At 34.2% G+C, this 144,179-nt stretch overlaps 3 protein-coding genes and 1 pseudogene across 5 annotated transcripts; 2 read left to right on the top strand and 2 right to left on the bottom strand.

Moving 5' to 3' along the window:
• Positions 1-40,221: 40,221 nt before the first annotated feature.
• LOC100914666 (olfactory receptor 6B1-like) lies at positions 40,222-41,178 on the bottom strand. The gene has a single exon (XM_012542702.1). It carries the CDS (start codon positions 41,176-41,178, stop codon positions 40,222-40,224), a length of 957 nt encoding a protein of 318 aa, XP_012398156.1.
• Positions 41,179-57,484: 16,306 nt separating this feature from the next.
• Positions 57,485-100,695, top strand: LOC100914928 (scavenger receptor cysteine-rich domain-containing protein SCART1). 3 transcript variants are annotated; one of them, XM_031956674.1, is made up of 14 exons: positions 57,485-57,669; positions 71,256-71,576; positions 73,128-73,424; positions 75,610-75,924; positions 80,118-80,423; positions 86,830-87,138; positions 87,214-87,528; positions 89,569-89,886; positions 91,710-91,778; positions 92,145-92,201; positions 92,429-92,464; positions 92,949-93,077; positions 95,655-95,867; positions 99,126-100,695. In XM_031956674.1, the coding sequence occupies exons 1-14, from the start codon at positions 57,603-57,605 to the stop codon at positions 99,254-99,256; spliced, it is 2,883 nt and encodes a 960-aa protein (XP_031812534.1). In that variant the 5' UTR covers positions 57,485-57,602; the 3' UTR covers positions 99,257-100,695. The 3 variants fall into 3 exon arrangements, with proteins under 3 accessions (XP_031812534.1, XP_023354018.1, XP_031812535.1); XM_023498250.2 differs by having other exon boundaries at positions 91,887-92,201; XM_031956675.1 differs by lacking the exon at positions 92,145-92,201.
• Positions 100,696-116,190: 15,495 nt separating this feature from the next.
• Positions 116,191-129,482, bottom strand: LOC100915185 (annotated as a pseudogene).
• A 5,601-nt stretch (positions 129,483-135,083) lies between these two features.
• Positions 135,084-136,075, top strand: LOC100915444 (olfactory receptor 13A1-like). The gene has a single exon (XM_003754947.2). The coding sequence runs from the start codon at positions 135,146-135,148 to the stop codon at positions 136,073-136,075; it is 930 nt and encodes a 309-aa protein (XP_003754995.1). The 5' UTR covers positions 135,084-135,145.
• Positions 136,076-144,179: the final 8,104 nt, after the last annotated feature.

Below are 144,179 nucleotides of genomic sequence, written 5' to 3'. Positions count from 1 at the left end.
GTTAACTCTTAAAGGGATTTGATATTCACAGGACTTCTATTTAGGGGCTGTAAGACTTAGTTTTTCAGAGAAAATCTCTTTACTTCTTAGACAATCCATTTATCTCAGTGTCTGAATTAAAAAAAGCTGAGTAATAAAGCTAAAGTTTTTTTGAAAAAAGTAGAGTACATTATTAATTATCTCTGCTAAGAGAAGAAGAAATATTATGAATAAAGGATATCTACACTTAAACTACAAATCCCCTTCTATCCATGTTTTAATTTTAATTTTATCCTGGACTTGTTTTTTGATTTTCTCCCTTTCTTAATCCACCTTTTAATTAAAGTATGATTAGAAATTAAATAAATATGTTTAAACAATGTTGCAAGTACCATGAATAATTGATTAACTATACACTGAACTATGATTTGGTAAAAATCAACTAATTATAGAAAATCAGAAACTCTTTGGAAATATACAATTTAAATATTGGTGATTTGTCAAGATGGGATATGATGGCACATACCTGTAATTCCTGATACCTGAGAGGCTAAGGCTGGTGATATCTTGAGCTCCAGAGTTCTGAGATGCAGAAGGATTATGTCAATTGAGTGTCCATACTAAGTATGGAACCAATATGGTGAGCCCCTTTGAGAGGAGCCGAGATAACTTGAGGTGGGAACTGACAAGTATTGGGAACAGAGTAGATCCAAGTCTCTTGTGCTGGTAAGAAGTAGGCTTAGCCTGTGAGTAACATCTCAACATTCAGCTGGGGAGAAATGAAAATGCTCAGTATTTTAAAAGTAAATGTGGTCTGATATCAAGTAATAAGCATAATGGTATAGTGGAGAAAGAACATTATATTGAAAGAGAAAGAAGTTTTGGAGACCACTATTGGCTAAAGTGCAAATGTACTTGAGCTAATTATTTTTTCCTCTTGGCATGTCAGTATTCTCTGTAAAAGGAATGGGTCAAATTAGATTATTTTTGAGATTTCTGGGTCTATGTGTCTGGGTCTTGTGGCACTATGCCATGCTGCATATAAAAATATCTTTATAGTATTCTGGGGATTAAATCACTTTTGGATTTAGCTTCTATTCAATTCTATCTATATGAAACAACATTGTAATATGCCTATAGTATATTATATTTTGTTTTTCAAGTGGAAGAGTGAAGACACAGATAGTTGAGATGGCTAGCTCAGTGGTTGGAACTTTTTATAAAATATACCTTTGACCTCATGGAGTGAATGGATTGGATTGAATAGTTTGGTATTATTCCTGTAAGAAAAGGGTCATAAAGAAGAGGGGGTAGATTTTGTGGGATCTTAATTTAAAGACATTAATTATTTAGCATATTCATCTTCACATGCTCTGAGATCTACAAAATCATTTACATCCAATTTAGTTTGGAAAATTTGAAGCATTCAAAGAGCGTCTCATTGGAATATAAGGATGTCACCATGAAGTGGAAATTGTAGAATTAACTCCTGCATGAGTTGAGAGTTTGAACTGAGCAACTACTGGACCTTTCAATAACTTTGAAATTTTTTGAAGGAAAATGAACCAGAAGGGGTTTGGAGAAGCATTATGGATGGTTAAGGAAGCTGTTTTATGATATGTTAAAAAATTAGTGCCCAGTTTTAAAAGAACACAAGTGGAGAATTATGTAATCAAGCCTAAAGCATCAGAAAGAGTACAAGGAGAGTGAATGTCAACTTTTTTTAAAAAAATAAAATTTCATTCTATGAAAAGTAGGGGGTATTTCTGAAAGGTGGAAAGAGGTCATAGAATGATAATCTTAGAAGTGGAAGGGATCCAGGAAGTCATCCAATTTGAGTTCCTCATTTTGAAGACATGAAAGCTGAGTCCTAGAAAAATAAACATACTTGTCCAAGTTCACACAGACAAGTGACAGAAGGTAATAACTCAGAATGGATCTTGGTAAATTTGAGGTAGAAAAAAGAAGGTATTTAAACACTACTTAAATGGTGGTGTAAACTTAAAATATAATGAGATTTAAAACAGATTTGGGTAATAACAATATAAAAAGATTTAGAGATACTTGGATATGGCTCTAACCTTTGAAATTAAGTATCCATGTCCTTCCACAACAATCTCTTGGCTGTAAACATCCTAGACTGACTACTTGAGTCAATCACTTAGAAGTTTGTTCTCTAGGTCTATCTATCTTCACTCACCAAAAGAGTGAGGACATTCCTAGTGTTTTGGGTGTTTCTGACTTGCTCTTCCTGAGTAGACTACATGATGTCTACAATTTATCTGGTCATGATTTGCATTCAAGAATCCTTCTCCATTGTTCATTTGGCTTGATGATTTCTCATATGGTACGATGAGACCTTAAGTCAAACTGGATTTCTTCTTCCAAGGAAAACACTGGGCTGCTGGTCAATATTGACATATCCCTGTCCAAGGATTATTGGCAAAAATATGCAACCTCATCATTTTTGCCCCCACAAATAATTCTTACTGAGTTCATTAATGTTCTTCTCCTCTACCAACCTCCTTTGGAACCTGTGGGACTAATATCCCAAAGCTTCTCTAAGGTTAATCTCTCAGAGCAAATTATTTTGTTTTTTTGAGGGCCACAGGGGAAGAGACCTGAATAGGCTAAATCCTCAAATTCAATCCACTGTTGCCTTTCTCTCACTTTTTTGAATTACAAACATTGTTAAAAAGAGTTCAACTTAACTTTTGACTAGGCTTGGGAGCTAAGTTATTCTAAAAGTCTTATAGCAATCAGGATGCTAACTAGAGGGATCTTTGGGAGGCATCCCTAGAAAATATAGCATCTCTTGGGTTCTCAGGAAAGGGGAATGGGCAAAAATAAGGCAGATTTGCTTTACTTCACTCATCATTTCCCCCATTAAATGTTGCTAAATGTGTTGGGATGAAAGAGAAAACAAAATAGCCAAGTAGTGATTTAATTTTATTAATAATAGAAATTATGCTGAACTTGGGAATGATATGCCCTTGTAGGCTTTAGAGTCATAGTACCAATTAAGCACCTGTGAGGTTCTTAGTACCTGAAAGGACCCTCCTTACAGGTCAGGTAACCCAACTCATATCTACCCCTCCAATTGCATGGTATCATCTGGCCAATAGCTATCTTCTTTAATGATTTTTTTGGAGAGGAGAGAACAGTAGAAGAACAAGAATTTATTGAACACTATATTCTAGGTACTATGATAACTGAATTAAAATATATTTGATTTTAAAAGCATCTATGTGATGTAGGTGCTATTGTGACCTCTATTTCGCCTTGTGGTTAGTTAGGGCAGTCTCTTTCCTATGGTTAGGTTTATGTTAAGGAAGTCTGGCACCTTTGGGGGATTTAATACAATTATCTGAATGTCACTTCAGAATAGGAGAATTTGGAAAGCATCACTATTGATAAAGAATCTTATTCTATTTGGAAGGTGCATTCTGTCTCAAACAACTTGAATGTCAATAGCTATGCTATGTTCTTCTAGCGAGAGATGGAAATGTTCTGATGATGCTAGTGTCCTTTTATCTCCAATGTATCTGTAACCTCATCAAGGGTAGGTGTGATATGTTCATGATCATCAGTCAGCACTTGGGTAGCCAATCAGCAAAATTTACCCAATTTCACCAGTAGATGGCACCAAGAGGCTTTTTTCTTTAACCAATTTAGGGATTTTTCTCTTTTTCATTGACTAACAGTTCTTAGACATCAACAATGTCATTTTGTCTTGATTAATTAGATTCTTCATAAATGATTAGCTTTGTAAATAGATATTAACAAATCCAAATGCAGATAATCAAAGCAATAAACAAATAATAATAAATTTATTTACACAAATATGCTATATTAGTATTTGTAGAGCCAGAAGAGCTGAGCAACTAAAACCGAAAAGAAAATAGTTCCTACATTGAATGATTTTTTCTCTCTTTGGAAGATACAAGATGTACTTTAATAATGAAATGCCAGGTGTTTTAAGGAGGGAAGGAATATTAAAACCAGGGAGCATCAGGGAAGACTTCACAGAGGAGGCAAAAATTAAAGTAAAACTCAAGAAGGAGGCACAGATAGGGAGGAAATGCACTGCAGTTATGGGAGACATCTTGGATCAATGTACAATGCACAGTAAATTCAATGGACAATCTAGGTTTTTTTATTTTGGAATGTAAATAACAAGAAAGGGAGTAATATGAAAAAAAGCTAAAAAAAATAGGCCATATGTTAGACTGAGAAATTTGAAGCAGCAATATAAAGTCATTGAGGGTTTTTGAGCAATGAAATGACATAGTTATCTTTGAGCTTAGGAAGAGTATCTTGTTACCGTGACTGGCCGTAGTAAACTATTAAGTAATTGTTGATTGATATCTGGGTAGAGAAGTCAAGTATGAAGCTGGAGATTCTATGCTGAATTTAGGAGAGAAACAAACACAAGAGTCTATGATGTTAAGAGAAATAGAGTTTTGAGAACAGAGGAAATTTAGGATGGTAGATGTGGGATTATTATTATTATTATTTTTTGCATTAGAGCTATAATTTTATCAATGTAAATAGCTGCTGGTAAAGGAAGTAGATTTCTGCCAAAGCATATAGGTACATGCTCTTTAATTTATAGTCTTATTGAATTATCTAAAATCTTGATGAGTTAAGTGATTTTCCCAAGGTCACAGAGGCAGTATGTATTAGAAGGAAGAAGCTAATAATGCTAATAAATTTCCTTTTGGACATGATTAGTTCAAAATGTTAATAGTACTCTCAGATGAAAAAGTGGAGCTGGAAGGAAGCTGGAAATGCAGTGCAATAGTTTAGGAGAGAGTAATCTTGAATCTATAGATTGAGTGGTCATCTTCAATAGTAATTTAGTCCTTCAAAAGTTAGAAGAGATGGGGAAAACTGATCTGCTGCCATGATTCTGGCGAACAAGTATGAACTGTTGCTCAAATCAAAATGATGAGGACTATGAAAATGGAATAATTTGACACATACCCCAGATTTTAGGAAAGCAGATTTCAAAGTTTCTAGAGAAAGGGTAAAAAAGATCCTATGGTTTAAAATTTTAGAAGTAATTTAAACTTAGGAGTGATGAAAAGCTCTGAAGAATTAAATCATACTTGTGGATGTAATTTCTTATATTGAAGAGACTGAGCCTGGTGGATAACTTTTGCTCTGAATTTTTGAGCCTCAGTAGGGCTAATGTTCTTTGTGTATATGCCCCAAGCATAACACAGATATGAGCTGTTGGGAATGAGAGACAATCAGGCTGTCTAAGGAGAGGGGAACTGGATCAGAAATGGAGCAAATATAAGCTTCCATACTGATGAATAGTAGGATTGATGCAATTCCAGCCTGGATGAAATAGAATGACAGTCTTATAAAATCAAACAAATCCTCAAAAACAAAAGCATCAACAGCAGCAACAACCAAAGAAAGAATGAAATTGCAAAGGGAAAAAGAAAGATAATTATAATGACAAAGAGACGTGGATTTTTCTGAAAAGAGTGATAAAGATGCATAAAGAATTTATCAATCAAATTAGATTTTTAAAATATATGGAATGTATAGCTGGAAAAATGCAAGTAACAGAGGATGTATACAAAAGCCTGGAAAGATTGTGTAAATTAATGTATTGAAAACACTTTAGAAGAAAGAAAGCAGCAAAAAAATTTGGAATTTTTAGCTTTTTTGGAAGAAAGAAAAAGATCAAAGAAGTAGGATTAATGCTTAGGTAGATGGAAAATGATAACCAGGGACTAAGAGAATGAAAAACTCAGTTTTTATTTTACTTTTGTTTTTTTTTTGCTAAGAAGACTAGTCTTTTAACTGGAAAGAAATAATAATAATAAAAATAAAAAGTTAAAGCTGAGAGAAATATTTTAAAATAATTTATACTCCCTAAAACCATGCTTTAAAAAGTCTATATTTTATATTTAAAAATAATAAATTAAAACTTCTCTGAAATATTGTCAATTAAAAATTGACTAATCATTTCTGGAAAGAAACTCCAAAAGGAAAAGTTCTAGAAATGTCATAATCAAAATCCAGAGCTCATACATAAAAGAAAAAAAGTAAACATGCAGAAAAGAAGCAAATCAAGAACTAAAGAACAACAATTAGGATCACAAGAAGTAGTAGTTCATAATATAAGTGAGAAGAGATCCTGAAATACAATATTCCAAAAAGCAACCCTCCCCCAAAAAACCCCTTAAACCAGGAATAATTTATACTACAAACTTGTGTGTCATTCCACAAGGGAAAAACATATCTTAAATAGAATAAAGGACTTTTAGAAATTTCTGATAAGATTAGAGCTGAGTATTAGCTTCCAAATACAAAGACAAAAATTCAGAGAAATCTAGAAAAGTAACTTTATTTGATCAATAGGAAGGATTTGTATAATGGTATAGTGGGAACATTCTAATGAGGAGAAGATATGTGTTCTTTCAAAACCTTAAAGTCTTCAAAGGGTAATTCAGATGTTAAATAAAAAATGGAATATTTCTGTTAGTTCTATTTTGAAGGGCTAAAGAAGGGAAAAATAAGGAATAAAAGCAAGAACAATTTATTATATCAAGGAAGAAGGGGCAATGATAACTTGTTTTTCATAATTTAGGTATATAAAAATACTGTATAAACTTCATAGGAAAAGTTTTGGGGAGTGGACATCAAATGTGAATCACATTCTTTCCTGAAATAGATAAAAGCTGAACAGACATAGTCGGTATAGAAATACATTTAACTCAAAAGGGAAATAAAGAGCAATGGAGGAGGGACAAATAGAAAAGAAAAGGAATGAGTCAGATGTGGAATAAACTTTCTGATCCCAAAGGAGAGATAAAAAGGTGGACAAAGAAAAGCAAAAAAAAAAAAACAGAATCTAAAGGGATGTGTTAGATTTACTCACAGACAATTACTGAAACTGATGAATTTTGGTATGCGGATGTGATAAAATATTATTTCATCATAAGAAACTGGGAAAGAGATAATTTCAGAAAATTATGGATAGTATGATCTGATACTGCTCTCTGAAGTGAGCAGAAACAGAGAGAAGCATTGTAAAGAAAACAAATTGTGAAAAATCTGAGAAATCTTATCAAAGCAATGATGAAGGACCTTTGATGTGTCACACTACCCATTTTCTCACAGAGAAATGGTGGACAGAGAGTCAAAAATAATGAAGAAACATATTTTTGACCTTGGAAACTATTAGAATTCACTTTGTTAAACCATATTTATTTGTTATAAAGATTTTTCTTGTTTTTCTCCATTTTTAATTGAGGGGAGGTAGTTGAATGACATTTAAAAAGTGGATCACTGAAACATACTGAGATGTGTCTAGTAGCTACATACATGTGGATAGATCACCAAAGCTGAACTCAGGAACACCTGAGTTCAAATCTAGCCTTTAACACTTTCTAGCTATGTCACCAAGGGCACTTAACCTCTCTTTGTCTCAGTTTCCTCAGTGCTAAGATTCCAAAACAGAATTTATGTGCTAAAGATAAAGTAACTTCAGCTATTTCCATGGTCTAGGTCATCTGAAATAAAAAAAAAGTCTTAGCCAGAGCCCACTTAGTAGTCTTTCTTTCACATACTATACTAATCCTACCAACACTGAGATTGCACCAGTTAACCTAAGGACCTGACATAAGCTTGCAACAAAATCCAGTTCTGTAGTCTGGTCCTCTCTCTTGCTTTTTTTTTTTTTTTCAGATTCCTGTTCCAAGCTGTAGAAGTTTGCCTAACCCTGCTGGACCAGAGAATTGAGGAAGAAGGGAAATAGGATAACACACTTTCTGCATAGGCATATGTGTGTTGTGTGAGAGAAGTATGGGGAACTTCACTAAGCCTGAGAGAAAAAGCCCCATATCTAGCTTGGTCCATATCGGTTTCCCTGAAAGTTTCTTAGGACAGAAACCTAGGCTGGTGAATTATTAATTTTCCAGTAAGGGAGGATGCTGAGACATTTAAAATTCTTTTTGTTTGCTTTTACTTTTTACTTTTTAAATTTTTTTTAGGTTATACATATATATCCATTTTTCAAACATATTTAACATATGAGTCATGTTGGAAGAGAAAAATGAGAAAAATTTTAAGAAAAAACCCTGGAAATAATATGCTTTTATCTGCATTCAATCTAGTTCTCTCTCTGGATGTGAATGGCATTTTCTACCCAAAGTTTATTAATTGCTTTGGATCCCTGAATTGCTGAGAAGAGCCAAGTCTATCATAGTTGATCATTACACAATCTTGTTGTTGTTGTATACAATATTTTCCTGATTCTGCTTGCTTCATTCAGCATCAGTTCATGAAAATCTTTCCAGGCTTTTCTAAAATCAGAAGCTGAGACACTTTTTGATCTCCAGCTCTCAGGAAAGCCATCATTAGAAGGGAGAGATTCAGTAAGTGAGAAAATAAAAAAGGTAAAAAAAGACTGAAATTACCAAAGATCTAGGAAGAAGAAAATTCAAAAAATATGAATATAAGCAGAAAAAGCAACAGAAAAAATTAACAGCAGGAGGCAATATGGTCTCTATAGTTAGCAAATGAGATCAAGTATCTATGAACAAATACTGCAAAGCAAAGAAAACAATCAAATTTGATGAGACAGGGGACCCTGTGGATTTTGAGGAGAACATGGAACTACAGCATGATGCCCCTGTATGGTTTAAAGAGAAATTAAAATTGTAAGAACAATGTTTATGTCCTGTACAACAAAAATGATGAGCAGAATAAGAAAACTGGAACCTACAATGTCAAATCTTAACAAAGAAACAAAAAGAACAATATATTTTATAAATGTGAAAAATAACCCAGAAGAAGATAATCAACTCCCTTAACATTAAAAGAAAATATCCTCAATATCTAAGCAAAACACACTAATTTTGAAAACAGGATGTGTAACAACCACCTAAGGGTCATAGGTTTCCCCAAAGAACATGACAAAATAAAAAGCCTTTAGCATCATAATTCAGGAAATAATGCAAGAGAACTTTTCAAAACTCATAAGCATGGAGAACAAAACATCACTGGAAATAATTCATAGATTATCTCTAGAAAAAATATTGAAGGCTGCAAATTCCAAGATACATATTTGTTAAAGTTAACAATTCAATTCAGACAAAAAAAAACAATTATGAAGCAGTATTGGTTTTACAATTTTCTTTTTGTGTCCTGCTGCATATAATGAAATATTTTTTTTGGTGAGGGAGGTCTAAGTTTAAAAAGTACAGCCTGCAGTACCAGGTGTTCAGTACTAAGAAGCTAAATTTCCTCAGTTTTTTTCTAGTCTTCCTTTCATAGTCTTTCCCCCAAAGGGAAAAAATGTAGCTTACCCTAGTTCTACTAATTTATCCAATCAGTGAGATGGGTAAGAATTGGAATATGGGATAGCATATTCATTTTTGCGCTTCTGACCATTCTTACCATTTTTATCTGCTTTTGATTCAATTTGCTGTAATTAGGGGGACAGCTAGATAGTATAGTCGTTAGTTGAAAGAACATGGTATCAGAAAGATCTGAATTCAAATTGAGCCGTGTGACTCTGGACAATCTTTCTCAGTCTCAATTTTCTCATTTTTAAAATAGGGGATAATGTCATCCACCTCCCAAAGTGTTATGAAGATAACATATATATATATATATACATACATATATATACATGTATATATATGTATGTATATATATACATGTATATATATGTATATATATATATATATATATATATATAAAACAACTGTGCAAACTTTAAAAGGCTATAAGTTTCCATCATCACCACCATCATCAAACAACAAAGACTGATTTAGTACAGTTTTCAGGTAATCCAACCATGTCAAACAGTTTATCTCTTTTTAATGTATAAATTCCCCATCTATTCCTTTCTGATCATCTGTGTGACTTTTGCAGTTATGAAAATTAATAACAATGACAACTTTTTTTTATTTTACTAAGTATTTTATATATTCTGTTTTACTTTATTCTCACAATCATGTTTTACAAATAAGGAAACTGAGCCACAGAGAGTTTAAGTGACTTTAACAAGATGTCCATAGCTAGTAAGTGAATGGATACAAACTCAGATTTTTCTGATTCCAAATCGTGCATTATATGCATTTATTCACATTACAGCTTCCTCTCAAGCAGGGATATAACTTCTCTTTCTGTGAATGATTCACCATCCTGCATATGGCAAGGCTTGATACTGTTCAGACTCTAACTACAAAGCACATGACTTATGATTTTTTGTTTTAAAAACTTGTGTAGATATCAGTAATTCTAATCTCCTCTTTCTTCATGTGGTTGAAGAAATTCTGTCTTGAAGCCAACAGTTTCTTGGTGACACCTGGACTGGCCTGATGGGAGAGTTTGATTTTCATTTGCAGGTAGTATTTGCAAAAGCTAAGCCTGCAAAGAAATTCTTACTCAGCTGGCCCTTGGATTGGTGCTCCTTCCTTTCCTTCCTAAGTTGCTTTGATTTTGCTTTGTTTATATTTTGTATCTAACTCTCTATATAATGTTTTTTTCTCAGTACAATATAAACTTCTTAAGGGAAAAGACTGTTTCATTTTTGTCTTAGAGTCTTTAGTGTGTAAGAAAATGTTGGGCGTCTAGTAAAAACTTTAAAAGGGTTTATTGAATGGTACTGACTTGGGAGTTACATCTGTGTCCCGTCTGGGTCCCTATCCAGGTGAGACCAACAGAGTTCATTTCAAGGCTTCTGGGGGAATGTAGCTTCTTTGTGGAAGAATTATTTTCTATCTGTGCTGGAATGCTAGGGAGTGGGAAGGAAAATATGTTTCCACATATGTTTTCCAAGCTTTTGCCAAGCTTTTGGACCAGCTGCTGGGTGTAGGCTTTTGACTAAAGGTACGACACAGATATTACAACAAAGTACTGAGTATGAGAGATAGGGAGAAGTACTATCCATGGGCTTGAAAGGGAAACCCATGGTGAAAATATCTATTTCTTATCTGGCATTAAGAACAGAACAGGTGACAAGGGCTAGGGTGGAGAGTTTGGGGCATGGGAGTCAGAATCCTTAATTTCAAGTCTTTCCTCTTCCACTAAGTGGCTCAGAGGATAGAGTGTTAGGTCTATAGTCAGGAACACCATTCTCAATGAGTTGGAATCTTGCTTCAGATATTTCCTAGCTGTGTGACCCTGGACAATTCACTTCATCCTGTTTGTCTCAGTTTCCTCATCTGTAAAATGAGTTGGAGAAGGAAATAGTGAAGCGTTCCAGTATCTTTGCTAAGAAAACCTAAATGGGGTCATGAAGATCCAGGACCACTCAAACAGTTGAACAACAATAGCAGCTCTTTCTCTTCTTAACAACTTTTGGTCAATCACTTTATTTCTATGAAGCTCAGTTTTTTAAAATTGTTAAATGGGAATAACATTTTTAAATACTATCTGCCTCACTGGATTTTTGTTAAAAAAGATCAAATGAAATAAAACATAGAATAATGATGACAAACTCTTTACATGACTTAAATTTGCTCACAAAAGTCCTGTTGTACTGTTGTTACCACTATTTTGCTTCTGATTAAACTGAAGCTCAGAGAGAAGTTAAATGATTTATTCAGGGTCATGCAGCAGGTCATTATCTAAGACAGGTTTTAAATCCTGGGTTTCCTGACCCTAGCTGTGGAACTTTATCTACTTTACTACATTGCCTCATTAGCAATGAGTCTAAAACTCTGGATTTTGCTTTTTTTAATAAGGCACTTGGGATTCAGTGACTTGTCCAGGGTTATGCAACTAGTAAGTAATAAATATCAGGTCAGATTTGAAGTCAGATACTCCTGACTTCAAGGCTAGTGCTCTATTTACCATGCCATTTAGCTATTCCAGGAAATTAACTTTTAATAATTTCAAAGCACAGCCAGTTTCTTGAAAAGGGTGAGACTATGATGCTAGTCTAGATCTGTATCTACATCAATGTATGGTCCTTTCTGTATAGAAACTACCTCTACTCAGCTGATGCAGGTGAGCAGCTACTATATAATTTATTGTTTTTGAAGGTATCCTGGTACATTGAAACATTGAGCAATTTATACAAGATTCCTAGATCATTATGTATCAGAAACTTGAATCCAGATTGGTCTTCTATCCTCCATATTACTTTGTCCTTCTTGGTCAGCTTATTTCAAAGAAAGGACCATATTTCAGGACTGAGTGAGATTACGAATTGGGTTATATATGGACTTTTCTGAATGTCTAATGCCTAAGATGTGGTCTCATTGAAATTTGGTTCAGTGTTTGTGTGTGTGTATGTGTAAAACAAAAATTATAACTTTTCTATTAATATAGTTACCATGAAAAATTTGAAATTTTTTTGTCAGTTAGACAAGCATTATTAAACACTTACTATGTACTTGACTTTGTGCTAAGTGATGGGGATACAAAACAAGGCAAAAACATGATGCCTGCCTTTAGGGAGCTTATATTAAAATCAAATAAAATGTACCAATCAAATAAAATGTACCACCTATCTATCTATCTATTCATCTATCATCTATTCATCTATCTATCTAATCTACCTATCTATCTATCATTCCTGCTATCTAAATTTTGCCATAATTCTTTTCTTAACTATGATATGAGGGACAAAATTATACATTCCATTCTACCATGTCTGGTGAAAATATTATATATATATATATATATGTATATATTTGTGTATGGATATATATATATCTATATCTATACAACAGAGAGACAATAATATATGATAAAATGGTCATATCTTCTATTTTAAGTTTTTTACAAAGTGCTTTACATATACTAATTCATTAGGTTCTGTCAATATTGTGCTCTGTGAAGTTGACATTATCAATGTTATCTCCATCTTCCAAATGAGGAAATTGAGGCTTAGAGATGTTGATTGTTGGTTTGCCCAGAGTGACACAAAGGCATCAAAGATGGCATTCAAACCCAGTTAGTTCTTTTGCTGTTGGTCAAGAATTCTTTCTATAACATCATGTTGCATCTCAACATGGTATTAATAGAACAGTTGCTGTCATCATTACCATCATCATCATCATCATGAGACAGATATACCTTGGCTAGACTTGATTACAGGACATGAGTCTACATTATCAGTAATTCTATGAAGAGGAACATCTGTAGAGCTGTGGACAACTAAAAATGTTCATCTGTGGCTTTGGACTCTAAAAGAAGCTTTCCCCCTAAAAGCATGTCAAGAAGGTTAGTGCTTAGCCCAGTGCCTGGCACATAGTAGTCCTTTAATAAATGCTTATTGATAGATTTCTCTACTACCCTACTTTACTCAATTTTCTCACTAAATCACGATGGTTAACTTCTTTCTCTCAGATCCTTGGATAGGCCGTCTTCTTGTAAACTTGCCTCTTCATACTGAGCTTATGAGACTCCGTATTCTGAACTTTGCCATTGAGAAAAGTTTTAATCTTCCTGACTACCTGAGGATAACTCAGTAACCTTTCAATACCCTCTGGAATTCATATTTTCAATGATTACTTTCAAGTTCAGTTGGAAATTGAATCCTTCAATGGCAACAACCTTTTTTGCTTCTCCCTGAGGTGTGATTAAAAAGATGGCAACAGGGGGTCTCGGGAGGCTGAACACTAGTATCTAGAGAGATTGATTTGGACAGTGATACTGGAGGCCCCTGAGTTCTTGCTTTGCTAACAAGTCAAATTCTTTAAGCCCCTTGCTGCTCATTAGTCTCAGTGACAAGTCAGTCAGGTCTTCCCTTTGGGAAAAGGGCAAATGGACTAACCCAGAGCACTTCATTAACAGGGAAGTAAGTTGGATTGGATTTGATAAAACTTTGTTCTGGAACTTTTATGAATTTGCCAATTAATAGTCTAACTAAAGTTTCTATGGAGCCTCTGAGGAACCAATTTATTTCAAAAAAGCAATTAAATCTCCCTTTGAGGTACCCTACTGGGGATGGGTCACCCATGTTGCTGAAAACATCTAAGCAGTTGTGGCTGTGTTTCTTTACTAATGTTCATGAATTATACAGGTAATTTTTGAATTGAATTGAGATGAATTTAAGAGAACCTGGGAGGCAAGAGACACTTGAGATATTGCAATAGATTTTCAGAGTTGGAAGTGACTTCAGTAATCATTTGATCAAGTTGTAGCTGGTCTGCAATCTTCATACCATAGTCACTAAGTTCAGTCTTCACTGAAGGAATTCCAGTATTGGGGCCTCTTCAAGTGTTTCCTTTCATCTCTGGCCATCTCTTTTTGTTAGGGATTTTTTCCTAATGTGGCACCTAAACCTGACCTTCTGTTATTTTTATCTATTACTTCTAGTGCTGTCCTCCAGGACTAGGCAGGATCAATCTGATCCTTTTCAGTGCAAACCATTCATATACTTTATTTCATGCATTTTGTTCCTTCTAAGTCTTTTTCAGACTAAACATATGTATCTCCTTTAGTGGTTCCTCTAATATCAGATTCACTACATTCCTAATCATCATGGCTATCTTTCCCTGGGTATGTAGTAGTCAAAATATTCTTTTAAAAATGGAGTTTTTTTTTTTAACTTTTTGGTCTGATTTTTCTTGCACAACATGACAAATATTGAAATATATTTAAAAGAATTGCACATATTTAACCTATATCAGATTGTTTACTGTCTTGGGGAGGGGGGTGCAAAGGAGGGAACACAAAAGTCTAACAAAAATGAACACTGAAAACTATTGTTACCGATATTTGGGAAAATACCATTGAACTTTTTTAAAAAATGGAGTTTATATTCCAAAATGGACCACAATTCTCCAGATATGGTTGGACCAAGGCAAAGTATAGAGGGACTATCACCATTTTCTGCCATTAAAATGTCTGCTTTTTCATTCGCTGCCATTTTTTTCCTACTTACCATCCGCTTTGGACCTGTATTTTCTGAAAGGATCTGAGGGTCGCTTAGTTCAGTAGCTTGTGGATCCTAAGGATATGCAAAGTAGAGTAACCTACCCTCTTTCTAAAACTTCATTATGGAAATTCTAATTTAAAGTAAATTAATTAAAATGAATTAAATTCATTTTAAATTCATTAAAATTCAGATTTTTGATTAGAAAGCTATTTTGCAGTTCCAAGACTCACAATTGAATCCTGGTTCTGCTGCTTATTAATTGTGTGACTTTAGGCAAATCATTTCTCCGTCCAAGGCCTTAGTTTCTTTATTGGTAAAATGAGAAGGTTGGACTCCAAGACCAATGATGTCCAGTGAAGATCCTTTCTTTCTTTTTAAAAATAATTTATTTTTAATTTCTCCCCCTTCAATTATGTGTAAAAACACTTTTCTCATCTTTCAAAAAAAATTTCAACTCAAAATTCTCTTCCTCCCTTCTCCTTCCTTTACTCCCCATTGAGAAAGTAAACAATTTTACATAGGTTATTAATGGGTAATTATGCAAAACCTAATTCTATCTAAGTCATGCTATGAAAGAAACAAAAGCATCAGTGAGCATCTTTTTAATTTTAGATCTTTGAAAGTTAATCACTTTTCAACCAAAATCAAGAGCAAGAATATCCATAGCAGAAAGTTAATCATTGTTTGATTGGATATTAATTTCTGATAATTCCAGCTGAGATCAGCTTCCTTAAGAAAATTACATATTCCATGATGAGGTGAGAAATCAAGCATTATTTACAGCTATGTCTATAAGGCAGAAGTATGAGAAGTGGGTGTGAGTTGAGAGGGTTGTGGGGTTCCGACAAATCAGAATAAATTGAGGACATTGTCCATCAAAACTAGGACAAGTTGATCCATTTATGCAACCAAGTAAAGTTTGGAAGAAATACTCTGTGTCAAGCCCAATGTGAATGTTTTATATCCCATGTCCACTGGAGTTTTGAATCATTTTTGTAACCCATGTGATGATATCATAAAACCAATTCCTATATTATTGGAAAGGCAAATCATGCACATTTATCCAAGGTCATGCTCAAAAGGTCCCATGTTCCACACCCTCTCCCCAGCATGTTGCCCTTGCTCTTGTACGTCATTCATACTCAAAAATGACTAATGATATTGAGATGTTAGGGTCAAGATACAATGTGTTTGATGTGGCTGATCAATCTAATATGAGAATGGAAGGCTGTACCACCAGTCAGGTACAAATAGTCCATCTGGACATCTGGTGACTTGCATTGCCCTTTATGCTATTGAAATTTTCCTTTGTTCATAGAGCACAGCACTTTCTTTGATGCAGGTATGTTGTGCTGGCCAATCCTGTACCAGAATCTTCCATTTGCCAGAAAGATGCTAAAGTTCTCCAGAAAGACCTCCTTGTACTTATTCTTCTGACCTTCATGTGAGTGCTTGTTTCCTGAGTTCTCTGTAAAATAATATTTTAGATAAACATATGTTAACATTCTGGCTCTGTCATCAGCCCATTGGAGTTGGGCTTTCTACAGCAGAGTTTGAATGCTTGGCAGTTCATCCCAAGAGAGAACTTCAGTGTCTAATACCTTATCTTGCTTGATTACCTTCAATTATGTCATTTTTTGTTCTAAGACAATTCAAATGGAATCAGCCATCTTTTATGAACTTTAATCCTATCAGTACTACTGATTGCTTTTAGAAAGGGTATAGCAATTAGCTTCCCAGTGGTTCTTTATAATATCAAAATACCTTCCCTTCCCTGACCACCAATTCTCTATATACATGGTCTTCTACAATCTAGGTGATAGTCAATAGGGTCCTGGGCTTGAATCCAAGAAGTCCTAAATTCAAATCCAGCCTCAGGTACTTTTTAGCTGCATGACTCTGTTTAATCTTTGTTTGCCTCAGTTTCTTTATTTATAAAACAGGGATAATAATAACACTTACCTCCCAGTCTTATTGTTAAGATCAAAGGAGATGATATTTGTAAAGTACTTAACACAGTACCTGTAGATATTAATTAATGCGTATTCCCTCTTTCTCTCCATTATTTTATTATTTTAGGATAATTTTTTAAAATTAAAATTTATTTTCAGTTCTAAAATTTCTCCATCTTTTGTTTCCTTTTACCCATTTGAAAGGCAAGAAAAATGAAACTCATAAAAATATACACACACACTCACATAGCTAATACATATTGGCCATGTTCCCTCCATTCCTTGTCCCCCGAAAAAAAGAAAACAAAGAAAGAAATGGGAGAAAATATTTTAGTTTGCACTCTGAGTTCATCAGTTTTAGCCTTTATTACTTCTCAAGTGGGCTATTATAATGATCTCTTAATAGATTTCCTTTTTTATATTTTCTTTCTCCTGCAATCCTGCCCAGATGTTGCCAGACTGATCTTTCTAACATATTATTCTGACGTTATGTAAAGTCAAAATTCCTTAGCCTGAAATTCAGTCTTCCATAATCTGGTGCCCATTTAATCTTTGGAGTCTAGAGAAACTGGTTTGTTTACTCTCTATTCCCCAGATATAACCTGAATTTTTCTATCTCTCTCTTGGCATTTATGTTGTTCTATCCACCTTAATAAACTCTTAAGCTCACCACCTTCATTACTCTAAAGCTTACTTTATCCTTTGGCTCAGTTCAAATGTTACCTCATTCATAAATCCTCTGAGAATCTCAGCTGTGAATAATCTCTCCTTCTTCTATATTCTCATTGCATTTTGTTCTACCAGCCTCTTGATATTTATCTACTCTACCTTGTACTAAAGTCATTTGTTTATTTGCTAAATACTCTCTTCCCAATGCCACCTAGATTGTCAGCTCTTTGTGGAGAGGAGCCACTTTATTTGTTCTTTTATGATTTTCACTATCTAATATAAGGACTTGCACAGAAGAGATGCTCAGTCTTGTTGAAGTGAATTAAATTTTAGAGTTCATGTATTACCCAAGAAGGGTTTTCTCAGAGAGGACATTTATTGAGGATTTAAGATGGGATTCAAGGGTTATATCAAATGGACAGTAAAAAATTATGTTCTATAATCAGTATATTAGTTTTTCTTTGCTGAGGTCAGTGAGTCATCAGGTCTACTATCCCACAATTACACAGTTTCCAATTTTCTCTCTTTCTGCACTGTGCTTTATCCATATTTTCTCAGTATCACATTGCTGATTAAATATAGTCAGTGCTCACATTTGTTCAGCCTACAGTCTGGAAATCAACAGTCTTTCCTGTTACCAAAGCTTAGCCATGGTAACCCACAAAACAATGAAAGAGAGGCATATATCTGTGCCAAATTGTGAATAGATGAAGTTTGTCTTTCCTTTTCCTCTGACAGATTTTTTTATTTTCTGGTATCCTGTCTCTATAAATAAGTATCATCTTGATACAGCAATTGCTATGGAGAATAATGTGAAGGTAACATTAGCAGGGTCTCTTCAGCTTAGCTGAATTCAAAGGAAGCTGTGTGAGGGCAAATCCTAAAACTGTTGAAAATATCCAAAGTGCAATACAGTCCATTCTTTCTTCCTATTCAATTCTGAACCCTACTCAAAAGTAGTGATGAGCTAGCTCATGCCTTTATCTGTACAAAAGGTCATTCAATGGGGAAATCTATAGCAAATGACACAATTTGACAATATACTTATCAACAGCATATCTTCACATATGTAGATATTCTTGCAAAGATGGTATTGCATTACAAATCAATTTTTCAGCTAGGGTCCATAAGGTTTAATTCGACTTGAAGCTAATTAGTCTTCTAAGAATCAGAAAAAGAGTAAGTCTGTTTTCTAGTCTATCAAAGAGGAGAGATGTACCATTCCATTTGTGGACCCCGTGGGAACGACATCATGCCTAACATCCTTACATCTTTCCCATTATTTTTTATCTGGTTGGTCCTATGTAAATATTTTCCTTGGTCATTGACTGTAACTACCTATTCAGCTCCCATCGAGTTTTGGAATCAAAATCACACCTTATACTTTTTTCAAAGCGTAAACTAGGCCTGAGAGTTACAGACAGTTTTCAGGCAAGGATCTCTATCCATATTAATGGAAATCTTCCTTTTTAATCTGGTTAAATGGGTCACTGCTATGCCCTTCCCTTTTCCTAAAATTTACTAATTCTTGTAGAAGCTGAATAGGGAAGGTATACATCTTTGTCTCTAAATTTAGAGTGCTAGAAAATAAGGATGTGTCTATCTACAATTACTTATTATCACAATTGCTAAGTAGATGACAGTCTATTGTATCTACTTCCCTGGAGACTGACTGATCTGATTCAGGGGACTTCAAAATAAAAATGGAAGAGGAGGAGAAAGAAGCCAAAATTTAGTAGCTAAACAATATTGTAAAGAGCAGAATATATGATGAAATCAGAAAAATAAAAGCAAAAATCATGGGAAAACTAATTTAGAGCTGAAAGGAACTTCACAAAACAACCCCTTTATTTTTATAGATAAATAAAATGAGATCCAGGGTAGGTAAATGACTTGTCCAAATTCTTTAACACGCAAGAGACACTGAAGAGAAAGAAATGAGTTTAATTCTCATGGATCCAGATATCTCTGAATGGATTAGAGTAAGCAAATTGAATTAGATGGTTTAGTATGGGGAAATAAATATGACCTAGGTATTTTTTTAGGTTCTTGCTGAAAGCAGAGCACCTAATAAGATGATGGGATATTAATCAGCAACTTGAATTTCAATTTGACCTATAAGAAGGAACTGATGATGAGTGAAAGAAGGAAATGATGAGTGAAACTCACAGATCCATAATGGAAGAATCTTTACAGGTCACTCTCCTCATTTTATAACTCAGGAAATTTGAGACCAGAGAATTTAACTGATTCTTCCAAAGTTATTGTAGGTACTAAGCATCAGAGGAAGGATTTGAATTCAGGTCCTCAGACTCCAAAGTCAAAGGTTATTCTACTTTGCTATACTTTCTCATATGTTGAGAAACTTGAGAGGCAATGTCAATGCCATCTTATAATTTATGATAAATAAGAGATGGATCATAGGTATAATGTGACATGTGTCTCACACATTAGAAAAGATTGAAAAAATCACAAAAATTGGTTTATGTGGCCTGAGACTCTAAAAGAGTTCATTAAAGGGTGCATTTCACTAAAGAAGTATTTTATATGGGGAATGTTTAAAGTGCCACTATTTATTAATGGGAGATTATAATGAACTCAAAGAATCATTACAAGAAACTGAGGAAAGGGAAATATCTGAGGATGATGGAAGGGATTATACTATGAAGAGCAGTGTAATTAGGAAAGTGAATCTCAGGTTAAATTGAGATTTGCAATAAAATAGATTTAAAAAATTGTTTGATTTTTTTAAGCAAAATCCTCCTCCAATGTATCATCCTGGTGGAGGTGACTCTGAATCCTCAAAACTTACATCAGACCTGTGAAAATTCTCATAAGAATTGGAAAGGCTTTGAAAATGATCTTGATACCAAACTATCTGTTTTTTGAGAACTAGCCTAAGAATGATAAAGCTCAGCCATAGTAACCCACAAAACAATAAAAAATCCAAAATGACACTCAGTTCTGTGTGACTTCTTTTCATTTCCTCAGTTATATTGTCAATATTGCAGAAGGGGGACAAGAGTTAGTGTTAAGAAGCACAGTCTTTATCATTATCTAACAACCAACAAGTCTGCATTCTATTAGACCAACTGAACTGTGTTAACCTTAACATTCTCACTGTAAACAAAACCAGAAGATAGAAGGAAACGGGAGATAAATGGAAAGATGGCTTATAATTTACTCTTAGAAAAAAAAGAGCTTACAATAAATAGCAACAATAAATATCATTTCATGGGACATTTGGTCGTCTTGTAGTGCTTATGATAAGTATCTGTGAAAAGATCATCATGAAAATAATTCTACTTATTCACTAGCATCTATTTCAAAGAATAAAGATATATTTTCAGGTTTTTTTTTAGCATGATGCCCAGCATATAGTACATGATTAATAGATGCTTTTTGACAGATTGATATAGATAAATTTGATAAAGAATTTGAAAATTCCCCAAATTAAATTGACATATTATTTGATACCTGGTGACTTCACTGAAAAATAGAAAAAGGTGAGAATAACAAAAATAATTGTAAAATGTGGAGCAGGAGGAAGGTATAGAGAAGTCAAAGAATGAAGTTCTGAACAAAAGCCTTAAGTCTCTACTTTGCGATATTTTCCTCAATTAAAAAAAAAAAAACTAGAGATTGTTCAGCATGTTGACAAATAATGTCACAAAAATAAAATTGATTTTTATTTTAACAATGAATAAATGACATTTTTGACATGGGAGTCATTTCTGACTGTTTTGTAAAAGTCTGTTTTTTTTAGTGTTAGTTATTGTTGCCCCACTACCTTTTTGGAATAAAGTTAAAAATTGATGAAGGATTAGAAATATAAGAATGGAAATTAGAAAGGAAGATATCTTGTAATTAAAATGGTTCCACCTTGTCCTATATTATAAGTTATTAAATAAAGAGAACATAGATTTACATCAGTGACAATAATTGTATGCTCAAATTTAATGAATCATGGTGAAAAGTACTAAGAAAGACTAAAAACCATTATAATGAACAAATACTTGAATTACTTGCCAAGAGGAAAGATAAAGTGGCTGAGGATAACACAAGTTAACTCGTTTATTAAACTTTGTTAATGAAACTCCATAGAATTTCATGGAGAGGATCATGGAAAATTATGAGCATAATCACCACACTAAACAGAGACAATTAGTAGCAAGGAAACAACATTAAAGAAGGCTTTGCAAGAGTCATAAGTAAACTAAATTTTCCTGGGGACATTTAAGTAAGAATCTCAGACAATGGCTATGAGAGAAAAGACATGCAGAGATATTTATGACCCATTATTTTTTTATCATAAAAGAAAGTGAAGCTATCATACTGGATCACAACTCCACAATTTAAGGTATTTGTAGTGTGGAAACAGAAATTTCCTGGGAGAGGACAAAAAAGATGGAAAATACAGGTGGAGTAGAAGAAGTGTATACAGAAAAGACTTATGCTGGAAGCAATAACATCTTCAGTATTGAAGGGTTGACTTTTCATTTATCCAAAGGTCACAAAATTATCAAAGGAATAGAAAAATTGAGAGCTTATCCATAATTATCCAAGCATGTATATAATTTATCTTTATAACATTTTATGGAAATAATCTATACAAATAGGAAATGTATTCTTTGTGATCTACTGGAAAGAAACAGATAGGCTTTCTCAAGTGATAGTCTTCAGTTGATCATATCTTTAGGAATTCTAAAGTGGCACCTGGAAAGAGGAAAGAAAAGAGAGGAAGAGATTATAGGTATAGAAAATTAGAAGATTATTGCAATGATCCAGGTGAGAGGTGATGATGGTGTTAGGATGGTGGATGAACTGGAATGATGGCTGTGTGAGTGAAGAGAAAAGAATAAATGTAAGTAATATTCTAGGGATAGAATTAAAAGAAATTTCCAGCTGATTGGATATTCAGATTAAAGATAAGGAGAAAGTGGAATATGACTTCAAGATAGTGAAGCTGAGTGACTGGAAAATAGCAGCATCCTTAAAATAAACCAGGAATTTAGGAAAAAAAAGAGTAGATCAGGGGTTAAAGGGTTGGGAGGAAATAAGTTATGTTTAGCTGTGTTTAGTTAGAGTCGTCTACAGTACTTCTGGGTATAGATATCCAATAAGCACTTGGTAATATAGGACTGGAATGGAGGAAAGAGATAAAGGATGAGTATGTAAATTAATCAACCCATAGGAACGATAATTAAATGTCTGTGGACAAATTAGATATTATCTATATAGAGAAAATAGAAGGAGGCATACAATAGAATGTTTGGGTATATCCACACTTTACAGAGAGTACTAATTATGATGCAGTAAAAAGATTGTAAATGAATGTATGTTCAGGGTGTTGAAGTGTCTCAGAAACCAAGAGGAATATAGAACAAACAGAAAGAGGGGATGGTTAATTATTTTGAATACTTCAACAAGGTGTATGAAATATGAATATTGTAGTCTTTATAAAGATAAAAAATAGGGAGATACTAAAGATAAAAACTACACACAATAAAAGTATAAAATAAATATAAACACACATATATATAGTGTGTATATATGCATATATATTTAAAAGCACATATGTGTATAGATACATATGTTGTATACAAGGTAAAAGAATGAGAAAAGGGTCAAATATACTAAGAAGGCATAAAGTAGTGGGATTGAAGGTCACATCAGATATTTAAGCAAAGGAGCAAGTGGTTGGTTGATGATGTAGAGCACTTAGGGAAAATAAGAGAGTTCATGAAAGATAGCCACAATGTTCTTGGGAAAGCAGGATGTGAAGCAATCTATTGAGAAAAAAGAGAGAGGATGATGTAGGGAGCTTGAGGAAAGGTTTGGAATAGTCTCTATTGGAATCATGATGAGGAATATATCATGGGATAATTTTGATGAAGGACAATTGGGATTAGATAACTTGACTTAGTCATGGAACTACTTGACATGGTTTTTTATTCATATGAGAGTAGAAATAGAGAAGGCAAATTGGGAGTCAGTTCTCTAAGACTGAGAAGTAACAGTAACAAAAGAGAAAGAGCATGTACTCATCTATGTTGTTCAGCCTGTCAATAAATATTTAAGTGCTTACTATGTGCTAGGTACTATGTTAATCTGTGGGCATATAGAGAAAGGCAAATTATTTTTCTCTACCTTCAAGAAATTCATAATCTAAGAGGTTGAAAATGAGTTTTCCCAGCAGCCAGGTTAGTGGTAAAATAGTATCAAGAGCTATTTCAGGATCAGACAACAGAATGTCAAAGTAGGGGATGAGAGGGAAATCCTTGTATTGGAAGAGATGGTCACGTGGTGTTTCTCAGAGTGTTGAGAATATAACTTGTATGTGATGTCTGGTAAACTATGAAGTGCTACTTAAATGCTAGCAACCACTTTTGCATAAATGAATGAAAAACATTTATTATATGGCTGGTACTGTTCTTTGTGCCCTGGATATAAATACTAAAAAGTAAGATATAGAGGGCCAGAGGTATTACACAAGCACATAATAATATAATTCAGGCTAGTAGTGATGTAACAAGCAACATGAATCAATATAGTGATATAGTGATATAACAGTAAGATAATTCTTTATCTCAAGTAAATTACATTCAAATAAAGAAAGATAGCATATATAGGGAAATTATGACTAGAGAGGGGTGTTTTGTCTGGGAACTCATAGTGGTTGGTAATGTATATTTGATAACTGTTCCTAAAAGTAGACACAAAAGTGGAGATAGGGTTGGGGTGGTAGGAGGAGATGGAAAGATTCAAGCAGTGGTAGAATGACATGAAGACGGTCAGAGAGCATCATGGATGCTCTAGGTTGGGCTAAATATGGAGAACTCTCACCAGCCAGAAAACCAGGGCTGTTATTGCTGTTGCTTCTGCTTCTTCTTCACCTCTTCTCCATATCCTACCAGATAGATTCCTCCCAATAGTCAAATAGGCCAAATCTTGGTTCTTTCATGGACTCTGCCATGGGTCTGCAATAAAGCTGTAGGATCATACTCCTCTGCTATAGCAAGTCAGCCTTCAGCATACTTGAAAATAATTCTGCTCTAGGATTGACTCCTGGAGACTATTCAGCCTTCATGTTCTTAAAGAGTCTTTTGGAAAGACATTATATTTGGAAGTTATCTGTCTCTTCTCACTGTGCCAAAAATATTCATAGGTATCAAGGGGAATATGAATCCTCAGTCTTCAAAGCTAATTCTCCTTTTAGGACAAAGTCTTTATTTTATTATTTAAGGTGACCAAGTGGTAGATTTCCATAAAATTTAATCACATAAGACAAGTTTTAGGCATTTTTTTTAATCTAGGAAGAGCTGGAAAGTAAATAGTTCATGTTTGTAGGAAATTAATAACTGGACATGGCCTTAAAGGTCATTGAGTCTAACTTTTCTTCATTTTTTATAAATTGGGCAACTGAAGCTCACAAAAATGACATGATTTGCCCAAAATCACTTACCTCTACCTTATAATAAATAGAAGAGTCAGGATTAGGGTTCAAATCTTCTCACTTTAAATTCTATTTCCCATCTCATCAATTTAGAAGGCTTTGGAAGAATGGTGAGTTCCTAAGAGAAACTTAGCTGAAGGGAAACTGAATGCTTGATTAATATTGCTTTTTATTCTAGAGAAGTTGAAATCAATTTATGATACTCCCTTGGATTTAATATATGTCCTGATAAATTCCTGCTTTGTCCTAGGGTTTGGTCATTATCTACAAAGGTAATGATGTTTTTTGGTGATTTGAGAGTTACTACCATTATGAGCACAAGAATTTGCTACATCTGACATAGGAAATAATAAATATATACAATAAAATAATTGGAAAAGACCTAAGGACTTGAAATCTGACCCTTTTAATATTAGTACTGGGAATGAAACATAGCTGTGGTTGATATTAAACATTAGAGATGAACTTGGTCATTGCTACTTGGTTAATAAAGAAATAATTTAAATGGGCTTAGCACTGTTAATAGTGCTAGTATACATATATCAAGCCAACTGGTATCTGGTGCTATTATATGTTAGAGAGCATGAGTGAAGATTCAGGTGAGCCTCTGGGGGTCTGTCAAGGACTTATTTTCAGAGTCTGATGCTCCTTCATTTTTGTCTTATGTAGCCCTAATTGTCTCTCTAGCACAGGGTGCTAGGAATTCATATAGCACAAGTTATCAGCTTGTAGATTTTTTGTTGGGTCCTGTCTTACTCTTAGAATAGGACATGAATATATCAAATATCAAATATATCAAAAATTATGTGTCAAATTTAGCATAAAAACACATCTGAATCTTAATTACTGAGCTTAATACAATATTTTTGAAGGGAAAGCTTAATACATTATCTTTGGGGGTGGTTTTGAGGATGTGACCCATTTTATAAGTATTTTTATCTTCAAATACATGCCATATGAACTGAGTGCCTCTTCCAAGGGAGTATCATATTCAGGGCTACATAATCTAAAACCAAAGAGGAGTACAAAGGAGTATCAGATCACCACAGTGAAAAATTTTAAGTTCCCAGAAATTTATCTCATTGTTTATTCTCACACTTCTTTCTAAACTTGAGAGATTATTTGTCCAAAATCACATTTCTTACTTGTAGTGAAGATGGGACAGAAATTCAGCTGTCCTATTCAGCTGTTCTTAAATTACTTGGACCTCTTTACATTCTTAAAAAATTATTGAGGAAAGCAAAATAGACTTTTGGGACAGGATAAAAAGAGAAAGAGACGGTGACACAGAGAGATACAATAGAAAGAAAGAGAAGAAAATGGGATGGGTGGAAATACAAAGTTAGGAATCATAACTGTGAACATGAAACAGAACTGGATATATGTGGCTTACAAGAAACAAATACAAAACTGAAAGACAAATACAAAGTTAAAATAAAGGTTGGAGCAGAATTTATCATGTTTCAGCTGAAGCAAAAAATAAATCAAGGGTAGTAATGTAAAAGCATTAAAAAGTTAACTAATCAAAATATGATCAGGGAAATTATATTTTTAAAAAAGAAATATAAGAAATTTTAACAGCAAGTTTCTCTGAAAAGACCTCATTTTCCAAATATATACTAGATTGCAATTGATTCAAATTTATGAAAATAAGAGTAATTCCCCATTTGATAAGTGGTCAAATGATATGAACAAACAAGTTTCAGAAAAATAAATCAAAGTAATTATAGTCATATGAAAAAATGTTCTAACAATATTGTTTAGAGAAATGCAACTTAAAGCAATTCTGATATACTACCTGAGATACTAAATGCTGGAGGAGATGAAGGAAAATAGGCATACTAATGAACTACTGGTGGAGCAGGCCAATTGATCCAACCATTCTGGAGAACAATTTGGAATTATGTCCAAAAGTGTATAAAACTGTGCATACCCTTTGACCCAGCAGTACCACTACTAAGTCTGTATGACAAAGAGATCAAAGGAAAAGGAAGATGATATATACACACAAAAAATATTTATAACAATTCTTTTTGTTGTGGCAAAGAATTGGAAACTGAGAGGTTGCTCATCAATTGGGAGATAACTGAACAAGTTGTGGCATATGGTGGTGATGGAGTACTGTTGTGTTATAGGACATGACAGAAAAAACAGTGCATCAGTATAACAAGAAGTATGGAAAATGGAGTGGTTTCAGAAAAAAAAAAACATGGCAAGACCTATCTCTATAAACTGATGCAAAGTGTAGTGAGAGGAAGCAGAGGTTGTCATGTATAGTAAACAACGACAGACTATGAAAGATTTGATTACTCTGATCAACAATATGATCCAATACAATTTGAAAGGGCTTGATAATAAAATTATCCACCTTCAAAGAGATTGATGAATTCTGAGTGCAAAGTGAAGTATACTTTCTTTACTTTATTTTTCTTGCTTTTTTGAACTATGGCTAACATAAAAGCATGTTTTGCATGAATTTGTATGAATAATTGATATATTGCTTATCTTCTCAGTGAGTTTGGGAAGGATGGGAGGAAGGGAGAGAATTTGGAACTTAAAATTTAAAAAGAATACTAAAAATAAAAATATAATAAATTAAAATATTTTAAAAAGTAGAAATGAGATATTAAGATATTCACCTTTCAAAATAATTATTGAAGATTCCAAAGAGCTTTTGATATATTTATTGATATTACCAAATTAAAATTAAAATAAAAGTATTATTATGAAAATAATTTTGACATTATGGATTTCTTGAAAGTCTATCAGGGACTTCTAGGGGTTGTTGGTCCATCCTTTCAGAACTCTTCAGAACTGCTGCATTATGGAGTTGAATATGATTCAAAGGAGCTATATAAAAGCAAAAGAAGTCAACAAAAAGAATCCAAAATTGTAGTTTTCCTTAAAAAAGAGAATTTGCATGATATCATAATAGTTGGCAATCTTAAAGTTCATGGAAATAAGAAATACTGATATAGGGAAGACTATCTTCTAATTTCAATTGCAGAATTGCTTAAAGGTTTTCAAGGCAATTTCTTTTGCAGTCACTTGTATTTGAACTTGGCCTCTTGCTATTGCTTACTCTCTCAGTCACTTTACAAAAGCTGTCTCCTTATACCCAGAATGCTTTCCTTCCCTCACCTCTGCTTCTTAGAACTTTTGGTTTTCTTCAGAGTTTAAATGAATAAAATTGCTTACATGAAATACTCCCTGATTCTCTACCTCCTAGTGCTCTCATCCCAATTACCTTGGATTTATTGTGAATGTACTTCTTTTGTACAAATTTAGGTGTGTTCATGTTTTTGTCCTTGGCTGAATGTGAGACCCTAGGTAAGTCACTTAACATGGCTTCAGTTTCTTCATCTGTTAAATGAGCTGAAAAAGGAAATGACAAACATCCTAGTATCTCTGCCAAGAAATCCCCAAATGGGATCACAAAGGGTCAGACATGACTGAAACCACTGAACAACAGTAGGCCCTTTGAGAGCAGTCTCATTTTTATTTTTGTAGCTCCACCACTCAAAATACTCCTTGACATAATGCTAAATAAATTCATGCTGATACATTGATTGTCAGATATTCTTTGCCAAATGACTCAGATAAAAGCAGCTGTTTCTGAACTTCTAAATGTAACTTTTATAAGTCCAAGAAAAAAATAAAGTGAAAAATATTACTAAGAAATGGAAAGAACTTTGTTTTCAGTTAATGTCTATTTTTGGGGTTCTTATCCTAAAAGCTGGCATTGAGGTGGCACTTCAAAGATGGCAAGGTAACATGCATGTATTATTGTAGTGGGCTTTCTAGAGCCCCCATGCTGTGGTGCCAAAAATATACAGTTATGGACTAGCTCTCTGGAGGATCTCAGGACCAGTCAAAATCCTTGGTCTTAGTGGAGAAGTGAAGAAGGCAAGAGGACCACAAGGATGGTCAAAGATGGAGTCCTTTATTTCAAGTCCTCTCAGTCCTTAAATACCTTAGTATGAATACATCATTACAGCACACTGAGCATGTACCAACTAGAGAACCATTACATCATCACATCACACTGAGCAAGTGCTAACTATAAATACCCTCAGGGGAGATGAGAAGCCAAACCAGACATTGTTAGCATTGTATAGCAAGTTCCCTCTGGGCTGAAGGGCCTTATACCTCACCCAGAGTTACCCCACTATCTGTGACCCTCTACATCTTATCTCATTGATCCTCACAAATATAGATATTTTTATTTCTTCCATTTTGCAGTTGAGGAAGCAGTGAGTCAGAGATATTAAGTGAATTGTTCATAGCCTCAGAACCAGTAAGTGTTAGAGGTGGCATTCAAATCATATCTTTCTTATTCCAATTTAAAAGGCATTATTAGAATTTAAGAGTAAACTCCATTAATTAGTGTTTCTAACACACACACACACTCTCTCTTTCTCTTTTTCTCTTCCTCTCAGATCTCTCTTTAATTTTCTCATTCCCTCTCGCTTTCTCTCTCTCTTTGTTTCTGTCTCATTTTCTGTTTCTGTTTCTCTGTCTCTCTTCCTCCCATCTCTTCTTTTCCCTTTCTTTCTGCCCCTTACCCTTATTTTTTATGATAAACATGCACAATTCTTTTATACATATTTCCACAAATATCATGTTGCACAAGAAAAATCAGATCAAAAAGGAAAAAAAAAATGAGAAAGAAAACAAAATGCAAGCAAAAAACAAAAAGAGTGAAAATACTATGTTATGATCCATACTCAGTCCCGACAGCCCTCTATCTTGGAGCAGATGTCTCTCTCTATCACAGAACCATTGGGACTGGCCTGAACCATCTCATTGTTGAAGAGATCCACATCCATTAGAATTGATCATCGCATAATCTTGTTGTTGCAGTATACAATGATCTCCTGGTTCTGCTCATCTCACTCAGCATTAGTTCCTGTAAGTCTCTCCAGGCCTTTCTGAAATCATCTCTCTGATCATTTCTTATAGAACAATAATATTCATATACCATAACTTATTCAGCCATTCTCCAACTGATGGGCATCCACTCAGTTTCCAGTTTCTTGTCATTACAAAAAGGACTGCCACAAACATTTTTGCACATGTGGGGCCCTTCTCCTTTATGATCTCTTTGGGATATAAGCCTAGTAGAAACACTGCTGGATCAAAGTTTGATAGCCTTTTTTTTTTAACAAAAGATATTTCAGCTTTACTTTCAATAATCAATAAAATAAGAGATCTCCCAGACAATTGCATCAATTGTTTTTACATTTATGTAAAGTTCTTAAATGACATTATTTCATATAGACACATACATCTATCATAATATTGAAACCTAAAATTTTTAGGGATTATTGGTGTGATAGGTTGTTGCAGAGGGGAGTAGGATATTTTGGCTAGCACCAAAAGATGTAGTTCCAGGACCCAAAACTAATAGGGATATAATAAACACCAGGAATGGTAAATGTGAAATAGAGTAGGAGAGCACTCTTATATTATAAGATATAATTATTAGATATTTTCAGATTGAAAACAGCAAAAAATTTCATACTTGGCCTATGCTTATGGCTTCTATTGATCACTTACTTTGATTATAGAAATTTGCTATGAGAGGAAAAAGCAGGGGCCTGATTATAATACTATCAAAACTGATTTTCAGGGCCTCAATTTGAGGGCACAATTTGACAACCAATCATGTAGAAACAATCTCACATTAGCCAATTAAGCTCTCAATTGAAGGTTTACTAATTTAATAATTTATCAGATAATCATTTCTAAATTCAAAACTCAAAACCATAAGTTATAATCCCAAGAGATTTCATCCCAATAGCAAGTTTCACCAATCAGATTTTAAATCCTAAACTATCTATACCATGTGACTGAAGAGTAAAAAAGCTATAGATCATATTTATTAAACAATAAGACCATGATGCACTAAATAAGTATTAGATGATTTGCTGAATGGGTTTTGAAATAACCACATTCAGAGAATTTGCAGTTAATCAGAAATCTAATAAGCTTCTATTGGAAGTTCCTTGCATCACCTATTTAACATGGATCACTTGCTCACTTCAAGGGGGAAGGGAGGGAAAAATGAGAATACAGAGTTTTATAGGACTTAATGTCAAAAATTATCCATGTATATATTTTGAAAATAAAAAGCTATAATTTGAAAAAGAAGTTCCTTGCCTTGCTAGGCGGTTGAACCTTTGACATAACATTACAAATGATTTTGCCTTAAAACAACCACAGACTTAAAAAATTTTTAAAAAAAATTCAGTTATTAACACTATGCAAATGTAAGCTATTCCTTTAAACAATAAAATCATTAATGTTAAAGTAATTTAATTTGACTAGGAAGGGGGTGGCAGAAGTGAGTGTGTTTTTTCTCTCACTTCTAAGAAGTGACCACACTCAGTGAGGGAGGAGTTGGCTAAACCTTCACCTTTCCAAGCCAACAGATCTTTTCCTTTCTCCTTCCCTTTCCCCCAAGCCATGTGGTGTCTCTCCTAACTCTTTCTGATCCTACTTCTTATAGCCAACTTTTTTAGGGTGGTAAGTCTCTTTCAGGATTTAGCCTGCCCTGGGCATGCACCAGCCTCACGGGATGTTTCCTTTCTCTGCAAATGACAAGTTTCATTAAGGAATTCGCCCTTTCCATTATTAATTATTAAAACTCCTTTCTATGCTCTCCTACTCTATTTCACATTTACCATTCCTGGTGTTTATTATATCCCTATTAGTTTTGGGTCCTGGAACTACATCTTTTGGTGCTAGCCAAAATATCCTACTCCCCTCTGCAACAACCTGTCACATCAATAATCCCTAACAATTTTAGGTTTCAATATTATGATAGTAACCCCAAATAACCTTAATTAGTGATATTTCACAATTTTCATAAGTGATAGCCAAATAGACATAATAAAGTTTATCACAAAAATGGATAGGAATCTCATGTAATTTAGAGTCAAATTTCCAATTCTAACATACACACCAGTTGAAAAAATTGTTTTAAAAATCAATACTTTAGCTTGTGAGATTCTGAATGGGTGTTCCATTAAAACTATCAATTGTTTTTTGCAAATTATTCTTTCTTGTCCCTTGTTGAGGGGAAAGAAGAGTTTTCTTCCAAAATGTAACCTAATGACTATGTGTTTAAATTTTTTTTGTTTTGTTTGTTTTTCTATTTTTATTGATGTCTTTAGATTTTCTTTCTTTTCTTTTTTTATTAAAGCTTTTTATTTACAAACCATATGCATGGCTAATTTTTCAACACTGACCCTTGCAAAGCTCCCTCTACCTCCTCCCCTAGATGGCAGGTAGTCCAATACATGTTAAATATGTTAAAATATATATTGAATCCAATAGATGTATGCATATTTATACAGTTATCTTGTTGCACAAGAAAAAATGGATCAAGAAGGAAAAAACAACTGGGAAAGAAAACAAAATGTAAACAAACAACAACAGAAAGAGTGAGAATGCTATGTTGTGGTCCATGTTGTGGTCCACACTCTGTTCCCATGGTTCTCTCTCTGGGTGTAGATGGGCTTTCTTTATCACTGAACAATTAGAACTGGTTTGAATCCTCTCATTGTTGAAGAGAGCCATATCCATCAGAATTGATCATCATAAGGTCTTATTGTTGCTGTGTATAATGATCGCCTTGTTCTGCTTACTTCACTCTGCTTCAGTTCATGTAAGTCTCTTCAGGCCTCTCTGAAATCCTCCTGCTAGTCTTTTCTTCTAGAACAATAATATTCCATAACATTCATATACTATAATTTATCTATCCATTCTCTAATTGATCTATTCAATTTCTAGTTTCTTTCCACTACCAAAAAGGGCTGCCACAAACATTTTTGCACATGTGGGTCCCTTTCCCTTCTTTAAGATCTCTTGGGATATCAGCCCAGTAGTAACACTGCTGGGTGAAAGAGTATGCACAATTTGATAACTTTTTGACATGGTTCCAAATAGCTCTCCAGAATGGTTGGATCAGTTCACAACTCCACCAACAATGTATCAGTGTCCTAGATTTCCTACATGCCCTTCAACATTGTCATTATCTTTTCCTGTCATCTTGGCGAATCTGAGAGATGTGTAGTGGTATCTCACAGTTGCCTTAATTTGTATTTCTTTAATTAATAGTGATTTTGAGGGGCAGCTAGGTGGCTCAGTGGATATAGCACCAGCCTTTAAGTCAACAGGACCTCAATTCAAATCTGGTCTCAGACACTTAACACTTCCTGGCTGTGTGACTCTGGGCAAGTCATTTAATCCTAATTGCCTCAGAAAAAAACAAAGAAACAACACGGTGATTTTGAGCATCTTTTAATATGACAAGAAATAGTTTTAATTTCATCATCTGAAAATTATCTGTTCATATCCTTTGACCATTTATCATTTGGAGAATGGCTTGAATTCTTATACATTTGAATCAGTTCTCTATATATTTTAGAAATGAGACCCTTATCAGAATTCTTACATTTAAAAAAATCCCAATTTATTGCTTCCCTTGTAATTTTGTTTGAATTAGTTTTGTCTGTACAAAAAACTTTTTAAGTTAATGTAATTAAAATTATCCATTTTGTATTCAATAATGTATTCTTTGGCCACAAATTCCTTCCTTCTCCATAGATCTGAGAGATTTGTTCTTCTAATTTGCTTATAATATCACTCTTTACATCTAAGCCACGAACTCATTTCAACCTTATCTAGGTATATTGTGTTTAGGTGTAGGTCAATGTCTAGTTTCTGCCATACTAATTTCCAATTTTCCTAGAAGTTTTTGTCAAATAATTAGACCCTTGAATTTCTATATCTATTTTTCTGTCTCTCTCCTCTTTCACACTGCACAATGATTCTCCCTATCTTACTTAGGCTGGATGTGTAGTTGCTCATCTCCACTGCTGATCATCACAGAAGTTTGACCTACTTTGTTTCTGACTTGATATAGGCCATTTGATTCTTTCTTATGCAGCCTGGTGGATGTGCTTCCCGGGAGCTCACTGTATTGGTACTAGACTTAGTGTGAATTCAACATCAATTTTAGTTCTACTTTAATTCAGAACTCCCTCACACAAATAATCCATCAGCTTTAGTCTCCCATAATAGTATGGATTACAGATATGAATTATTAAACTTAGATCACACGATTAATTAAAATATGACACACAATCCTTTTGTGAACAAAGTTATTTGTATTGCATTTTTATTTCCTTAAAGTGACAAAGTGATTTTAGATATGTAAAGAATGCTTTAAAATATACACTTTGTATATTTCCATATTTTTCCCTCAAAGATTCTGCAAAAAATACATTTCTGTAAAATTTATATTTTCATATAAAATACATAAAAAGATTGATCAGAAGAGCCTCTGATAAAATTTTCTTGGAAACTCCATCTGTCCTCCGTAACAATAAAATGAATCCCCATCCCCCCTCCTTTTTAAGAAATTCACATTTACATAACTTACTCATTGCCAGGAACTTTTGGAAGTGGGATACGACCAAATCTGAGACATGGAAAGGTTTTTTTGGAAGAGCATTTAGCATTTAGAAGGAGCTCCTTCACTTATAGATGAGGGTGAAGTCCCTCATCCAGGTGAAGTATATTTTTCCAAACTCTCACAGGAAGTTCTAAGCAAAGTCTGGACAGAAAGGCTTGGAATACAACTACCAGGTCAGGGCTCTTTCCATTTAATCACCTGAGAGGGAGTACATTGAAGGGGAAAGAATGCTGGACATGGAACCCCAGGACCTATATTTGAAATTTGGTTTTGCTGATCTACTATCTGTGTGACTCTGGGTGAATCATAGCCTGTCTGGGCTGGTTATCTCAGCTATAAAATAAAAGAATGACATGAGGTCTGTAAGGTTCTCAAGTACTCTAGTAGCTCATTTAACAAGGGTAGTGTAGGACAAGAGGGCTTGGAGATTATTCCTGAAGATTGACCTGCTGCAAGGGATCATAGCCAAGGAATGGGCACAGTACCAATGGGGGACAAGATAGAGACACCCTCTCACTGCTCTTATCTCCATGGATAACTTGTCCATTACCTGTACCCCAAGTTATTTAGAGCTCAAACTTACATAGAATTTCAGGCAAAGATGGCACTAACAGGAGGCTAGTCCAACACTCCTAGGGCAAGTGGGTAGAATGTACTACTAACATCAGAGTATTTTCTGAATTGCCTCATAAGGAATAAGGAATAAGGGACAGAAGCCCAGGAAAATTTACTGACTATTGCACAGCAAGCAAATGACTGAGAACAGGGACAGTACCCAGTCTCTGGGGCAGTTAGAACTTAGCACACATGCTCCTGGGGGCTAATACCATGTCAACCAAACCAGTCATCACTAGTTTACAAGTAGTCATGGCCTTCATTATTATTATTATCTGAAAAACTGTCCTCAAAGAGCTGATGGTCCAGTTGTAAGGGAGGGAGTACACACATATACACGAATAAAAGTTACAATGTGATAAGTCTATAGAAGGTGTATAGAAGTCAAATAGAAATGAACTGGGGTAATCTAGAAGGGAGAGATCATTTTCAGAGAGGAGGTTAAAGAAACTTTAGGAGGAGCCCTGGATGCAAGGATTTCAAGAAGTAGATCAAGGGGATTGTGTCTGAGCCAAGGATAGAGATGGGTATTACTCAAATGCATGGAGACTGGAGAGGAGAGGGGGAAGGGAAATGAGCAAATATTTATTAAGTACCTAACATGTGCCAAGCACAGTGTTAAGCACTTTTAAATTATTATTTGATTTGATTGCTATTACAATTTCTATTTTATAATTGGGAAAACTGAGGCAGACAGAGGTTAAGAATAAGACATAGGGTCATACAACTAATAATAATGAGATTACATCTGGACTCTGGTCTTTTTGATCCATATCCAGTACAATATGCACTGTGTAATTTGGATGAAAATAATATAATGTGGTTGCACTATGGAATGCATGAAAGAGAAATAAACAGGTCTGAAAAGTTAGTTGGGATCCCAAATGCAGAAGGCTTGAATAAGAAAGTGATATTTTATTTTGAGTGATATTCTAACTTTTATTCATGTATATGTGTGTATTCCGTCCCTTACAACTAGACCATCAGCTCTTTGAGGACAGTTTTTCAGATAATAATAATAATGAAGGCCATAAGTACTTGTAAGCTAGTGATGACTGGTTTGGTTGACGTAGTATTATTTTATTATTTGGAAAGTCATTGGATATTTTTTAAGAGCGGAATGGTATGATCAGACCAGTGCATTATTAGGATCCATACATTTTGCTAAATGAAGGGTGATTTTGAAAGTGAGCCAATAGAAAAGAAGGAACCATTTTAATAGTCAACCCTACACATGCTTGTAGAAGAAGTGTAAAGGAGGAGATGGGCATAAATCTATTATGAAAAGTGTTAGATAGTTGATTTGATGCAGGCCACGGCCACTTATTAATAAATGCATCATCTATGTCATTGGTTAAAAAAAGGTATCAAACAGCAGAAGCCCAAGGATAGATTCCTGGGATACTGTATTAAAGAATCTCATTGAGAGTGGTATCCATCCTTCCACCCATCCAGCCATCCATCTATCATCCATTATATTTTTCCCCCAATTACATGTTAAGGCAATTTTTAAAACATTTTAAAAAAGTTTAAATTCCAATTCTATCCATTTCCCCCTGTTTTTAAAAGAATTTATGGTAAGATTTTCTTTAAATGGGTCAACCTAGTGTCACCCTTTCAATGGTCTTAATAATACAAAAGAGAATTTTATTGGTTTTATTTTTTCCATCTAAGAATACTGTTTCCTTTCATGATCTGATTCACTTAATTGACATTGCCTCTAAGTTTTCAGCTAGGGAACACTTCGAGATTCACTTATTAATACAACACAACAATACCAGTTCAAAGTGTAAAATATTTTTCTCATGAATGTTCTTAAACATCCTGGTAACTTATTAAATACCATACAGCTTATTAAGTAAGCTTAATATTAAGTATTAAGTCAGGGATGGACTAGACCTATCACCTTGAGAAAGCTGTTTCAGTTCCTCTAAACTTTAGCAATGGGCAGCTAACTAGTAAATAGAGTGTGAGTCCTGGAGTCAGAAAGAGCTAAGTTCAAATCTGGTTTTAGACACTTACTTGCCATTGACCCTTGGCAAGTTACTTAACCCTCTTTGCCTCAGTTTTCTCATCTGTAAAATGAGCTGGAGAAGAAAATGGCAAATCACTCCATTATCTTTGCCAAAAGACATCTGAAATGGAGTCATGAAGACTCAGGAATGAAACAACTCTAACAGCAACAACAAAATCTCAGCTCCCAATTCTTGCTTCTTAGGATTGTTGTGGGACTCAAATGAGATAAGGACTGTGAAAGTGTTTTTGAAAAAGAAAAGAATTTTATTTTGCCTATAGTGGTACAAATAGCATGGTATAGTAATGGGAAAGAACATCGAGGCTATCTAGTACAACTTTTAATTAACAGTTGTGGAAACTAAGACATAGAGAAAAGTGATGTAACTTGCGTTAGGTCACACAAGGAGAAAGCAGAAGAGCTGAGATTTGGATCCGGGTTCTCTAACTCCAAATCCAATCTTCACAAACACATACACACAGTCATGGGCATTAGATTTGGAAATGTATATGTGTATATGTATGCATATTTATATCATACATTCACACATAAAAATGTGTGTATGTGCCCAACATGTGTGTAAGATCTGAGTACTGCTTTTGCATCCTCTTACCATCTGTGTGACCATCAGCAAGTCATTCTTTTTCTCTAATATTAGTTCTCTCTTCTGCAAAAAAAATTCTGCAAAATGTACTTCATATTATTGTTAGCAAAAAATCAAATTACATAGTGTATATTCTTTGAAGGCAGAGATCTTGTCCAATTTATCTTTATTCTGCCTTCAGTGTCTCTCATTGATCCCAGCAATACACAAGCTTTAAAAAGGCTTATTTAGTTGTTAAAAAGGGAATGTATAGGAAAGATTCTTTGAAAATTGTAAAGCATCTATAAATACCACCAGGACTAGGATCATGTAGCCTGAGAGCTGGAAAGCCCTTAAAAGTCCAGCTAGTTCAAATTGCTTGTTTTATAGATGAGAAAATTGAGACTCAGAGTCATTGAGTTGGCTATTCCAAAGCTATAATTTGAACAAAGACCTTCTAATTCCAAATCTAGCATTTTCTCCATTGTACTATACTTCTCTTCCCCTTTTTCTTTTTCTTCCTCTCCTTTACCTTTTTTTATCCCTCTCTTCTTCATTTTCTTTTTTCTTTTCCTTTATCACTTCTCCCTCCCTCTATTCCCATTTTCCTCTCTCCCTCCCTCTTCCCCTCTCTTTTCTTACCTATCTTCTTTCCTCTTCTATAAATTGTTCAACTGCGTAAGAATCACAAATTTGGGCCCAGACAAGTGCAATGAAGAACTTTCTCAGCTGAGGAAAGTAGAGTGGGAGAAAGGAGGAACAGATACTTGTTTGAGATTGGATCTAGAGAGCCATCACATGACAGGAATAAGCAAGGTGGAGCAGGAAAGTAAATAGCTCATCTAATCATCTGGTATGTTCTGATAGTAGTTAATTTCTTTCTTTTTTTTCTTTTCAATAATATTTTATTTTCCAACTACATATAAAGATAGTTTGCAACATTCATTTTTGTAAGATTTTGAGTTCCTAATTTTTTCTCCTTCCTTCCACCTTTCCCCTCCCAAGAAGAAAGCAATCTGATATAGATTATACATGTACAATTATTTTAAACATTTCGGTATTAATTATCTTATGAAAGAAAAATCATAGTAAAATGGAAAAACCATGAGAAATAAAAAAAAACAAACAAAAGAAGTGAAAATGCTTCAATCTTCATTCAGTTTCTGTAATTTTCTCTCTGTATGTGGATGGCATTTTCCATTCCAATGCTATTAAAATTGTCTTAGATCCAATTGTTTTTGAGAAGAGCTAAGCCTATTGTAACTGAACGTGACATAATCTTACTGTTATTATAAACAATGTATAATGTTTTCCTGCTTCTGCTCAGTTCACTCAGCATCAGTTCCTATAAGTCTTTCAAAGCATTTCTGAAATCAGCCTGCCCATCTTTTCTTATAGACAACAGTATTTCATTTCATTCAAATGCCACAATTTATAACCCAATCATTCCTTAACTTATGGGTACCCACTTAATTTCCAGTTTCTTAATGTCACAAAAAGAGCTGCTACAAACATTTTTTTTTGGTGCTTCAGTCTTTTCCTTCATTGGATCTCTTTGGGATACAGACAGACACTGCTATATCAAAGGACGTGCACGATGTTATAGCCCTTTGAACATAATTCAAATTGATCTCCAGAACCAATAACTAACTGTTCATAATCAGTAACTATTTATTTTTATTAATTTTATGCTAAGTTCAGTGCTGTTTAACTGATGAAGGACTCTAAATACCATAACATACCTCTAATAACCATAGCATAACAATCTTGTGAGGTAGGACCTACAGATATTATGATCTCCAATTCAGAGATGAAGAAAGTGAGATGGTTAGAAGTTAAAGTCATGTGGCTTAGCAGCCTCAAAGAATTAATTTGGCCTTAGCAGCCAAATTCTAAAGAATTGGAAATTGAGGGGATACCCGTCAATTGGAGAATAGAGGAACACATTATGTATATGAATGTTATGTAAAACTCTTGTTCTATAAGAAATGATGAACAAACATTTCAGAAAATTCCAAAAAGACTTACATGAACTGATGTTGAGCGAGGCAAGCGCATTGTGCACAGCCACAGCAGCACTGTGTGACAATCAACTATGATGGCCTGAGCTCTTCTCAACAGTACAATGATCCAAGACAATTCCAAAAGAAGCCCGATGAAAAATGCCATCCATATCCAGAGAAAGAACTATAGAATATGAATGCAGGTCAAAGCATACTCTTTGCACTTTTTTAGTTCTTTGTTTTTTGTTCCTTGTGTTTTTTTCACCTTTTGTCTCAATTCTTCTCTTACAACATTACTAATGTAGAAATGTTTAACATGATTGTACATGTATAAACTATATCAGTTTACTTGCCCTGAGGAGGGCAGGAGGAAGGGAGGGGGAAAGAAAAATTTGAAACTCAAAATCTTACAGAAATGAATGTTGAAAACTATCTTTATACATAACTGGAAAAATACTATTAATTCAAAAAAATTACATTAATAATTAAATTAAATAATTAAAATTAATAGAAAAGTCACACAGCTGCTAAGTGTCAGAGGTGGGATTCAAATTCAGGTCATCTAGAAGTGGGATGACAACTCTTGAGCCCTCTTGTATCCTAGGAGACAGCATCCATCTTCTGTGATATCCTCTGAACTGTCTTCTTCAGGGCAACTTTTACCTCTGTGTTCCTCAGGCAGTAGATAATAGGGTTGAGGAGTGGGGTGAGCACAGTATAGACCACCGACACTAACTTATTATAATCAAAAGAGTAGATGGCCCGGGGCCGGGCATAGATGAAGAGTGAAGCTGAGTAGAAGATGATTACTACAGCCAGGTGGGAGGCACAAGTGGAGAAGGCTTTCTGCTGTCCTGAGGTAGAGGGGATCTTCAAGACGGTGGAGATGATGGAGATGTAGGAGAAGATGGTAACTAGGAGGGGAATAATCAGGATGAGCAGGGCCAGGAGAAAGTCAATGAGCTCAGCCATGGACATGTCAGTGCAGGCCAGGTTCAGTAATGGGGAGACATCGCAGAAGAAATGGTTCATTACATTGGGTCCACAGTAGCCAAGGCGTGAGATGAAAAAGACCTTCCCAAGGGATATGATGAAACCGCTGAGCCAGGAGCTGGTGGCCAGCCGGAGACAGAGACCAGGAGCCATTATGACTGGGTAACGCAGTGGATTACAGATCGCTACATAGCGGTCATATGCCATGACCCCCAGAAGGGCACACTCAGTGCAGGCCAGGGCTAGAAAGAAATAGAGTTGGGCCATACAGCCCATGAAAGAGATGCGTCCAAATTCAGGCTCTAGGAAGGTAAGAAGCATTTTGGGCACAGTGACAGAGATGTACCACATTTCCAGGAATGACAGGTTACTGAGGAAGAGGTACATAGGCTTGTGGAGACAAGAGTTGACCTTGATCAGAGTGATGATAATGATATTTTCAATGATAGTCAAAGAGTAGACCAGCAGGAACAAGAGAAAGAGGGACAGGTGGAGTCCTACAGAACCTGGGAAGCCAAGGAGGATAAACTCAGTTACTTGTGTGTAGTTATCCCATGTAAACATGACTGCCACAAAGTTTTCGGTCTAAAAGAGGAACAAAGAAACGAAGGTTAGACAAGTGGAGTACCTGGCAAAAAAGAACAGTAAAATCATATGCACTGACCCACCTGAAGCCACGAGATGGACACCATGTATAATCTGGTTCGGATATTTATTGGAATAAAAAAAACTGGTTTCAAAACCCATAGCACAGCAATAGTTCACATCCTCTTTGTTAGTAAAATGCAAACTCTTGAGAGCAAGGGATGTTTTATTTTTTATTTATTCTTTTTAGCATTTATCACAGTGCCCTGCTTGCAATAAGTCAATATATAAGCTTATATATTATCTAATTATTATACTCCCATCATGAATTAATAGATAATCACTGTGAGTTGCTGGTGGTTGGTCATCTGTTGATGAACCTCTCTGGGCTTGGCCAGAGTGGTCCTGAAAGAATATGTGGAGTCTATTGTCAGGCTTGTGCTTTACTCAGAATCTAAGCTGAATTTAAATATATTAAGCATTTCAATAGGTCAAGAGAAGAGGGAGTTAGTAATAATAATATTGATCATAAGAACAATAACAATGACAACACTAACTCTAGAATCAGAAGCCATGGATTAAAATCCCTCTATTGACACTACATGTGAGATATTAGGCAAGTCATTTTTCCTTCTTGGGTGGGTCTCAGTTTCCTCATCTAGGAACAGAGGTTTGGTTTAGGAGGACCCAAAATTTCTTGTTGCTCTAAAGTTATAATCCTTTCATTCTATCACAGCTCACATTGCTATATGGCTTTAAAATTATAAATCACTTTACTCACATTCCTTGAATTAGGTATCATGAGTATCATCGTTCCTCATCAGACAGATGGGGAAACTGAGGTTCAGAGACATGAAAGGATTTGTGCAGCATGGCAAAGGTTATAAATGTCAGAACTAGGGCTCAATATCAACTCTTCAGTTTCCAAGAGGGGAGAAGCCCAGAGAATGGGTGTGGACCAGAGAGGAGGCTAATTTGACAGAACAAAGATATGAAGGAGGAGGACTCGTGACAGCTTCTGGTTTTCTGAATTTAGAGAATACAGGTCCATCTCCCTGAGGATTTCTTGCCTGGCATTCAAGGCCCTTTACAGTTTGGTACTTCTCTTCCATGCCAGATATATTACTCTTCCTATCCTCTCCTGTACATAATGCTTTAGAGAAGTTGGGATTTAGAGCTCCAAATATGACTTGGGATTTCTTTCTTTTTTTTTTTTTTTCTTTTTCTCTTTTTTTTTTCTTTTTTTTTTTTATTTAATAGCCTTTTATTTACAGGATATATACATGGGTAACTTTACAGGATTAACAATTGCCAAACCTCTTGTTCCAATTTTTCACCTCTTACCCCCCCCCCTCACCCCCTCCCCTAGATGGCAGGATGACCAGTAGATGTTAAATATATTAAAATATAACTTAGATACACAATAAGTATACATGACCAAAACATTATTTTGCCGTACAAAAAGAATCAGACTCTGAATTATTGTACAATTAGCTTGTGAAGGAAATCAAAAATGCATGTGTGCATAAATATAGGGATTGGGAGGGATTTATTTCAATGCTTTTTTCCATGCTGTGCCTTATGACCTAATATCAACTCTTATTTTCTTTTATTGTTGAATTCCTATCTATTCTTCAAAGCCCAACTCAAATTTAACTTTCTTCAGGAAGATTTCATTGACTTTCCCACCATCCATCAGTGATGATCATCCCCTTAATCCTCACAGATTCACTTCTTTCATGCATTTATCACTTAATTGCTTCTTTTTTTTATCCCCAGTACTTAACAAAATACCTGGCACATAGTAGGTACTTGACATGGTACATAGAATATTAATGCTGGAGTCAGAAAGTCAATTACACTTATTAGCAGTGTGATCCTGGGCAAATTATGTAATCTCTATTTGCCTCAGTTTCCCTACTTATAAAAAGGGGACAATAAGGAAGAATACACATACCTGACTTGCCATTTATTGTAAGGAATAAGTGAGATCATATTTGTAGAGCACTTAGCTCAGTGCCTGGCAGACAGTAGGTATTTAATCAATGTTTGTTCTTTTCCTTTCCTTTTTCATCCAAAGCAATATATTTGAGTTGTCTATATCTATATTTTATTTTTATACTACATTGTGAGATCTATGAGGTCAGGCATCTTATCTAATTTTGCTTTTGTTTTCCCCTGTATATTGAACTGGGATTAGAACAATGTTGGTGTTTAGTAAATGTTTTCAAATCAAATAACAAATCTTGTAATCTCTGTTCACTAGTGAATCTTTGTTCACTAATTTTGATCAAGTCTTCTTTCTTTTCTTACTTTCCTCTCCCTTTTCATATCAATAAATATTGAATGGATAAAAGAATGCTATTTAATAATGAAGAAAAGATCAAGGATAATGCACTTAGAGACTCAGAGAAATTTTAAGGTCATTGAATGGCTGCTTCTTACATCTGCATACAGATGTGTTTTGGAAGAACTTCTGTTTTTCCAAAAATTGTTATACAGATAAATGTGAAGCTATTTAGCACATAAGTAGAAGTTCCTTAGAAAATTAACCCTGAGGAACAACTAAGATTCCTGATGCATCATGGTAATTTCACAAAGTGAGACTTTCATATTTAGCAGATTCAGATATACCATTGGTCTCTCTTGTCATCTTCATTTCATATAGTAATCTGTTAATGAACCTTTCTGGACTTATCATGTACTTTGTGTAGATCTTAAAAACTTCACTTCTCTCTTCCACCATTCTCAGAATTATATAACCAGTGTACTATTTTGTCTGTTATAGCTTTTCAGACTTTGATAGCATATAAGACAAGAATATGTCACAAAATACCCCAGACATTCTAGAGCCTTCAAATTGTAAACTTGAAAGAGGTCTGTTAGATAACCTAGTACAACATAAGTAATCATATTCCTTTGACAACTCTGACAAGTGGTATTTTAGCCTTCAATTGAAGAACTCCAACTCTGGATTAATCCCCTATGTAAATCATAGTTTGCTATTACTCTGCATTAACCACTTCCCTTTTCCCCTTTCCTCAGATCTTTGAGAAGAATAATTAAATCACACTATCATTGATAGAGAGGATGTCTCAATTTATTGCCCTATGGCTTGATTTGTCATTATTATGCCTTCCCAGACTTGAAACATTGTAAATGCTTAAGAAATATTTTTCATTCATTTATTAATTTATTCACTCCATAATGAGCTAGATACTCATAGACATGGAAGAATTTAAAAGTCATCCGACGTGAAAACTTGGATATGAGCTGAATATCTTGGAATTATTTCTGAATGCTCCCAAATTTTTATTAAAACATGATTTTATTGAAACAAAAAACTGAAAGACATGTCAGCATGATATTATCTTGAAATCCAAACACATAAAACCTGACTATCCTCTCTGCAGAACACCTGGGTTCCATATTTTGCTCTGATAAACAATCGCCTTAGAGTACTTTGCTACCATCTAACAGTCGGAAGCCAAAGATCAAAGAGAATATTGACAGATTCATTTGTTAAGGAGAGATAAGGATAAGAGTAGTCCCTTTGTGGTTATTATTTTGAAGATGAGTTTTAGAAAATGAAATATTTCAGCTTCTATTCACTTGTAACATTTCAGTGCTTTAAGGAAGTTATAGAAACAATTGAGAAAAATATTAAAATGCAGAGAACTTCCTATGACAACTTTAATGTCAAGGACCAATGGATTCAGTTGTAATAAGAAGCTAGACATGAAGGAGCACTCCACCCAATGTGCTGGGAACCTTTCTTTATGCATGTTAGCATTACAGAGTTTAAGTGTCTCATGCAACAGCCACATTGTCTAACTGTTAATCTTCATTATTGCTATATGACCTCCGAAAAGTTCACAGATACATTGATTTATAAATGAATGACCAAGAACTGGGTTTTAATGTCTCGCATGCTTCCTACCTATGTAACCAAGAGTAAATCATTCAATTTCCTTGAACCTTAGTGTCTCCAATTAATATATGTAGTAATAACATAACTGGGAAATGGAATAATAACAGTATGGACACCTCTTACAGGGTTGTTTTAAGGATCAAATGAAATAATAAATGCAAAAGTACCTTATAGATTTCTAAGTGTCTATATAAATATTAACTGTCATGCTTATTTCTATTTTGGTCATTCATTAGCTGGATGATCTTTTGACCACCTAGCATTTGGAGCTTTTCTCTCCAAATCTGAGGATAAAAATCCCTGCCCTGCTTTCCTTATAGAACTATTTGAAGATCAAACAAGATAATGGGTATTAAAAATGCTCTTGGAACTAGAAAATGTTGTAGGAATGAAAGGAATAGTCACCTACTAAAAGCTGTTATTTTGAAAGGTCACAAGCTATTCTCAAGAGGTATTCAAAACCATAGAATCATAGAATGTTAGAGTTGCAGGGTAACTATGAGATCTGTTGACCAAGCCAGGGAATCACAATCATACAGTCTAGGAGTAGTAAGGGATTTCAAAAGTAAACAGTATAATTCATACTGAGACACCAATTTATGTTACACCATTCTCCATCTTCCATCATCATTCTTTGCTAGAAGACCTCCTGGGATAGGAGACTTTCTCATTCCACTTTTGACACCTACAGTTGTAATAGTTGACCAAAGTATCCTTCTGCAACTTGGTAAGGATAATTATAAGGACTTACATTTATGTACTTCAAGGTTTGCAAAGTGATTTACAAGTAATTATGCCATTTCATCCTCACAGCACTTCTGCAAGGCAGGTGGTATTGTTATCCCCATTTACAAAAGAATCCCTCCACTCCCATCTGTTTCTCTGTTTCTGTCTCTATAAAATATGCTATGAGACAGTAAATTTTGACCACTGAACAAACTTCAGAATATTGGACTTTCTAAGTTTTTGCTAAGATAGCTGGCAGACCATTGGAAGAAAATAAGAACAAGAAGGTATCTTGTGAAATTTAATCCAATCCTACTCTGTAATTGGTAATAAAAATAAGAGCTAGCATTTCCGTAGTATTTTAAAGTTTGCAAAACATTTTACATACTTTAGGAAAGTACATGTTATCTAATTTTCTATTCACAACAGCCCTGTAAGGTATATTTCTTTTCTTATTTCCTACTTACAAATAAGGAAAGTGAGACCAAGAGAGGTTAAGTAACTTGCCCCTGGCCACATGACTAAAAAATGTCCGAGATAGGATTTAGACTTAAGTCTTCCTGACTCAAGTAAAGCACTTTACCTACTGTGGCACTCAGATGCTTTGAATTAAAAAGCTGGTCCTGTTTCTATACAGAGGACTATATAAAATATGTCTCCTCCTGAGAGAAAGGAATTCATTATTGAAAAGACTGAATGGGACTATCAAATGTTTTTGGTCTTGTCTTCTTTCAAGTTCTCAGTTTCCCTAGTTATGAAATGGATCTGCAATGCTTGAATCATGAGAAATTTGTCATGATAAGGAGATACTAGGCAGAACTCTGATCCTTTTCACATTTTCACTTCCAACTGGGACCATTCTACAAAGTTACATTTAAATAAGTTGCTCACACCTTTCCCACCCTGCATCATGGTTCTAGTGATTGAATAATAATATGCATACTTTCTAGTAATAGAAAAGTACTGGGGAAGTGTTGGGAAGGGAGAGACTGGAATAGCACCCAGGAATGCTCTCTTATGGCATTCTCTTGATCCTTTTGTCTCTTAACTTCCTCTATTCATCTTATATCCCTTAAAATGCCATTTCCATTTCTTGTAATTCATGCTAGGGAGGTGGCTGCAGTAAAGCCTGGGTGGTTGTGTGCCTTTGTCAGGCTTACCATTGCAAGAGGGTGAGAGGAAGGAGCCTTCTTAGATATCCAGAGAGGTACATGACTCTTCAGTGCCTCCAAGCTGGGGAAAAGACAAGAATCTCAATGAAGAGATTTGAGAACCATTATGAGAAAGACTCAATCACTATAAAGTGTCATTATAATTATTAATGACACTAATAAAAATAAAATAATAGCAAAAAGGAACGCATTTACATAGTGCTTCATATTTAGAAAGCACTTCAGAACAGTATCTCCTTTGTTTAATTACACTATTGTAGTTGTTATTCCCTCTATTTTATACATAAGGAAACAGGTTCATAGAAGTGGAATTTCACTTTATCCTAAGTTCCATAGTGATTAAGGAAGTAATAGAGTTTTTTTCTTTTTTCAATGCACTTTCATTCCTCAAATTATTATGGAAACAGATTCTCTTACAACTTTTGTCCAGCCTGCATGGAATACCTACCCCTGAATCAGGGGTTATTTAGACTCTGTTTCTGTTTCCCATCTATGAAATGGAGATAATAATAGTTCTAGGATAGCTTGTGGGATTATTATGAAAAACAAATTAGACAGAGTGCTTAAATATACTTAAAGTGCTACTTAAATATTATCAATTATTATTTTTGTTATACCAATAACTTATTACTATAGAGATGCTATTTAATATCACTAATATCACTATTATAGCCTTTATGGACTCCTCCATCTCTAGTAATTTATCTTAAGTAAGATAAATTACTTTTAATGACTCATTTAGACATCAATACTAATAACATATGAGCCATAATAGCTGAGGATATTGCTGTTGATCATATCCATTGATGAGTATATTATCATATCTGTCCAATTAAGTATCTACTTACACTTGCTTTTCCTCTCCAATATATTGGAATATAAATTAAAAATTGTAGGGAAACAGGAATGGAGTTATTAACCTCCCCAAATAAGAGATGGGGTGAGGAAAAAACTAGGTTATAAGTTATAAAGATTACTTCACAAAGAGATGGGATAACTGGTTCATAAAGCAATGCAGTTTTCTTGAATATGAGGTGATTTTCTAAGAGTGAGAAGGAGATAGGATTTTAACACCATCTAATGGAATCAGAAAGAGATGTCTCTTTTTTGTTAAGCGGGTATTCTAAGAGGGTCAGAAGATCTTTCTAAGTCACTTCAAACCAAGAAACTATCAGTAGATCTTTTTCTAAAACATGGCTATTTTCAGCAGTAAAAGACAATTTGGGCATTCCAGTTACTTACATGAGCAATGCAGAAAGAGAAGTCTTGTTATCAGTAGATAGTTTTGCTGTTTCTTTCTAAGCATTTCACTGAGAGATAGAGATAAAAAAGGTTGAAAGAATTAAAGACAGAGTCAGAGAGATTGAATCCCCAAGTTACTGAAAAAATTATTGAAATTCTTATTTATTCACTCCTCAAATTAACAAAAAGGTGAAGAAAAAGAACAAGTTTGCTGATAAAATATACTTGAAAAGAAAACATAGTTGAAGGAGGGAAATACATAGTTACAAAATCCCTTCCCACTAATCTGGGGAGGAAAATAGAGATTCTTCACTTTGTCTTAGTCTTGAAGGCTAATTTATGGAGGACAATCTTCATTACTTCTATTTCTTGCCTTCCCAAAGGTGCCGAATGGGAAGAATTCAGGTGTGGGTTTAGGAGGGAATGAGGAAAACTCTAGAGACCTTCATACCTCTGTTTAGGAATTTACAATTCCTGTATTGTCTAATGGATCAAAAATAGGTGACAAACAGAATCTCAATGTATAAAAGCAATCCATATGAAAAAAATGGCCTTTGAAAATAACCTCCATTGTTTTGGGTGTGTTCTGAATAGAATGGATGATAGAATTTGTATCATGTCCCAGTAGAAATGTAGGTTTCCGGAAGAAAAGTGAGGAATGTAATAGAGGTAGGAGATAGGCAAACAGATATTCTTGAGATATGATGGGAATAGTCTCTTTTTTGGAAACCCACTTGTGACTGCAATTTTAACTTCTTTACCTATCAATAAATACTTCCCCTATAACTCTTTGGATCCAATGTTATGTTCATTTTTTATTGAAAAAGAAAAGTAGTACCTCTTAGGGAAAATTCTGATTCCTCTTTTGCTTGAGGGGTAGGTAGTGCAGTGGATAAAATGCTGGACCTGGGGTCAGGAAGACTGATCTTGGAAAGTCAGGAAGACCTTCAAATCTGGCCTTGAATACTAGATGTATGATCATGGGAAGTCATTTAATACTGTTTCCTCTGTTTCCTCATCGGTAAAATGAGGTGAAGAAGTAAATGACAGATCATTCCAATATCATTGCCAAGAAAATCCCAAAAAGGATCACAAAGAGTCAGACTGAAAACAACTAAAGAACAACAAACTTCTTAGGGGTTTTTCCTCTCTTCAAATCATCTTGAATTTCCTTGCTTGCAGAAATCAATTAACCAAGCAACAAGAATTTACCAAGTACCTACTGTATGTTAGATAGATAGTAGGAAAATAATATTATAGTTCCTGCCCCCAAGGAGCTTACATTTCATACACACACACACACACACACACACACACTCAAACTACAAAGTAATTTTAAAAAATAAGATGGACAATAACCTCTGTTGGGTTTGGGAAGAGAAGAGTCAGAAAAGATGTTGTCCCCAGTAAAATGAAAGGTCCTTTGGAGTAGAGATTTTTTTTATCTTTGTATCCCCAATGCCTGGTATAGTGCCTTGCACATAGTAGGTGCTTAATAAATGCTTGCATTTAACTGAAATATGAAAGAGGGAAGATGGTTAACAACATCTCTCCAGGCTTGCTTAGTTGAGTTTTAGCCTTTAAGATTACAACTTCCAACAGTGCTGTCCTTTCTGGTTTCTGACCCCTTTGTACCTTTTTCATTCTTCCTATTATTGTATCCTAGACTTTCTAGTTTCATTGGACCACCACAGTCTTTGGAATATTGCTTCCCTAAACTTTTCACCTTGAGTTATTCACTTGTGAATCTTATGTTAGACTCAAACTCTTTCTCACTCACTTTCAGGCTCTGACAATTACTGGATCAGATAGAGCCTGCAGTTAACCATTTCCTAGAAGGATGCTTTACCTGATGTCATTAAAGCTCAAGGTAGCTCATGGAGGTAAAGGTTTGGTGGGACAATGCCTGGGGGAGGAACTTTTCGGATCGAGCATAGAAAGGCTCAAGTATAAATCCCCTAGTAGGAGCATGAAATCAGACCCCTGCCTTCTGAGCACTTTCCTCTTCTACAGAGTCAGACAGTATCTATTCAGGCTTTTGTGTAAGTCATGGTCCTATCCTTCATGAAGCTTATGATCTATCAAGATGTTATAATTCTCCTTCCCTCCTCCGCCTCCTCCCCCTCCCCCTCCCCCTCCCTCTCCCCCTGAAGAGGGGGAAATGAAGAGTAGCAAATGGAGATGAATTAAATTGAGATGAATAAATTAAATTCACTCAGATATGATTACTTCTCTATAATATTCTTCAATTTCCATAGACCAAAGTTGAGGAAAGTAATGCTACAAAATTTAATGATTTGTCAGAATTCTTATGTTTATCTCTTGGTCTTGAAAGTCCCAACTATCTCCCTGCAGCTGTGATGACAGCAATTACATTTTCAAAACTCCGAAGCAGATGGGGAAACCACAACCTGTGTGGTTCCTCTGCTTGGGGCCTCCAATCCCCATCATTCTTGCTGAGAAAGCAGTTCCCCTGCCCTACCTCTTTCCTCTCAATGGTACTTTTCCCTCTCTTTAGGAGACCTTCAATTATCTGTTTTTTTTAAAGGGAAGTGGGCATATGGTATATATGCACACACATATAAATACTATGACCTACTTTTAGCTTTATTAAGTTTCCTTTGTGTGGAACTATGCTAAAAGCTCCTTCCTTCTCCTCATTTCTCAACTGTGATGAGTAGACTCATTGAATGTTAGAGCTGGAAGGAATCTAAGACATTTTCTATAGAGATCATCATCATAAAACTAGATTTCTATGATATTCAGGAATGAAAGGAACCTCAAAAAACATTTAGTGCAATCTCTATCTGAACAAGAATTCTCTACATTATACTGCTAACAAGTGGCCATTGAGCTTTCTTTGAAGAACTATAGTTATGGGAAAATTTACAACCTCCTAGGGGATATACTCTAACCTATTCCACTTTTGGATAGCTCTAAAAATTAGTAACTTTTCCTTACTTTAAACTTAAACATGCCTCTCTTCTAATTTCTCTCATTGTTTTCAGTTCTGCTGTGTGGGGCTAAGAATAAAAATCTAATCTCTCTTCCTATCTATCCTAGATGATAGCCCTTCAAATCCTTGTGAGAAGGTATCACTTTCCTGTCCCATCTCACCTGCTCCAAATATTATTTTTTATTTCTACCCCAAATAATCATTTTTGCTACCTAAATATCTCTATTTCCATCAATGGATGCTTTTGTGTCATGATCTCCAAGCATTTAACCATCCACAGACACTTACTATACATGTTTTTCCTAAAATATGGTTCTCAGAACTGTTCTTGATGTGATCTGGTCAGTAGAATATGGTGGCACTTTCTGCTCCCTAGTTTTGTTTAAAGGCAAAAATCATAGTAAGTGGAAGACAGACTAAAATATGGATCTTTTAAATTCAAATTTAGTCTTTTTTCCCGGTAGCCAGAATGAGCAGCCATGTGGCACAGTAGACAGTGCATTGGACTTGTATTTAGTAAAACATCTTAATGAATTCAAATCTAGCCTTAGATACTCACTAGCTGTGTGATCCTGTTTACCTCAGTTTCCTCATATGTAAAATGAGCTGGAAAAGGAAATGGCAAACCACTACAATATCTTTGCCAGGAAAACTCTAAATGGGGTCAGGAAGAGTTGGATATAACCCAAATACCTCAACAACAACTGCTAGCCAGGGGTTCTTAATATAAAATGTTTTTTTCCATTAAAAAGTGCTTTAGTGAAGTTTGGTGAAGGCAATGGAATCCTCCTCATAATATTGTTTTTTAGTACCTAAAATAAAATACATAGGATTCTAAAGGAAGCCAATTATATTGACATGTATTTATCAACACAGTAAAAAAGAAAATAAATTGCACAGATCTTACATTAAGCAATCATGGACCTAGACCATGTTTTCCTCTGCAGTCCTGTAAGTTTTTAGATGAAAAAACTGAGACCCATAGAGATTATTTTCTTCTCCTAGAGGCTGGAAAGAAAATTTAGAAAACATTTAGCCTAATTCCTTCAATTTACAGAAGAAAGACTTGAAGTCTTGAGAGGTGATGTAACAGTTAAGGTTATGCAGTTAATGATGGAGTTATAAGCAAACACCTGTTCTGCAGAATCTAATTTTTTTAAAGTTTTTATTAATACATGTTGTTTTCATATCACCATAATTTTCCCCAAATTAACTTCCTTCACCCTTCCCAGAGAACCATTACACATAACAAATAGTTATTTTAAAAATTATTTTTAATTTTTTTCTCAATTGCAAGTTAAAACAATTTTAAACATTTTTCTTTTAAAGTTTTGGTTTTTAGATTTTTTTTCTTTTAGTTTTAAAGTTTTGAGTTCCAAATTCTCTTCCTTCCTTCACCTCTCACTAAAATTTTAGGCAAACAATTTGATATAGTTTATACATATGCAGTCATGTAAAACACTTTCATATTAGTAATTTTGTATAAGAAAGACTTGAAGAATAAAAAGCCTATATTCAGACAATTCAGACAATATCATTTTTTTCCTCTGGATGCCATTTAAATTGATTTTGCTTTTTGGTTTGTTGCGCATACTTAAAGTACAGGAAAATAAAAACCATTTAGTCCAGAAAATTTAGAGTGACTCTATATATTTACAGCAGATAGTCAAGCCATAAGTATAGAACTGAGTCAAATTCTTTATGCTACTCAATAAAGAAAATACAAATGTTACAATGCCTTCAGGATCATTATTCAATAATCATAAAATCAACATTGAATTGCTCTTTGCATCTTTTTGTCACATTAATTTTAAACTTTACCCAATATATTGTTTATGTCTATAGATTTTTGAGTAATACCAATTGAGTAATACAGATTGTATTGTTATATACACAACCGGTTGTCTATTTTTCAAAGATCACTGCTGTTTTCATCTTCAATTAAGGAAAATGGGATCAAATTTTAGTGATATGAGAAGCTGGCAAAGTGCTTTTTAAAGCAATTCATGCACTGATATGAGGCATCTGAGTCAATTATTAAAGAATATTACCTATCTCTCCTATTTTCAATTTTTATTTAGAGAAGTTAGAATTTAAATCACTTCCCTTGATCTAACTTCTGAAGTTCATTATGTTGACAATATGTAAACTTTCTGTTTCATGTTTGATCCTATATATGCTTTTGTTGCATTGGATTTGTTTTAACTATCTGGATGGCTAGACATTTTCTATATTCTCATTCACAGGTTTTCTTTCTTGTCTATTTTTTTCTTTGTTCTGTTTTGATTCCTCTTATTATTTTAAACTTCTTTACTTTTAAATGATTGATGAAGAATATCAATGATTTATAACATCTCTTATTTTCTAGGTTGAATCCTACATTTCCCTTTTCTTTTTCTGGCCTTTAATCAGGTAATATGATATTCAAGTTTTCTACTTTATCAGTTAAATATTAATGTCATTTCCTATTGCCTTTTTGCATATCTTCAATAGTTTTTTCAAGTTGCTTCCTTGATGATAGTGTTAGACTCATCCTTAGAAGTAATCCTGAATATGAATAGTACCATGGCAAAGGCTGCATCATATTCTGTCACTTGCAGGTTCTAAAATGATTTTATATTCCCTGCCAAATATGCATAAAAATGCATTTATTTCATGATGGTGATAGTAGATAGCAATGTTTAAAAACATTCCTTTTTTTAGGTATGGTTCAAATATTAGTTGTATTTATGTCATCAAACTAGAAAAGAGCTCTTTAACATTGCATTTCAAATATATTAATTTCCCTTCTGAAACCATTTGAAACTTAGGTATTATTTTTGCCTTCTGTTTCATCATTAGATATCACTTCTAGAATTAGTGTCAAGTAGATATTTCTATGCCTTCAGGTTCTTCAGCTTTTACTTCTTCAGATTTAAGAAACTTCTTAGTTCCTGCTCTTATTTTATCTAATGTATGTTTAGAAATGAAGTTATTTCTATAATTGCCTATATATGTAGGAAATGTGAAACTTAGAGCTGAAGATATAGTTGATAAAAATCTGTATGAAGCTTTTATATAATTGGGAAGAGCTATTTCTTTTGTTAAAATATATAATATAATATAATAATATAATAAAAATTATATTGTTATAATATAATAATGATATAAAATAATACTACATAATGAAAGTATTCATATCTTCAGTAAGTTTCATGTGTACTTGTAGCTAGTTCAACATAAGGGTCAATGTCATATTCACCAAAACATCTCCACAAAATCAAGTATTGATATCTCTCATTTGTTTGGATGTATCTTACCTTTTTTGGGTACTCGAACAAGAAAGAGTATCACTTTGTTGTCTTCCACATTATGCTTATTATCATGATGGTTTCCAGTAGGACCATCTTATGACCTTATGTCATTTCATCTATTTAGATTCATTAGTTAGATGAATTTAACAGTTAAATGAATAAAGGCAATAAACTAGGAAGTGTATCCAGAGCTCAATTGTCTTTCAAAATTTCTTTTGTGCCTTCATGAATACTACAGATGGTTGGGGCTCAGAAGACCTATTTTAATAAGTCATGTATGTAATGAATGTCTGTCTGACATTCGTGTATATTGACATTTTTGTTCCCCAAGTCCTATATGGATTGGATTCAGAAGAGGTTATTCCTGTTGTCATTGTTATTGTTTCATTATTATCTTCTTTAATGGGAATCAGAAAGAACTGGCCTCAGGGCAAATTGCTATCCTTTTGCCATTCCTTTTTATTGTAGTTGTTGAATATTCTACAGAAATTTTTGCACAGATAGATAAAATACTTTTGTAGCTGAATAAAATTATTGGGCTGTTTTAAATTTATCAGTTTCCATCAACAAATATGCACAACAGTCACTTTTTGGTGATATTTTACTGACCTAATATTGACTGAGCTCACTTAGACACCTCATATTTGATTTTTTTTCTTAGATCTTAGCTATTTTTTGGAGGGCTAATCAGGAGGTTAATTAATAGTACAACAAATGGCATATAATAGATGTTTAATAAATGTTCTTTCATTCTCTGATTATGTATGCTCATTAATCAGTTTTTATGATTTCTTCATGAAGTGGTATCTGTTTATTTCAAAAAATATTTCTTTAGGCTTTTGATGTTTTTCTTGTTTCCTAAAAACATCTACCAATCCCTTTCTTTTTGGTGACAAAATATTTGTCTTATTGTAGTTGCCTTAGAATAGTGGGCTTTATGTTTTGTTAATATTTTTTAGATTTTCTTTGGGATAATTTCTATATCCATTATAGTATATTTAGATAGTACACATGAAGTTGTTTATTCTTTGAGTATTAATTATTTTAAATATATTTTCCTATTCAGCTTTGATTTCAGGATGCTGAAGTCTCATATTCAGAAACTGCCTTTTCCTTATTGTCTTTAGATTTGATATGTCTTACTTGGAAGAAATAAAATTATTTATAAATATTGTCTTCATCCATGGGTTCAATGTGACTTTGCATTCAAGTTTAAAACATTAACCCTCCATCTTTGCCTTGGTATGGTTAGAGGTTTTATGGCCAAGTCCAAATAACATTTAAGGCTCATTGGAAACAAATTCCACATGATAAAAAACTTTTAATGTTGTTTTCCCCTATATTGGATCCATATAGCTTTGAGGACATATTAAGAGATTAATAAGATATATTAATTTAATTTCCTTTTTACTTTAGAAGTCATGCTTACTTTTATTTAGCTGAGATCATAGTGGATTTAAGGCTAGGCAGAATCACAATAGGCTTAAACCATCTCCCTGAAAAAATCATACTTTATATGAATTATTTTTGAAATTTTTGTTTTAGTGCAATATTATTCTCATTCTACTTGGGTATATTTATGTGTTTGTATTATATGACTAAATCACAAGAGAGGAACTGAATCAAAAGCTTTGTGATAATCAAAAGCAGGATAAATATTATAGCTGCTTTTGGGTAGCTTGTTTAGTAATTATTATATATGTATATAATAATATAAATAAATATATAATATATACATATATAAAACTAGTTGTTCTTTATACTGCTAGAACTTCTTGGCCTACTTTTTTCCTCTTCTCATCCAATATGTTGTTTTATTTAAAATTTAAAAATAAATTTATTTTTTATAATTCTATTATATATAATATATATAATCATACACAGTAATATCACTTATAATAAAAATAATAAAGCAGTAACTTTTTCTCATACCTTTCATAGCACCTAGCATGATACTTACACACAACAAATATTGAGTGAATGTTTCAAGATTGGATTTCTCTAAAATGCACATTTTCTTGCACAATGATAGTCATAAGTACATTTTAGATACAAGTAATTATAAATAAATGAAGAAAATATGAAAACCCTACTGGGTAAGGTCACATCTTAATGAATGTTACTTGGGTATTCATTGGCAGAGCTTGAGTTTAAATAGTTTCTTTGGTTCCAGATTTGGTATTTTTTTTCTAGTAATAATATGTTCTATAACTAAGCAACTAATGCTTCCTTTTCCTTTTGAATATATTGATAGGTAGATATAATTTGTATCAATATTGTCTGATATTGAGTAGATTGCAGTTTTCTGGTTAGATATGAAAAAGATATGATATTGATTGCATATATATAGTATATATATGCACAGATATATGTATATAGCAGTTTCTGAAAGAAAGTAAAGATGAATGACCACATAGCTAAAACCTTTTATGATAAGATTGACTCTTTGAATAGGGCTTAGGTAGTAAATATTAGAGTCAATATATAATTAGTAGTTTTAACTGAACAATTTTTTGAATCTGTAAATAAGGGAGGGAACAAAGGATGGGATCTTAGTAGAATCATGAGTGAGGGATTGGATAATTAATTTATTATGTCATGATTAATGGATGGATTAAGGAAATGGGAAAAAAAAATACTACCCTGGAAAGAGATCTGATTCAAGTGATTGTCTTTATTTTCCCATGTGATTTTTGCTATCATTTTATAAAACATGTCCCAGATAATGTTTCTTTGATAGATATATTTGTTGAGAAGGATCTGTGGAGTGAATTTATAAAAATAGAATCTATGTGTAGTCAGAGGGTTATCAGTGTCTAGAGGAAACCCACAATAACAGGGCCTCTTCACTCATATATGGTGCTATTTGGGGCTGATAACCCCATTGGCTGTTTGACTACACTAATGATAGATGAAACATCTGATAATTTCTGAAAAGGGAACTAGGGTTTCCAATGGCCTCTAATTTGAAGATGTTGTTAGTATTTGTATCTACATATTTATTTCTCAGAATATAATCATTCATCACCCCAGGTGAAGTCTGTTGGAGTCTGTAAAAGTAGGCAGAGGAGGCCAGGTAGGCCATGAAATTGGTTCTTTATATGGTGGGACTTAGGTCTCTCCTCCTTGCTCTCTGGATTGCTCCTGTTGGTAAGTGTCTTCTTCATGGATCATATTGTTTATATTTCTCGAATCCCCTTATTGTGGATTTTTGTTTTATAACTATTCATGGGAGACTCAATGTGAGCAGGCAATGTGTATTATTTATTGTATATTATTCTCAGATTTCCCACATCCCCACCTAATGTTATCTGGCGGTAAATACATAATTCATGTTTATTGAATTAAATGGAATTTATTGGTTTTAGTTCTTTTTCTAACTTTCTTATTGAGATCCAAAGGGTATCTTGCAGACATTTAGGGTTTATTTAAAGCAATCTCTAAATACACCCTTCATTTTCATGCTTTCAGACCTTTGATCTTGAAGTCTCTCACATAAAAATTCTACTCATCTTGTTTTCATTGCTTCATATGTATTTTCCCATATGTGTTTGTATTTTTCTTGTCACTTTTATAGTGGAGAACAAAACATTTCTTTTCCTTAACGTACCACAACTTATTCAACTTCTTGCTTACTCTTGGACATAGAAGTTATTTTTTCTTTTTCATCATTAAAAATAAACTCTGAACTGAAATGTACCATTAGATGTCATTTACTATAGCTTCACTTTACAGATAAAGAAACCAAGGCTCAGAGGAGTTAAATGATTTGTCCAAAGTCTTACAGTAGTGCTAGAAGTAGCATCTGAACTCACGTCTTTTGACTGTAGGCTTTCTGATTCTAATTGTACATCACCAGATTGTGCTCTAAAGAATTATTATTAGCCTATAGTCCCACCAACAAAATTATAAATTATTTATACTTCCATGGTCCCACCTACATTGAATCTTATCTTTTTTTATTAATTCTCTTTTGATTAAATTTATGACATGTAACATCTTACTAGTCTTATTCTACTGTCTCACTGGAGTTGGCTCTAAGTTCTTGATGTTGCTGCTGGTGGATTTCCCTTTGGTAAATCCTACCAAAACTACAGAGACCCTTAATGTGGGCCTGACAGTAAGAAATGTTGGCATTTGAGGATTATCTGAAGCTCAGGATAGCTAAATTCTGAGAGAGTCATTACCAATTTTCTTACAGACTTCTGCATTTTTTTCCATGACAGTAACTTATGAAGATTGCCTCAATATTGAAAAGCTATGTTCTTTTTCAGTAAAAGGAAGATCTATACCAACAAAATCCTTCATTTTTTGAGAAGTGATATATAAGACAGCATCTTACAACTGTCTTAATTTTTTCCTGATTATCAAGAATTTAAACATCTTTAAAAATATATATTAGCAATTTGTACTTAATTTAAATAGATATATATTTATACCCCTTGACCAATTTTTCCTTCATAGAGTATAGGAATTAGAAAGTGATGTCAGACCTTTAAATATTTTACCAGATGCCTGATCCAGACCATCAAATATTTTTTCCAAATCTATTTTTTCCTGATTTTAAATATATGTTTTTTCTCATGGAAAATTCCAGGTCTTTCTAAAAGCAAATTTTGCTCTTTTGTAATCAATAATTTTTTTCTTTGTTCAATGATAAACATTTTCTCTATATTTAAATCAAATATATCATTCTTTTTTCTTCTTTATGTGTTATTGATTTATATTTAGATCACTGGTTCAGTTTGAATTTATTGTAACTTACAGTGTGAAATACAGATTTGAACCCACATTTTCCCTCTAATTCATTTTTCATTGTTTTGTAATCATAAATTTATTAAACTCTAGTCTCTCACACCTTAAGGTCTATTGTTATGTTTTCTATTTTATTGTATAGTTCTCCATTTTTGTCCTGTATAAATTTTTTTTAATGTGCTGTTTAGTTCCAATGGTCTTGTGATGAAGAAAGCCATTTGCACCCAGAAAGAGGACAGTAGGAACTGAATGTGGGCCACAATATAGTATTTTCATTCTTTTTGTTGTTGTTTGATTGTATTTTATTTTCTTTCTCATTTTTTCCCTTTTTGATCTGACTTTTCTTGTGCAGCATATATTTATGGAGATATGTATAGAAGAATTGCATATGTTTAACATATGTTGGATCACTTACCACATAGGGGAGGATGGAGAAAGGAAGGGAAAAAATTAGAACATCGGGTTTTGTAAGGGTGAAAATTGTACACACACACAATAAAAAGCTTTAATTAAAAAAATAAAATGTTTTCTCACTTTCCACATCAGGAGAAACAGTGAATAAATTATTCAAGTAATTTAAAATACAGTATAATCTATATATATTTAAATTTAGGAAATGATCTAATTGACAGATGGCATTTTAAACATTATGAACTTTAAATAATAGACAGAACACCGAAAAGTTATTTGTGTAATGAAAAATGAAATGACTCAACTCTGAAGTTTATGGGTTGTTTTTTTCCACTTAGACCAGCTGAATAAAAATCTTGACAATCTAAAAAAATAAAAAAAAATGCTGTTTTATGAAAATATTTGAAAATCTGATCAAGAGAGTAATATTTCAATTAATTTTTTAAAGCTCTTCTTGAGAGTCTTCCCCTTCCGCTGATTTTTCTTTTGAATATAGTGATGATTTGAATGAAATAGTTCATTGGCATTTTAATTGTTATTCTATTAAATTTATCAATTAACTTGATGAGTGTTAACATTTCCCCACTATATTTGCTTGACTTATTCCCTCCATTTGTTAAATTTTTTTGTTTTTGCCATGATTATTTGTTTGTTTGTTTGTTTATTGGTAGAAATTTTGCACATATTTTGATTAGGTATTACCAAAATATTTGATAAATTTTGTTGTTTTTGCAATTGGTAATACTCCAGACATTTTTCATGAATTTTTTGGTGGAAATCAGAGAATTTTATAATCATATCAAATTGCTTATATATAGGATCATGTTATTTTAGTGTGTGTATTTCATCTTCATTGTCTGTTTTTTTTTAACTGCTTTAATTTCTTCTCATTCCTATACTGATATCATTTTGACCATTTCCAATATGAATGGCAATACTGGAGAGTTTTACTTTAAACTTAATTTTAGTAAATTTTTTTCTAATATTTCTCACTTTTCAGTAATATTAATTCATGATTTTAATGTATAATTCTTACCAAATTAAGGAGAGTTTTTTCTTTTCCTATTTTTAATAACATAAATGAATGCCATACTTTATCAAGAATTTTGTTGCATCGAATATGTTTTCACATGGATTGTATTTCTTTTGCTTGATGTTTTGTTATATTGTTCCTTTTTCTGATTTATATAAACTCTACTCTAGGGCTTACACAGTACTTAGGATGTTAAATGCACTTAATAACTGTTTTTTGTTTGACTGCCTCTTAACATTATTCTTTGTCATAGTTGCCATTTTGAGAGAATTTGAGTACAATTTTATATTATTTATAAGCATTGTATTTGATATTTTTGTATGGTGTAAAGAATTAAAATCATATTCACCTCAAAAAGAACTGGGTTGTCAAACATCATTCCTTGTCTCTTTTGGATAAATATTATTGCTCTTCCAGCATAACACAGTAGAAAGTATGTTACATTTTGCCTCAGAGGACTTGAGTTCAAATACAAGGTATGTCACTTCTTATTTATGTGACCTTTGGCAGGTCATTTTTTTATCCCATTGCTTAGTAAATTGAGAGAATAAGGGCTTGTTATTCAGTCATTTTCAATCATGTTCAACTCTTTATGACCCATTTTGGAATTTAACTGGCAAAGATACTGGAGTTGCTTGATATTTTCTTCTTTGGCTCATTTTATAGATGAGGAAAAAGAGGCAGAGTTAAATGACTTGCTCAGGGTCACATAGCTTCTAAATCTTTGAAGCTAGATTTGAACACAGGTCCTCCTGACTCCAGGCAGAACACTCTATGCATTGGACCACTTAGCTGCTCCAAATAAGGACTTAATAAGTGCTTTTTGAGCAATTGATTAAAATGAATAGAATCCCTTCATTGATATTTCTGATCCTGGCCCATTTTCATAGTATTGATCTTAAATGGTCTGGTATTTCTCCTTCATGACTAGTCTAATTAGGTTTTCTACTTCTTAGTTTTGTAGTATAAACTGTAAATGATCAATAATTTCTTTCAGACTTTAAAATTTATTTATTTTAAAATAGGTCAAAACTTTTGATGACTTAGAAATGACTTTTGCTCTTGTGTTCATAACTTTTCATCCCCAAACTTGGTAATATAGAATTTATTTAATTTTGACTAGAATTGCTTACTAGATATTGCTTTTATTCATCACTTCAATTATTTTCTTAAACCATAGTAGTCTCAGATATTATCTGAGATAGAAACAGGTGGCACAATGGCTAGAATGAATAATTAGGCATTAGAAACTTATTAGCTATGCAACTCTAAGCAAGTCATTTAGGATTCTGTCTGCCTCATTTGCCTCATTTGAAAAATGGAAATAACAATAGCCTTAGCACCCAGGGTTGTGGTGAAATAATATTAAATCTTAAAGTGATATATAAATGTTTGCTATTATGATTATTATTTCCACTTGTTTTCTCTTTTTCTCATTTCTTTATTCCTTTCTTAATTTTTAAAATGAAAAAATCAAGTTACTATTTTTAAAAATCATATAGAATTCTCTGCTGTAAAGTTACCTCTAAGTATTGTTTTGGTTTCATCCACAGATTTGGAAATGCAGCGCATCAATTTTCATTTGATTAAATATCCTATATTTATAATTTTTTTCATCCAGGAATTATTTAATTAATTTTTTTTTAGTTTTCAGTGTGATTCTTTTACTCATGATATCATTATTTAGTGCTAATTTTATTGATTATAATTTATAAAAGGAGAACAAAAGTGTGATATTTACCTTTTTTCTTCATGACCATCGATATGATCATTTCTATGTACATTTCATGTATTTTTGAAGAATGCATATTTACTTTTATCTATTAGATAATAAAATACTCTTTCAAGCTTTATAATTACCCTTACATATCTTTTGCTGAATATATCTTATTCCTGCAGCAATGTGTTAATTTCCCATTAATATTGTTTTTGCTACATTTAGTTTTGTAAGTATTTGAGATTTTCAGTGGTTAATATCACTATAAATTTTTGTCACATATTTTAATAAACCAATGGATCTATAATATCATCACTATGGGCATTCCCTCCCATCTGTGGGCATTATGGACTTTTCTTTTGCAGTTATGATGCAGATCATAACATGCTGTCAATCTATGCTAGACTCAACTATGCCAGAGATGGTATTTCCAATCCAATGTCTTAAAGGTCTATCTTGAAATCTCTTGATATCATAAGATTGATAAAAGAATACATAAGCTATTCTCTTTTCCCTCACTTTGTCTCATTTTCCTTTATATGGCATGTTTTTTAATGATATCTTTAATACTACTTTTTGCACATTTTTACAATATTTTACAATATTACAATAAATAATTATGTATTTACAAATACAAATATTTTACAATGTTTTACAATAATTAAGTAATTAGAGGATCTGGTATAACATCTTTGGTTTTCTACTTACAATCTTTACCAACCAGTGCATATTAGAATCTCTGTTAGTCTCAAATTATAAAATAAGGGGGCTGAGCAAGATAACCATTTAAGAGACCTTCTAGTTCAAAACATATGATCCTATATGGTTCTATAATGTCCATTACTTTTGGAATAAAAATCAACACTAATTATCTGGAGGCAATATTATTTCATCACATGCCATCTAACATTATCCAAAAAGTCAATGTCAAAATAATGGGCCAAATCAATGATATAATTAATATATTATTAATAATTGAGAGGTCCTAAAACAAGGGTATTTCTCTTATTATACCTTCTAAGGTACATTGTTTAGTTAGAAACTCGGGCTTATTAAATAAGTGTAATTTTCCAAAGACTTTATGACTTGATTTCCTTTTCTGGCATGAACATGAATGATTATTTACTCTGAGTGTGTATCTCAGATATACATACTAATACTTAATGAACTCTAGAGGTTGTTGATCCAACTACAGATTATAGTCTTGACATTTCTTAATATGTTTTGTTTTTCTTTTTTTTTTAATTAAAACTTTTTATTTTCAAAATATATGCATGGATAATTTTTCAACATTGATGCTTGCAAAACCTTCTGTTCCAGTTTCCCCTCCCATATAATCCAATATATGTTAAACATGGTAGAAATATATGTTAAATCCAGTATTTGCATACATATTTATATAATTATCTTGTCACAAAAGAAAAATCTGATCAAATGGAAAATAATGAAAAAAAATAAAATTTAAGCAAACAACAACAAAGAATGAAAATGCTATGTTGTGAACCACAATCATTTTCCACAGTCCTCTCTCTGGGTGTAGATAGCTCTCTTCATCCCGAGATCATTGGGACTAATCTGAATCATCTCATTGTTGAAGAGAGCCATGTCCATCAGAATTGATCATCGTATAATCTTCTTGTTGCCATGTACAATGAACTCCTGATTATGCTCATTTCACTTAGTCAGTTAATGTAGGTCTCTCCAAGCTTTTCTGAATTCATCCTGCTGATTGTTTCTTACAGAACAATAATATTCTATAACATTCATATACTGTAACTTATTCATTCATTCTCCAACTGATGGGTATCCACTCAGTTTCCAGTTTCTTGTCACTACAAAAAGGGCTGCCACAAACATTTTTACATATGTGGGTCCCTCTCTTTGGAATATAATCCCAGTAGAAACCCTGCTGGATCAAAGGGTATGTAGTTTGGTAACTTTGGATGGATCTGTTCCCAATTCTACTAATAATATATTAATGTCCCGATTTTCCCACATCCCTCCAACATTTGTCATTATATTTTCCTGTTGTCTTAGTCAATTTGAGAGGTGGGAAGTGATATCTCAGAGTTGTCTTAATTTGCATTTCTCTGATCAATAGTGATTTGGAGCACCTTTTCATATGAATAGAAATAGTTTCAATTTCTTTATCTGAAAATTGTCTGTTCATATCCTTTGACCATTTATCAATTGGAGAATGGCTTGAGTTTTTATAAATTTGAGCAATTCTTTATACATTTCAAAAATAAGGCCTTTCTTAGAACCCTTGAATGTAAAAATGTTTTCCCAGTTTATTGCTTTCCTTCTAATCTTGTCTGCATTAGTTTTGTTTTGACAAATGCTTTTTAACTTGATATAATCAAAATTATCTATTTTGTGATCAATAATGATCCCCAGTTCTTCTTTGGTCACAAATTCCTTCCTCCTCCACATATTCGAGAGGTAAACTACCTATATTCTTCTAATTTGCTTATAATGTCACTCTTTATGTTCAGATCATGAGCCCATTCGACCTTACCTTGGTATGTGGTATTAGATGTGGGTCAGTGCCTAGTTTCTACCATACTAATTTCCAATCTTCCCAGCAGTTTTTGTCAAATAGTGAGTTCTTATCCCCAAAGCTGAGGTCTTTGGGTTTGTCAAACACTAGATTACTATAGTCATTGACTATTGTCCTGTAAACCTATTCCACTGACCAACTACTCTATTTCTTAGCCAGTATCAAATGATTTTGATGACCACTGCTTTATAATATAGTTGTAGGTCTGGCCCATGTAAGCCACCTTCATTTGCATTTTTCATTAATTCCCTTGAAATTCTTGACCTTTTATTCTTCCAAATGAACTTTATTATTATTTTTTTCTAGATCTGTAAAATAATTTCTTTGGAGTTTGATTGGCTGCTTTGTTTTACTTGTGTGGATTATGGAATTAAGTTTTTGAGTGATTAAGGATTTTATGTGAGCTTGGTGCTCAATGTGATTCTCAAACAGGAATTTCTGGAAGACCCTGTCATCTATATGGAATTCCTTTTTGACTTAGACCCTGTATTAGACCTTTTCTGTGACAGTGGTAAATGTCCATAGCAAGTAGATCTTTCTATTTTATGATTCACTTGTAATTAATAATCAAGGGTTTGTCAAACAAGATTATTTCTACATACATTCAAGGTACCTTGTATATTTATTTAACTTTCAGGACTATTGTTATTCAATTGTTTAATTATATTCAGTAATTAGAGGAAAGATTGGGGGGGGGTGCGCCAGGAAAGGTCTCTACACTAAACTCTGGGAATCTAAATAGAAAAAGTGAGAATAGCTCCTACACGCAAACTCACAGATCCTAATCTGGATTAGGAACGTATGCAGGTTAAGTACTAACTAAAATTCTCTCTTCCAACAAGATTTCTTCCATGAACATGTCAAATTTATGTATTATTAATTGAAAAATATAAAAACAGAAGCAATTTTCTTTGGTGACCTGATTATTTGCAGCAAGTGAGGAAGCAGGGCAACATATACTCACTTTAATCATGATTTTTACATTCAAGGATTTCATATGATTAGAGGAGAAAACACATAAAAGAGACTTTACTTGGTAATTTTAGGACAGATGGAAAAACCCATGGATTCCCAGGTCAGATGATTATGACAGTACATTGCAGAATGCAAATGCAAATCAGATGGAAAGGTTTGATTTAGGAGGCAGTGGCAGGACACATAGTAATGCCTGATATTTCTCCATCTAATTAGAAGGAATAGAGTTCTTGATTCCAATTTCATCCAAATTCTGTGACCAGTCACATGACCATATAGAAATTACTAAGTGAGAATACCCCCCAACAGGGATTAAGTCTTTCTACTTTCTGGCCAACCCAGATAGGTTTTTGATGACCAGGATCCAGGAGAGGCATAAAGGAAGAAAACAAGGTGCTCCAGGATTGGTCAGTGTTCCTGTAGCATGGACCATTCTGAATGTGTTCCAGGAAGTCTTGGGGTTAAGACAGGACAAATCCTTGCCCTAAGGAACTAAGATTCTCCTGAGCAAAAGATAATTTATGCAAATATGTAAAATATGTATATGTATGTATGTATATGTATGTATATGTATATCTATGTATAAATATATATATGTGTGTGTGTTTGTATATCTACATATACATAGAGACAGTTTGGCATGGTGGATAAAGATCTGACCTTGGAATCAGGATAGCTGTAGGTTCAAATCTTAATTTTGATATTTATTGACTGTTTAACCCTGGACAAATTGCTTAAATTTTCATTTCCCCAACATCTCTTTAAGATTATATGTTTTATGGAAGGTGTTGATTTGCTTTTGTGGAAAATGTTTCCTCTCTGTTACAGTGCAGTCATTTCAGTTATGATCTGACCCCATTTGGGGTTTTTATGGCAAAGATACTGGAACAGTTTGCCATTTCCTTTTCCAGCTCAGGGTTAAATGACTTATCCAGATTCATACAGCTAATAAGTGTTTGAGGCTGGGTTTGACTCCCATCTTGGCACTCTACAGACTGCACTACCTTACTGCCCTGTTTCCTCATTACACGTTTTTCATTATCAATGTGTTCTGATCTCATTCACCTCAAATTTAGGGTTCAGTTGAGCTGGATTTCTATGGGAATCAAACATTTCAAGCAGAAGAGATAAGGAAAAAGAACTTTACTGGCATATTCAAAGGCCTAGTGATGAGAGGTGGAATGTACCTAGAACTGCAAATAGTCTAGTTTGGCCATGAGTTTTGGGAAGACCCTGTTATCTATAGGGAATTCCTTTTTGCCTTAGGCTTCATGTATGCCTTCTGTGATAGTGGCAATATTTGTAGGAAGCACAGATTTTTCTATTTTATGATTCAGTTGTTATGTTATATTATATATAATATATATATATATATATAATAGTTCCCTCTAATCCATGAGAAGAAATAATGTGCAAAGAGTCAGAAAAAAATGGAGCCATATTAGGAAGAGATTTACATGCTAGAGATATTTCTATTTTTTTATTTTACTCTAGAAAAGAATAACATATTATAAACTGGATGATGATATAGTGGGCATGTTGTCAAGAGAATTCTTTTTCATATATTTTAGAAGACGTCCCATCTGAAGTCTGTGATAACCCTGAGATTCTGTGTTTTCACGAGGTGGAGGGAGCAAAGCTTGTTGTTGTTTGTCTTTTGTTCAAAGAGAACCATGACACCAAGGAGGTGATGCTATGATGTGAACAAGAATTGGATTTAAGTGAGGTCTGTGCAAGGTCACCTGCCTCACTTTCCCTCCAGAGCTATCTGGGTCCAGTGGCAAGATATGGATCAGGACAACTGGAGATGACCCTGGATGCAATGGGAAACCTTGGCCTTTTTAAGTTAAGGTCTTTATTTGACTGAGGTTTCACTCATTCAGTGATGAAGGCTAGCTAGCAACTGAGGTAAAGAATCTCCTCTTTCATCTAGTCCAAAGAAATCTTAATAAGTAAATGAATGAATCTAGGAGCTGAAAGGACAGAAGGAAAATATAAGAGGAAGACAGGAAGAGATTGAGTTACAGACAGAGAAGATGAGGTCAAAAGATGAACAAACCAAGTCACAGGAATAGCAGAATGAGTCAAGAAGGCAGAAGATGACATCATAGTAGAAGGAGGAGGAGGGGGCATTGGGGGTCACAGTATAAAAGGGTAGAAAGACAAAGCAAACAGGGTAGCAGTTTTTTGAACGAGTGACATTTCTAGCTTATCTCTTTCTCTTGCTATTCAATGAGTATTTTCAGCTCTATGAGATAGTATGCTAAATTTGATAGAATATTAGGGGAATTCTCATGTGGTTTTTTGCTCTCTTTTAGAAGGATGACCACAATATCCTGGAGCCTGAGGTTTGATGATTTTCACCATTTTGTTCTGTCCTCATCTGTAGGAATCTAACTTGGTCTTCTTCAATCTCTTTCCTAGTCTGGCCTGGATCTGGGGTCTGGATTTTGCTAAAGTCTGGATGGAGCTAAGGCAGACCTTGCCCTCACCATACACGTGATACACATTTTCCTTAGTATTCCGAGTTAGACTTGGTCTTTGATAGTGGTGAGGCTTTACAATTATAGTGAGTATATATTGCTGTGCCTTATGCCTCACTTGCAATTACTAATCAAAATATCACAAAAGTAAATTACTTCTGTTTTTATGTCTTTTAAAAATATTGTATGAAAATAGATAATTTTGATTATATTAAGTGAAACCTGGTAAAATACTTTTACATCCAAGCATTCTGATAAAGGCTTCATTTCTAAACTATATAGAGAATTGACTCAAATTTATAAGAATACAAGCCACTCTTGAATTGATAAATTATATGAATAGAAAGTTTTCAGATGAAAAAATTAAAACCATTAAATCACTACTATCAGAGAAATGCAAATTAAGACAATTCTGAGATACCACTACACACCTCTCAGATTGGCTAAAATGACAGGATAAGTAATGATGAAAGTTGGAGAGCATGTGGGGAAAGGGGACCAATACATTGTTGGTGGAGTTGTAACTTATCCAACCATTCTGGAAAGCAATATAGAACTATGTCCAAAGGACTAACAAACAGTGCATACCCTTTGATCCAGCAGTGCCTCTATAGGATCTGTAAGCCAAGGAGATCATAAAAAAGGAAAAGGACCCACATGTGCAAAAAGCAGCTCTTTTTGTAGTGGCTAGTAACTGGAAAGTGAGTGGATACCCATCAGTTGGAGATTGGCTGAATAAGTTATAGTATATGAATGTTATGGAATATTATTATTCTATAAGAAATGATCAGTAGAATGATTTAAGAGAGGCCTGGAGAGACTTACATGAAGTGATGCTAAGTGAAGTGAGTAGATCCAAAAGAACATTGTATACAGCAACAAGTTTATACTATGATCAGTTCTGATAGATGTGGCTTTTTTCATCAGTGGGAGGATTCAGGCCCGTTCCAATGTTCTTGTGATTGAGAAAGCTATCTGCACCATACAGATGATTGTGGGGACTGATTGTGGATCACAATATAATATTTTCATTTTTGTTGTTGTTTGCTTGCATTTTTTCATATTTTTTCCCTTTTGGTCTGATTTTTCTTGTACAACATGATAATTGTGGAAATATAATAGAAGAATTGCACATTAACCATGTCTGAATATGTTGATCTCTTTCTGTATTTAAAGTTCCTCTTCTCTGGGTCTAGAAATGAGTAGCATTTTCATTGTCATTCTTTTGGATTGCTGCTTTATCATTGCATTGCTTGGCCTTTAAAAAGTTTTTGTTTCTATAATGTTATCATATAAATTGTTTTCCTAAGACTGCTCATTTTGTTCTGCCTCATTTCACAGAGGTCTTCCCAAGTCCTTCAACAATTTATAACTTTCTGAAATTATTTGAAATTGCTTTCTGCAATGGCTGAATCAATTCACAGTTCCATTGACAATGTGCCTGTTTTCCTGTAACCCCTTCAGTATTTGTCATTCTTTTATTATCTTTGCATCTAAGATAGAACCTTGTAGTTACTTTATTTAAAATTTTTCCAATTATTGGTCATTTAGAACATTTTTCATATGATTGTTGGTAACTTGAATCTTTTCATTTCAAAACTGCCTGTTCTTTATATTACCATATTGACTTTTGATGATTGTAAAATATCCTTTCTAATGATTTCTAAATGATGTAAAATATCCTTTTAGTAATATAGCCTAAAGCTTTGCCAGGAATTGAATTGAATTGCCAGTTCATTGGTCTAGCCTCTAAAAATTTTACCTTGTTCCCTTTTTTGAAATACAAAGTAGCAGTTGCCCATCTCAAGTATTGTGATGCATTTTGTTCTTCATGATTTTTCAAAAATCACTGACACATGTTCAGTAATCAACTCTGCCAAAAACCATGGCAGGAATTTGTAAAATTACACCCTGTCATTAACATTATTATTCAAAAAAAATACTAGAATGACAACCAATTGATCAGATTTATAATGTAGAAACTAAAGATTTGAGAGAGTCTGCACAAAGTAAAAGAAATAAAATGTGGCCCAATGATTTTCGTGGGGATGCACAAAGTATACCATGAAATAATTTTTGACCAAAACTAATATGTCTCCATATTGGTCATTTCCCCCTTAATCCATTTTCTGGATCTTTCTTGTATCTTTAAATCCTAGCTTCATTTCCTCACCTGACTTTAAAAAAATCTATATGCACTTTTATTTTCTCAGTATCTTTGAACATCATCAAACATTGGTTAAATTATTTAATGCCTCTTTCATTCATTTAAAAGTGTGTTTAGATATCTTACATTCTTTCTGTATTGTAAGTGATGCTTCAGCTGTCTCACTCCATAGTATTTTTATTTTTTGTGTTAGTGATCTTAATTTTGATTGTTTTTCTTCTTTGTAATTACTTTTGGTTTTCATTTTTTTTCTATTTGGCTTAAAGAAGAAGAGAATAGAAAGTGACTGACTCCTACCACCTCTAACCCCAACTTTGTACCAGCTAGGAATTCATTTTTACAGATTTGGTAACAGGTTTGGAGAAGCTATGACTTTTAGGTTAGACAATTGATAAGTGACAGAATCCTGGTCTTTTGATAATAGGTTCAATTCTCTTTCTTTGTTTTTTCATCATTACCCCCCCACACACACTTTTTACCATGTGAAGAGTGATGCTCACTTAAGGACAGTTTTATTTTAACAGAAATATTATAATTTGTAACATCAAAGGGGAGATTACAGAAAAATGATTTTATATTAAATTTTTCATGGTATGGATACTCTATCCTAATTAATGTATGTTTATTTCAAAAAGGAGAAGCTGTGATGGAGCTGAAACTGGCATTCAGACCAAATCCCTGTGATGGAGTAGTGTTGGTTAAACACCAAGGGAACTGGGGTTTTGTGTGTAATGAAGTCTGGACATTGGCAGAGGCTTCTGTGATCTGTCGGCAGCTGGGCTGTGGAAATGCAATTGGTGCTCCCAAATATGTTCCCTTGCCTGGAGAGAGTCTTCAGCCATGGCTCCATGGAGTGTCCTGTAAAGGCAATGAGTCAACTTTCTGGGAATGTGATCTTGGGGAATGGAGTCAGAAAAATTGCTCCTATGAATGGGTTGTCGTAGTTCTTTGTTCAAGTAAGTCATGTTATTCATTTTTGTAAGAAAACCTCGAGTGAAAAATTAAATTAATTGTTTTTGGGTTATCTATCTTTCTAACTGTTTATAATCTATTGATCTATCTATCACTGAGATATTTTTGCCACTTGGTTGTGGCACATGGGAAAATCCAATGAGCACTATCCTAAAGAAAATGAAATTGAAAGTTCTAAGATCTACTTGTTCATCAGTCAGACTCAATCATCCCTTCCCTTGATCCCCAGATCAAAGTAGGAGTAAAAATGGGAATGAAAATAGTAGGTTCGGAAACCATAAGATTGAACAAGTAGAGGTCACGTGATAGGAATGAGGTACTTGAATGAACTGAACCAGCTACACCCAGAGAAAGAACTCTGGGAGATGACTAAAAACCATTACATTGAATTCCCAATCCCTATATTTATGCACACCTGCATTTTTGATTTCCTTCACAAGCTAATTGTACAATATTTCAGAGTCTGATTCTTTTTGTACAGCAAAATAACGGTTTGGTCATGTATACTTATTGTGTATCTAGTTTATATTTTAATATATTTAACATCTACTGGTCATCCTGCCATCTGGGGGAGAGGGTGGGGGGTTAGAGGTGAAAAATTGGAATAAGAGGTTTGGCAATTGTTAATGCTGTAAAGTTACCCATACATATAACCTGTAAATAAAAGGCTATTAAAGGAAAAAAAAAAGAAAACTCATGTCCCAGAAGTCAGTTTTATATTTTCACAAAAGAATTTGGGTTGTGGTGACCAAAAACAATCACACCCACATTTCTGTTATGCTATGTATAGCAGCATAACTATCCACCATACATTCAGTACATCTGAACTTAGCTATATCGTACTAATGACTAGCCCTTAAATACTTTACAAATTGAATTGCACTTCTATTAGAGGCTGAATTGATAAAATAAATTACTATATCTTGTAGGTTAAGATTTGGGTTCTGCAATTGTAGCCGTTACAAATTACCTGAAAACCTTTTTATATTGCATTTCTTATGGCTATATTTTACAACTACCCTAATAAAAAATTCTATACAAAAAAAAAAAAGGGAATGAGGTACTTGTATCGAACAAATATTTTTTGAATGGATAAATAAATGAAGACAGTAATGAACAAATAAATGAGTCAGGTGATGACCTTTGACATCCTTTTAATTAAATTTTACCATGAAGCCCTTCATTTCCCCCCTCCCACAAAAACACAAAAACAGGAAATCACAGTAGTCAATTTTCACAGTGCAGTTTGGGATGAACCAGCACAACTCATTGCCTAAAAGTGACATATTATTGAACCATTCAAGTAGGTTCTCTTCAGAGTTTATATATAACATTCCAATTGTAACTACTTGATAGAAGCTAAAGATGTTAGCTAAGATGTTAGCATAAGAGGTTCTGTTACAATTGGGTTCCTATTTGGTTGACCAAAGCAGGCAAATGCAGAATTCCAAAATATTTATATAAGATCATGGTTTTGAACTAAATTGTTGCTCTGTATTGTCTGCTCTCTCTTATCTGGACTGGTACTTTTACAGATGGAACCTTTCGGGAAATCAGACTGCTGAAGGGGAACAGTCCCTGTGCTGGGCTTCCTGAGATAAGAAATGAGAAGGGCATAGACAGATTGTGTGGCCTCCATATGGAAGAGGCAACTGTGTTTTGCCAGGAGCTGAGATGTGGCCCAGCTGTCCAAGCTCCCAGAAAAGGTCTGGGTGATAGTCAGAAATACATGACTTGTAAAGGGACAGAGCCAACAATTCGAAATTGTAGGTTGAACAATAAGTTCCGGAGTGGCTGCTCCCTCCAGATGGATGATGAAGTCATTTGTGCAGGTAAATCTAACTTGATTCTCTGATTTTTTTTTCTTCTCCCATCATTTTGGAATATGGTTCTAGTAGAGTATGTCATTTAAGAATAAAAGATCAAAAGAAAAGGAATAATAGAATAGCCTTTTATATTAAGATCATATATTCATGTTAGAAAATGTTTGTTTTTTATTTGCAAAGAGGACCGATAACATCATGAGGAAGATATCTTGACTTGTGTGTGAATTAGCTTTAAATGAGGTAGCCTCATTTTCTCTTCCAGTGTCATCCAAATTCACTGGCAAAACAAAGGTCAAGATGACTGTTTTTGTTAGGAAATATATGGACCTAATCAAGGAAACATGATGACATATTTGGATGAGGATCAGTGGAGAGAATATAGGAAAGTCACAATGTGCATTGTGGACCACTTGGACTGAAAAAGTGAAAATAGATGCAGACTTCATTCAGATTGGCCCACCAGAAACATGCTCTTCATACACTAATGAAAGACTTATTTTTTTTCTTCTCAATATGTTCAAACTTTCTTCTCAAGGCAGATGAAATAATATATTTCTTCATTTGCCTTAATGATAGTTAGTTAGTTCTTCAAAAGATGGAGACAATGACAAAAGGAAATGATTTTTATGGATCTGATTTTTTTTCAATTTTTTTAAAATAACTTTTTATTGACAGAACCCATGCCAGGATAATTTTTTTACAATATTTTCCCTTGCATTCACTTCTGTTCTGATTTTTCCCCTCCCTCTCTCCACCCCTCCCCCAGATGGCAAGCGGTCCTATACATGTTAAATAGGTTGCAGTAGATCTTGGATACAATATATGTGTGCAGAACCAAACAGTTCTCTTGTTGTTCAGGGAGAATTGGATTTAGAAGGTATAAATAACCCGGGAAGAAGAACAAAAGTGCGAGCAGTTTACATTCATTTCCTAGTGTTCTTTCTTTGGGTGTAGCTGCTTCTGTCCCTCCTTGATCAATGAAACTAAGTTAGATCTTATCTTTGTCGAAGAAATCCACTTCCATCATAATACATCCTCATACAGTATCATTGTTGAGGTATATAATGATCTCCTGGTTCTGCTCATTTCACTCAGCATCAGTTCATGTAAGTCTCTCCAATCCTCTCTGTATTCATCCTGCTGGTCGTTTCTTACAGAACAATAATATTCCATAACATTCATATATATGGATCTGATTCTAATCAACAAAAGCAAATTAGCTATGTTCAGTGAGTTCAAGTTGCCAAGATCAGTTTAATTTGATCTTGTTCTAATTAATTGTGGGGATGTTTATCTTTCCATCCAGCTGAGGTCCATTTTCTGCATCTTCCATTCACTACTTCTTATTCTGCTGCCTGGGACCAAATACTAAATAAATCTCTTCCCCCTTCCCTCTTCTTCATGGCTCTTCAAGTATTAGAAGATGATTATTACCTCCCATGAGGTTGAAATCATTATTTCTTTTCAAGTAGTCCCCATAATTTCAACAATAATTTCAAACAATAGAAATTTCTGTCACCTCAATATTTTTGTCACCTTTCTCTAAATTGTTCCAGATTGTTAATTGATACTTCTGGAAGAAGGAATAGTAAAAAATTGAAGAAATTCTGTCTTCCTCACATTTCCTTGGGGCACTTTGCATCTCATCTTTCTCCATCTCTCATTCTATTTTCTTTTATATGTTGAGTACAAGCTTTATTGTCTTTTTAGAGTATATAATGCCGAATGACACTCTTAGAAAAACAACAACTGTATTCCCACATATCGGGTACTTAAGAGATGTTTGCACATATCAGGTGCATTGTAGATGTTTGCTAAATTGAACGGAAAGAGGGAGGAAAACAAGGATTTCTATAGTAGTTCCTATGTTCCAGGCTGTGCTAAGAGCTTTTTCCCCTTTTAAACAAGTATTTCATTTACTCTTCCTAACAACTCTGCCACGTGTTATCTTCATCTTACAATTGAGGAAACCAAGGCAAATAAGGTTAAATGACTTTTCCACGATCACACATCCAAATGTATGTGTTTCATACATGAAACTAGATTTGTAATGCTCTTCCTGACTCCAGAACCAGCATTCAATAATTGATTACATCACCTTCTAAACAAAGCATGGCTGGGGAAGGAAAAACCTTAGAAATAAGTGCGAGGCAGGTTGCTTTCCTTATTAATAGGCTGCTTCTCTATTCAGAGCACACAGAAGTCCGTCTCGTTGGAGGTGAACATCCCTGTGCTGGGCGCCTGGAGGTGAGACGAGGCCTGACGTGGGGCACAGTCTGTGACTCGGACCTTGACCTTCAGACAGCTCACGTGGTCTGCCGGGAATTAAGGTGTGGAGCAGCCGCTTCCATCCCCGGGGGAGCGCGCTTCGGACCAGGCTCTGGCCCAGTGTGGAGGGAAGTTTTCCAGTGTGTAGGGAACGAGTCTCTGCTGTTTCACTGCCCCCGGGGGTCGCCACAGAAGGAGCTGTGCTTACACAGTCAGGATGCTGGGATCAGGTGCTCAGGTGAGACGACTCTCTGGCTTTGTGCCAGAGAAACTGCTTTATGTCTATTTACACCGTGTATTCCTGCACCGCTCTTTGTATCTGTATTGTTATTGACTTTGTGTGTCCTTTGTCACCTTCACCAACTTCTTTAGTATGCCGTCTAATTGGTACTGGGTGGTATAGAGAGCAATGTGTGGTACTTGGAGTCTCAAAGATCCCAATTCAAATTCTGCTTCATACATTTCCTACCTGTGCAGCTTTAGGGAAGTCAATTACTTGGCAGAACCTCAGTTCTCTTATTTGTAAAGTGAAAATGATAATAAACACTTTTCTCCTGGAATTATTGTGAAGATCAAATGAGATTAAATGCTAACTATAAAAACTAATCATATAAGCAGTATAGAAATGTTATTATTCATTATGCAACATGACTTCTGTGTAGGGCTTTGCTTTAAGAACTGAGGATTCATGCTGCCTCCTGCTGTTTGAACTGTGGTGATTAAAAAGGTTCGAAGAAGATAGTTTTGGGGTAATTTAATCATTTTGTGAAACTTCCCAACAATTAATTAGAGCATCATCAAGTTCATCTAAACTTGGCAACTTGAATTCATTGAACATAGCTAATTTGCTTTTGTTGATTAGAATCAGATCCATAATAGCCATGTCCTTTTTGTCTTTGTCTCCATCTTTTGAAGAACTAAATAACTATTATTAAGGCAAATGAAAAATATATTAGTTCATTTTCCTTGAAAAGAGAGAAAGTATGAACAGATACTGAGGGGGAAAAGTACTGAAGTCTTTCATTAAGGTTGGTTAATAAAAGGATGGTTATTTGGCTATCTCTCAGACCAAAGACTCCTTATGGAGATGGGCTCACAGTTTATATGTCTTTCAAAGAGTAATTCCTGAAGGATAGCAGATAATGAAGGTCTTGGGATACTTGACTTGAAAGAGATCAATTTCCATGTCATCTACTTGACAATCCTTTAATCAATACTCCCCCAGACCAGTCTGAACAAACACAATGCGTAGAAATTAACCCAAACTTAGAATTTTATTTGATGTCTCACTGGATCTTGCCCTGGATAAATCTTTAAGGAATATTTCCCACACAGATTGGTTTCTGGATGAACAAATAGAAAAAGGGAAAAACTTTGATCATGATCCAATAATTAGTTATTAAATACAAGAGGGAAAGATTAATTTTTCCCATACAATAGCTTGCGAAATCTAGTAAAAGACAGCAAGTGAGAAGTTGCCTTGGAATCAGAAGACTTGATTTCAAGTTTTGAATTTGACACAATGTAGAATGATCATGAATTAATCATTTAACCTCCAGATTCTTAAACTCTGGGCTATCACCCCATATGGGGGGGTTTGCAATTGAATATGGGGTTCATGAAATTATGACATCAGTAAATATTTGATTTGTATATCTATTTTATGTACCTATATATTTGGGGTCATGAAAAATTTCTCCAGAGAAAAATTTCTGGGTGGAAAAATTTAAGAATCTACCTTAACTTTTCAGAGTGTCGGGAGATGATGACTACATATAATGTGAAGATGTATTTACTTTCTAAAGGAAGCTGAGCTGTTCTTTCTGATGGAATCTTAGATCCAAACTCCTCTAGTATATTTGCAATGCCTTCTGTGGAGTGGGTGTCCACTGAACAGAAACTAATTAAGTACACTTTTCATATTTTAGAAACTTTAGAAATATTCATTGGATATAATTGTTGGGTGAATGAAATGGCTTTGCAAGTAAGTTCAAAGAATCAAAACAATCAAACTGATCCATCAAATCAATAAAAAAAGCATTTAAGTTGTTTCTCATCTTGGTATTTTACTAAGTCCTTGGGATGCAAAAATAGGTAAAGGCATTCCCTAGTTTTCCAAGGTTCATATTCTAAGGAGAGAGATTCATAGATTTAAGTGTTATTTCATCTTATTCTTGTGAGTAATGATCTGAGCAGAGTGTTTGTATATTTATTTCCAAGATTTTATTAAGAACACCAATTTCTTTCTTACTGATAACTCTAGGCAACAGCATTAGGAGTAATAAGAAATGCTAGCTAATAAATAATTATTAATTATTATTAATTAATTATTTAAATAAATAATAAATACTAGCATTTATAAAGAGGTTTGTGAAAATTTTTTGTCTCCTTGTTCAATTGATCCATGGATTACAGAATAGAAGCAAATCAGAATCTCTTGCTTTTAGAATTTATGAACAAGTATGTGTGTGTACATATCCATATATATATAATATCCATATATTAGAACAGAAATATGTTGGTATTTTTTCTTTTGCTCTTTTTGTCTTCTTTTAGGTAACATTGCATAGAGCTTCATTTTGTAAAACTAATTGCAAATACAGTTAATCCCTTTCCACATTGAGGTTTTGATATATTTTAGTTCAGCATAAGAATTACCACCAATCTGAAGGTACATACACTCCTACCTTATACTGCTAGGGATGTAGTTCTTCTGTACATTCATCTCCACCTCTTCCTCCAGTGTACCTTTAATTTTATTATTGATTTTGTATTTTAAAATTTCTTTTACAAAGAGTATTTTTACTTAACATTAACATACATATAGTTTATGGCTAAATACTTAACAAAATTTACAATAATGTATTGTAAACATCCCATAAAACAACAAAAAAAATAGATTTCTTCTCTGCTATGAAGAGAGGGCCAAAAATTTTAAAGCAGATTTTCCAGATTCAGAATGTGCTACTTCTAACTACTTCAATGGGAGAGGAAGAACTATATCTCATTTTGTTCTCACAGCCATTACCTCTATTTTACAAATGAGTAAACTGAAACAGATAGTATTAAGTAACTTGCTCAGTGTCACAGAGATAGTAAGTATCTGAAGCTGGGATTTGAATTCAAAGCTTCCTAACTCTAGTTCTATTGTTCTATGCACTTTGCCACCTGTGTTACAGCATAATTTAAAATATACCTAGGGCTAAACAGTATATTTTAAAATTCTTTATTAATCTAGTTCACAGTCAGACTTCTTGGAACAACAAAGGTTCAATTCTTTTGTTTTGACAACTGTACTACTAACATTCATCAGGGAATTCACTAAGGGTCACTTGATATTTAGGATAGGATGAGTAAATTCCTTTTATTTCTCATGCCTGATTGCTAATATCAAGACTTTGAATATCTTACATGCTCACTTACTAAAAATCTGAAAAGATGGGATTATTTCCTTTATCCTCACATTTCTGTAGCCAGCTCTGTTTCTCTTACACTTTCTTTTTCTCCTCCTCCTCCTACTGTTTTCTTGTTCTTGTTCTTCTTCCTTTTCCTCCTCTTCCTCCTCCTCATTTTCCTCCTCCTTCTTTCCCTTCTCTTCCCTTTCCCCCACTACCCATACTAGAAAAGAAGAATGAGTAGAATCCACAGTGATCCAGCTACTCTATGTCTTAGAGATACAAGTTTAGGAATTATATTCTATTCCTCCAAGGCCATAAGAATACCTACTAGATTTTCCTATCTCTGAGTCTACAGAGTGTTCTCCCCTCTCATTTTCTATATTGACTTCTCAAGCTGTTTTACATCAAACATCCAAACCTACACAGATGCACTGTTAAATCTTGATATATAGAAATTTAGATTTACAATAAAAATAAATTAGGATTTACTTGTTTTACTGAACATTCTTTGCTTTGTGAATTATTTACCATAAAATTCCTCTGAGTAGAATTATACCTATAATGTACTTAAAATATACTTTAATTTTCAAAATCCAGTTTATGCTTATCTTCACAGTATCATGTCTGTTGCATAGATCAAGGTACACCTGTATTTTGGAAATAAAATAATTAAGAAATTGAAATTTAAAAAAATATTTGGTTCCATTTTCCCCAATCCAGAAATCATTCTCTGATGATTCCTATAATCATTTCTTTAATCTGTAGTGTCCTGACTGGAATACTGGATTAATAGGTGCAATTTTTCCAATGGCATTGAATCAATTTGTATGATATCTTTCCTATATTTTTAAGGTGTGAAGCCTTTGGATTCTAAACCCAGAGGACAGGAAATATGTCTGTACTATTTTTGTTGAGTGTAGATCTAGTTTTCTGTGGTTTATAGATATTGATATTTCATCATATAAGAAATGGAGTCTTTTGCTGTAGTTTGACCAGGATCCCTTCATGAAAAGCTAACTTTTTGTCTCCCCAGACTACAGGCTAGCGAATGGCAGCAATAGGTGTTCAGGGAGAGTGGAACTCCAGATACAGAAGGGGTGGGCCCCTCTCTGTGCCACCCACTGGGATTTGCAAGATGCAACTGTCCTTTGTCATCAGCTCAATTGTGGCCATGCCATAGCAGTTCCAGGAGGAGGCTACTTTGGAGAAGGAGATGGTTTGATCCTGCCTGATAAATTTCACTGCACAGGGACAGAAGCTCATTTATGGAATTGCCCTGCAAGCACACTGGGAGCATCCAAGTGCATCCCGGGGAATGTGGCTGGGGCCATCTGCTCAGGTAAGGACCAAAGCAGAGACAGAAACAGATAAATGGAATTCCTGAAAGGAGAAATTGATAAGGCATTCATAGGGAATGAGATCAACAAATTGGCTTCTATAGGAAACTGAAGAGACAGTGTTGTGTGGTCCAAAGTGTATTGGATTAGCAGTCAAAGTTGAAATTTTTTACTTTATTTGACCGTGGGCAAATATTTCTCTGTCAAAGAGATTAAGAGTTGGACAGGTCATCTCATCTAAAATTTAGGAAAGAAGCATTATAGCTTAGCTACAAATAAATCTTTATTTGCCATTTGGGGATGGGAAGAAGAGCACACTAGCTCACAGTGTAGCCTCTCCCTTTGGGGATAATTCTAATGGTTAGGAAGTTTTTTTCTCTTCTATATTTGTACCCATAATGCCCTCACCATTACTCCTACCTTTGCCATCAGGCATTCGAGGAGGGAGAGACGACTTGTAAAAAGAACAACTAGATACCAGCAAAAAATATACAGTGTTACTAGGAGATAATATATATATATATATATATATATATATATATATATATATACACATACACACACATACATGTATGCATAAAATTTTCCTTATTAGAATGTGACCTTCTTGCTGGAAGAGATTCTTTACCTTTTTTCTTTATATTCTCAGCCCTTAGTATAGTGCCTGGCACATAGGGAATCCTTAATAAATGTTGTTAACTAAAAAGAAGAAGAATCCAAAACTTTTCCCCATAAGACAACCTTTTTAAATATTGATAATAACTGTCATGTCTCTCTTGATCCTTCTTTTCTGCAGACTAACAATCTTTATTTAATTTTTTTCTACTGAATCTCATACGGTATGCATTTTAGTATCTTTGCCATCCTGTTTGTCCTTCTCATTAGGCTCATCAACTTAAGGTGCTCTCTGAAAGGTGTCACCCAGAACTGAATACTCCAAACATAAGTGATAATGGCCGAGTACAGTGGGATTATGATAGCTTTATTTCTGGAGGCTAGGTCTCTCTGTAGCCCAAGGTTATGGCTTTTTTTTTTTTTTTAAATTGTTTGTCCCATTACATTGTTGAGTCATTTTGAGTTTTCACTTCACTTAAGTTCTCATGTCTTTCCTCGCTAATTTTTAATATTTTTATTTAAATTTTGAGTTCCAAATTCTATCCTTGCTCTTCCTCCCATCCTCCTTGAAATGGAAAACAATCAAATATTGGTTATACCTGTGCAGTTATGTAAAACATTTCCCTATTAATAATTTTGCACACTGGATCGTTGTATGGCTGGGAGTAGCTAAGTCATTTACAAATCTTCACTGAACAATATTGCTGTTATTATATAAAACATTCTCTTTTTTTAATAACCTTTTATTTACAGGATATATGCATGGGTAACTTTACAGCATTAACAATTGCCAAACCTCTTGTTCCAATTTTTCACCTCTTACCCCCCATCCCCTCCCCTAGATGGCAGGATGACCAGTAGATGTTAAATACATTAAAATATAAATTAGATACACAATAAGTATACATGACCAAAATGTTATTTTGCTGTACAAAAAGAATCAGACTCTGAAATATTGTACAATTAGCTTGTGAAGGAAATCAAAAATGCAGGTGGGCATAAATATAGGGATTGGGAATTCAATGTAATGGTTTTTAGTCATCTCCCAGAGTTCTTTTTCTGGGTATAGCTAGTTCAGTTCATTACTGCTCCATTAGAAATGATTTGGTTGATCTCGTTGCTGAGGATGGCCTGATCCATCAGAACTGGTCATCATCTAGTATTGTTGTTGAAGTATATAATGATCTCCTGGTCCTGCTCATTTCACTCAGCATCAGTTCGTGTAAGTCTCTCCAGGCCTTTCTGAAATCATCCTGTTGGTCATTTCTTACAGAACAGTAATATTCCATAATTTTCATATACCACAATTTATTCAGCCATTCTCCAACTGATGGACATCCATTCAGTTTCCAGTTTTTAGCCACTACAAAAAGGGCTGCCACAAACATTCGTGCACATACAGGTCCCTTTCCCTTCTTTATAATCTCTTTGGGATATAATCCCAGTAGTAACACTGCTGGATCAAAGGGTATGTACAGTTTGATAACTTTAAAACATTCTCTTTATATCAGTTCATTTAAGTCTTTCTAGGTTTTTCTGAAATCATTCTGCTTGCCATTTCTTATAGAACAATTATGTTCCATCACAATCATATCACAACGTCAGTCATTCCTCAACTGGTAGACATCCCCTCAATTTCCAATTCTTTGCTAATATAAAAATAATTGCTATAAATATTTGTGTTGGTGGGTCTTCTTCCTTTTTTATATCTTTGAGATACAGACTTAGTAGAGTTATGCTGGATCAAAATGTATGCACAGTTTTATAGACCTTTAAATATAGTTCTAAATTGCTCTCCAAAATGGTTGGATCAGTTCACAATTACACCAACAGTGCATAATATTGTCCCAGTTTTCTCATACTTCCTCCAATATCCATCTTTTTTTTTTTTTGACTTATAGCCACTTTGATAGGTGTGAGATAGTACCTTAGTGTTGTGATATGGGAGCCACCTGCCAGTGGCTGCTGAAGGTCTAACTCAGATCTGTAGAATGGATCTCTTCATGTGAGATGATGATGATAGATGATTGATGATGATGATGATTGAGATGATGATTGATGATGATGATTGATGATGATGATGATGATACAAGGAGATTGAGAGGCTGTTGCTGTTCTCTGACCTCCCTACTGAGAGGTAGTTGCATTGTCTGACCTCCCTCCTCCTCCCTCTGCCTCCAATTTATTTCATTCCCAGTCCACAAGCAACACCTATGTCAGTAAAGGCTGCTTTGCAACTCCTTCAAGTGTTATGATCCACAGCTTTGGAGCTCTTGGAGAATTGACCTGCACCTTCACTTAGGCATGGTCCTCAACACCTTGCAGGGGTCCTTCAAACTTTTTAAATAGGGGGCCAGTTCACTGTCCCTCAGACTGTGGGAGGGCCGGACTATAGTAAAAACAAAAACTTTGTTTTGTGGGCCTTTAAATAAAGAAACTTCATAGCCCTGGGTCAGGGGGATAATCGTCCTCAGGTGCCTCATCTGGCCCGCAGGCCATAATTTGAGGACCCCTGCTAGAGTTGCAGTTCTCTGAACAATGGTGGTTTAGAGTTTTTTTTTCTCCAAATGATTATAGAGAGTTTTGATTTCTTTGTCTGAAAACTTCTTGTTCATATCCTTTGACCATTTATCAATTAGGGAATGACTTAAATTTTTATAAATTTGATTCACTCCCTTTATATTTGAGAAATGAGGCATTTATCAGAGATAACTTGCTATAAACCTCCCCTACTCCCAGTTTTCTGCTCTCCTTATAATTTTGTTTACATTGTTTTATTTGTGCAAAAGTTTTTTAATTTTACTAATCAAAATGATCTATTTTATATTTTGTAACACTATAACTTCTTTGGTCTTAAATTCTTCCCTTAACCATATATCTGACAGAAAGAAAAAAAAAACTATTCATGATCTCTTAATTTGCTTACAGTATCATCCTAAATTTTTATCTTATCTTGCTATATAGCTTGGGTGGGAAACACTTTTTCTGCCAAGGCCATTTGGATATTTATGACATCATTTGTGCCCCCCCCCAATTTCATCAACTTATAGGACTCTATCAGAGGGAGATTGTTCTATCTATCTTTCAGCTCATCATTACCTATGGTTGTCTTAGTAAATGATTTTGCTGGCTGAATACAGCCTGTGGACCAGATAATCCTCACTTCTAGTATACAGTGTGAAATTTTGGTCTATATCTAGAGCTTCTGCCAAACTTTTTTTCCAGTTTTCTCAGCAGTTTTTGTTAACTTCTGTGCAACAATTTGTTGGGGCCAATTTGTTGAATCCAGGTGTAATTCTTTGCATGTAGCAGAAGTAACTAAAAAGGTCAGAAGACACAAACAAATCATTAAATTTAATATCGACTTAAAATCTTTAAAACTATGCAACAGAGTTCTATTTCAGTATATACTATCTTTGTTGTTTGTATATTAAAATATTTGAGCTCATGGAGATTATTAATTTCACAACAAAATTAGAAATAAAATACTTTAACCATATTAAATTTCATCTCACTGTATTTGGTCCAGTGTTTGGACCTTTCAATATCCTCAGTGTCTCTTACATTTTGTTAACTCCTCCTCCCAGTTTTGTGCCATATGTATATTTAATAACTACACCATCTATAATTTCATCCAAAACATTGATAAGAAAAATGTATGGCAACCCAGAAGCAAACACTCCTAGGAATCTAATTCAAATTAACTAGGATTCTATAAAAAATCTTTTCTTTTGTCCTTTTTATTTTGCTACATTTGGACAAATATTTGCTACATTTGTATCCCACAATTTGTTCAACTAGTTCCAAATTTTCTGAATTAATCTTAGGTATTCCCTAAGGTTCTGGTTATTTGTTTCTTTTCTCTTTATTAGAATGCTAGCATTGTATCCTTATAGAGCTTGTTTCAAATTACTCAAACATACTTACTTTTCTAGATATTTTTCTTTAGCTCTTATGCTTATATTTCAAAATTATTACTCAGCTCTGGTCTTTGCATCAAAACTATTTGAACACTCTCTTTTCCATTAAAGATCCACCATTTACTTCCCATAGGATTATGCTTTAGAGGATAAGTTATTCTTAATTGTAAGTCTCTCTCTTTTGTAATATTGTATTTCAAGTCTTCCTTTCATTTATAGATGTCAAGCCTTGTATAATCCTGACCATAGTTCTTTGGTACTTCTTTCTATATACTTACAGTATGTGTATGTGCATGTGCATGTGCGTGCGTGCGTGTGTGTGTGTGTGTGTGTGTTTGGTAGGAGTTCAGGATTTTGACTATGTCATTCCTATAATCTTTCCTTTGGGAGTTTCTTTCAGCAGATGATCAATTCATTGTTTACATCTTTATTTTGTCTACCAGTTCTAACAAATCTGGGCAGTGTTTATAAAGGATTTCTTGAAATATAGTTCAACCTTAAAAAGAAATCATGATTTTGAGCAAGTCTAGGGATTCTTAAATGACCTCTTCTTGGCAACCTTTTTTCATATTAGTTGTTGTGACATCACATATTTTATAACTTCTCTTTTTCAGCATTTTGTTTTTGTCCTAATATTTCTGGCTATCTTATGAAGTCATTGATTTCTGTTTGATCTATTTTAGTTTTTAGCAGTCAACTATTTTAGAATGGTTTACCTCCTTTTTAAAAACTGTTATTTATTCTCTTTCCATCATCCAGTCTTTGTGGAAAATGTTATTTATTTTGAGTTTCTGCTTGTAGTTGCTTTGTTGTTTTTGAAAATCTCTAGATCAGGTACTAGTTTGTATTTTCTTTGACTTATTTGTCTCTCCAGCTTTGTTTCCTGAATTGCGGATTTGTGCCAGGGGATGAGACTCTGTCCCTTGGTGTACTTCCAGATGAGGGATTAATCCTGATAATTTTCTCTGGGTTTTTATGCTGAACTCCATCTACTGGGATTGAATCCTTCTGGTTTTTTGAAATTCAGAACATTGTATGTGACATCTTAAGACAGTATTAGAGATCTCCCAATCCCTTAGCCTTGAGTGTCCAGATTCTGATGCTTGTGGTATTATGCTGGTTTTGCTTAATGCTTTTTCCTGAGACTTCCACATTTTTCAATGTGGGACTTTTTCTGGCAGAAACTTCTACTCTTTTTGCTTCTGGATACAGAACCTTGGAGATGACATAGGCACCTAAACAGCCTCTTTTGGTTGGTAGGCTATCTTGTGCTGCAATAAACTTTTTGGCAGTCTTCTTTCCAATTTCCTGTGTACAACCAATTGATCTTTTATGCAGTTCTAGAGTGGGAAAATCACAGTAGTTTTTCACTGAACTTCTTGATTATTATTTGGCTTGATGTCAGTTTCAGGGTTTCACTGAAGTAGGTTGTGGGAGTGATGTGTTCTGCCTCTTGTTAAAGCAGCATCTTGACTGAATGTCACTTCTTGCCTCTGCCTCCATTCCCTTAGACCTGAGCTCTTTCCATTACACTGAGCTGCATTTGGTTATCATAGTCTTTGTCTAATCAAATTCATTAACGTTGAAGTCAAGACTCCCTCGTTGGCATCTGACTATATGAGTTACTCAAAAAAGGAAAAATTATCCAAAGGAGCTTATCCTTCAATGTAATCTTTATCTCTTCTTTATTGTTTCCACTCTGTTTTGTTCTCATCTATTCCAAAATTCTCATGATCCTAAGCATTTTCAGTCAAAACAGGTCAATTTGTTTCTTATTTCCCAGGAATGTTTCTCCATCCCACTAAAACCCAAACAACAAACTGAAACTCTTTAAAATATTTGCTTCATTTTTTGCCCCTCTCCCTGGACTTAGATTCTCTTCGTTTGAGGGATGGACAGAGCCGTTGTGATGGGAAAGTGGAGATTTTTCTGCATGGAGTTTGGGGCCCGGTCTGGAGTCATGATTGGGACATTAATGGTGCTCAAGTGTTGTGTAGGCAGCTCCAATGTGGAAAGGTGGAGAGAGTCTATACCTCCCATACCTCAGGCCCAGAGGTGGGCCCTGTGGTTTCGAGCAGCATGAAGTGTACAGGCAATGAGACCCATCTGAACCAGTGTAACATCTCCACATCTGCCCTGGCTCCACTGGGGATCACTCAGGATGTTGGTGTCATCTGCTCAGGTGAGAAGCTGCCAAGACCTTCAACATCCTCCCTGGTCTCTCATTTTCATCCTAATGATGGCCCTTGTCCCTTAGGGAGCAGAAGGATCCGCCTGGTGAATGGCACTGGCCGCTGTGCTGGGCGAGTGGAGATCTACCACAATGGCACCTGGGGCACAGTGTGTGATGATTCCTGGGACCTCTCTGACGCCAATGTGGTTTGCAGGCAATTGGACTGTGGTGTGGCCCTCAGTGCCACGGGATCTGCTCACTATGGAGCAGGATCTGGGCCCATCTGGCTGGATGAGCTGAGCTGCTTTGGCAATGAGTCTGAACTCTGGCAGTGCCCGTCCCAAGGCTGGGGCCAGCATGACTGCAGACACAAGGAGGATGCCGGTGTTCTCTGCTCAGGTCTGTCTATGGTCTCCCTGCTATGAGTATCACAAGTAGAGGGCACTTCTCTGGAGTGGGGCTCAAGCATGGGAAATTTAGGATTTAAATATGACTAGAAATACCTTACTTCAAATTGAGTTTTCCATCATCAATCAGGTTTACTTAGGATAGAACATTTATATTGGACATACTTATCTTCCTAAGAAATTTGCCTAGAAAGAGTTTTTAGATGAATGAAATATTTCTTTCTCACTATTCCTGGGGACACTGAAAAAGGTTTTTAATATGCTTTCACACTTCCCTTTTCCTGTAGTCTTTCTTCAAGGGATGGAGATACTGATATAAAGATCTTAGGGATCTTATTCCCTCCGGACTTCTCATTACCCTTGTACCATAGGGTTCTGACTCTGACCTGCTCATATTCAGAAGAATAGTTCTAGCCTATTCCTAGGAGTAAGGCAAGGGAAAGATTATTGAATTTGGATTCAGAGCACCTGAGTTCAAATCTTAGAATTACCCGCTTAGTAGATGAGGGATTTGGGGCAATTCATTTAACTTCTTTCTACTTCAGTTTTCTCATTTCTAAAAATGATGGAATTGAATTTATTGACTTCTAAGGGTCATCCCAGATCTAGATAAAATATCTTATGGACAGAAGTTTTAGCACAGATTCACTGCTGCAAATGGCTACTTCAGAAATCGCTCATGATATTTTGCAATTTTTTCCTGTATGGGCACTGTGGAAAAATATATTATTAGATGAAATTCCTGATTTCCACTAATCTTTAGTTGTAATCCATTTCAGACATTTTTAGGCAGGGATTTAACTTGTGATTGGTGGCTCAGTAGCTCACATTTGATGCAGTTATTTATCTTTATGATCCCAATGTATAATTCAAGCTTCAAAGATATTCAAAGAAAATTACACAAAGTGATGTTCACTTGAAAACTCTGCTAATCTATCTTTCATTTCCAAATCACAGCCTGAATCCCAAATGGAAACCATTGGATTAAATGATTAGGATCTGGAATTTGGGGTGTGTCAATAAATATTTAACTGCTGGCTCTCAAAAAACCAAAAATTTGAAAATACATGCATAACACACTTTTGACTTTAGTTTTTGTTATTGATATTTTCCCATCACTTAAAAAAAAATCTAGACAATAAACAATAAATAAAACCCTCATTTGTAGTTGCTGATTTCTGAGTATGAGTGCTCACACTGAACATTTACCAATCAGCTCTTAAATGAATTTAAGCTGATTTGTGGCACATTATTGGCTGGAAGGGATCAGAGTTTATTCAATTTAAAATTTTCTCACCTGAAATCTGGCAATTTGTTTAAAAATACTTTCTTAACTATATTCTAGTGTAATTGGCTTCCTAGGAAATATTATATATTTTAAAATATTACTCTGAGAAGACTAGGGACTTCTAGACCAGACACTCCCAAATGGGATAATCATAAAATATCAGCATGACATCTCTGTATTCCTCTGTCATCTGTGAAATTCTCCCTTGGAGACCGACATCAGGGCTCTAGGCAACTTCTACAATTTATTTCTTCATTGATCTTGAACCTTAATAAGGTAGGCATTGTTCAGTCATTTCAGTGCTATCTGACTTTATCACCCTATTTGGAGTTTTCTTGGTGAAGATATTGGAGGAGTTTATCATATCCTTCTCCAGCTGATTTTATAGATAAGGAAATTGAGGCAAATAAGGTTGCATGGTTTGCTTAGGGTCACACAGCTAGGAAGTGGCTGAGGTAAGTTTTGAACCCATGAAGGGAATCTTCCTGACTCCAATCCTGCTGCTCTGTCCACTGAGCAGCTTCAGTGGGGTTAAGCACTTGCTTACTTGGGGTCAGGAGACTTGGATTCTGGTTTTAGCATTGCTATTAATGAGCGATGGGATCTTGGACTTTTGTTCCTTTTTTTTTTTTAAGATGATAGGTTTCTTAATTAATAAAGCTCTTTCTGGTTTCCTAATTATGTGACACTATGAATTTATAATGACACAAACCAGTACAGGACTGATTTATGTTTTTCTTCTAGACTTTACAGCTATGAGGCTGAACAGTGAGACTCGTAACTGTGCTGGGTGGCTAGAAGTTTTCTACAATGGAACATGGGGAAGAGTGTGTAGCAATTCCCTGAAAGAACTCTCCCTGGAAATTATATGCAGGCAATTGAAATGTGGAAAAGAGGGCTGGCTGGAGAATAAACCAGTGCCCTACAGAGGCTCGGAAGTGAACTGGCTGGATAAAATTGAATGCCGTGGCTTGTATACTAACTCTTTGTGGCAGTGCCCATCAGCATCCTGGCATCCACACTCATGTTCCCGAGGAGATGAAGCCTGGATCACATGTGAAGGTTCTGATATCTTAATCCTTTATATTCTAATGCTGGCAGCTTAGGTTGCCATTCAGGTTCTAATTTCCTTTGTAGATCTGTAAAGTTGCTGAAATTGACCTGCCATACATAGATCATAAAATCATAATCGAAAGGGACCTGAGAACTGACTCTCCATTCCTAAACAGGAATCCCTTTCTCCAAATTCCATTTTTTTCATATTTTTTAAATCCTTTATTGATTCATTTTGTTTTTATCTTATAAATATTTACAAATTATCCCCACTGCATAAGAAATTTCTCATGATGAAGTAAAATGATTAAGCAAAACAAATAATGCAATGGCCTCCTCTGAAAATGTATGTAACATTCCACATCTGCAGCACTCAATTTTCTATTTTTTTAAGTATACATGACCAAACTGTTATTTTGCTGTACAAAAAGAATTAGACTCTGAAATATTGTGCAATTAGCTTATGAAGGAAATCAAAAATGCAGGTGGGCATAAATATAGGGATTGGGAATTCAATGTAATGGTTTTTAGTCATCACCCAGAGTTCTTTCTCTGGGCGTAGCTAGTTCAGTTCATTACTGCTCCATTAGAAATGATTTGGTTTATCTCGTTGCTGAGGATGGCCTGGTCCATCAGAACTGGTCATCATATAGTATTGTTGTTGAAGTATATAATGATCTCCTGGTCCTGCTCATTTCACTCAGCATCAGTTCGTGTAAGTCTCTCCAGGCCTTTCTGAAATCATCCTGTTGGTCATTTCTTACAGAACAATTAATATTCCATAATATTCATATACCACAATTTATTCAGCCATTCTCCAACTGATGGGCATCCACTCAGTTTCCAGTTTCTAGCCACTACAAAGAGGGCTGCCACAAACATTCGTGCACATACAGGTCCCTTTCCCTTCTTTATGATCTCTTTGGGATATAAGCCCAGTAGTAACACTGCTGGATCAAAGGGTATGCACAGTTTGATAACTTTTTGAGCATAGTTCCAAATTGCTCTCCAGAATGGTTGGATTCATTCACAACTCCACCAACAATGCATCGATGTCCCAATTTTCCCGCATCCCCTCCAACAATCATCATTATTTTTTCCTGTCATCTTAGCCAATCTGACAGGTGTGTAGTGGTATCTTAGAGTTGTCTTAATTTGCATTTCTCTGATTAATAATGACTTGGTTTCTACAAATTCCTGACGAGTGGTCACCTAATCTGTGCTTGAAGGGCTCTAGGGCTAGTAAATTCGCAATCCACCACTGTAGTCCACTTAAGTGTTGGGTAATCCTAACTGTTAAAAAAAGTTTTCTTATGCAATGAGTCAAACCCTGCTTCTCTGAAACTTTTATCTATTCTCCTACTGTTAGCTTCTCAAGTTAAACAATATAAAATTGTTTTCTCTGACATAATATAGCCTTTAAATGTTTGACATCATCTAGTATTTCTTCCTTATCTCTTTGATCTCCACAAAGAATGCTTTTCAGTCCTTTCAGTATACTGATCACCTCTCACAGGCTCCAGCTTCTTAATGCTGTTCCTAAAATGTGGAGACTAGAACACAGTATTTCAAAAATGGTTTGACCATGGCACATACAGTGAGGATATTTATCTTTTATTTTGTTGAAGGTGAAATATTTCTGTGTCTGTGGTTCTCAGAATACAGCCCAAGATTGCATTACTACTTTTTTTTGCCCCATGTTTGCTATGATACTAATCTACTTTTGATATTTTAGTTAAGAAATTTTGTTCTCTACCATAGCAGGAACAGCTCATTCTTTCAATACTGCAATATCATTTCTTCTGATATTTCCCAATTCTTGATGCCTATAGGATGGACAAAGAAGACCTCAGAGAGTCCAGGGGAGAGACTCAACTGTTCAGTCACCCAAGACTGCATAGGTATCTATCTATTCTATCACGTTTATCATGTGTCAGTAAGTAAAGAAGACAGGTCTGTCTGCCTATCTGTTTGTCTCTCTCAGTAAATCCTAGTGGCTGCAATTTCAGGGACAAACAGGCTGCGGGTCACAGGTGGAGAGAACAGCTGCTCTGGCCGAGTAGAGGTCTGGCATGCCGGCTCTTGGGGAACAATATGTGATGATTCCTGGGACCTGGAAGATGCTGAGGTTGTGTGTCGGCAGCTGGGCTGTGGCCCGGCTATAGCTGCTCCAGGAGAAGCTGCTTTTGGACCAGGGAAAGGGACTATTTGGTTGGATGAAGTGAAGTGTAAGGGCACTGAACTGTCTCTGTGGGACTGTCCTGCAGAGCCCTGGGGACACAGTGATTGTGGTCACAAAGAAGATGCAGCTGTGAATTGCTCTGGTGAGTGGTGGGCCCCAAACAGAGTGTGGGCCGGGTGGAGAAAGACTGTCCCACGGGGACTGTGGACATCACTAATCAGGTTCTGTGGAATGAACTCTAAAACAAAAAGTGCAAGTAAAAATAGCTTGACTTGTATCATTAATGACAAAGTTTGCATGATTTAGGAGAGCTTTCCATATGATTCCACACTTTTTTTTCTTTGATTTAATTTCTATCTCTCTCTGCAGGTAGGAAAGAGAAGACAGTACTATTGCCTGGAAGAGGTGAGCCTCTTCCCCTTTATAGCTCCAAATTCCCTGTTTGTTCTGTTCCTAAAGAAGATGTTGGAGCATGAACCAGAAGTCCTGGATTTCACTTCCTACTCCAACTCTTCAACACCTCTACCTCATCTCTATGTCATTGTGCAATATTATCAATGAAGATAAGAATACTTGCACATCTTCTTAGGATTGTTGCTATTGGTGGTGGTGATGTGTGTGGGGGGGAGGGCAAGAAGGACATTTTAAAAATCATAAATGACTTTAAAATGTGAACATCATATAATTTGATCTAGTATTTCTAAGAGAACTATTTTGAATTGGTGACCCAGCGGGACAAGAACATTTTAAAGCATCTGGAGGAAGCAAGCCTTCTAACATTAACTTCCTCATACAAAGTGGGAAAACAGTTCAGGATTTATAGGCCTATCAGGGTGAGGAGGAAAGACAAATTCACCTCATGGATTTTTTGGAATCTGCTCTTTTTAAGGTTCTCTGTCACCAGCCCAAGAAGGAGATAATACACTAAAGATCATTTGTTTTGTCCTTGGAACACTGCTCTGTTTTGTTTTAATATTCCTTGGGGCTCAGATGTGGAACAAGAAAGTATTCTGCCAGGGTAAGTGGCTAGAGGGCATAGATAATATTAGAGAGTATCAATTAGTAAAAAAAGCTTCTAATGGAAAAACATCTGGAATGTTTGGGATACTGATTTTCTTTATATTGTGTGAGAATAATCTTCTGCTATATCAGGATTGCTGCTTGAAGTCTTTAATCAAGGATGTGAAGCATTTAAAATGACCTCACTACCCCTAACTAGGCCATGACTATTGCTTGTGTGAATAGTTATGATTGCATTAGAAGTCTGTGAATGTATGGCTTCTATTTCTTGCACAATGACAGGTATTTGGGAGATAAGTTAACTCTTTTGTTCCTCTATTAAGCCTTCTTTGCCTTGACCATATTTGCTTAAAGGCCAGAAGGATCACTGATTATTTGAGTATAAGTGGATATCAGTGGGTGCCTTGATAAGTGTCCTGGACATGGTATACTTTTCTGCCTTTTTTCATGACTCTTTTTGGATGAGTAGCTATTTTAGCTTAGTTTCTCACTGGGTCTATTGGGCTGGTTGGGCATGACCTTCCTTTATCTTGATAAGATACTCTTTGTCCTCTATATGCCATAGATTTTGGCAATTCAACACCATTTTTAGTGTGGTACTATGTTCAATTTAATTCTACAAGTTCTTATTTTGTGCCTAATACATGCTGTTTCAAATGTGAGAAGAAAATATATATTTCAACATGATAATAACTGTACTGTCATTCAGTGGTTGAGAAAATCCATGATGTTGAGACTGACATGAACTAAACAACTGCTTAACTTAATTTGTATTTTACTAATCCCTATAATGCCTATACACATTTGAGAGAGGTCTATAATTATATAGGTTAAGTATACATAATATATTATGGATTAAGTAAGTAATTTATGTCTTAATCTCAATAATATGTACATATATTTGAAAAAAAGTGCATATATGTGAAAACCATTCAGCTATTGAAAGCATTTACTTTTTTATTGAATTCAATATTGATGTATACATTACTGAAGTTAAATACAGATGAAAAAGACTTTTCATCTTGGTGTGCTTCTGGATTTCCAGTTCTCTTGAAATAACTCCTAGAAATCAGCAGCTCACGGACTGAGACCCTAATTGAATGTATTTTGAACATCAAAAGTGGTCTCTCTGAAGAATTTATGCCTTTACTCTGCATATGATGTCATATTCTGCACTGATATCACTCTCCACAATTTGAGGAGGGGATAGCACATCTACCACAATCTGTAGATATTATGAAACACATATTTCTTGTGTTCTAAATGTTCTCAATGAATAGAACTTTCTGTTGGGGTACTTTCATTAGGGGTAGTTCCTGGGGAGTGCTGATAGGGGGAGCTTTAGAGCTAGACACAGCCAAAATTTTTGATGGTCAATTTTGAGAGAAATTCTTAGCAGTGTCTGCTAAATTTATAAAAGGCTCATGGAAGTCCCCTGTTTTTTTCTTACTGTTCAAATGCAGCCCTAAATGAACATCTCCACTCTCTGAGACAGCAAAGACAAGATAATCCTAGATTGATAGATCTCAAAGGGAGACACAAAAACTCATACAGCAGGTCAATCAGGGAAGAATCTTAATAAAACACCAATGGAGAATGCCTCGGATCTCAAGATCTTATTAAACTATACATCTTCTCATCCAACAATTAATATATTGCAATAAGAGTCTGAGGGAAATCAAAGGAGAGTCTAATGATGCTTTTATTTTTTGTTGTTCAGTCACTTCAATTATGTTTGATTCTTCATCCTACCATTTGGGGTTTTCTTGATAAATTTACCAAAATGCTTGGCCAGTTCCTTCTCCAGCTCATTTTACAGCTGAGAAAATTGAGGTAAACAGGGTTAAGTACTTGCTCATGGTCACACAACTTGTTAGTGTCTGAGGCCAAAGTTGAACTCAGGAAAATGTATCTTTCTGACATCAGGGTCTGGCACCTATCTACTAGCGGGACAATGGCTACTGAGAAGTTACTTTAAAGATTCTATGTAAATGTTTGTTTTTCTACTCTCTTTACTCATTGTCTTTCTTTTTTGGGTAGTTGCCATAGGTGAGTGTGACTTTGGGCTAAGAGCAGATGGCCTTATTTACTTTCTGTCTAGTGTCTTCCTTATGGCAATAAAGAATTCAAGTCACTAGCACTCTATCTCTGTGTTGTGAATACCATCTATATGAAGTATTCAGTTACATGAGGTGACTTAATTTCACTAATTAGGCTCCTTTGTTATCATAAATAGCAAATGACATTAATATAAAGTTTTATCATGAGTTTTATATCAAAATAATTTTACCAACTTTCCTCTTGTAGAGTAGGGCCATAGTATATCATGAGACATTTTTGATTCATTCCTGTACTGAACAGCAGAGAAAGAGTTATTCCGGATAAAAAAAGAATTTATATTAACATGAGAAATAATTTTTTGTTTGGACAAAGTCAATGAACTTAGAACAGAGTAGTTATGGAAATTATCTTTAAAAAGTCAATACATATGATCAACCTATTTTAGATACTTATATGAATTCTCCCTCAAATCATGAGGCCTTTAATATATTTCTTTCATGTCTTCTCTTTCCAGTTTTCAAGACAAATCAGAATCCTCTTACTGAGGGCATCTATGAGGACCTTGCAATAGGGGAGAAATATGAAGAGGTAAAAGAGAAAGATATCAGTCTGTCGGGAGAAGAGTATGATGATATTGAAGAAAGTGAGAAACATTTGACCAAGAAAGAAGATGATGGAGAAGAGGAAGAGGAAGAGAAAGAAGAGGAAAAAGTTGTCAATTCCTCAGGTCTTCATATTTCAACCATTATTTCTATTTCTATACTTCATATTTCTATTTTCCTTTTGTGTGTGTATATATACATATATATGCCATACATATGTATATCTACACATATGCACATACATATACAATTCATATGCATATACAATACACATATATACATATATGTGCATACGTATGTGCGTATATATGCACACATATATGCACAATAAACACACATATGTGCACATATATGTGTGTATATATGTATAGAAGTTTTGACATCTGCTTAGATACATAGGCAGTGGGGAAACCATGGATTCATTTTTTTAAACAGTTAAAACTTCCCCAGCCTGCTGTCTTAAGAATGCCCTATCACTACCAACCTTTTAATAAAGGATGAATTTGGAAGGTTTCTTTATGACAATATACATGTTCACATTTATATCCTCTTCTCTTTATTATATAAAAGTCCCCTTTCTAATTTCCATTCCAACATTTTGTAATTTTGGGGGGACTCATATGAGATTGTCTTTCATTCATTTAAATTTTTAAATTTATAGGTTTTGTCATTAGGTTTTCTATAGGAAAGGAAACAATCTGGTGCCAGAAGACACATATATAATACATATTTCTTTAAAACAAGGTAGCATGGGATTTTGCAGCAACAACCCTATTTATTTCACACCAATCAGCAGTGTCCGCAACATTCTAGCAACAATGTTGAAAGAACCTGCAGGTGACATTGATCTTGTGTGGGAGTCTTTCCACCTAGAATAGTGGAAGTTATTGATAATGACCAAGGAAATAGGACCGCTCCAAACTCTGTCTCCTTCACCAAACAGAATATTTAACTGGGCATGCTACAAAGAAACACATTTCAATGAACCTCACTAATGTAGTCTTTGATGCCATGTGTCTGAATGGTCACAGACTTGAGGATGCAGTTTTGTGGTCAGACATAGAACAGTGGTTTTTTTATGGTGGTAAATGATGCAGTTAGGCCCAAGTTCCAAGTGTAGAACAAAGTAGAGACCAAAAATTTCTATCCAGAAGAATTATCTTCTATGGTCTTTACAAAGATGGAAGAAATTACTGAATCTTCCCTTAGGAAGATTCCTGCAAATACTATCACCACAATGCCAGCCTATTAGTATTGTGCCATTTGGCTAGCAAATATGCTGGAACAATTGCTGCTCTTAATGCGTTACAAGTTATCAGTGAGCCAGTTGCTGCTACAGTTGCTTGTGACTTGGACAAAAATGTTGCTATTGAGAGAAATGTGCTGATCTTTGACTTTGGAGATAGCACTTCAGATGTAGTTTTTTTTTTTTTTATTGAAGATGGCAACTTTGAAGTCAAGACCTCAGCTGGGGACACTCACTTGAGTGGGGAGGACTCTGACAATTTCATGGTCAATCATTTAAAAATTATTAAAGTTTTGTATTTTTCAAAACATATGCATGGATAATTCTTTGATATTAATCCTTGCAAAACTTTGTGTTCCAATCCGCCCCTTCCCATGCCCCATCTCCTACATAGTCCAATATTTGTTAAATATAATAGTAGTATATGTTAAATCCAATATATGCATACATATTTATACAATTATCTTGCTGCACAAGAAAAATCAAATCAAACCAGAAAAAAAAAATGAGAAAGAAAACAAGAGGCAAGCACACAATACCAAAAAGACTGAAAATACTATACTGTGAATCACGCTCAGTTCCCACAGTGGGTACAGATGGCTCTCTTCCTCACAAGACCATTAGAAATGATCTGAATCATCTCAGTGTTGAAGAGAGTCAAGTCCATCAGAATTGATCATCATATAGTCTTGTTGCTGTGTACAATGATCTCCTGGTTCTGCTCATTTTACTTAGCATGAGTTCATGTAATTCTCTCTGAATTCATCCTGCTGATTGTTTCTTATAGAACAATAATATTCCATAACATTCATATACCATAACTTACTCAGCCATTATCCAATTGATGGGCATCCACAGGTTGCCATTATAAAAAGGGCTGCCACAAACATTTCTGCACATGTGGGTCCCTTTCCCTCCTTTAAGATCTCTTTGGGATATAAGCCTAACAAAGACACTGCTAGATCAAAGGGTATGCACAGTTCATGGGCAATCATTTCATTTCTGAGTTTAAGCAAAACCACAAGAAGAATATCAATGAGAACAAGAAAGCAATTGAACATATAAATTCATGCCCTGTTTTCTAGTACCCAGGGCTATATTGATACTTACACCTATTAGGAAGGCATAGAATTTTCCCTTTATCACCCATGCCTACTTTGAAGACCTGAATGATCTTTTCTATGGTACATTAGAACAGTGGAAAAGGTCTTAAAAATATGCCAAACTTGATAAATCATAGATTTCATGACATTGTGTCACTGGTTCCATTCACCTCCAATATCTAGAAACTTTTACAAAATTTCTTCCATAACAAGGAGCTCAACAATAGTGTAAATCCTACTGAAATAGTTGCCCATGATACCATTCAGGCTGTCATGTCTTCCCAGAATTCACTTGATTCTTGTGCTTTCCACTTGAAAGCTACAATATAGAAAAATTTTAGGGCAAAACTAATGATGAAGGCAAATAGACAATCCTTGACAAATGTAATGAAATAAACATTGGATAAGGACCAGACTGGTGAGAAATAAGAATTTGCGCATCAGCAAAAAGAAGTTTAGAAAGGTCAGCAACCCCATTATTATGAAGCTGGCCTGGAATTTAGGAGGCATGCTTGGTATGTTCCCAAGTGGTGGAGCAGCCTCATCAAGAAGTGTTTCTTCTGGCTCCACCACTGAAGAGGTAAATAATAAACAACACAGAGCAGAGGAATTGAATGGAAGAAAAAAAGGAAATATGTACAAGATACAGGCAAGCCTTTACTGCATATTCATAGACATATATGCATATATTTGCAAAACACCATTGTGATCAAAAGTTTTTTCTAGCTTAGAAATATTTTTAAGATATTTTATTTGGAATACTTGGAGATGACCAAAAAGCAGGATATTGACATTCAGGTGAATTTTCTACTACAAATCTAGTCTTTTTCCAGTACGGTAGCTTCTGAAAAGCTTTTCCAAAGCAAATCCTGTTTTTATCTAAAATAGTTTTATTTTTCACTATTGTGGTACTAGTGTTTAACTGGAACTAAGGGAAATTATTGACTTCCTAGAGGAAAAGAGGCAATTTCATCTTCTTAGCTATAATTATGAAAAAATATCATAGAGTAATCAATCTCCTCCTAAAATTTCAGGGTTGGCGCCTCATCTTACGGACATCAATGAGGGTCTTGTGGAAGAAAGTGACCCATCTTTACCTCCTGGATATGATGATGCTGAATTGGATGTCTTAGGGATGGTGTTGTACCAAAAGAATTTTAAATAAAATATCTTATGAGACTAGAAAATATATTCTCATCCTCCCTTGATTCTGGTACTTTGGGGAACATCGACATTGTTTATGTTTCTAATTTCACTAAAATGTCTTTACCAGCTCTAACTTTTCTTTTCTTTCATGACTTGTCCTTGGTTTTGTTATCAAAAGATGCCTGAATTATCTAAGTGATTATTGCTAAAATGGGGATTGGAAAAAATTGGCAATTGTCCTGATTGCTCTTGTAGACATTTTAATTCCTAAAATAGTGTCACACACACAACATGTCCAATCCTTTCATTTTATTGATGAAAAAAAGTTGAAACCCAGAGGAATTAAATAATGTGTTAAAAGTCATACCAGTAGTTATCGTCTGGGATGGGGTTTGAACCCTGGTATTCCTGATTTCCAATCTTGTGTTACATTCACCATCTCATGTTTCTGGATAATGACTGAGATGAATAATATTTTAAAAAGGATGATAAATATACCATTCTATGCCCTGAGTAGCCAGTAGAATGTAAAGTTTATTTAGGACAGAGAACATTTACTTTTTGCCTTTGCATTCCCATACTGTTGCACAGTATCTTGCATGTAGCAGCTTCTTAATAAATAGCAATACATTTGGGTGCTAAACTCCTTTTTTCCCCCCGCATATATTTTGAAAACAAAGTACAACGTACATACTTGTTATTGGTTGTATTTAATATGTTCTGTTGAGATATGAACAAGAAAATTGCATGGGATGGTCAATAGGAAAAATGGTCCCTAAATCAAATAAACATGGTATTTATGGTATTGCAGATGGGATTCCTATTTTGTTGAAGTATTAAAATAGGTGACCATTTGTATTATAAGGGATCACAGGACATAATGTGAGAATGAACCATAGAGATCATTGAATGAAATCTATTCATTAAAAATGAAGAAACACATATACAGAGAGGTAAACACATATACATGGAGGCAGTAAATATTAGAGCCAGAATATAATTTACTAGGTTCTTCTCACTAATAAATCTATGATTCTATGACTTTATTAGTAGGGGTATGGGAACTAAGGAAGCAACCTTGTGAAATCTTTTAAAAAAGAATCAAGAAAGAAGAATTGGTGAGTTGTTTATTTCTGTCATGACTAGTAGCACTTAGGAATTACTACCATAGTACCTGCTCTGTGGAATTGCAAACTTTTATTTTCTTGGGGAATTTTTGCTATTATACATTGCTGATAATGTTCATAGAAAGGCATGTTTGTGGAGAAACATACTTAGAGAGAATATACCTCTTTAGATTCTAGGCAATGGGTATCAGTGTCTGGAGGAAACCCACAATAACAGGGCCTCCTTGTTCATTTATGGGGCTCTTTGGGGTTATCAACCCTATTGGTCGTTTGGCTGCACCAACAGCAGATGAAGCTTCTGATAATTTCTGAAAAGGGAATTAAGGTTTCCATTGGCCCCAAAATTTATGCTGTCATTATTATCTGTATCTATATATTTGTTTCATAGAATAGACTGTTTATTTATACTCATTACTTCAAGCAAAGCCAACTTGATTCTGAAGGTGCAGTAAGAAGTGGTCAAGCAGGCCATGAAAGTGATTTTCTTTATTCCGGGAGGTGGGCTTTTTCTCCGCTCTCTGGATGGTCCCTATTGGTAAGTATCTTATTCTTATACTACTTTCTATCTCTCCAATGCCTATTTCATAAAGTATTTCCTAACATAGATATTTGTGTATTTTTTTGTATTTGTCCACTAGACCCTAACATATATACGGGCAACAGTTATTATCTTTATATCTATTCCAGGTCTTACATTTTTTTCAATATGCAGTAAGCAATTAGCTCATGTTTGAATTGAATTGAATTGAATTGAATTAGATATGTTCTTTCCAGATCCTCTTTCACTGGGTTTGTTGAGATCCCATGATCCTTCACATACCTATGAATTTCCATATGTCTAGAACACAGACCTAAGATATTTATCTAATTACATATCCTTTCTACTCCAACATTACTCATCCATAAAGTCTTCTATGATTCTCCTTCCCTTAATGCAATCTTTTTTATTGAACTCCAAAAGCACTTTATTTGCTATATCTTAAAATCCAGTCATTTTGTTTCATTCTAACCCTTTATGTATCCATCTTCTTCTTAACCTGACTGTAAGGAATTTATAAGTAGGGGTATATATTATTCATCTTTTCTTTCTTTATAGTGCCCATAGCATGTAGTAATCATTTAGTAATCTGGTAAGTGGATTGATGAAAACATGAATGGTGATGAGTTTCTGAGAAATATCTCCTGTTTTCATACAATTCAGTATTATTGCTGCTGCTACTAATGTCTAATATTTATATAACACTTAAAGTTTTACAAAGTATTTAAAAATATTATCTCGTTTCATGCTTACAACTACCCTGAGGAATAGGTCCCATTTTCAATCCTCATTTTACATATGATGAAACTGAGACAGAGATTAAGAGATTTGGTGAGGATCCTATAAGAAGTGTCTTTTAAAAAATAATAGCTTTTTATTTTCAAAATATTTGCAAAGATAATTTTTAACATTTACCCTTGAAAAACCTTGTGTTCCAAATTTTTCTCCTTCCTTTCTCCCCATCCCTTCCCCAGATGGCAAATAATCTAATATATGTTAAACATGTAATTTTCTATACATATTTCAAATTTATCATGGTGTACAAGAAGGAAAAAAAAAGATCAAAACCAAAAAAAATTAGAAAGAAAAAAAGCAAGCAAACAATAAAAAGGTAAAAATACTATGTTGTGATCCACACTCAATCCTCACAGTCCTCTCTCTGGATGCAGATGGCTCTATCACAAGTTTATGGGAAATGTCTGAATTACCTCATTGTTGAAAAGAGGTCCATCAGAGTTGATCATCACATAATCTTATTGTTACTGTGTGCAATGTAAAAGTGTCTTAAGGCAGTAATGAGACCTCATGTCTTCTTGATTCCAAATTCAGCACTCTATTCACTGTGCTTTCTAGTTGCCTCCCAAAAGTGTTTATTATTGACAATATTTCTGAACATAGGTTCTGAATTGATTCCTGAACTTTGTGACCATGTGTTTTGATTGCTGTACTTTTGTATCAAACATATCCATCTACTTCTGTACTTAAAAGGATATTTTGTTTTTGTGAACAATTATCACTGATTGGGATTTTTAATTTTATTGTTGTACTGATATAGTCTGTTATTACTACAACTTTGCTTCTGAATTCTGGTTTTTCTCTGCATTCCATACATTTTGCTATCTGAGTTGTTATTATCATTGATTTCATATGATTAAAAAGTTTTTTACATATCATTACTTTCTTTTTCATCCAGGTTAAATGAATGCAATTGGCTTTTTAGTTTCTACAGTGACATGAAACTTTTATTCATAGCATCATTTTTACTAATGATTAATTTAATTTATTTATAAATGTAATATACAAAAGCTTTCTCCCTATATTTTCTTTTATACTCTAGTTAACCTAATGTATGTTCATTTACATACATTATTATATGCTTGAAAAAATGTATGATTTGTTTTTCCCATTGTGTTGTTGCCATATTGTTATTAGATTTCATTTGTTTAATTCTGTATTCAGATATGCAATTTCTTTCTTATCTTTCTGTTATTTTATATTCTGATAATGAATTATTAAAATTATCAACCATATTTTTTTCTATTTTTATTGCAATAATGTGTAGTTTTCCTCAGATTTAGCTAGATCACCCAACAAAATTCCTCTGCTTAAACTGTTAACTAGATAGATTTCTTTAAAGTTCCCTCAGCTATTAAGGAAAGCTGTTTGCCTTGGAATTGATATTTTTGAACTATGGTGTTGGAGAAGACTTTTGAGAATTCTTTGGATAGCAAGGACGTCAAAACAGTTAATTCTTAAAGAAATTCATCAGGCTGTCTTATTGATTCCCTTGAAGATCAAATAGTGAAGCTAAAGGATAACTATTTTGGCCATATAATGAGAAAAAGGGACTCACTGGGGAAAGACCCTGATATTGGGAATGACTGAAGAAAAAGAGAAAAGGCTAGAGGATGAGATGATTGATAGATTGAGTCATGGAAAAAAAATGAACATGAACCCAGAGAGTTTTTGAAAGATAATAGAGGAAAGAAGTATCTGACATGCTATGCAGTTCATAGGGACAAGAAGAGTCAGACAAAAGACGTTAGATTTGGATTTTCTCCTTTAATTAAATATAGGTGTTTTGCATTACCTTTCTACTTCCCCTATAAAGTTGTTTTTTGTCATTTATCTGAAAGTAATTTTCATATGTAATTAGTAGCTAGCATATCTTGATTGGAGAATTGGAACATATTTAGGTTATTTTTTAACTTGATTATTTAAAAATATTTGAATATGTATCTTTTTGAAGTTTGTGTACACATGCTTTGCAGAATTGTACTAGGTGGTACAATGAATAGGATCCTGGACTTAAAGTTAGGAAATACCTGAGTTCAAATCCAGACTCAAATAATTTCTAATTGTTTTACTCTGAATCATTTAATTGCTTCTTAGCTTTAGTTTCCCCATCTGTAAAATGAGTATAGTAATATATCATTTATCACTTAGAATTATTAGAAGTATAAAATAAATGAATAATAAAGTGCTTTGAAAACATTAAAACTATGTAATTGTTAGATGTTTATTATATTAATCAATTAATAAACATTTATTAAGCAACTATGTGCCAAGCATGGGGCTAAAAGATAGGGAAACAAAAAGAGGCAAAAATTAATCTTTGTCCTCAAGGGAATCACAATGCAGTGGGGAAATATTCAACAAACAAGCTATAAAAAAGAAATAATAAAGGAAGGCTCTAGAATTAAGTGGGATTGAAGAAAGATGATGATTATATATGTCATTTTTCTATGTACTTAACTACGTTTGTGATATTATGATACATTATTTTGCAAATGCTATTTTTGAATTTCTTTAATAATGCTTGCACTTCCTTAAGAAATCAGCTGTAATTCCATTTTTGATCCACTGATCTTTCATGTCTGTCTTTAAGAAGACAGCTCATGTGGCTTTATCTTTGTCATTAAGGTGTGGCAGTTCACCTGTAATATACCTAGGAAACATATATATTCCATGTTAGAATGGTCTGCAATATTTAAATGTGGTATTCTTCTTCTTTTTTTATAATATAACTGTTCTCTCAGGGAGCAGGTTTCTTGGGGAGGTTCTCTGGAGGCAGCCTTAGTTTCCGTTCTAAGTAATAACCACTCCAAATGCATCCAGCTGATAAAATCCAAACATTTATTTTCTCCTTCCAAGTCTCGTTTCTTTCTTTGGGCCCAGTTAGCTTTAATAGAGACCTATCTCTCTCCTTGGTTCTAAAGCCCCCTCCGAATGTCTCCAAATCCAAAGGTTTGTCCTTCAGCCTCCAGCCAGCACAAGAATGGAAAATGGAATGAATCTGACTCCGCTTCTGAGAGTGGGCTTCTATATCTCCCAGAGTGCTCTTTGGCCCTGAGACCTTCTTGCTTATATGCTATGCACTGAGTACACACCAATCATTATATCCCTGGGAAACCATTATTTGTTGTAGGATTAAATCAATTCTAAACTAGATTTAATCCTCAATTCCACTTAGTATCTCGTTTCAAGTTCTGGCCCCTACCATCTCCTCATAGGATCAGATCAATCATACTGAACCATGCTAAATTAGATAATTATTGTCTCTATCAATTCCAATGACTTAACACTTTGTAAGGATTCCAACACTATGGAATCTTTCTGTTTGAATATGGTCATTTTTGGGGAATAACTCTGAAATGTTTTCTCAAATAAGTTCTTATATCATATTAAGATTTGTTGTTGTTGTTGTTCAGAAGTTTTGGATCATATCTACTTCTGTTACCCTTTCCGAGGTTTTCTTGGCAGAGATACTGGAAGTTTGTCACTTTCTTTTCCAGCTCATTTTACACATGTTGAAACTTAGTTTTTTAGACATTTTATGAGGTGTCAGTACTGTGGAGATTATAAATTTTGACATGTCCAAGTCTATCACTTGCATTTGATTGTTTTTTAAATTCTTTCAATATTTGAGCAACTTTTGAGATAGCTAAATCACTCGCCAATATTGTTTTTGACTTTTTTTTTTTACTGTGGTGAATATATTGTTTCTTTTGATTTTTTAGTTTTCTATTCTTCACAGTGTTTTAAAAAATCATTTGTTTATGATTAATATAATAATTTAGTATTCCTATTTTAGCACTTTTTTATTTCTACTATTTCTTCTAAAATTTCCTATGTAGTTAGTGTTAATTCTGAGTTAAATTAGTTAAATATCTCACATTTTAAAAAAGTGAACATTTCTTAGAATAACTTACAGGCTCCCCTCCCCCTTTGGCTTCTGGTCTCTTAGCTATTTTACTTATTCTGTAATTTTCCCCTTTTTTGTTTTTAACTGTGTTCTTCTTCACTTCGTTTTCATATTAAGTAATTATTTTGGCTATTTTTCCTGTTTATTTTATTATTATAGATTTTTTATTAACAAAACATAGGCATGGGTAATTTTTTAGCGTTGAACTTCTGTTACAACTTTTCCCCTCCTTCCCTCTACCCCCTCCCCTAGATGTCAGATAGTCCCATACATGTTAAATGTGTTAATGTATATATTAAATACTATATATATGTATACACACATATTTATACAGTTGTCTTGCTATATAAGAAAAATCAGGTTTAGAAAGAAGGTAAAAATAACCTGAGAAGAAAAACAAAAATGTAAGCAGACAATAACAGAAAGAGTTTAAATGATATGTTGTGGTCCATACTCATTCCCCAGTATTCTTTTGCTGAGTATAGCTTGTTTTTTTTTTTCATTACTGATCAATTGGAACTGATTTGGATCCTCTCATTATTGAAGATAGCCACTTCCATCAGAATTAATCCTCATATAGTATTGTTGTTGAAGTGTATAATGTTCTCCTGGTTCTGCTCATTTCACTTAGCATCAGTTCATGTAAGTCTCTCCAAGCCTCTCTATATTCATCTTGCTGGTTATTTCTTGCAGAATAATAATATTCCATAATATTCATATACCACAATTTACTTAGCCATTCTCCAATTGATGGGCATCCACTAAGTTTCCAGTTCTAGCCACAACAAAAAGAGCTGCCACAAACATTTTGACACACACAGATGCTTTTCTCTTCTTTAATATCTCTTTGGGATATAAGCCTATTAGAAACACTGCTGGATCAAAGAGTATGCACAGTTTGACAGCTTTTTGAGCATAGTTCCAAATTGCTCTCCAGAATGCATGGATCTGTTCACAACTCCACCAACAATGCATCAGTGTCCCAGTTTCCCCCTCTCCCCTCCATCATTTATCATTATCTTTTCCAGTCATCTTAGCCAATCTGAGAGATGTGGGGTATCTCAGAATTGTCTCAATTTGCATTTCTCCAATCAATAATGATTTGGAACACCTTTTCATATGGGTAGAAATAGTTTCAATATCATCATCTGAAAAATGTCTGCTCATATTCTTTGACCATTTATCAATTGGAGAATGGCTTGATTTTTTATAAATTAGAGTCAATCTCTATATATTTTGGAAATGAGGCCTTTATCAGAATCTTTAACTGTAAAGATGTTTTCCCAGTTTGTTGCTTACCTTCTAATCTTGTCTGCATTAGTTTTCTTTGTATAAAAGTTTTTAAATTTGATATAATCAAAATTTTCTATTTTGTGATCAATCATGATCTCTAGTTCTTTGGTCACAAATTCCTTCCTCCTCCACCGGTCTCAGAGGTATATCCTATGTTCTTCTAATTTATTTATAATATCATTCTTTATGCCTAATCATGAGCCCATTTTGACCTTATCTTGGTGTATGGTGTTAAATGTGGGTCAATGTCTAGTTTCTGCTATACTAGTTTCCAATTTTCCAAGCAATTTTTGTCAAACAGGAGTTCTTATCCCAAAAGCTGGGGTCTTTGGGTTTGTCAAACACTAGTTTGCTATAGTTATTGACTATTTTGTCTTGTGGACCTAACCTATTCCACTGAGCAACTAATCTATTTCTTAGCCAATACCAGATGGTTTTTAGTAACCACTGCTTTATAATATAATTTTAGATCTGGTACAGCTGGCCACCTTCATTTGATTTTTTTTTCATTAATTCCCTTGAGATTCTCAACCTTTTATTATTCCATATGAATTTTGTTGTTATTTTTTCTAGATCATTAAAATATTTTCTTGGAAGTCTGATTGGTATAGAACTAAATAAATAGATTAGTTTAGGGAGTATTGTCATTATTATATTTGCTCGGCCTATCCAAGAGCACTTAATATTTTTCCAGTTATTTAAGTTTGACTTTATTTGTATGGAAAGTTTTTTGTAATTTTGCTCATATAATTCCTGACTTTCCTTTGGTAGATAGATTCCCAAATATTTTATGCTGTCGACAGTTATTTTCAATGGAATTTCTCTTTGTATCTCTTGCTGTTGGATTTTGTTGGTGATGTATAAAAATGCTGAGGATTTATGGGGATTTATTTTATATCCTGCAACTTTGCTAAAGTTATGAATTATTTCTAATAGCTTTTTAGTAGAATCTCTGGGGTTCTCTAAGTATACCATCATATCATCTGCAAAGAGTGATAGTTTGGTTTCATTATTGCTTACTCTAATTCCTTTAATCTCTTTCTCGACTCTTATTGACGAGGCTAGTGTTTCTAATATAATGATGAATAATAATGGTGATAGTGGGCGACTTTGCTTCACTCCAGATCTTACTGGGAAAAGTTCCAGTTTTTCCCCATTGCATATGATGCTTACTGACGGTTTTCAATATGCTCCTGACTATTTTAAGAAAAAGTCCATTTATTCCTATCCTCTCAAGTATTTTTATTAGGAATGGACGTTGAATTTTATCAAATGCTTTTTCTGCATCTATTGAGATGATCAGATAGTTTTTGTTAGTTTGGTTATTGATATAGTCAATTATGCTAATAGTTTTCCTAATTGAACCAGCCCCACATTCCTGGTATAAATCCTACTTGGTTATAGTGTATTATCCTGGAGATGATTTTCTGTAATCTTTTTGCTAATATTTTAAGATTTTAGCATCAATATTCATTAGGGAGATTGGTCTATAATTTTCTTTCTCTGTTTTCAGCCTACCTGGTTTAGGTATCAGTACCATGTCTGTGTCGTAAAAGGAGTTTGATAGGACTCAAATGGTTTATATAGCATTGGAGTTAATTGTTCTTTAAATGTTTGGTGGAATTCACATGTAAATCCATCTGGTCCTGGGGATTTTTTCTTAGGGAGTTGGTTAATAACTTGTTCTATTTCTTTTTCTAAGATGGGACTGTTTAGGATATTTACTCCTTCCTCTGTTAATCTCAGCAAGCTATATTTTTGAAGGTATTCTTCCATTTCATTGTTGTAGAATTTATTGGTATAGTTGGGCAAAGTAATTGCTAGTTATTGCTCTAAGTTCCTCTTCGTTAGTGGTGATTTCTCCCTTTTCATTTTTAAGACTAACAAGTTGATTTTCCTCTTTCCTTTTTTTAATCAGATTTACTAAGGGTTTGTCTATTTTGTTGGTTTTTTCAAAGAACCAACTCTTACTTTCATTAATTAATTCAATAGTTTTTTTACTTTCAGTTTTATTGATCTCTCCTTTTATTTTTAGAATTTCAAGTTTAGTGTTTGACTGGGGGTTTTTAATTTGTTCCTTTTCTAGCATTTTTAGTTACAAGCCCAATTCATTGACTTTCTCTTTCTCTATTTTATGCAAGTAAGCCTCTAGAGATATGAAATTTCCCCTTATTACCGCTTTGGCTGAATCCCACACATTTTGGTATGATGTCTCATTATTGTTGTTTTCTTGGGTGAAGTTATTAATTATGTTTATGATTTGCTGTTTCACCTAATCATTCTTTAGTATGAGATTATTTAGTTCCAATTATTTTTTGGTGTACTTTCCCCTGACTTTTTGTAAAATGTAATTTTTATTGCATCATGGTCTGAAAAGGATGAATTTACTATTTCTGCCTTACTGCATTTGAGTTTGAGGTTTTTATGTCCTAATATATGGTCTATTTTTGTATAGGTTCCATGAACTGCTGAAAAGAAAGTGTACTCCTTTCTGTCTCCATTTTGTTTTCTCCAGAGAGCTATCATAATTAACTTTTCTAGTATTCTATTTACCTCTTTGACTTCTTTCTTATTTATTTTGTGGTTTGATTTATCTAATTCTGACAGTGTAAGGTTGAGATCTCCCACTATTATAGTTTTGCTGTCTATTTCTTCTTGCAGCTCTCTTAATGAGAAAACAATTTTAAAAAGAAAAAAATATTGGCAGGTACTTTACATGGAATTTATACTCAAGACCTCACATTTGGTCCTTAGAGTAGTTCTTGTGAGAAAGGAATTGTTTTGATCCCTATTTTCTGGATGAGGGAACTGTACCTGAGGCAAACTGTAGCCTTCGTCTTGTCATACCAACCATACAAAGTATAGAAGGAGATTTGAAAGAACTGGAATCTGTCCCCGTAGTAGGAATACTCACATATATAAGTTAAAACAGTGAATCTGGGAGCCAGAAAAATCAAATCCTGCCTCAACCATTTAATATCTATGTGACTCTGGCCAAGTCACTTAGCTTCAATGTCATCATACAAAAAATACGAATAATAGCACTTTCCTCACATGGTTCTTGTGAGGGTCAAATGAAGTAACATACATAAAAGGATTTTAAAAAGCCTAAATCAATATGTAAATGCTAATCATTAATGAGTTCATGTGTCCAAAGTACTGAAAAACAGAGATTTGAGGGAAGAGTGACTAGATAGTAGGGGGAGGGAAGGTCAGGGGGCATTTTGGGATTATTGTATTGATTGAGAGAGAGAATATTTATTTAGGTTTTTGTAATAAGCTATTAAGGGTTAGATCTAATCTAATCTAGGTAAGAGTTGGTAGGAAGCCAGGAGTAATGGATAGAGCAGCTGGTCTTAGAGTTAGATCTAGTTAAAATCCCAGGCCTGACACCCTGGATAAATCACAAGTATGGAGCAGATGATATAAGCCTAATAGGATTTACATTTGTAAAGATAATAAAACTTCATTTGAAAATGCAAAAATTATATTTAAAAGTGAATTCATGAAACCAATTACTCTCAATGTTAAACTCAAATTAAAAGTCTGTCTCAAGCTCTCTGGTAATAAAATAGAACTAACATAAGCACCAGAGTTAGCATTTTTACCCAGATCTTCTGAATCCAGAGAACTCCTGAAGGAATGTAGAATCAGGATGTTTCCCACTTTATTTTTTCTAACATAAAACTTTATGAAAAATCTTCACTTAGATAAACTTTCCTTTCCTCTTTAACGTTAAAGAAAATAACACTTTCAAAATATTTTCTCAATGACATAATTATCGAGTCAAATAGCAGACTTATCTGTGACTTTTAGTGCCAAATTGCTTGTCAACGATAAAAGTTCATAATTGCACTAGACATGATTTTATGGATTTGTTTCTACACAGCATACCAACACATGATTTTTAATTATATTTTCCATTTTGGAGTCATGAAGTGGAACTTCAAAGTGATTTTTATTCATATTCTATCATTATTAGTAAGGTTGAGCATTTTTTTATAGTGGATTAATTTAAAAAAAATTATGTATATCACATTAATTCCTGGAAATTATATATCCATCTCCAAATGAACTTTATAGCTCCACTTTCCCACCACTGTACTGTAAGGAGGGAAATACTTCCATATTTCTTTTGAGGAGCCAATATTTATCAATTACTTCTTGTTTTCCCTCATTTTAGTGTTCTCATTTACATTATTGAAGTAATTATGAATTGCTCTATAGATTGATTGCATGAGTTCACAAGTCTACTAATAGGGTACTAATGTCTCAGTTTCTAGAAATCTCCTTTAACATTTGTCATTTTTCTCTTCTGTCACATTAGTCAGTCTAATAGGCAGGAAGTAATACCCCAGGATTTTAAAAATTTGCATTTCTCCAGTCAATAGTGAGTTTAGCACTTTTTTATATGACTATAGATGGGTAGATGGCCTTGATTACTTCATCTGAAAACCGTTCATGTCTTTGATTATTTAGAAATTGTAAAATGGCTTTTATTTCTATAAATTTGATCCGATTCTCAAATGTCTGAAAAATGAGGCTTTTATCAGAGACAGCTGCTTTAATTTTTTTTTTCAGTTACTACTGCTAACTATATGGCCCTCCATTCCATCCCCTATTTTTATCTATTTCTCCTTTCCCCTATACTTCCTCAAAAGTGTGTTGCTTCTATTTCCTCCCCAAATCTTCCCCTTCTATCATGTCCCATCTTTTATTTTATCTCCTTTCTCTCCTACTTTCCTATAGGTTAACATATATTTCTACACCTAAAGTAGTGTGTATGTTATTCCCTCTTTGAGCCAATTCTGATGAGAGCAACATTTACTCACTGTCCTTTATCTCCCCTTGTATTCCTCTACAGCAAAAGCTTTTTCTTGCCTCTTTTATGTGAGATAATTTCTCTCATTCTATCTCTAACTTTCCATTTCTCCCAGTATATTCCTCTCTCACCATTTATTTTTATTTTCAACTTTACATTTAACTCATACCTGTCTTTCTGACTGACCAAATAGTGAGAAATTCTTTTAAGTTACAAGTATCATATTCACAATTATAAATTTAAACAGTTTATCCTTATTAAAGCCTTTTTGATTTCCTTTTTTGTATGCCTTTTTATGCTTCTCTGTAGTACTGTATTTGAAAGTCAAAATTTTTGTTCAACTCTGCTCTTTTCATCAAGAATGCTTGAAAGTCCTCTATTTCATTGAATACTCATTTTCTTTCAGTTTTGTTGGATAAATGGTTCTTGGTTGTAATCTTAGATCCTTTGGCTTTTGAAATATCATATTCCAAGCCTTTATTCCTGTTCTTTATACATACTTCTTGCCAGAGAAATCCATATTTATTCATTTGTGACTTCGTTCCATCCATCTTTTCCAGAAGATTGCCTATCCTTTATCATCTTTACTATCTTATTCATCTTCAATCATTTTCTGTCCATTGGTTACTCCCTGGCTGCCTATAAATGCATTAAGGTCTCTCTCATCCTTCATAAACCATCACTTGCTCTGTCTGTCCTTCTTAGTTATCATCTTATATTTTTTCTACCTTTCCTCGCTTAACTCCCTGAAAAAGCCATTTACAACTTGGAGCTATAATTCCTCTTCTCTCATTATTGTTTGAATCCTATGCTGTATGTCTTTGTTCAACTGAAACTGCTCTCTCTGTAACTACCAATGATCTCTTTATTTTAAAATCTAAAAGTGTTCCCTCAATCCTTATCCTTGTAGACATTTTTTACAGATTCTGTCCTTGTTGATCTATAGTAATAGGGGAATTAAGAAGAGTGAGTTTTGGAGAAAAATAATGAATTCTCTTATAGATATATTGAATTTGAAATATTTTTGGGGTGGATTTGAAATATCCAGTAGTCAGACTGGTGATCGAGTGATTTTTACTATTATTATTATAGTCTATGTCTATTGCAAGGTAAATATAATTAGTACTAGTTAAATTGCCTATAATCATTCAATCTAAAGCTTATTACTTTTGCTCTTGCACTAAGACCCTATTCTAGTTCTCCATTGTTATGAATGAAAATGATCTTGAGCTTTCAAAGGTTAAGACAATGAAAGGCAAATTCTGGATCCTATAAAGTCTGAAAATCTTCAGGTATGAGCCCATAGATGTCTCCTGTATGAAGGTAAGTTTTACTCTTCTAAAAGACTCATCTTTAGTTTGACTGCTGAATAATTTCTTTCCTCTTGTGCCAGATTAAATTAGAGAAAGGTTAACTCTATTTGTAGAAGCAGTTCTCATAATAATATCAGATGTTCTCAATATATTGAATTATTATTATTAATATTAAACAGATAATAGCAATTGACAGGTTTTATGTAGGTAGATTATTGATGAAAAGATGATTGTCATCCAGAAGAAAAATTGTCAAATTGTGATAGCAATTTCTATGAAAGAAAGTAGCCTTTAGAGTTTGTAAATGGTTTATTGACTATGGAGTAAATTATGTTGTGATTATCATAAATGTTATCTTTCTTTGGATTTTTAAGTTTGCTTTTTTCCCTTGCAAGAATCCTCAGAGGTAGGTAATATAAATACCATTGTTCCCATTTTACAGATGAAAATATTGATGAAAAGATATGATAAATGGTTACAGAACCAGAGTCAGTTTTAGAACTGCTAGGATACTATTCTTTCCACTGCACCAGGCTGACTCCCAGAAAAATTCAATTAAATTTACTTTAACAAACAATTGTTGAGAGTCTATTATATCACATGTGTGGTATCTGGCACTAGATGTTTATTGAAGTATGAAAGATGACAATGGGATTTTTTTTTTTGTTCCTAGGAAAGTTCTTATTATTCAGACTACCTGAAGATGTTCTGCTTATGCTTTTGTCACTCAGATATAATTGGGGATTGATAACTCTCCACTGAGTTCTTGACATCAGAAAATCTTTGATTAAATCTATTATAATTTCTTAAAAGCTATTTTAATTGGTTCTCTTTTATGATGGCGTCTGTAAATTTCCCTCCAGGTTTTCTTTTGCCATTTGTCAGAATGAAAGATCTGAATAAGTGTCAATGTGTGAGCAAAGTACATATGAGATAGGGAACTGCCTTCCAGATGAATATAATGATGACTCTCTGGTCTCTCTGCCTTTTCTTCTTTATCTTCCTTGTAGATAAGTATCAGTGATCTTTAAGAAACAAGTTCCTAGGCAGCCAGGTGCAGCGCTTCTGAATAAATGCTTGTTTTTGGTTGCAGAGTGAAGCAGGGATGTTAGAATAAGCATTTAAATTACATGAATATTTATTTTTCAAGAAGTGGAATTCACAAATACAGCTCTAAACCCCTGATAGCCACTTTCTATTCCTTCTAGCTGACACCTTTTCTCTTCTAACTCCACAATTAAAAAATATTATATTTCAAAATCTGTTTCTCTAAGATATGGTTATGAGTGATATGGGAAGAAGGTTCTTATTCTGCAAAGAAATTCTCTTATTTGCTTAATTTTCTGCTTAACTGGCTCCTTTTTTAAAGCTTAAATTGTATTTTAAAAATTATTAAGCATTTAATTTTTCCCACTGACTTCCAAGGAGTATAAAAATCAAACCTCTTGTAGCAAATATTTGTATAGTCACAAAAAATAAATTCACTCACTGGCCACATTGTAAGATGTACGTCCCATTCTGCATATTGAACAAAATATTCAGTACAAATAGAATGGCATACTATGGTGCTATAAGGAATGCCAAAAAGAACAGTTTCAGAATAATCTGCTACTTTCCATTCTTATTTGTTACATTTAAGACTCAGATCATGTAGACTTGGACTGAAATGAGTGAGCAGGAAGAAAGTACATGAAGATTAAGGAAAAATGAACTCAGTGATCATGCAGTCCTTAATAGATTACTACACATTCTAGCAGTGCGCTAACTCTGTTCTCAGAAATTCAATCTTATTTTCTCTTGGGTTTTCTTGAATTAACAGATTAGAACTGGTAAGAAATATATCATGCAAGTATCTCCATATAGGCTTTCACTGTGGTTTCCTGGTCATAGTATGGAATGTCTCATTGAGAATGTTCTTGGTTTGTTCTGTGTTTGAAAGGGGCACAACAAGATTGGGCACGTGCCTTGTCCTGGCAGTCAGACTTGAGGGAAGACAAAGCGGAATCAGGCAGATGGTAAGAGCAATCCTCATTCCTAGAACTCTTGAAGAGACAGTCATAGGATGGATTTGGAGCTGTGAAAACCAGCCATTGTACTTTGTACTTTCATGCATCCATAGCCATAGTTCTACTGAGTGTATTTTAATTAAAAATATTAAGCTTGATTATTCTTTCAATCTTATTCCCTTCTACCACGCAGAAATTGGAGTTTAATAAAAATTATATGACTAGATAAATAGATAAAATTTATGAGCTTTTCCTTAGTTGTTTTGAATTAAAAAATTCAATGTGTGGTAGCTAGGTGAGCCAGTTCATGAGAAAGCAGCTGTAAGGGAAGAGCTAGAGTGCATTCAGTGAAAGACTGTCACTGTTCCAGAAGGTCTCATTTTTCTGGATGGAGTCTATAGAAAAGAAGGATCTAATAGTCTCTTCACTGTGTATCCATTTCTAATCCATTCAAGTCCTTCTCTCTCTATACCCAATACAATAATGCTAAAGTCAGTGATTTGGTCTTTTAGTCAACAAATATGGGCCATATTCAAGACCTTGTATTCAGTACTTTTAGGAGTGATGTATAAATATAAATTATGCTCCTCAGATCATGCCATTTCTACAGCAATATGTCCCATCCATTCTCCATGGACTCTCTTGCAGTGGCAAGGAACAATTGATATGGGAATGCAACTTTGGGAAATGGGGCCACCAAAATTGCTCTCAAGACTGGTTTCCCTATGTGGTTTGTTCAGGTAATATAATAACTGCCATTGTCAACACTGTGATTTTGTTTAGTACCTCCATTGTCTTCTTTTTATTCTCTTCAGAGATCGCCTCTGATTCCCTGGAATTAAGTGACTCAATATTTTGTTTAGCCTTCTTTTATTCAAATTCTTCTGTTCTGAGATGATGAATCTGACTCACAGGAGGACAATGAGTTAGCAGGCAGAGTTACAGTTTAGCTCTTGATCTAGCTTTGCTATTTAGACCATTGGATTATAGGCATATTGCTTCACTCACCTTGGCTTCAACATTTATAACTTGAAAAAAAACTGAACTAGATCAGAACCCTTAATTTGGGCTCCAATATTTAAACAAAATCCTTGATAACGATATTTCAATATCATTGATTTCCACTGTACTTTTCTTAATTGGCAGCACCTACATCTGCTGAACTTTTGAGCTGCCTTTGATGTCGTTTAATCGTTCCAGCGGCATGTTTTTGTAGATATGCCTATTGACGCAGAGTTCAGTACTAAGATTATTTAACCTTTACCTCTCAGCAAATTTCATTCAACTCCTGTTTTTATTCCATTTTTCAGTAATCAATTCCATTTGATCCAATTCACTCAACAAATATTTATCAGTTTTTTTCACTTTGTGGCCAATTCTTTTTGAGCCTTTTTGGATTTTCTTGGAAAAGATACTAGATTGGTTTTGCATTTTCTTCTCCAATTTATTTTACCAGTGAAGAAACTTAAGCAAACAAGATGTAATGATTTGCCTAGTGCCACATAATTAACGAGTTTCTGAGATTAAAGTTAAATTTTTCTGACTCCAGGCTCAGTACTCTATTCACAGGGGTACCCAGCTGCCCAGATATTTCTCACATGCCTGCTATCTGCCAGGATCTGTGTTAGATTTTGTTTTTAAGGAAATGAAAACATCACAGTGATTGCCCTTAAGGCCTTTCACATTCCCCAGAGGGGAATACACCCTGTGTCTAAGAGTAGATGCAAAGTACTAGTGTTATGTAGTATGCACTATATACAAAGTTCTAAATTATTAGGTAATATGTACTACAGTATTATGTAGTATGTACTACACATAAAGTACTACTGTATAATATAGTATATGCTATAGTGTTATGTAGTATGTACTCAACACAAAGTCCTACAGTATTATGTAATATGTATTGCAGTTATATAGTATGTACTACATACAAAGAACTGCAGTATTATGTAGTATGTGCTACAGTGTTCTGTAGTATGTACTATACACAAAGTACTATAGTAGTTATGTAGTATAATTTCAAGAGATAGAGAATAACTAGTAATAACTGGATGTAGAGCTGCAGAGATTAGTCCAAGCATTATGTGGGAAGTGATCATGAAATAAAGCTCTGAATGAAGCCAGGCAGTTTATTGAGAGGACACATTCTAAATATGGGAACAGGTCTGGGAACAGGCAGAGAGGAGAGAGATTGGATATTGTGGATGGAGAACTACTACTTGGTCATTTTAATCAAAATGAAGAATCTGTATGTCAAGGGATATGACATAGGCATAGGTCTGAAATTTTAGAAAGGATTTAAATTGCTAGTCTTAGGGTTTTGTGTTTTATCTTATAAACTTTTAAGCAGTGCTGTGATTTTTTAAAAAAGAAAATCTCTGTTGACCACTACTGTGACAGTGACATTAGGTGATGTTAGGATGATACTTACACTATACTTGTACAATAGATAATCTTTCAAAGACTAGCTAGCATTTATATAGCTCCTATACCATATGCCAAGTACTTTACAAATATTTTTTTCATTTGATCCTCAAAACCAACCTTATGAAGTTGGTGATATTATGTCTCTTTAGATACTGCAATATCTTTGCCAAGAAATCTCCAAATGTCACTCAGACACAGTAGAAAAATGACTAAAAATGGAGGTGTAGAGGTTAGGGGCACAGCATTTCATGCTTAGGGTTTAGCCAGTACAAATACTGGCATTGGGAGATAGAATATCATTTTCAAGAATCAGGAAGAATCATAAAAGATGTGGTGGTGAGAAAACTATAAGACCACCAGAAAGTTAGGAAAGAGAACAGGTTATAGGTTTAAATGCACAACAAACACTTTTATAATTGTTTCTGGAGTTAATATGGAGCCAATGGAAATCACTGAAAGGGACTTGTAGGTGACATAGTCATGGCTGGGTCTTAAAGAAACACTTTGGCAGCTAAGTAAAGGATGGATTGAAGTAGAAAGACACTGGAAACATCAAAACCTGTTAGAAGGTTGTTTCTGTCATTCATATGAGAATTGATAAAGGTCTGAACTAGAATTGTGGCTCTCTAAGTGGAGAGAAAGGAACATATTCAACAGTTATGATGAGAGCACAAATGGCAAGATTCGGTGACAGATTTGATAAGTGGGATGAATGAAAGTGAAGACCCAAAGATGATACAAAAGTTGCAAGTCTGAGGGAATAGTAGGATTTGTAGTAACTCTTCAATAGTAATAGAAAAGTTTAGAGAAAGGAAATGATTTACCCACTGTCCTTTGTGGGGAATTGAGAATGTAATTGCCCAGTTGTAGATTAAGCTTCAATATAAATGTATGTTAGAGAGGGGACATAACGACTTCAACTAAATTCACTTTGAGGTACAAAATGTCATTATTGGGTGGAGTTCTTTCTAAAGAGAGGACGCTAAGAAAATGAGTATATGGGAAGTTGGGATGTTCAAAGGAAGACAGAAGACAGTCAAAGTTGAATAAAGTAAAATAAAATTTTAAATAAATACAATTGTTAAAGGCTGTTAAAAACACATGCTAGCTAATTTCAATTTTTATCAAGAGAGCATCTGCTTCCTCAACCTAGATAGACTTTTACTTTTTAAACTGCAAGGGAGAGAGCCAAGATTTCTGCTCTATGAACTGTATGGATCTGGACACATATATTGTATTTAAGATATACTTTAACATGTTTAACATTTATCATCTAGGGATGGGGGTGGAGGGAGGGAAGGAAAAAGTTGGAACAGAAGTGAGTGCAAGGGACAATGTTGAAAAATTACCCATGTATATGTTCTATCAATAAAAAAACAATAATAAAATAAATAAATAAAAAAGAATAAAAAAAGATTTCTGCTCTATGTTGAACGTTATTCATGGTTTCAGGATAAGATTACAGTATAAGTCAATCACTTATTATGAGGCTAGTGGAGTGATGTGGCCCTTTCTTGGAAAGAGAGTGGAGGAGAAATAGGTAGCTTGCATAACTTGCTGTGGGGGGAAGGGCGGAGATAGCCTTTAACCATGATGAACTTCAATAGCCTTTAGAGATTTAATAAACAAAGTTGGAAAAAAAACTAGAGGACTTTCCCTTTTGAATCCGAAGACTCTGGAAAAAAGAAGGGCAACACCATTTTGACTAAATTCAATTTGTTTTTAGTGATGAGTAAACAACTCTGAGTTGTATAGGAGGAAAAATCCTTTAAAACTCAGTTGTTTGCAATTTCAGTCATATCAAAGCCATATCTGAAACTTCTGGGCAGTTTCTGTGTGGGGATATCAGAGATCCAAGCCACATTTCAGAAATGTGGTGTCTATAATAATGAGGCAGCTGTTCTGTGTTGGGAGTTGGGCTGTGGCTCATTTGTTTAAGCTCTCATCAAAAGACCCAGAAACATAAAGAAGAAACTTTTGCAATGCAATGGAACTGTTTACCATCTTCAATTGCAAAATCAATAGAGATATTAAAGATGCATGTGATGAAGATGCTGAAATAATACATTCATGTAAGATCTGCTCTCAGTTCATTAGATATATCTATCAAGGTAATAGGATGGAATCCACTGCCCTAAGGTTTTGAAGGCTGAGCCAATGAAGTATAAGCTCTTAGAGACTGTAAAAATGGTACTGTTCTGGTGATGGCCTCTCAATTTATCAAACAAGATGGCTGCCCAGTGATTAATGGATTTAAAAAATTCATCGCAACTTACAAAGACTACTTGTTAAGGCATCAAGGAATTGTAAAATTATTGGAAAATTTACATTGCTATAGCTATTAGATAATAGCTAATATTAGATAATAATATATAATTTCACTGATTCTACTTATTTAAAGCTTTATAAATTTATTTAGGTCTTCTCATGTCTCTTTATATTTGTCTTATCTTTTACAACACAGTACTATTCAATGGGATCATATAGATAATTTATTTAGAAAAATCTCTGGGTACTTACTTTTCTCTAGTCACCCACACTGTTGCTGTAAATATTTGGTGGTCTCCTTTGTAGAGGGCCCTAGAGAAATATGGAGAGAGAGCTTCTAGTGTGGGGAGAATGAATACCGCCTGTTTCATTCCTCCTGGGAGTTGAGGCAGAAGGATCAATGTGTTCATCAGCAGAATGTTGGAGTCAGATGCTCAAGTAAGAGCCTTGGGTCTGTCATCATTTATTTTCCTTCATCTTTTTGAATGGTTTCTTCTCCCAAATTTATTAGGAAATAGTCTGAAAAAATCCATAATTAAAGGGGTGCAGACACTTTATTAGTCTTCTGTTGTTAATACAATGGAGACATTTAGATTTTTAATGAAGTCCTTATTTGGATTTGCAATTCATTCCAACAATGGTTATGACTTAGGCCAATGCTCACCAGTGGAAAAGGGAAGCTGGAATTCATGCAATTTCTAGGAATTCATCTAAGGTTGATTGTAGTATGCATAAATGGGAAGCTAGAAATGTGACTGTGGACTAGACTTCTGCAGGTCTTAAGTACAAGGTGAAGGAGTTTGTATTTTATCCTAGAGGCAACGACCAATCCTCTAAGTGTTTTTGATTATTGGAACAACTTGGTAAGCTTTTGGGTAGCTATCTGGCTGAAAGATTGGGACTTTTTCTAGGATTCTAAAATCTACTTGGAGAGTAGGGTGTTCTGTATAGCATTAGATTTTGGAGACTGTCTTGAAACAGTGGGTTAAGTTGTAGGAATTAGGAAAATAGACCATGAACAGAATCGGGGATATATGTGCTTACTCAAGAAGGGATCAGTGAGCACTTATTTGTAATGGTCAGTTACACCTTTGCCTTTTCTTCTTTGTACTACTTTTAGCTCCAGCAAGTATCTGCATATGTAGTTCCATAATAAGCTTCTAAAATCTAATTTTTATGAGCAGTTAGCTACATTATCTTTGTATAATTGAATTCCACACTCTTTTGGTATTTTTAGATTTACATATGCAATTATCTAATAGTAGGACAGTTCATTGGTTTTTGTCAATGTGCCTAATTTCACATTGGGAGGAAATAATTAATTCATTATTTTCACTAGCCAAATTGAAATTTATCCTTTTTGTCAATTATTTTTATTTATTTTTTATTCTTAGAATAACACTTTTATTTTATTTTATTTTTCCTCTTTATTTATTTTTTAATAACTTTTTATTGACAGAACCCATGGCAGGGTAATTTTTTTACAACATTATCCCTTGCACTCACTTCTGTTCCGATTTTCCCCCTCCCTCTCTCCACCCCCTCCCCTAGATGACAAGCAGTCCTATACATGTTCAAGTCCTATACATGAACAAGAGTTCAAATATCTTCTTCTAAGATCAAATCAATCATATTGAACCATTCTAAATTAGATAATTGTTTCTATTAGGCTTATCCCATTCTAAATATCATCAGGCTGCTCCAGCTTTACGTTTACAATTTGGGATAATAAAAGAGGAAGCTAGGAGCATAGTAAAAAGCTGTACAGTTTGCCTTCCTTTTCACCCTCCTACGCTCCCCCCAGGGAAGAATCCTTGTGATTTGAGAGCCCAATATAGATACAGAGAGAGAGTGAGAGGGGCACCTGAAGACTCCACAGCTGGGGAAGCTCCCACATTTTGGCGCCCGAACAGGGACTGACAGGCCCTTCAATGATTTCAGTGGAAAAACTCCGATCCTGATTTCAGTGGAAAAGCTCTGAACCTGATTTCAGTGGAAAAGTCTCTGATCCTGAACTCTCCCAAACGTGTGAACTCCATTGAGTACTTAGATACTTATGAGCTCTCTAAAGGTGTGAACACAAGCATAGCATTGTTCTATCAGTTCCACTTAGTACCTTGTTTCAAGTTCTGACCCAAAATATCTCTAAGATCAAATCAATCACACTGAACCATGCCAAACCAGATAACTATTGTCTCTATCAACTCCAATATCTTAACACTTTGTAAAGATTCCAACAACAAACAATTGCTCAGCTTTCCACATTTGCACAGAATTCACTTAATAATTGTTTCATTGAATGAATTACCTCTCCTAACTACCTCTTCACTTGGATGTATCAATGACCAATTTCATTGTTAATGATTAATTGCTTTACTTTTTAAAAAAAATGTTATTGCTTTTGCCTTGGATATCTTATTAAACTTTATTAATTGATTATATGGTTATGAATTATGGCATATGGTATATATCATATGTGGATTAAATGATTATATTTATATATTTTTTTCATTCTGATACTAAATTTTATTAGCAAAATTACAGAGAGAACATGGCTATAGTAAGAAGAGGGAAAGGATAAGTACACATTTTATTTACCTCAGAATTTTGCTGAGGGCTGACCTGTGCTGATATCTTCATTTCAACTTTTTCTACAAATAGCAGTTTTTAATTAATAATACTCCTATACACACATCCTTATGAGTCCTATTTCTTCTTAGAATTGTTGCATGCTAAGACAACCAAAAGAGGGCTTCTGCATTGAAGTAGACCATTTCCTTGAAAACACATTTATTTTTCATGTATTTTGGGGTATGGAAAGTCAAATAATATTAGGATATAAACTCAAATTCATGAATTCGTAAACCAAGAGAGATAGGATTTTGGAAATTGTCTAGTTCAAACTCTTCAGTTTGCAAGTGAGAAAATGGAGATCACAGAGGGGCAGAGTTAAGACAGCAATCCAGATCTCCTTGTTCCTCTTCCAGGATGCTTTCCATTATACTGCAGAGTTATTCTATTTAATTGAAGCAAGGTTTTTTTTTTTTAAATTTAGCACACAACACTAGTTGATGGGGATTCAAAGATAAAACAAGACATCTTTTAACTACTATAGTGTAAAGAACTTAAGAGAAAATATGGATATTAATATAATATGGCATAATGTAATGATCAAAGAAGGAATTTGAATCTGGCTCTGCTAACAGAACCAGAGTCTGTGACATTGAACAAATAGCCCCTTCTCTTTGATCCTTGCTTTTTTATTTGTAAAATTAGGAATATAGATCAATCTAAATGTCTTTTCCAATTTATAATCTATAATCATAAATATTTGAAAAGAAGCAGTATTACAGGATTGGAAAAAGGAAAATATCATATTTTTTCAAAAGGAGAGTACAATAAAATCTAAAAACCATAGGCCAGTGAACTTAATTTCAATTACAAGTAAAATTTTAGAATGTACTATTAAAAAGATGTTTGCTGAACAACTCAAAAAAGAAGCACTGACTAGAAAGAGCCACTCTGATGCTATCAAGAAAAGGTCTTGTTAGATTAACTTTCTTTCCTTCCTTCCTTCCTTCTTTCCTTCCTTCCTTCCTTCCTTCCTTCCTTCCTTCCTTCCTTCCTTCCTTCCTTCCTTCCTTCCTTCCTTCCTTCCTTCCTTCCTTCCCTCCCTCTTTCCTTCCTTCCTTCCTTCCCTCTTTCCTTCCTTCTTTCTTTCCTATATTTTTATGGAATATTTGATGAACTCTTTTATGCTATTCAATACTAAAATTTGTTTTTATGTTTCTTGATCTTAACTTTTAAATATCAAAAGTCTGATTCTAATTTGTGGAAGAATTTCCTGACTTCCCAATTTTCTTTTTTTTTTTCCTATTTAATACTTCCACTTAGTAGGCACTTAAAAAATAATTATTAGGATAACAAATTTACAACCATATTCACAGAATGTGAAAAACCCTAGAAAATTATCTGCCTTTTGACACATAACTAACAAAAGGAATAGTTTAAGAAGCCTGAAACACTAAATAACTCTGGCTTCTCTTACTGTTCAAATACTGTTCAAATATTTATATATGAATAAATATAGCATTAAAGTAGACATTTTAAAAAGGATTAGCATTACATATAATAAAGATGACGTAATAGAATTTGATTTTGCTAAACTATAATACAGAATATTTGTGGACAAATTAACATTTTTCTGAAATAATTTCTGTTACAGATTCATAATCAGCATTTTTCTTTAATGACTGAACCAGTGCATCTAGTAGATATTCACCTAGTATGAACTTTTATGTCATTCAATGATTTGCTTATTCTGTGATCTATAATCCTATTTTGTAGAAAATGGTATGTTCTTTTATAATGCTTAATTAATTGATTTATTTATTTACAAAACATATGCATGAGTAATTTTTCCAACACTGACCCTTTCAAAACCTTTTGTTCCAAATTTTCCCCATCTTCCCCCCACTCTCTTCCCTAGCTGGCAGGTAGTCCAATACATGTTACATATGTTGAAATACATATTAAACCCACTGTATGTTTACATATTTATTCAATTATCTTGCTGCACAAGAAAAATCAGATCAAGAAGGAAGGAAAAGAAAAACTGAGAAAGAAAACAAAATGCAAGCAAATAACAACAGAGAGAGTGAGAATTCTGTGTTGTGTTCAACACTTTGTTCCCATAGTTCTCTTTCTGGATGTAGATGGCTTTCTTCATCACTGCACAAGTGGAATTGGTTTGAGTTATCTCAATGTTGAAGAGAGCCACATCCATCAGAATTGATTATTTTATAGTCTTGTTGCCATGTATAATGATCTCTTGGTTCTACTCACTTCACTCAGCATCAGTTCATGTAAGTCCAAACCTTTTTGAAATCATCCTGATGATCTTTTCTTACAGAATAATAATATTTCATAGCATTCACATACCATAACTTCTTAAGTCATTCACTTGTTGATGGGCACCCACTCAGTTTCCAGTTTCTTGACACTACAAAAAGGGCTGACACAAACATTTTTGCACATGTGGATCCCTTTCCCTCTTCTAAGATCTCTTTGGGATATAAGCACACTGCCGAGTCAAACAGTATGCACAGTTTGATAACTTTTTGAGCATAGTTCCAAATTTCTCTCCAGAATGGTTGGATCCCTTCACAGTTCCATCAACAATGTATCAATGTCCCAGTTTTCCCACATCCCCTCCAACATTTGTCATTCATCGTTATCTTTTCCTGTCATCTTAGCCAATGTGACATTTCAGAGTTGTCTTAAATTTCATTTTTCTTATCAATAGTAATTTGAAGCACCTTTTCATGTGACTACATATAGTTTTAATTTCTTCATCTGAAAATTGTCTGTTCATATCCTTTGACCATTCATCAATTGGAGCATGGCTTGATGTTCTTATTTTTTCTGATCTTCCTTTGGTTCCAATCTGTTGGAAGATGGGTTATTCGAACAGCACTGTCAGTAGTGTTCCCAGCTCTACTAGCTCACTTAGTTTCAATTCATAAACTTTTAGGATTGATTATCAGGCTAATTTCAGGAGGCTAGGACAGTACTGCCGTAGTCATTATGCTGTTGTGCATATGGACTTGTTTTTCAGTCTTTGGCACTTGTTGTACTCGATGCACACTTCCTTCAAACTCCATTTTTCTATAAGCTTTTGGTCCCCCAATACTGGCAGATGCATGTTTTGGGCCGTCTATTTCACTGGGAAAATATTCCAGTATTCAAATGCCATTTTTATATGTAGCATATTGCTGGTACATATCAAACATCTCTGCAGTACACAGCATAGCTTCTTGACCACCAACTCCAGCAGTTAATTCCAAGATGAAGTCATTTTCATGTATTTCTTCTGAGGGAATCAAGAGTAAGATTATCTTTTGCTTCAATTTGATTAATTCTTTCTTATAGGATATTATTTCACTTTCTATTAGTTTCCTTATGTCTTCATTCTCATCCTCTAGCAGGTGCTCTGTCTCCTGAGGCTTCTGTTCCTTCTTCCTCAATCTCTGGGCCACTATTGCCAATTCCGGTCCCTGGACCTGGGACAGGGCCTGGAACCTGGGTTTCACCAAGCATTCAAAGAAACTTCTCATGGCCCCACTGTTGGCAAAGAGTTCCTCCAGCTGAAGGCTTCCAGAGCTCACAGAATGACTAGGGGCCCTGACTAGTGTTCTACCAGCCCATAGATATCGAAAGGCTCATGACTTCCCAATTTTCAAATGAAGGAGGTTTTAATCACACCACAGACAGCAAACACTAGTCCTCCCAGTTTGAACTTAGCAATTTATCCTCTATCTGACAAGCTCCATATACCCTCTTTTTATCAGATCATCAGTTTTATTATCAAAGCAGATATTCATTGTTTGCTACTTTCCTTGCCATTATCATAATGTTTGTAACAGATCAATAAATTTCTTTCTTCAGCAACATCTCTATATTTGGTTGTTCATTCACCACAGCATCATGTTTCTTTAGTTTGTATTTTATCAGAGTCAATAAGGAGCCAATAGAGCTTATTGAGACTCTGAGTGACATGGTCAGAGGTATATTTTAGGAATGTCACTTTGTCAAGTATATGAGGGATGATTAAGTTAAGGAGAAATCTCAGGCAGGGATATTAATTAAGAGTTTCTTTCAGGAGAACAAAAGGGCCTGATTTAGAGTGATAGTTACTCAATTGGAGAGGAGATGGATGTACAGAATGTTGTATTATGACAATGTCAAAATTTGTCAACTAATTGATAATGGATTGTGAAGAAGAGTAAAGAATGGAGGATTATTCTGATTTCATATATCTGAATGACTATAAAAATGGTGTCTTCAATGGAAATAGGAAAATTAGAAAAATGAGTGAATGTGGAAGGAGAGATAATAAGTTTAAAATATATTGAGTTCAATACTCCTACAGACATTTGACAAGAAATTTTCACTTCTTAACTCAAGAGAGAAACTAGGGCTGGACATATAGATCTGAGAACTATTTGTATAAAGATAATGATTAAATTCATGGAACTTGGTGAAATAATGATAAAGAGAATGTAGAAAAAGAAAAAAAGGTACAAGGCAAATTCTTGGTAGTGTGGAGACTGAAATCTACAATAACTTAGGAAACAAAGGTTTGAGCTTCTTAGCATATTAATTTATTAAACTATGCATGCCAATTGCATAACATATCAGGGCCAGACTCAACTTGTCTCTAGACCTCAGGTATAGGGGGAAACAGATTTTGTGTATTGTGTAAAATAAAACAATTATCTGAATATATATTAGAATACAAGATTAGGTAATCTGATTTCTAATTGAAGGAAAGACAAGACTTTTTGAATTAGTAGAGAAAGACAGAACCAGTGCAGTTACCTGAAATCAGAAAAAAAGAGGTGTCCCACTCTACCACTCATCCAAATATCTGTATTCAATTAAATAAAAAAAAAAAGAAATAGTAACTAATTAACCAGAATAGGGCCAGTTTCCAGATAATATATATAGGTTGTTTGAAATGTATGCTTTTTATATAATAATGTTTTACATCCCCAATTACACATCAAAACAATTTTTAGCATTACTTTGGACAAGATTTTGACTTTCAAATGTTTTCTTCTGCTGCTCCCCTCTTCCTGAAATGATAGAGTTTGATATAGCTTATGCATATGCTATCATGTAAAATATATTTCCATATTTAGTAACATTTGTGAAAGAAAAAACAGATCAAAAGGGAAAAATGAGAATGAATAAGATGAATGAAAAAAAATATACCTCACTCTGAATTTAAAATCTAGCATTTTTTAATCTGAATGTGGAGAGCATTTTTCTTTTTGAATCCTTTGTACTTATCTGGGATCATCACTTTGCTGAGAAGAGCTGAGTCTTTCATTGTTGATCAGCCCACAATATTGTTGATACTGTGTACAATGTTTTTTTTGTTTGTTTTTTTTTCTTTCTGAGTCTGCTGATTTCACTTTGAATCAGTTCATACAAAGCATTCCAGGTTTTTCTGAAATCTTCCTGTTCATCATTTCTTATTGTACAATAATATTCCCTTACAGTGTGTTCGGCCATTCCCCAATTGAAAGACATCCCCTAAATTTCCAGAAAAGATTCTGTTCTTTATAGACTTAAAATTAGTCTTTAGGATAGAAAATGATATCCAGTCTTTGACACCTTCAGAACCTGGTTATGATAATGTGGACACTCTCAATAATATGATCTTTGTATGACACATGCATAGAAGATCTGATATTGGGAGAAAAGCAATCTTCAGTCATCCACTTAATCTAATTAACTATCTTTTCATCATACATATTTCATTTTAATCTTGGAAAATCCCTTCTCTAGAATTTAAGGAAGCTTTCCTGATTATCAGAGTTATTATTAGATTTTCCCCTCCCTTTCACTCCCAATAAATTTTTATTTATTTTGTAAACAGTAAGTCCTATACTGGTTTCTCTATGAAAAAAATGTATTTTTCATAGAATGAATGCTATTTAAAGGCAGGAGCTCTCATGTTTTTATTGGTATCTTCACTGTATAACAAAATACCTAACATACAGTACATGTATAATAAATAACTTTTGATTGTTTATTTTTTGGTCAATATGAGCCACTGCTTTTCCAAGCAACTTTTGAAAGAAGAGAGGACTAGGTTCCTTTCTATGGGGTTGCCTCATGAACTAAATGGAGTAGGGCATAAAGATGTTCTAGCCAATGAAAAAGATTTGTGAGCAAAACAGGAACATCACAGTGAGGTCAGAAAGCCTTCATTTTCTTTCTGGATGAGTAGATAAGCTCACCATTAGGTGACAAGGAGAAGAATGGACATTAGGGTTTTTTTTTGGTTTTTTTTTTTGGTTAGCAGGCAGAAACAACGCTCAGGCACAACAGCATGTCATACATCTTTGATCAAATTCAGGGACTTTTAATAGGCAGGATATATTGAGAGAGAGAGAGTGAGAGAGAGAGAAAGCAATCTCTTTTCAGGTTCTGATACAAACAGATAATGAAGCCAGAATAACTGTGAGGTGGAACAGTCTACCAGGATTTTACTCTTCACCAATTTATATAATACTTACCAACCAAAGAAAACCTGATACTAAATGAGGGGCTAATGATAGAGAAGAATTTATGTAGCAGAGAGATTATAATTTCTCAGAAGCTATAACCTGTCATAGTTTCTTCCTTCCTTCCTTCCTTCCTTCCTTCCTTCCTTCCTTCCTTCCTTCCTTCCTTCCTTCCTTCCTTCCTTCCTAGCTTCCTTCCTTCCTTCCTTATATCATATCTTCTTCCCTCCCTCTCTCCTTCCCCATCCTCTTTGTTTCTTTCTTTCTATCTCTTTCTTTCCCTTTTCCTTCCTTCCTTCCTTCCTTCCTTCCTTCCTTCCTTCCTTCCTTCCTTCCTTCCTTTCCACTAAATTTATAGCAGAAATCCTCTATTGCTTATTTTTCTTAATATTTAATTTTATTAAAATACTTTGCTTGGAATGAATTATTTTTTTGGTTGATTATTAAAGTAAATCATTGGTAAGGCTGTGGTTTTGAGTAGATATATAACTTCAAATTATCCTGAAATTTTCTAAGGATATATGTAAGCAGATTCTCTATGTACTGAGCACTAATCTTCATTCTACCCAATTTTTTACCCACATTAGTCCTAGTTATTTCTGTCCTTACTCTTCCACATTTTCTCTTAGAGCAGTCCTCATGCATGGAATTTTCTAGAGCAGTCCTCATGCATGGAATTTTCTTGCATTTGGCAATTGTAAGTAGACCACTGACTTGGACACTCTGTGTGTGTGTGTGTGTGTGTGTGTGTGTGTGTGTGTAATATATATATAAATATTCAGAACTACCCCTTAAAGTAAGGTGGTTATCACAAGCTTATACTTGAAAACTTATCTCCTCACAAATGTTAGTAACACAAAAGGCCATTACAAATACCAAATGATGAATAAATCCATTGCCCTCCAAGCAAAATAGCAAACAGAAATTAGAGAAGTTATACAGATTAGAAATTGACTACGTTATTGTGAGCTAGCAAGCAACCACCAGTGCTATTCTACTCAAGACTTCCCATAGGCTCACTAATAAAACGGGTAGTTCTCTACTGCTTTTCCTTGATTATCACTCTGTCAATGCCCATAAATTCTTGTTGAAATTATTTCTCATTGGCTGTCCTTTGTAAAACTTTCTTTCCTGCTGCTTACTCAATAGTATGAATGAAGCAAATGAAGCTATATGAATATCTTTCCTTTGACTTATCTTGAACTTGAAACACCCATGCTGTGATTGTCTCTTAAGTAACTTTTATCCACAGGCTGATCATCTGCTTTCTTGATCATATTATGTTTTGTGAGTATTCTTATCTTTTGAAGTCTATGGGATTCATAGCTGAATTGAATCAAGATTCAGGACTGACATTCATTACTTCTTCCTTTCCTGACTTCTGGAAAAGTGTGAAGATGAGAGTTATAGCTGAAATTGAGGTGGAACTCTGTGTTCACATTCTTTTAGCATCTCTTTGGAGAAGAGGCTTTCTTTATGCAAATCTGAAGGCTCTTTGGATTAGATTATACTTTGAGTTCAGTTATCTGTAACATCAGGCTATCATATTTGGAATAGTATTCTACTATCGTTTTATGTGAGTAACTGTTTTTAGTCATGATCATAATTCCTAAAGAATATGTATATGTAGAGGGGTTGTTATTTAAATTGTTTAAATTGTTTGGATTATAAATTCTTTCAAGTTAGGACCACATCTTTATAGATCTCTAGACAAAAAAACCCTATCTTTCAAACTTTAGTTACTCAAAATCAAATATATGAGGAAATTATAAATTTCCTCTAGAAACAGCAGTTTGGTTTTTGGATTAAAGTCAATTATGCAAATATCTATTACATATAAACATTTTTGACATAATTTTTTAAAAAAGATTGTTCAGTAAATTCCTTAAGGGGTATTTCTATTTGTCAAGGATATTTAACCAGTATTTCTGGGTTAGACTCAAAGTTTCAAAGCCAGGAAAAACTTGCCTGCTCTGTTGCCTGCTCTGTGTTCCTTTTTTTTTTTTTTTTTTTTTTTGATTTAGAAACCTTTATTTACTTTGAAAACACAATGCATCTGAAAAATATAAAGAACAAACACCTAAAATTTATCCTTAATGAAGCTGTCCTGTTTGGTGAAGTCATAGACAGCCTGCCTACATTAGATAAAAGCTTAGAGCCATTAAGAATTATAAAATCTCCCATAATCTGTTCTCATCTTCTGAAACTAAATCTAACTCTTATTCCCTTGTAACATATTGTCTTTTAAGATATATTATATGATTGTATCTAGGATATATTAAACATATTTAACATGCATAAGACTGCCCACCATCTGGGGAGGAGGTGGAGGGAGGGAAGGGAAAAATCAGAACAGAAGTGAGTGCAAGGGATAATGCCGCAAAAAAATTACCCATGCATATGTACTGTCAATAAAAAGTTATAATAAAAATATATATTATATGTCTTTAGTAAAGCATGAGTTTCCATGAGGTAGGGATGATTTCATTTTTGTCAATACTCTCCCATAACATACTTTTCTTCAGACTTAGACTTGGACTTGGAAGTCTGCAAGTCTGTACTTCTGAATGAAGCCCGTTCTTCAGAGGTAGCAAATTTTCATTCTCTTAAGATAAATATGACTTCTTGATACAATATGTTATTCAAAGACAAGTATGATTAATAAAGTGAAGGTTCATGCTAGACAAGGAAATTTTCTGACTCCTCAAAATGAGATGAGGTAGCTATAAAGTGATAAAATAGGTATGGTGTATGTGTGTGAGTGTGTATGTGTATAATGTCCCTGAAGGTCATTTCCAAAAGAAAATTCAGCCACATTTTAAATCAGAGCAGCCTTATTGGGATAAGTGTGAAAACTCCTAAAGGGTCTCCGAAGATATGTTTGAATTTTGGTTCTGCCCACTCACTATCAATGGCACCTTTGGGTAGTCACTTCATTCTCACCTGCTTAAGGTACCAGCTGCTCTGTGTTCTTACTTCTAGTTCTCAAACCTGAGCCAAATATGTAGAAGTGTTGTGTTCATTTTTCTGAATTTCAATATGCCAGTTTAATATAGAGCAACTCATAAAGAAAATTTCTAAACTTAGAATCTTGTTCCACGAGAATAAAGCAGCCCAAACTTAATTGCTCCTTCAGGAACATTTAGGTGAAATTCATTGGGGAATATTTCCCAGATGACCTCACTAAAATATAAAGAGCTGGCCATTCTGTGATAATTTCAACTGTTTTTATTTTAAAGGCCAAATTAGAAAAGAAAGTCATGGAGACAAAGATATTTTATTCATATTATATTTAAACATTTCCAAGAGACCGAGAAGATTATTTTCTTTTGGGAAGGTAAGTTTCTCATTTGTAGAGAAGAAAGGATTGAACAAAATCTGTCATGTTAATAGTAAATGACAGGGATGTTTCATTTAGAATAGGGAGACCTGAGTTTAAATTCTGACTCTGCTGTTTATAACCTGAGTTATCTTGGGCAAATCTTTGGCCTCTTTGGGCAGCCATTTCCTCATCTGTAGAAAAAATGAAAGGGTTGAATTATATGGCTTTTGCGTTCCCTTTAAGCTTAAGATTTATTACCATTCACTTATATTTCTGTTTCATGATTTAAAAACAATTTAAAAAGCCACAATCCATTCAGTTTATTTTCTTTTCAGCAGAATTATGTGAAAAAAATATTGCTGGTTTAAGCAAATTGTTTTCCTCCTTTGCTCAGTTTGCTCATGTGTAAAATTTTAAAAATATAGATTATCTGGAGTTTCTCATCCTACAGATTATAGACTTTAAGAAAATATCTTGGTAACTGTATTTAATAGAATGGCTCCTGTCACTAGACTATGTATTTTATTTTATGAATTGAAAAAATATTATTCCAAGAAAGGATCCTTAGATTCTACCAGATCCATGTCCTAAAACAGATTAAGATCCAATGGAATCTATTAAGATTCCTTTTAGATCAAAATCCTAATATCGCCCTAATGAAGTTATTTAAGGCAAAAATTTCAACTAATTGAGGATTAGCTGATGAGAAGAGGAAATTGGAAGAGAAGGAGCATGGGTCTGGTGATTTTGATTCATCTACAATTTATAGTCCTAGATAATTAACTGCCAGGGTCTCTGAGAGATTGATTTGTCAACTGTATTTTAACATAGTGTCACAGAAACAGGACTCTAGCCTATATTTTTAGAACTCAAATCTGGACTTTGTTTACTATGATATGCTCTGACTTAAGTTCTCTTCTACACTTTTATTTATTCTAGGACTATAGGAATGGATCTCCCTCCTTTTCTTTCCATGGGTGCCACATGTTGTTTTTGACTGGTGTTTCCTTTTATCTTTCCAGGTCCAGGATTATGAATTCCTTTGAAAGTTTTCTAAGAAATTTTGATGGTTAATGAAGGAAGGAGAAGTAGCTATAAGGAGAAAAAAAGTCCCTCAGAATAAATTGGAGATCAACAGAGGGAAAGAGATGTAGTCAAGGTGGAGAATCAGAAAATCTTGAATCTGCTACTTTTTAGGTAAAACCTTGAGCAATTCATTTAATGCAGATCTCATTTCCCTACTGGTAAAATGGAGACAATGCTAGCTCCCACCTCACAAAGGTGTTGTGAAGATCAAATGAAATAATATATCAGTTGCAGAGATCTGAAGATTAACAGTAATATGTTCTTTGACAGCTTTTTGGTATGGTGGGGAATGTATTTAATTAAAAATGACAAGAGCTTTAAAAACACTTAAAATTATACTCAATAGCATTTAAAGTGCAAAACAAAGGTCAACTATTATAGATGCAGCAAGGCTTCTTAGAGTCTGACCCCATTAGGCTTTTGAATGAGCTCACTTACATTGAATATTTTGGTTGAGACTTTATAAATATCTCAAAGGCAGTTAAGTGATACAGTGCTTAGAGACTCATCTTCATAAGTTCAAATTTATCTTCAGATATTTACTATATATGTGACAAGTTATTTAATGCTGTTTGCCTTAGTTTCCTCCTTTGTAAATTGAACTGGAGAAGGAAATGACAAAGCCAATCTAATATCTTTGCCCCCAAAAATCCCAAATGGGTTCATGATGATTCAAAATTGACTGAAAAAATAACTGAACTGAACTTACAAATATTTAATATCCTATAATACCCTTTTTGAATTTACTACATTATTCCTTGGTAAAATGAGAAAGAACTGAGAGTACAATTTTGACTTAGGATTGCTATGGTTACCTTATGCCTCTAAAGACAATATAGTCTCTCCTTAACCTACATTTTCTTTGTCAGGAGGCACTGGAAAAGGAAGAAGGACAATATTTGTTTTCACATGTCTGTGTGTGTGTGTGTGTGTGTGTGTGTGTGTGTTCTTTTGGTAGCTTATGGAACAGAATGTCTTCTGACTAAAAACTAAAAAAAGTTTAACTTTTTAGCAATAGCATTTTAAGGAACATAAAACACTTTGTTCTGGATAATTATATGAAGTACATAGTACAATTATAATGATCTTTGTTTTGCCAATGGAAAAACCAAAGTTCAGAGAGGCAAAAATCTCTTGCCCAAAGCCACTTACCTAGTGTGGGTCAGAGTTTAAACTCAGACACCAGACTTTGGACTCTACAGCCTGTGTCCTTTCCACTATACCTAGATAAAAAAGGGGGACCTATATGATAATGAAGACATAGTCCCTTCTCTTAAAAAAGAATAATAAAAATAATAGCTAGAATTTATATATGACTTTAAGATTTAGAAAGAATTTTATAAATAATATTTCATTTGATACTCAACACTGTTGCTAGAAGGTAGGTGCTATTGGTAGCCCCATTTTATAGTTAGGGAAAGTGAGGCAGACAGAAGTTGTATGATTTGCCTAGAGTTGCCCAACTAGGAAGTATAGTTTGGATTTGAACTCATCTTTCTGACTCCAGGCCCAGGTCTCTATCAAGTGCACTACCTGGATGCTTCCTGAGGAATAAAATATAAAACAATGGAAGCAAACAAGTAAAAATAAAACAACAGGACAGGAGAAAAGGGAGAGAATAAAGAAAGGAAGTTAGGAAAAACTAGTGAATGTTGGAAGTATTGGTGAAGGACCTGACCTCTTGATTATCTCAATGATACAATATATTGGTACTAGTATTTTTATTAAGTTATTCATGGTTTGAATTGTTGACAGTTTCTAACTTAAACATGATAACCACTAAAATGAAAACATTTTTCAGCTTTAATTCTAACTTCTGCTTCATGTGTCTACTAAAGCTCTGCTGGATTTTTCAGTACTCTGTGAGGGATCCTCCACCGTGTCAGACTTCCTCTGACTGATTCAAGAAGAAACTCTGGGTCAAATGGAGCTCAGCAATCAAACACTGGTGACAGAGTTCATTCTACAGGGTTTTTCAGAGCCACCTCCACTTCAGCTGTTGCTATTTATCTCTTTTCTCTTTCTGTACCTCATGGCCTTTACCGGCAACATGCTCATTGTCATGGCCATATGTCTGAACTCAAATCTTCATACCCCCATGTATTTTTTCCTTGCCAATTTGGCCATCATAGACATTGGTTGCACGTCCACAGTTCTGCCCAAATTGTTGGAGAATTTTGTTGTGGAGAAGAAATCCATTTCATATAATGGCTGTATGACTCAGTTATATTTCTTCTCTTGTTTTTTGGGGACTGAACTTTTGCTTTTCACAGCCATGGCTTATGATAGGTATGTGGCCATCTGCCACCCCTTACATTATAGTAGCATGATGAACAAGATGGTTTGCATGTTTTTAGTGGGTAGTGTATGGGCCACTGGCACTTTCAGCTCATCACTACAAACTAGCCTGATGTTACGATTAACTTTCTGTGGTCCCAATCAAATTAACCACTTCCTGTGTGAAGTCCCCACTTTGTTACTACTCTCCTGCAGCTCTACATACTTGAACAACATCATGATAGTCATTGCAGATGTGTACTTTGGAGTTGTCAGTTTTGTGCTCACTATGGTGTCATATGGCTTCATCATCTCTAATATCCTGAAGATCCGCACCAGGGAGGGGAAAAAGAAAGCCTTTTCTACCTGCTCTTCCCACCTCATCGTGGTCACCATATATTATACCACAATCACATACACTTACATGCTTCCAGGCTCCAGTTCTTCAATGGATAATGGCAAAGTGGTTGCACTCTTGTACACCACAGTCAGTCCCACTTTAAATCCTCTTATTTACACATTGAGGAATAAGGATTTCAAAACAGCTCTCAAAAAAATGTTTCCATCTATTTGGTAAATAATCAGATTAACCAAGGGCTTCTGGAAATATTATTTATAAACACTACTATAAAATCTAGGTACAAGAGAAAATGTTTTTGAGAATGTCTTTATTCAGATTTATGCAATGCTTTTTCTTGTTAAATGATCTTTTTTCTTGTAAATCCTTTATTGTCAAAGCTCTTCATAACTTAGTCCTTTTTTCCCCCTAACTTCCAAGCCTTCTTAAAACTTATTATCGTTCAATTGTACCCCACTCTTCACTTCCTGATAGACAATATGGTTCAGATGATCCATGGGCTGTAATGTCCATAGGATTTTCTTGGAAAAGAAACTGGAGTGGTTTGCCATTTCCTTCTCTAGTGGATTAAGGCAATCAGAGTTTAATGTATTTGCCCAGGGTCACACAGCTAACAACCCTTGTTTGAGGTTGAATTTGAATTCAGGACTTCCTGATTTTATCCAATTATACATCTAACTGTCCCTTATATCTTACCTCCTCACCAAATGCTCTTTGATGCAATGATACTGAACTCTTTGCTGTTCCATGAATAAGCACCCCATTTCTAGGATCTGGTTATTGCCTCTAGATGACACCTATTCCTGAAGTATGCTTCTCACTCATCTCTATCTCCTAACTTTCCTGGATCCCTTCAAATCTCAACTAAAGTTCTACCTTCTTCAAGAAGTCTTTCCCAACCCCTATTAATTCGAATGCCTTTCTACTACTAATTATTGCCTATTTGTCTTGTAGGCAGCTAAGTGGTGCAGTAGAGTGCCGGACCTAGAGTTAAGAAGACTTTTTTTTTTTCTGAGGCAATTGGGATTAAATGATTTGCCTAGAGTTACAAAACTAGGAAGTGTTAAGTGTCTGAGACTAGATTTGAAGTCAGGTCCTCCTGACTTTAGGGCTGGCGCTCTTTCTAGAGCACCATGTTACTGAATTACTTAGCTGCCCTGAAGACATCTTTTTTTTTTTTTAATAGCCTTTTATTTACAGGATATATGCATGGGTAACTTTACAGCATTAACAATTGCCAAACCTCTTGTTCCAATTTTTCACCTCTTACCCCCCCCACCCCCTCCCCTAGATGGCAGGATGACCAGTAGATGTTAAATATATTAAAATATAAATTAGATACACAATAAGTATACATGACCAAAACATTATTTTGCTGTACAAAAAGAATCAGACTCTGAAATATTGTACAATCTGGCCCTATATACTTGCTATGTAACTCTGAACAAGTTACTATCATATCTGCCTCATATACATATATATGAGCTTGAGAAGGAAATAGCAAACTACTCCATTAATCTTTGCCAAGAAAATTCTAAATGGGGTCATGGAGAGTCAAACATGGCTAAATAAGAACATTTATCCAATATGTACCTCATTTATTCATATTTCCCCCACTTCCATTAAATAGTGAACTCATTTAGGGCAGGGACTATTGTATTTTCTTTCGTATCCCTAGTGTTTAATACAGTAACTGGCACATGGCAGGTGCTTAGTAAATGTTTACTGACTAATAAACTTGGGGTATTGTGCTTAGAAATTTATCTAATACCTTAAATGACACACCACTCACTACCCTAGTTAGGTGGAATCGTAGGAAAGCATATAATTGTTGTCAAGAAGCTAAATCTGTTTTAGCTTGTTTTGCCTTGAGAGGTAATGGACTCCTGATCTTCCAATAAAGACTTGACGGCCATTTGTGAAGGATGTTGCAGAGTGAGTTCTTGCCTCAGGAATGGAAGAGCCTCTGATTTCATCAACTTCCCCCCTCCCAAATCTATCTCTTTCCTTATCCAACTCAAAGAGTCATTCTTTGAAAATGTATTTTGTTATGACTTTTTGTTTTTCATTATCTACATTTTCCTATGTACTCTCCTTCCCTCCACTTCCCAAAGTATTACCTTTTATAAGAGAAAATTAGAAAGAGAAAAAAAACCCTGCCAATAGTTTGAAAAAATCTGACAATTTCACATTAATATCCCATCCCCATCTCTGCAAAGTAGGGAATGAAGTGCCTTTCTGTGTCTCTTATTTAGGTTCAGGCTTGGTCATTATATATTTTTAAAAATGTTTTATTAATGTTTTGATTTGATATCACTAAAATTTCCTTTCTCTCCCAGAGAGTCATCCCATATTTTTAAAGACAACAAAAAAAGCAAAACAAGAGATTAAAATAAATGAAAATATGACAAACTAGAATTCTAGAACTCTCACCTGGGTAAATGGTTGGGATTTGATTGCCTTCTCCTGTTTCTCCTTTTGAATTATCTTTATCTTTGTCATTTTACAATATTAATTTTATGGGGTGGTTTTCCATTTTCATTGTTACATTTATGTTACATCTTGGCTTGGTTTATTGCATTGCCTCCAGTCATTTTTGTCATTCAATGCCTTTTTATATTAATTTTTCTTTCTTTAGTTGTAGGAAGTAATGATTTGGGGCTGTCTTCTCATCAATAGTATTTGGTCATTGTTGCACGACATTCCAGCAATCATTTTGCTCTCATTTTTATTTGTTATAGCCATTGGATATATATGTGGCTCCCTGAATTCCCTTCCATTGTGACAATTCATATGTCTTCTCATGCTTTTCTATACTCTTTATATTTATTGTTTCTTACAAGAATAATACATTTGTATACCACAACTTATTTAGTAATTACTTAATAAGTGACTATTTACCTTGCTGTCATTTTGTTATTGTTATTGTTGGGGAGATTTTATTATAGAAAGTGCTGTAAATATACATTTTTTTGGAGGAAGGGCTGTTATAAATATAGATTTTTTGGGGGAAAGGGTCATACAAGACTTTTATAAAAAATGATTGACTATTTTTGGCTTTATACCTAGCAGTGATACTTCTGAATCAAAGCATTTGGATAGCTTATTCCTTTGCTTAACATTACTCTAAATTATTTTCCAAAATGAATGGCTCAATTAAAGTTCCATCAGCATTAGTCTGTCAGCTCTTCCAACATTTGCTGAGTGATTTTTTTTAATACCATTATAAGAACTAGAATTTGATAATACATTTTTGTTTCAATTGATACACCTGGTCCTTTGTATTTCTCTTGTTATGTTATTTGGAGCATTCCTTTCATTTATCTTTTAACATGTTGTATTTTTGTGGGAACTATTCTTCTCTTTTGGCTACTTTTCTATTAGGGGATAGTTTTTGGTCTCCCGTGTTTCTGTTCATATATATAGAACTTGGATACCTGACTTATCAGAGATATGTGATAAAATTTTTTCCCAGTTTCTCTTTTTATATAAAACTCTGACTTTCTATGATTCTGTCTCAAGGCACATTTATGCTAATAGATGTGTGGGGGAGAGTTCCAGTTATGTTGGCATAATGACTGATTGGTTTTAAATGTTTCCCCCTTTCCACATCAAAACAGTAAAAAGTGCTAATTTAAATCATGCAAATCATAACCATGTAAGAATTTACTTCATGGTAAATACTGCCAAATACCATCAAAAGTCTGGATTATTGGATCACCCATTTCTCTTCCCCAAACTTGTTCTAAAGACTCCAAGTTTGGGACACTCTATAATATTGGGTTTCAATTCTAACACAAAGTCTACCCCTATGTCAGAGATCCAAGTGTGAAAATATGTATCTCTCAGGCCCCAAGTGCAGTGCTATGTCACATATTTTGGTCAGCTAGAGTCTCTGAAATAGGTGAAACTATTTATTGTCCTACCTCAACCCCAAGTCTAGCTCTGTGAATAGAGAAGCCTGGGCGACTGCTAGCACCATGTCTCCCATGTGCCACATGTTACTTACTCGCTAAGCCCTCACTATCAGGGGAAGGTCTGTACATGCAGCATAATCTTGTCTATACCCAGACTATATTTAAAAGAATTATCTGCTAATATATCTGATCTGATTTCTAACCCTTTTTCTCCCCCTAGTCAAAATCTCTAAACTGTGCCTTAAATGCCACACAGGGATTGAAGTTAACATCCAGCCCCAAATTGAAGGGGATATAGAATATCAACAAGGATTAAATTATTTTGTTTCTACTTGAAACAAAAAGGAACATGTTAATACTAAGAGGGCTGATTATAGGAAGGAACTCATAGAAATGTCAATAAAAGAAGTGATAAAATTATAAGAAATAAACTACCATGAAAAGGAATCAAAATAATGAATAAGTAATATTGTGTAAAGGAAATAATTTTGAAAACCCACAATAAAAGGGAAAATCCTGCAATAAATACATGTCCCAGAAATGATAGTGGAACAAGTCAAGCAAGAATTAAGTAAGAAATAAGAATGGGAGTTTAAATAGAAAGTGAATCTCTCAAAAAAAATCTTAAAAATTTGAATAAAGAAGAAAATACCCTGCCACAATATATTTTTGTACAAAGATCAGCACATTCAGAATGCAGATATTTTTGGATTAAATCTAGACAAGAAGATTGGAAAAATACATGACATTTCTACATGCCAAGGAAATTGAAGTGGTAAATTACAAAAATGTATTATAACTTTATTCTTCACAGTCTCTTCCCTACTCTAATTCCATAGTATTTTTCACTTTTGATAACCTTTCAGAGATGAATGATAGTCCTACAGAAACCAAAAACTCTGTTTTATCAGAATTACCCCCACCAAAGCACATGAAGATGAAGTCCCTCTAGAGCAGCTGATGACTTCATTAATTCACCCATGTGCTCTTCTGTTACATCCTTATGTCCCCCATGATTCAATTATTAATGGCCTTTTATCCCACTCAATCTTTTTTTTTTTAGAAAAATATCTTCCTTTGTAGAGAAAATCAATGCAAAATATGAGTTCAGTAATTCTGCCTTTATTCACTAGTAGTTACAGTCATATCACTCCAATCTATAGTCACATCCCTTAGCTTTTTTCTTAGGATAGCTAACAAATAATCAGAATAGTTTATTTTTTTTATTTTTTGCTTTTCTTGAAACTTAGGCTCGTTCTAGGCTCTTAGTACTATTCAGATAGGCTCATGCCATAATTCTTTTTAAAAAAGTATCTTCTCACATTCTTTACTGCTTTATATATCTTTTAAAAAATCAATTTGGTTGGTAAAGAACCTGTTCATTCACCCCAGGAATTCTCTTTCTACAATGCTCCTTTCTTTACCTCATAAAATCTTTTTCTCCTTGTGTCCTAGATTAATTTCAAGATATAACTCCAACATTAAAAATCAGTCATTTCCTGTTTTTTAATCAGAGTCAATTTTATTTTTTGCAATATTTGAAGTGGTCACCTGGTTTACTGTCTTCCAGATGTCTTCCTTGATAAATTACTAATGAAATACAGGTAAGATGTTTCTGAATAATTTATAACTTTTGAGAATTTTTCATTTCTGAAACGTGAACCATATTTTCTAACATATATTATGCTCACATTTATGCCCACTTTCATATGGAATTTACTGATGACCAAATATGTTTACATGGTTCAGAAGAAATTTTCAAACTCTTTCCTCAGGACATAATGGATCATAATTTGTGGTTATATATGTAGGGATATTTTGGCTCAAAGAAATATTACATAGGATAGTCAGGTGTCAGGATATATTGTTTCATATTGACTTGTTGACACAATTAAACCAAGTTTGATGTATTTTGTTTGTTTCTCCACAGAAAACTCATGAGTTACCTTTTCCTTTGGTTGCAACTTTCTTTCTTCTTTATGTTTCATTTATTCAATGACAAAAATATTGATGTGATTTTGTTCTCCTTATGATACATCAATTCAGGGGTAATTAGAGATCTGACAATTTAAATAAACTGTACAAAAGGGAAATGCAATCTCTGTGACATAATTTTCTCTTTATGAATGTGTTGTCTTGTGATCCCTGCTTCCATTTCCAATTGCTTATAAACCATGGCTATAATAACATGTACACCATTTTTGTCTAGAATGAGGTTAAAAAAATTTCTTATGAATTTTTAATCAAACAACAAACATGTATTAAACACCTACTATGTGCCAAGTATTTTTCTGGGTGCTGAGGGTACAAAGAGAAAAAAAATCCCTGCCATCAAGGAACTTACTGGTGTGAGACAATAGTGCATATGTCTACATATGTGTACATACATATAATAGTTAGCATTTACATAGTGGTTTAAGGTTTGCAAAGTGTTTTTACAGAAATATAAATATAAGGTAGCTAGTGAGGGAATTTATAACAGTTGGAAAGAAGAGGAAGTGTTTTATATTAAAGTGTTGCAGGTATGTCTTGAAGTAACTGAAGCATTCGGTGAATTAAAATTGAAGATGGAGTGTGTTCCAGGTATTTATGATTGCCAATGCAAACAAAGGCAGACAGATCCTCATGTTTTGTTTAAGAAAAAAGAGAGAAAGCTATTTTGGTTGAAGGATGAATTTGGGAAAGAGAATAATCCATAATGAGTTTGGCCAGCTAAATTGGAGTCAGGTTGTGAAAGATCCTAAAAGTACAACGGAGGAATTGTATTTTATCTTTGTAATAATAGTCACTTATAGGAGCATCTAGGTAGTGCAGTGGATAGAGCAGCAGCTTTGAAGTCAGAAGGACCTGAGTTCAAATTTGGCCTCAGAGACTTAACATTTCCTAGCTGTGACCCTGGGCAAGTCACTTAACCCCAATTGCCTCAGGAAAACAAACAAAAAACAAAAACAAAAAACAAACAATAGTCACTGTAAGTTGTTTATCAGGACATTGATGTTGTCCATCCCATCTACTTTAGAAATATCATTATAGGAGTTCTGAGGAATTGGAATGCAAATCAAAATGAGACAGAGAAACTAATTAGGAAGTCATTGAAATAGTCCAGATAATGAATGATAGGAGCTTGGAGGAAGGAAAGAAATGAGTACGAATTTTTTTGTGGAGGAAATGTGAGTTGAGAAAGAGCTAGTAGAGTGTAATACTGAAGTTATAAACTTGGAAACCTGGAAGAATGATAGAGTGGAAAGATTTGTGGGATATGAGGGAATAGATAATAAATTCTGTCTCAGGGATGCAGAATTTTAGATATTTCTGGAATATGTCTAATAGGTAGTCCATTATGCGAGATAATAGGTCACTTCAAGAGAGTGCTGGGGAGGAAAGAGTGAAAGAGCAGATATATAGATCTGGGAATCATCTGTGAAGACATGATAGTTAAACTTAACAAGCTGATAATGATGATAAGGAAAAAGATAAGGTGTCAAGCGATCTATAACAGATGGGCACATTTAGACAGATGGACACTTTGGGCACATTCACAGCCTGAGAATAATATGAATGATAATTCAGAAAAGGAGAGGAAGCATTTAGAACATAGACGGAGAAAGACAAAAGTGGAAGAGGATGGTCACCAGTGACCAAAGAATTGGAGAGATCAGGAGGACAGATAAAAGACCATCAAATCTGGCAATTAAATGATTATTAGTGACTTTGGACATGATGATTACAAAGGGTTGAAGAATGAGTGAAAGGAGAAGGAGAAGAGGCCCAGAGAAAAGAAATCTTTTTCTGGTAGTTACTGAGAAAAGAAAGAGATACAAGTTAGTTCAACTGTGATGAATCATTAAACCACAACAACCCACCAAGATAATTTATCAATTCAGAGTGTGGGCTGTGGTATATGCCACTGAATTAAATAGATAAACAAGATTTGTAATTAACACATCCATTGCTTTCATGCACTTTGGTACTTCTAAAAAGCTTAAAGAAGTTTGAAATTTTTACTTTATAGATTGAATATTCCTTCCCTCTCTCACCTCTTGTCTAAAATTTTCAGGTTCAGCAAAATGAAGCAGTTGGATTAGATAAACTATCTAATTAAGCTCTCAGATCCAAAAAAGATGCAGCAAAAAAAAAAAAAAAGACTGATTAATATCAGAAGATCTGGGTTTTAAATCTAGTTCTGCTACTAATTTATTTTATTACATTTTCCTGAATCTTTTTCTTCCTCGATCATGTGAGGGGTTGAATTTTCTGATTCTCAAGATCCTTTTCATATCTATAGTTTGATGAATGCTTCTGTGAATTTTCCCCAAGAGCTCTGCCCTGGAAGCAACTTCTATGTCCCCATAGCACCACTATCTAATTACTCCTTTAGAAACATTTTGTGGAACCAGGCCTGACAG

Source organism: Sarcophilus harrisii, chromosome 2, assembly GCF_902635505.1.
Source record: "Sarcophilus harrisii chromosome 2, mSarHar1.11, whole genome shotgun sequence".
In the NCBI taxonomy this organism is placed as follows: Eukaryota; Metazoa; Chordata; class Mammalia; order Dasyuromorphia; family Dasyuridae; genus Sarcophilus; species Sarcophilus harrisii.
The sequence above is the reverse complement of the archived record's forward strand: the minus strand, read 5'-3'. Positions and strand labels throughout refer to the sequence as shown.

Bases quoted from the DNA above. Each gene is read 5' to 3' on its own strand.
- LOC100915444 (XM_003754947.2), top strand. From the start codon at position 135,146: ATGGAGCTCAGCAATCAAACACTGGTGACAGAGTTCATTCTACAGGGT.
- LOC100914928 (XM_023498250.2), top strand. From the start codon at position 57,603: ATGAAATTGGTTCTTTATATGGTGGGACTTAGGTCTCTCCTCCTTGCT. The intron at 57,670-71,255 runs GTAAGTGTCTTC...TATTTCAAAAAG, and splicing joins TCTCTGGATTGCTCCTGTTG to GAGAAGCTGTGATGGAGCTG. The intron at 89,887-91,709 runs GTTCTGATATCT...TGATGCCTATAG, and splicing joins AGCCTGGATCACATGTGAAG to GATGGACAAAGAAGACCTCA.
- LOC100914666 (XM_012542702.1), bottom strand. From the start codon at position 41,178: ATGTTTACATGGGATAACTACACACAAGTAACTGAGTTTATCCTCCTT.